Source organism: Mustelus asterias, chromosome 8, assembly GCF_964213995.1.
Source record: "Mustelus asterias chromosome 8, sMusAst1.hap1.1, whole genome shotgun sequence".
In the NCBI taxonomy this organism is placed as follows: domain Eukaryota; kingdom Metazoa; phylum Chordata; class Chondrichthyes; order Carcharhiniformes; family Triakidae; genus Mustelus; species Mustelus asterias.
Genome location: NC_135808.1, coordinates 121,714,021 through 121,854,128, shown reverse-complemented (window position 1 = coordinate 121,854,128; position 140,108 = coordinate 121,714,021). Strand labels below are relative to the sequence as shown.

The 140,108-nt window shown below is 44.0% G+C and overlaps 1 protein-coding gene across 2 annotated transcripts; it reads left to right on the top strand.

Annotated features, from left to right (window-relative positions):
• The first annotated feature begins 19,390 nt into the window (after nt 1–19,390).
• On the top strand, nt 19,391–132,231 carry btbd8 (BTB domain containing 8). 2 transcript variants are annotated; one of them, XM_078218894.1, is made up of 18 exons: nt 19,391–19,527; nt 26,390–26,593; nt 60,975–61,282; nt 62,395–62,515; nt 63,708–63,797; nt 70,083–70,163; nt 79,023–79,119; nt 87,438–87,526; nt 87,627–87,729; nt 97,560–97,742; nt 105,704–105,841; nt 107,057–107,186; nt 116,177–116,238; nt 117,489–118,206; nt 118,966–119,044; nt 122,808–122,947; nt 126,826–129,207; nt 131,300–132,231. In XM_078218894.1, exons 1-18 carry the CDS (start codon nt 19,391–19,393, stop codon nt 131,767–131,769), a joined length of 5,532 nt encoding a protein of 1,843 aa, XP_078075020.1. In that variant the 3' UTR covers nt 131,770–132,231. The 2 variants fall into 2 exon arrangements, with proteins under 2 accessions (XP_078075020.1, XP_078075019.1); XM_078218893.1 differs by having other exon boundaries at nt 62,392–62,515.
• Nucleotides 132,232–140,108: the final 7,877 nt, after the last annotated feature.

Sequence of the window (140,108 nt, the reverse complement as noted above, 5' to 3'; positions counted from 1 at the left end):
TGTAGAGTCTGTGGGTGAGATTTTGTGGCCCTTCCTGCCAGCAAGATGGCACTGAAGGCCGGTTCCCCGGCAACACAGCCGTTGAGCAACACAAATGGCCAGTGACTTTGACGGTTCTGGAAGATCCCACTGGCAGCCAATGGCGAGCTGCCTCCGATGCCGGGGGCTGGTGGGGGGGGTGGCGGGATTCCCGGTTCCCCGGCCTATTGGTTAAACCAGGGTAGGATTTATACAGTGAATGGTAGGACCCTGGGGAGTGTTGAGGAACAGAGGAACCTTGGAGTACAAGTACATAGTTTGTTAAAAGCGGCATCACAGGTAGACAGAGTGGTGAAGAAGGCATTTGGGACACTGGCCTTCATCAGTCAGGGCATTGAGTATAGGAGTTGGGACATTATGTTGCAGTTATATAAGTCATTGGTGAGACCACACTTGGAGTATTGTGTACAGTTTTGGTCATCCTGTTAGAGGAAACACATTGATAAACTGGGAAGAGTTTACAAGGATGTTGCCAGGACTAGTGGGCCAGAGTTATAGGGAGAGGTTGGCCAGGCTAGGACTTTATTCCTTGGAACGTAGGAGAATGAGGGGTGACCTTATTGAGGTGTATAAAATCATGAGGGACAGAAATAGGATGAACACACATAGTCTTTTTCCCAGGGAAGGGGAATTGAAAACTAGAGGGCATAGTTTAAGATGAGAGGGGAAAGATTTAAAAGGGACCTGAGGGACAACTTCTTCATGCAGTGGGTGGTGCGTCTGTGGGATGAGCAGCCGGAGAAAGTGGTTGAGGCTGGTACAATAGCAACATTGAAAAAGCATTTGGATAAGTACATGGATGGGAAAGTATTAGAGGGATGTGGGCCAAATGTGGGCAATTGGGACTAGCTGAGAGAGCACCATGGTCGGCAAGGACCATTGGGGCCGAAGGGCCTGTTTCCATGCTGTATTGCTCTATGACTCTCTAACAGCCATTTGGTAGTCCAAATAAATGCATATTAAAAAACAACGTAAGAAAGATTTCATTTACTAAACAAATATTTATAATTGAGATTGCAGTGCTGAGATTATCTGCACACATTGCTGTTAAGCACATAGATTGTGCAAGATTAACAATGAGGTGAGGAACCTTTGTATTACAACAGTTAAGAAGGAATTGGGAAGGAACGTATTATGGGGATCAAGGATTAGAATAAGCCGTTCCGATTCTTCATGTGCAAGCCCATCTAGAAAGGGCAGGATCAGAAATCCCCTGGCTGATAACTTCAGCGTGGAGTTAGCATAAAGACAGTGGGCCAAACGGCCTCCTCCTCTGCTGGAATTTCTGTTCCCGTGACACAGTGAGCTTATGCTATGCAGTGAAGGCATCAGAATCTTTGGCTTCGCTGCCATTCCTGTTTCCATGCACAATTCTGCAGGACAGCAATAGTGTTGAATCCCCATTGGTTTAGCACACAATCTGGCAGCTGTGTAATGCTTGTGCGCATTATGGAGATTTATGTTAATTACTGAGGGAGGTGAACAACAAAAGTACAGTTTTATTCAAGCATTCTTTTCAACAACTTTGCCATTTAGCTAAAAATAAAGTACCCACACATTTACAAAAAAAAGAAGCTGCAAAGACTTCGTATGTGCCAGCATCTGGAAATGTTCGCAGATGTAAACACAGTCTATATGTATTTATAAATAGTTGGAAATGAACACCTATGGAGACTGATTATTATCCCTTGTTTTCACAGCGTAGATGCCTCTATCAATGTTTGCCTCACCTCCATTTTTGTGGGATCTTTAAAATGTGCAATCTAGATGATGCAGTTTGGCTCTGTCATGATCTCATTGAATGCCAGGCGCAGACTTGATGGGCCAAATAGCCTCCTTCTGCTCCAATGTCTTATGGGTGGCACAGTGGTTAGCACTGCTGCCTCATAATGCCAGGGACCCGGGTTCGAGTCCTGGCTTGGGTGACTGTGCGGAGTCTGCACGTTTTCCCCGTGTCTGCCAAATTGCCCCTTAGCGTCAGGGGGACTAACTAGGGTACTTGCATGGGGTTATGGGGATAGGGCCTGGGTGGGATTGTGGTCAGTGCAGACTCGATGGCCCGAATAGCCTCCTTCTGCACTGTCGGGATTCTATGATCTTGCATGGGTTTCCTCCGGGTGCTCTGGTTTCCTCCCATAGTCCAAAGGAAGTGCACATTAGGTGGATTGGCCATACTAAATTCTCCCTCAGTGTACCTGAACAGGTGCCGGAGTGTGGCGACTCGGGGATTTTCTCAGTAACTTCATTGTAGTGTTAATCTACTTGTGACACTAATAAATAAACGTGTGGTCAAATTGAGCTCTTCTGATATCAATAGGACCACACGTTTTGTATTTGGCATTCAGCAGTCAAACATAATGTGCTTAAGGGGAACACGGTCGTCCAAAAGCCTCCATGTGATGATTTCTGTGAGGCCAGGAGGTGCACATCACCCACCCCTCCCCAATTTAATTCTGCCCATTCAGCCTTGCCGAGGAGCTGGCAGATTTCCTACCATCCCAATCGGCGAACTGCCCTTCAGCACTGAGAGCTCGCTGGTGTTATTTTAACGGTCGGTAGAATCAGTCAGACCGCTATCCAGCATCTGCTAAAACTGTAAAGTTTTCTCCATTGTGCCTCCTTGAGAGAGATGAACCATCTACTAGCCGTGACCACAGTGTAGAAAGGGAAGTAAAATGGTAAGAAATCAAAAGTCAATAAGCAAACTCGTAAATATCAGAGTTTCTTAAACGTTGCAGGGAAACATCTTCAAAACCGCTGAGGAAGCCAATTAATTAACTGGCGAAAGCGGAACTGTTAAAAGAGCAATATATTCAAGAGGCGGCTAGATATAGCACTTGGGGCAAATGGGATCAAAGGTCATGGGGAGAAAGCAGGATTAGGCTATTGAGTTGGACGATCAGCCATGATCGTGATGAATGGCGGCGCAGGCTCGAAGGGCCAAATGGCCTCCTCCTGCTCCTATCTTCTATGTTTCTAAGAATTGGTCTGACTGGTCACAAATCAACATTTATTTAGGTAGGTAATGTCTAACAACATTTTAATTACCAATTCTATCAGCAAGAGAGAGGATGACATGAGCTTGTGTATATTTTCCATCATCCACTCTGTATGGCTATCCCATCTCCACTGACATTTGATAGCCTGCAGGCAGGCAAATTGACAAAACTAACTCATTCATAACCGGTAAGTTTACAACACTCGAGATACCTAATTCCATAGTGGGTTGACTTCTTACTGAATCTCTCCAGTCTTTAAGATGTTTGTGCTTCCCACAAGGTTTGTGATGCAATGGGTGCCAGTTTATGAAGTCTACTCACTGGACTTGGTGTTTTCCGGCCGTGCTCGCTCCAAAACGGGAAAATCCCGCCCGAGATCAACGGACCTTTGCATGGTCCGTCACCCAGCCCACCACTATTCCTGTGGTGGGTGGGATGGGAAAATTCATCTTCCAGTGTGTGGTATCCATGATGCATTTTAGCACATGAAATTGGAAGGGGCAAAAGACAAGATTGATTGGCATGAATCAAGAATGTTTGAATAATCTACTGCACACAGTCCAATGGCACAAATATATTTTTGTATCGATGCTCATTGAAGATGCACTGTGTTGCTATTCTGGTTTCATCTTGATCCCTAGTTGAATGTGTAGCATACTTTGTGTATAATAAACTCCCACTTTGCTTATATTTTGTGGAATATATTCAAGTAGTTTATGATTATTACCAAAGAAGCTAAATTATTTTTCAAAAAGGCCATTATCCCTCAGTAAGATTGAAAAATGTGATTCCTTCATGAGATTTGATGGCATTTGATGGTATTTATTATATTTCTTCAAACATATATAGAGTCAAATTTTGTTGGGGCCTTCTGCGAAAGTGATTACATTTGTCCAATTTATTGATACAGCAGAATTTATCCACAAGAAACTCAAAGTAATTTGTACTTGTTTCCATTGTAATGTAACACATTGTGTCAATTTAATAAAGTAATGAATGCTATAGATCTGACAGAATCTAATTATTGTCATTTCTTTGAGATTTACTGTTGCAAAATTGCTAGATTAATCTTCCTCCAGATGTCTCGAGGTCTTTGTGAGATTTAGGTTCTGATGATGTGATGTTCTTACTATCAAGCCTTACTATTCTGCTCAGTAAAAGGTAAAGGCGCCATAGTCCCAGATGATCAAAGCTGGTGGTGCTTTAACCTGAGGATCACCACACCTCAGGCAAGGGGCACGGTTGAGAAGGTAAAGTAAAAGCAAAGTTTATTTATTAGTCACAAGTAAGGCTTGCATTAACACTGTAATGAAGTTACTGTGAAATTCCCCTAGTCGCCACACTCCGGCGCCTGTTCGAGTCAATGCACCTAACCTGCACGTCTTTCAGAATGTGGGAGGAAACCGGAGCACCCAGGAGAAACCCACGCAGACACGGGGAGAATGTGCAATCTCCACACAGACAGTGACCCAAGCCGGGAATCGAACCCGGATCTCTGGTGCTGTGAAGCAGCAGTGCTAACCACTGTGCTACCGTGCCACTGTCACCATGAAGGTGGGGCCTTCATGAATAACCTCAGCCGGTACGGGAATTGAACCCACGCTGTTGGTGTTGCTCTGCCATTCAGCCAATTGAGCTAACCGACTTCAGTATCTACCTAAACAGGCACGCTGTGTTCTCAATTCCTGTCAGCTCCTGTTAACTAGAACACAGATTCTTTTCAACGGGATATTTTTAATAACTTTGTTGTAATTGTTTTGCCGATTCTCACTCTGAGATCAATATTGACATTTTGGAGACACAGTAAGATGGATTCTCTGATCCTACTGAGGTTCATTGTCATTGAATCTCACTCTTGAATAGAGATTTATCCAGCTGGTATTTTTTTTCAGGAGTTAGTATCCACTACTCTGTGGTCATAAAGCGTTTCTTCTCATTTCACTTGAGTGTTACTTTGGCTCTCATGCCTCACAGGTCGATAACTGATGAAGGAGCAGCGCTCCAAAAGCTCATGATTCCAGATAAACCTGTTGGATTTTAACCTGGTGTTGTGAGACTTCTTACTGTGCCCACCCCAGTCCAACGCCGGCATCTCCACACCACAGATTGATTAGCTCAAGGCTAAGTTATGTGAAGTTGGATTTTACGCACGCTGCTATTTTTAGCAAACAAGTGTGTAAAATATGAGGGGTGGCAAGTCCGCCACCTTCCTGCCCACCCCTGAGCTGTCCCCCATGTTATGAAGCGGAGGTGGATCCCCCCCCCCCCCCCCGCCTCTGAGAACTAACACCTCAATTACCTCATAATCTGTAAACGTGAGTGTGAAGTGGTACGATCTGCTCTTCAGCAACTTTTAATGGTTAAATCAAAATAATTCTCTGACACACTCTCAAGTCAACAAGTAACAATTTATTTCTCTAACTAACAGTGAACAGGTTAACTAAACTATTAACAAACCGAATAAAATACGATTCTAACGGAATGCTGTTCAGATAAATACAATTCCCACTTATTAACAAAAAGAATTGAATTTTCGTCACTCTCTAAATTACAACCAGGTTTTGTGTCTTCCAGAATATTCTGGGCCTTCTCTGTTGATTCTTCTTTCTTCTTTGCTAGCTAGATGAGGCTTTGAGCTAAAAGCTATGAGCTGTGGCAGGTGGGAGTTGCTCTCCTCTCCTGTCGCACTGCCCCTTTCCTTTTATACCTGTGATGACGTATCAATACTCCCCACAATAGGATTGGTCCTAGGTTGCCAAAACCATCAGATTTAAATTTAATAGGTTCTTGGTATCTAAATGTCTAATTCAAATTGATAGGCTGAATTCAAATAATTCAAATGCCTGAAAGCCTGTTGCCTTGGTAACCCTGCTGCTTGGCCTTCCGATACCAATGTTTCATTTTGGGCACTCTATAGGTAGTTGCATTTTTAAAAAACCTTCTAAGCACAGAAAAAGCACCACCATTTTAAAGGGACCTCGCAATGCTTTTTCCCTAACCTTTTACAAACACCAATCTACAATTACTCCACTCAACTTCACAACACCCATTATACGGTCGGTGGGTGGGTGCCAGAATCAGCAGCCCGCCTGCTACTTTTAAATAAATAATTAACCATCAATTAAGCTTGTACCAAGCCAATTGACTTGTATTATACACATTGTGATGTACGAGTTTGTAGCTGATCACTCAATTCATTAGCGCTTTAAGTACAAGAATCTTTCTGTTCCCGATTTTATATATGGTGTGCATCCTAGAAGACTTTTGCCTTTAGCGTTTAAATTAAACATAACATTTTGCAAAGTCTTGTACAGGTCCAAGCACTTAACCGGTTTTGCAAAATGCACTTTTCTTGGCTCCATGCAATTCATCAGCAGCTGCCTGAGGCTCTCAGTTTTATCTATTTTGGGTAGATTAATATAGGTTAACCAAGAAACTGCAGGAATACACATGGTGACACATGTGAATGGGTCCAAAGTCGGACATAAAATAAAGCTTAAAACGTTCATTTTAATATATATTTTAAGTTAATTGCAGAGACATTACAAAGAACAAAGAAAATTACAGCACAGGAACAGGCCCTTCGGCCCTCCAAGGATGCACCGACCATGCTGCCTGACTGAACTAAAACCTCCTACTCTTCTAAGGACCATATCCCTCTATTCCCATCCTATTCATGTATTTGTCAAGATGCCCCTTAAAAGTCACTATCATACCTGCTTCCACTACCTCCCCTGGCAGCGGGTTCCAGGCACCCACCACCCTCTGTGTAAAACCATGGTTGTCAGCCACGGCTCAGTAGGTAGCACTCTCATCTTTAAATTCAAAGATTGTGATTTCAAGTGCCACTCCAGAGACTTGAGCACAAAAATCTAGGTTGACTCTGCAGTGCAGTACTGAGGGAATGCTGCACTGTTGGAAGTGCTATCTTTTGGATGGGATGTTAGCAGATGCCACATTTTGCCATTAACCAGAATCTGAACTGGACTAGCCACATAAATACTGTGGCTACAACAGCAGATCAGAGGCTAGGAATCCTGTGGTGAGTAACTCACCTCCTAACTCCCCAAAGCCTGTCCACCATCTACAAGACGGGAGTGTGATGTAATACTCTCCACTTGCCTGGATGGGTGCAGCTCCAACCACACTCAAGAAGCTCGACATCATCCAGGACAAAGCAGTCTGCTTGATTGGCACCTTATCCCAAACATTCACTTCCTCCATCACTGACGCACAATGGTAGCCGTGTGTACCATCTACAAAATGCATTGCAGGAACTCACCAAGGCTCCTTATTCAGCACCTCCAAATCCATGACCACTACCATCTAGAAAGACAAGGGCAACAGATACCTGGGAACACCACCACCTGGAGGTTCCCCTCCAAGTCAATCACCATCCTGACTTGGAAATATATCGGCTGTTCCTTCACTGTCGCTGGGTCAAAATCCTGAAACTCCCTCCCTAACAGCACTGTGGGTGTACCTACACCATATGGACCACAGTGGTTCAAGAAGGCAGCTCACCACCACTTTCTCAGTTAGAAATGGGCAATAAATGCTGTCCCAGGCAGCAACACCCACATCCCGTGAATTAATTTTTTAAAAATCCCATGGCACAATTTCAAATAAGAACAGAGAAGATGGCTGGAATTTTACCATCCCGCCCGCCATGGGAATCGGAGGGGGCGAGGGGCGGACAATGGGAAGGTCCGTTGACCTCGGATGGGATTTTACAGTCGCAGGACTAGCGAGGCCATAAAATTTCACCTAATGTCTCTGATTCCTGACCAGCATCAGTAAAACAGATTATTTGGTCATTACTGTCTGTGGGAGCTTGCTGTGCACAAATTGGCTGCCTCATTTCCAACATTGCTACAGTGACTTAAAAGGTATTTGATTGGCTGTAAAGTACTTCAGGACATCCTGATGTTGTGAAAAGTGCTATACAAATGCAAGTTTTGTTTTAGTACGGGACAGATATTGCCGTTAAATAGTTAAAGATGAATTGAGTCATTTCCATCCTGTTTGTTTTTGATAACCATCAATATAAACAAACTATACATCATATAAAAAGATCTAAAAAGCATCAAGCAGAGTAATTGTCTGTTACGTTGCTCGGTGATGCCACACAGTGGATAATTGCCCTTGGCATCAATTAGTATTAACCGTGTCGCCTGCATTGTCTTTTCAAGCAATTAAATTTACTCTGCCTTCGAGTGATGAACAAAGAACACACTCTTCCCAAGACATTATTGTTGCACACCGCAAACTCATGGTCCAAATGTACTGTCGGGTAATTTTGTAACATTTATTTTCACATCCAGCATTAAACTTAAGACGTTTACTTAACTATAAAAATAAAGAAATGAACCTTCTTTATTTTTACAGTTAAATGAGGCCAACTTCACCCTGATAACATCACAAAACCATAGAATCCCTACAGTGCAGCAGGAGGCCATTCGGCCCATCAAGTCTGCACCGACCACAATCCCACCCAGGCCCAACCCCCGTAACCCCACATATTTACCCTACTAGTCCCCCTGCCACTAGGGTCAATTTAGCATGGCTAATCCACCTAACCCACACATCTTTGGAGTGTGGGAGGAAACCGGAGCACCCGGAGGAAACCCGCGCAGACACGGGGAGAACGTGCAAACTCCACACAGACAGTGACCTGAGGCTGAATTGAACCCGGGTCCCTGGCGCTGTGAGGCAGCAGTGTTAATCACTGTGCCACCATGCTGCCCAAGGCACCAACCCCAACCATGTTGTTATTGTGGCAAAGCACTGTGGGCAGCAGCAATACAATGGAAACATTTCCACCTTGCAACGGGTAAGTGTTTATTGGTGGGGGGAGGAAATTGTCTCCATTTCTCTTCGGAAGGCACAGACACGTATTGGGCTGCAGTTCTGTAAACGCAGGTATTTCCACAGCACTGATCTGTGGTCACTATTTCATTATCCCTCTCCAGGCGTGAATTTACATATCCAAAATATAATCCCTGGGAATGATGAGTACTAGCATCTTTGTATTTACGCACTCTGACTGGAGGCACCACTTTGCATTATAAATAGTGCTATTGGTGAACATAGAATGTACTCATCCAACATCAGATTACAGTATCAACTGCTGCTGTTAATTGGCAAAAACAAATGAGAAGCATAATGCGTTCTATTGTTCTGCAGAAACTAATGGGAGTGGGCCACTGCTGAATTAACTGCACACATCTGTTAATATCAGTTTGCCCGCAGCGCCACAGCAGCCAATTATAATAGCTTGTTATTTACAGATAGAAATTTGGCCAAAGGAGATCCGGGAGAGAGAATGTAAGTAACTGTCCTTGACAGTAACCGCCTCATCTGACTCCAGGCATTTTTGAAGTAATCAGAACAATTGCAACAAAATCGGTCCAGGGCAGCCACTCTCGCTCCCGAATGTGAAATCAATCAGTTCCGTGTGACTAGACGGAATTTCAGATTTGCAAATTAGTGCCTTCATGAATGGTGATTTTTTTCTTCCCTGAGGGGGATTCACACTGTTTGTCGCCGATCGAGTTTATAGCTGTCTGGACAAACTTTCACTGGTAAACAGTCGTTTCAGAAAGTTGACAATGTTAGCTGGAAGCATAAAATCCCCTGTTTTATATTTATAATACTTCTGTTTTCCTTCACTTCCTTTCCATTCCATGTGCCGTTAACACCATTCCCCAACCAGAGGCAGAATATCCTGATGGTTCTGCCAATAGCTCTCTGCAGCTGTTGGTGCACAAAGACCAGTGTTCTAGATACAGTCGCTATCTGACTTTGGCTCTCAGTTGGACTGGATAAGATAACCATGTAGGGAATTGCAGATTGGACCAGCATTTTCCTGCTCTATGGTGTGTTCTGTGAGTGTTATAATGATATAAAGGCACCAATTGCTCATAAGGGATTGTACAAAGACGTTGTGGGTTAATTTAATGAGACTAGGCATATGGGAAGAGGTAACCATGGACAGAAAGCTTGAAGACATCATCAGTAAATCTGAAAGCAGTATGTTCTACGAAAATCAAAAGTGAAACTAAACTGGATAGATACACTTCCTTTCTAGTGACACAGTGGTTAGCACTGCTGCCTCACAGCATCAGAGGCCCACATTCAATTCTGGCCTTGGGTGACTGTGTGGAGTTTGTATGTTCTCCCCGTGGACTTCCTCCGGGTGCTCCGGTTTCCTCCCACAGTCCAAAGATGTGCAGGTTAGGCATTTTGGCCACGCTAAAATTGCCCCTTTGTCTCCCAAGATGATGGATTAGCCATGGGAAATGTGTGGGGTTACAGGGATAGGGTGGGGAAGAGGGCCTGGGTGAGATACTCTGTCAGAGAGTCAGTGCAGACTTGGTGGGCGGACTGGCCTCTTCTGCACTGTAGGGATTCTATGATTTCATGCTCTTATACCTTATACCACAAGGTTCTTTTTTCCTTAATTAGTATTTTTACAAGTTGGTAGAAACTGGTACATTGTGTCAACCCTAGAAATTAGCTTTTGTTGTCTTGTTATTTACATTTCTGTTCCTTTGGAATATTCATCTGATATAATGATGCATCTCAGAGCAGGTAGAGGTGGGAAATTAGACATTAGAAGCAAAGTTATACTACTGTGCTTCATACAACACAACATACGGCGGAAATAAACATTGATTCATTTGAATGATGAGTCTGTTGCTAACAAGGAAGCATGATTAGAAAGTAGATTGAGTAATAAAAGTTTTGGTTTCTGGTTTTAGAATTAGTTCAGTGTTGATTCTGTAATACCAGCTGAAACAATCAATGGCATGCCAATTCAAACAATTTTAGTAACTTCAAGTTTCCAGGACCTCAAAAGGAAGTTCAGTGACACCAGGAAGGAGAGCAGCAGCTGGTCCCAAAATACAGGCAACGTAGATGGGGAAAGAGGGCATACAAATAATGACCTAACGCCATAACTGGGAGTTACTCCAGGTATATACACAATTCAATACAAATCCTGGGTGCAAAAATAATATAAACTGGAATGCAATATTAATGAATAATGACAAGCCAGAGGCTCTGAGCTTCAATCTGGATTGCTACAGCAAAAAGCCAGCAAGAGGCAGGAGCTAGAAACTGCAGCAGCATCGAGTGAGACCCGATTTAAAGTTATCCATCCACTGTACCGGAGGATGGTTGAGGCCACACAAGTTGCTTTAATAGAAACCAAAAGAGAAAATGCTGCAAAATCTCAGCAGGTTTGGCAGCATCTGTAAGGAGAGAAAAGAGCTGATGTTTCGAGTCCAGATGACCCTTTGTCAAAGCTCCATGGGTATACAATGCTTTAATAGAATTTTTTTTTGTATGCCTTCCCTGGCCTCCTCCTGGACCAGTTTAAGACTTGGCAAAACATGACAAAATAAATAACAGTAATTGTTGAAAAACAATGAAACTTCCCATGACAGAGTGAGCCGGTGAAGTGCCCCCAGTCTTACAAAAGCAGGTATCCATTCAGTTCCCGATCGGTGTTTGCTTGGTTGGTATCAACCAGGGTCGATGCTGAGAGACTATTGACCAAGTGAAAGCAGCCATTGCTCCAACTCATGGTAACTGTCAAATGATGACAATGCGTGCATTGAGTAAGAACAAAGTTGAGATAATTTGCAATGCCCTTCTCAGCAAGTAACTTTTCAACGTTTTTTTTATTCTTTCACAGAACGTGGGCCTCACTGGCTAGGCCAGAATTTTTATTGTCCATCCCTAATTAACCTTGAGAAGGTGGTGGGTGGTGAGCTGCCTTCTTCAATCACTGCAGTCCATCTGGAGTAGGTACACCCACAGTGCTCTTAGGGAGGGACTTCCAGGATTTTGACCCAGCGACAGTAAAGGAACAATATAGTTCAAAGTCAGGGTGGTGTATTGCTTGGTGGGGAACTTGCAGGTGGTGGTGTTCCCACACATCTGCTCCCCTTGTCCATCTAGTTGAAAGTTAAAGTTTATTTATTAGTCACAAGTAATGCTGACACTGCAATGAAGTTACTGTGAAATTCCCCTAGTCACCGCACTGCGGTGGCTGTTCGGGTCAATGCACCTAACCAGCACGTCTTTCAGACTGTGGGAAGAAACCGGAGCACGCAGAAGAAACCCACACAAGGAGAACGTGCAAACTCCACACAGTGACCCAAGCTGGGAATCGAACCTGGGACCCTGGCGCTGTGAGGCAGCAGTGCTAAACCACTGTGCCACCGTGCCACCCCAGGTGGTAGAGGTTGGGGATTCAGGAGCTGCTGGCGAAGGAGCCTTGGTGAGTTGCTGTGCATCTTATAGATGGTACACTGCTACCACTGTGCATAGGTGGTGGAGGGCATGGATGTTGAAGGAGGTGGATAGGGTGCCAATCAAGCGGGTTTCTTTGTTCTGGATAGTATCGAGCTTCTTGTGTGTTGTTGGAGCTGTCTTCATCGAGTATTCCATCCCACTCCTGATCTGTGCCTTGTAGATTGTGGAAAGGCTTTGGGGAGTCAGAAGGTAAGTTACTCTCCACAGAATACCCAGCCGCTGGCTTGCTCTTGTAGCCACAGTATTTATATGGTTAGTTCAGTTCACTTTCTGGTCAATGGTTTCATGGCATCAAGTCAAGCATGGGCAAAGAAATCATCTGCTGGTTACTACCCACAACCCCCCACCCCCTCCTCAGCCACCCCCAAACTGATGAATCAGCGCTCCTCTATGTTGAACACCACTTGGAGGAGGCACTAAGAGTGGCAAGGGCACAGAATGCATTTTCGGTGGCGGACTTCAACGTCCAGCACTGAGAGTGGCTCAGTAGCTGGCTGAGTCTGAAAGGACATGGCTCTAGACTGGTCAGTGGCAGGTGGTGTGGAAACCAACAAGATGGAAAAATCTACTTGACCAAGTTCTCCCCAATCTACTTGTCACAGATGCATCCGTCCATGACATTCCTGATAGGAGTGACCACAACACAGACCTTGCGGAGACAAAGTCACATCTTCACATTGAGGAGATCTTGCATTGTGGTGTGTGGAACTACAACTATGCTAAATGGAATAGATTTTGAACAAGTCTAGCTACTCACAACTGGGCATTTGCAGCAGCAGAATTGTTCTCAACCACAACCAGCAACCCCTTGGCCTGGCATATCCCCCATTCTACCATTACCGGCAAATGGGGATTAATCCTAGTTCCATGAAGAGTGCAGGAGATCATTCCAGGAGCAACACCGGGCATATCTAAAAATGAAGTGTCAACCTGGTGAAGCTACAACACGGGGTTACTTGCATGTCAAACAGCATAAGCAGCAAGTGATAGACAGAGCTAAGCAATTCCACAACCAATGGATCAGATCTAAGCTCTGCAGTCCTGCCGTGCCCAGTCATGAATGGTGGTGGACAATTAAACAACTCACTGGAGGAAGAGGCTCCATAAATTTCCCCAGCCTCAGTGATGGAGGAAACCAGAACATCAGTGCAAAAGACAAGGCTAAAGCGTTCCCAGCAATCTTCAGCCAGAAGTGCCAAGCGGATGATCCATCTCAGCTTTCTCCAGATGTATCTATAAGGTCTCCAGTATCAGAGATGTCAATCTTCAACCAATTCAATTAATTCCATGTGATATCAAGAAATGGATGAAGGCACTGGCTACTGAAAATGGTGTGTGCCCTGACAATATTCCAGCAATAGTACTGAAGATTTGTGCTCCAGAACTAGCTGTGCCCTTTGCCAAGCTGTTCCAGGACAGCTACAACACTGGCGTCTACCCAACAATGTGAAATATTGCACAGGTATGTCCTGTACACAAATAGCAAGACAAATCCAACCCAGCCAATTACTGCCCCTTCAGTCTACTCTCAATCATTAGTAAAGTGATGGAAGAGGTCGCCAACGATTATCGCTATCAAGCAGCACTTGCTTAGCAATAATCTGATGCTCAGCTCGGGTTCCACCAGGGACACTCAGCTCCTGACCTCATGACAGCTTTAGTCCAAGCATGGACATAAGAACTGAATTCAAGAGGAGAGGTGGAAGTGACTGCCCTTGACGTCAAGGCAGCGTTTGACTGAGTGTGGCATCACAAAGCCCGAGCAAAACTGGAGTCAATAGGAAGCAGGGAAAAACTCTCCGCTGGTTGGAGTCATACCTGGCACATAGGAAGATGGTTGTGGTTAATAGAGGCTTCACTGCAGGAGATCTTCAGGGCAGTATCCTCGGCTCAACCATCTTCAGAAGCTTCAACAAAGATCTTCCATCTTAAGGTCAGAAGTGGGGATGTTTGCCGATTGTGCAGATGATTGCACAATATTTAACACCATTTGCGAACTCCACAGAAGCAGTCCATGCCATATGCACTAGGACAACTTTCAGGCTCAGGCTGATAAGTGACAAGTAACATTTGTGCCACACAATGGGGTTCAGAGGTTGAGAACTGAGAGCTGCCTTTTGTCAATTGTTGTGGGAGAAGCCTTCCCTTCGTTAACAATGTTGCAAACAAATGTCCATTTTCAGAGAAGTTGGGGGGGATCAGGAATTAAGGCGAGAAAGATCGTGTTAGGATCCCTAAGAATTGCAAGGCAGACTCAAGGGATGGTATGGTCTCCTCTTGCTCCCATTTCACAGAATTATAGAATGGTTACAGTACAGCAGGAGGCCATTCTGCCTGGCCACAGAACACAAGAAATAGGAACAGGAGTAGACCACATGACCAACTGAGCCTGCTCCACCATTCAATATGACCACGGCTTGAATTCAATAAGATATCCTGCTTCAATTCAATTTTCCCCATATCTCTTAATTACCTGAGACACCAAAAATCCCAGGCTTCCCATGTCTGGGTGGGTTTCCTCCGGGTGCTCCGGTTTCCTCCCGCAGTCCAAAGATGTATAGGTTAGGTGGATAGGCCATGGTAAATGCATGGGGTTACAGGATAGGGCACAGTGGGGGGTTCTATCAGAGAGTCGGTGCAGACTTGATGGGCTAAATGGCTTCCTTCTGCACTGTAGTGATTCTATGGTCGGAGACCTGTGTTGAAACAAGCATGGAGTTATCTCATTGCTTGGGCTACAACTATCTACGTACATAGTTACTTGAGCAATAAACACTTTGACAAAGGGTCATCTGGATGCGAAACGTCAGCTCTTTTCCCTCCTTACAGATGCTGCCTGCCTGCTGAGATTTTCTAGCATTTTCTCTTTTGGAACAATAAACACTTATTGTTCAACCTACAAGAATCAGAACCTCTTTGTGAGACCTAGTGAATGTACAGCCCCTGCCTTTTCCCCGTTGCCCTGCAATTTCTTTGTCTCTCGAGATTATTATCCAATTCCCCTTTAAAAGCCCTGATTGAACTTGTCCTCACCACACTCTTAGGCAGTGCATTCCTGATCCTAACCACATCCTGCGCAAAGAAGAAGTCCTCAGGCCGAAATCTTACCAAAGTTCACGCCGGTGGGATTTTCCCATCCTGCCACAGCAAACGGTGATTTGGCTGGCCGCCAAATTCTCCAGCTTTACTGTAGTGGGAGCGTGGCGTGAACAGCCAGTAAGATGGCACCCTTAGGGTATGCATCATTTATTTTGCCAATTACCTTAAATGGGTACCTTGGGCACAGGCACAAAAGCAAAAAAACCTGCAGATGTTGAAAGTTAGAGAGTAAAAGTGCTGGAAAAACTTGGAATCTGGCAGCCCCCATGGAGAAAGGAACAGTCTCCTCCCTCCCCCCGCCCCCCTCCATTGCTGGCAGTCACACGGTGGCATAGTGGTTAGCACTGTGGCCTCACAGCACCAGGGACCCGGGTTCAATCCCTAGCTTGGATCACTGTCTGTGCAGAGTCTGCACGTTCTCCTCGTGTCTGCGTGGGTTTCCTCCGGATGCTCTGGTTTTCCCCCACAGTCCAAAAGACATGCTGGTTGCCATGCTAAATTCTCCCTCAGTGTACCCAAACAGGCGCCGGAGTGTGGCGACTCGGGGATTTTCACAGTAACTTCATTGCAGTGTTAATGTAAGCCTACTTGTGACACTAATAAATTAACTTTAAAATTTAATTTTGCTCCCACACACAGCCACACCATTCTGCCTGTAACCCGCTCCCACACCATTCTATCTGTAACCTGCTCCCACACGCAGCCACACCATTCTGCTCCCCTCACTTGGTGTTTGAAATGACAGACTGGGGGGCGGGGCGGGAAGCCCAGCTGTGGGCGGGGAGGGACAAAGGCGGCAGCTGCGGATTGGACAGGTGAAAGCACGTGAGGTGTGACTTGAGCCAATGAAAGTGGGGCGAGGGTCCCCATTGTGACATCAGGCGGATGTGTTTTTGTAGCCGAACGGAGCTTAGCAACAATCAGCTGGACAGACAGATACACTGGCCGCGGCAGCCCAGACAGACAGACAGATACACTGGCCGCCTGAGCCTAGCTGGACAGACAGATACACTGGCCGCCTGAGCCTAGCTGGACAGACAGATACACTGGCCGCGGCAGCCCAGACAGACAGACAGATACACTGGCCGCGGCAGCCCAGACAGACAGACAGACAGACAGATACACTGGCCGCCTGAGCCCAGCTGGACAGATACACTGGCCGCGGCAGCCCAGCTGGACAGACAGACACACTGGCCGCGGCAGCCCAGCCGGACAGACAGACAGACAGACAGACAGACTGGCCGCGGCAGCCCAGACAGACAGACAGACAGACAGATACACTGGCCGCGGCAGCGCTCTTACGGAGCCGCTTCAGTCCAGCGCTACCTCTCCCATACACTGCCGCCCTGCTGCTGGGAGCCTCCTCTCGCCATTGTGCTATTTAAACCCCACCTTCCCCGCTTCATTCAGGTTACCTGTCACTCCTGTAAAGAGAATTTTTACAGAGACAGCTGATTCATCCCTACCCCCCATTTAAACGCCTGGCCGGGTGCTCTCTCGGGTCTCGTCCCCGGCTGTGGGTTTGGCCTAAACACCTCCCTCCCCCCGGTGTAACCGTGGGCGCTCGCCCCGTGCCTGCAGCTGAAGAGTTTAACATTTTCGCTGACACCCCAAGTGATTTCTACCGGAGGTAATGTGAACTGTGGGCTCGGGTCCTCTGCCATCCACCCGCCCGCCTTTCCCACTTCAGTAGTTGTTTTATTTTCTGCCTCTTTCACCTCCCTCCCCCCCCCCCAGTATCTTTTATAATGCAGGTTGTGTAACGTTGGGACAGATTAAAGAACTGGGTCACTCATTAAGCAGCTGCCGGGTTTACTGCTGAAGTTATGATTGAATTTGGGGAGGGGGCGATACAAGATCACTTTGTGCTGCTAAGTACATTGTATAAAGGACAAGTTACATATTTTCAGTTGTATTTGTATATTTAATGGCATTGTTTTGTTTGCAATTTACTCCCAAGTTAACATTCACATTGATTTATAATATAAAAGTGGCACTCACTTTAAAAAAAAAATTCATTGTCATTTAGATGATGGTGTAGTGATGATGTCGCTGAGCTAGTAATCCAGAGCTGTGGGGTTCAAATCCCACCATGGCAGCTGGTGGAATTTAAATTCAATTAATTTTTAAAAGTCAAATTGAAAATTAGTCTCGGTAATAGTGACCATGAAACCATTTGTTGTAAAAATTCATCTGGTTCATTGATCTTTAGGGAAGGAAATCTGCCATCCTTACCTGGTCTGGCTTACATGTGACTCCAGAACCACAGCAATGTGGTTGACCCAACTGTGCTGTGGATTGGCTGAGCAAGCCACTCAGTTTGAGGGCAAATGGGGATGTGCAACAATTGCTGGCCTTGCCAGTGACACTGATATATATTGCTTTCCTGAGCACTGTACTTATAAAACTAATAGCCTGACACAGGAAAAAAAATTACAAGTAAGATAGAAAAGTAAATTATATTTAAACTTGTGTGCACATCTGTTATTTTACATTTTGACACTAACCACTTTGTAGCCAGCTCAAAACAGATTGTTAATATTAGCAAACGAATGTAGTTTAAAGAATGAGAATAATTGTACAGGTCGAAATCCAATCACTCACTATATGATCTGGATAAAAGCCAGTTAAGCTACATTCTCGTGGTTGATGAGCTCATCAAAGCCTCTATGATAATTGCCACTTAACTCACTATCATAATATATTTTATAGGGCATAGGGTTTAATACTAATCATCCACAGTTTTATTTGCTCATGCTATACCAAGAAAGTTGCTGTTAATGTAAATGTGTTGCTTTGTAATATTTTCAAATCCCATAATATGAAGGAAAAAAATTGACTCCTGAAAATCCCAAAGCATTCAACAAATTTGAAATGTGTTACATTGTCGGTGTTGTCAAATAACCATAAAGCAGAATAAATTCCATGCAGTGAATTGCATTCTGCAAAGTGGTTACTGTGTTTGAGTGATAGCACTCTTGCCTCAATCAGAAGATTGAGTGTTCAAGTCCTAGTCCAAGGACTTGTGCACATAAACAGCGGTACAGAGGAAGAGCTCTTTAATGGTCTTTTGGCTAAAATATTCAATCGAGGCCTTGGCTGCTCTTGTAGAAGTAAAATATCCCATGACGCTATGTAAAAAAGGAGTAGGGGAATTTTTGTTGCTGACCAGGGAAAGCAACAAAACAGGTTATCTGGTTATTTATCTCATTGCTGTGCATATGTTCTATTGCATTTCCTGCATTGCAATACTGACTATGTGCTATACTTCAAATTTGTGTGGGGTCTATGTGAGGCAGTGATGCAAGTTATTCAATTCCTTTAAGTTGACTGTTTATGCACTCTGCATTAATTTATCAACTATTTAAAATTAATTTAAATGGATAATTGATGAGAGTAAATATAACAGTCTATTAAATTGAAATAGCTGCCACATAAACCCCTGTGAAATTTCAGTCGATTGGTTGTCAATCGTCAAAGTGCACAGTGGAATAGTGCAAGATTTAGAAAGTAATTTATTGTAATTGCGTCAGATGATGGTGCTTTGTGATGTGAGTTATAAATAGTGGAGTCCTGAGGTTGAATGCAGCTACTGACAGATTTCATATCTATTTTAAATGATTGCAAAGCCGTTTACAACTGTACATTAATGACTCAAATGATAGAGCAAAAATGATACTGACATAACACATGTTGAGAGAGAAATTCAACTCCTGGCCAATGGTTTTGGAAAATGGGTGACAGGTAGTTGAGAGACCTGGACTGGAGCTGTCAGGATAAGTAATCCAGGTTTCCTGGCCTAGAACAATGTGAATTGTGGCTGCTGCAACTGAATTGGTCAATTTTTTAAACATTTCTTTTCCTAGATTATTTTCCTTTGAGATGAATAAGAAGAAATATCAACAAAACTCTTATTAAGGACACTGGAAATGGCAACATGGAACGGAGGAATTGTACAGAGAATACCAAATCTCGAAGACACTGATGGCTTCCAAGAGAGAGTCAAAAATGAAAGACAAATATTGAAGGCAACACTGGCACAGCAGTTAAACCAGGATCTTCTTGGGTAAGAAAATTCCTTCCCATAATATTTAGTGAAAGGAATGTTTTATTTGATAAATCTTCTTGTTATTGCAAAATGTTCATAGAATCCCTACAGTGCAGAAGGAGGCCATTTGGCCCATCGAGTCTGCACTGACCACCAACTCTCCCAAGCCCTATTCCCACAGCCCCATGCATTTACCCTAGCGAGTCCCCCTGACACTAAGGGGCAATTTTACCATGGCCAATCCACCTAACCCGCACATCTTTGGACTGTGGGAGGAAATCGGAGCACCCGGAGGAAACCCACGCAGACATGGGGAGAATGTGAAAACTCCACATAGACAGTGACCCAAGCCAGGAATTGAACCCAGGTTCCTGGCGCTGAGGTAGCAGTGCTAATCACTGTGTCGCCCGTGCCACTGTGTTCTTTCATCATATACAGAGTACGGTGGCTCTGTTGTTTCACGTATAATAAATTAGCTTGAAGTCACTTATTTAGACAAATGTAAGCATAGCAAAATATTTCATGTATGTCAGATTTTCCTTTTAAAAGGGCACTTACCCTCCCCCTTCTTTCTTGGGCCTGCAGACTATTGAGACTATCTGTCTAATACTCCCTTGAATAGGGGTGGTATCGCTGGGAGAGTGAGCTGTTGACATCTCCTTTCTCCTGAGACCAATCCTGGACAAGATGGTGGCGCCCTGGCCCACTCTCAGTCTTCCTAGTGGATCGCCCATGCTGGTTCTGGCCTCTATCTCCCTGCTCCTCTTCAGTCTGTTATTTCATTTCTCCCCCCCTCTCTCTGACTGCAGTGTGTGTTTGGTCTTCCTCATTCTTTTGTCGCCTCCCTCAAATGTTCTTTTGTTGCCCTGCGATGGATTTTGTTATTTTTAAAAAGGGAATTGAGTACTGCCAATCCGGAATGCAGGCACAGGTTCAGAAAAAGCCTACCACCTCCTCCCACCCCCACTGCCTCTGTTGGGTAGAAGTTGCTTTTGGCTCACCTTTACAAAGGGAGGGAAGCACCAGAGGAATTGGGTAAGATTAAGATGGATGGGCGGCGATGCTGGAAATGGGATTGGCTTTTGAAAAAAACTGGAAGAGAAGGTGGTAAGATGAATTGATTTGGGGATACATGTGCCAACTTGGTAGCAATGATTGAAAGATCAGCCTCCAGGCAGTGAGTGGTAGCCCAGGGCCAGAGGACAATGGGGCTTTGACTTTGTATTCAAGCTGTTAAGTATTGAACCACTAGCTCAGTTGAACTATAGACAGGAAAACATACAAGAGGCTAGATACACCACTCATTTATAGTTAAAGAGCAGGGAAAATATAGCGAAATTTTATGCTCAATTAATTCATTTCAATTGGAATTGACAGAAGGTCCACAATTGGTTTAGGTGTCCTTTGATTAAGGAAAGGGCAAAACTGTCAGAATTTCTGTTCCAAATGATATCCATTGACCCTGGATGTGTGTGGGTCGGTGGGCTCTGTTGTGATGTCTTTGTAGTTATTTAGCATGTAGGCATTATCTAGGCTTGCAAGAGACTCTGACGCTGTTGGAGCTGCAACTTGAGCGGGGAGAAAATGTGAAGTGGCAGAAAATATTCATTCAAGGTTAAAACAGTTTTTTGAAAAACAAATTCAAACGAATGGCTGGAATCAAATAATCAATATTGTGCAAATGACTTGTACACATTGTGTTGCAATTTATATGCAAAGTATTTTGTGTTAATGGAAACGGGATGAAAAAAGAAATCGATCCCAGTCATCTCTAAGTGGCGATTATTTGGAGCAAGTGCACTTGGAACTTTGCTGACAGCAAGGGAAACTTCACATAATGGTTCAGATGGATGTGTCACTTGTAGAAGTAATTTCCTAGAGTGTTGCGGTTAAGTTAGATGAGAGTCTTGTATAATTTAAATATTAATCGTTGAATTGTTCACTAAAAGTCCTGAGTGATTTTTCTCAATTGAGCATTCATTAGGAAATTATAATATTGGAAAGTTTTATATTTGAAGTTTGCCCCACCCAAGGGTGGCACAGTGGTTAGCACTGCTGCCTCACAGCGCCAGGGACCCGGGTTCAATTCCGGCCTCGGGTCACTATCTGTGTGGAGTTTGCACATTCTCCCCGTGTCAGCGTGGGTTTCCTCTGGGTATTTTGGCTTTCTCCCACAGTCCAAAGATTTGCAGGTTAGGTGGATTGACCAGGGTAGATGCATGGGGAAAGGACAAGGGGGGGGGAGGGCTGCTGCATGGGATGCTCTTTCGAAGAGTCATGTAGCCTTGATGGGCTGAATGGCTTCTTTCTGCACTGTAGGGATTCTCCTGACAACTCAATTGTTAAATGAAACATCAGAAGACCCTCTACTGTAAAGGGATTTAAGGAATTATTCTAATTATTCAAAATTGATGGATTTTAATGAAGTTCTGCCTTGTGTCTAGGGCATAGCTGCTTGTTTTTTCTCCCCCTAACCTAAAGTCTGGTTGTCCGGTGGTGGAAGGGAGATGGCAAGACTTGGTTCCTTGGTGCCAAGAATGGTCTGTTCCTGAAGTGACACCAAATCCAGGAGGTAGTGTTGTATGTTGGAGAATGCCCCTCGGGGGCATAGGGGGTGGGGGGGGGGGGGGGGGGGGGGTTAAAAGAATGGAGCTCCGTGTGTTCTCTTAGATGGTTGCTTCTTCTCTGCCTGTTTCCCATGCTAGGGACTTGTGATGTCACTTCCAGTGAATACATAGATGATTTGGAGTTGGGGACCAAGTGTAGTGTGTCAAAATTCACAGATGACACTAAGATGGGTGGAAGAGCAAAGTGTGCAGAGGACGCTGAAAGTCTGCAAAGGGATATAGATAATCTAAGTGAGTGGGCGAGGGTCTGGCAGATGGAGTACAATGTTGGTAAATGTGAGGTCATCCATTTTGGTAGGAATAACAGCAAAATGGACTATTATTTAAATAGTAAAAAATTTCAGCATGCTGCTGTGCAGAGGGACCTGGGTGTCCTTGTGCAGGAATCTCAAGGAGTTGGTTTGCAGGTGCAGCAGGTAATTAAGAAGGCAAATGGAATTTTGTCCTTCATTGCTAGAGGGATGGAGTTTAAAAACAGTGAGATTATGTTTCAGCTGTATAAGGTGCTGGTGAGGCCACACCTGGAGTACTGTGTACAGTTTTGGTCTCCTTACTTGAGAAAGGATATGCTGGCACTGGAGGGAGTGCAGAGGAGATTCACTAGGTTGATTCTGGAGTTGAGAGGGTTGGCTTAAGAGGAGAGACTGAGTAAACTGGGGCTATACTCATTGGAATTCAGAAGAATGAGGAGAGATCTTATAGAAACATATAAGATTATGAAGGGAATAGATAAGATAGAAGCAGGGAAGATGTTTCCACTGGCGGGTGAAACTAGAACTAGGGGGCATAACCTCAAAATAAGGGGGAGCAGATTTAGGACTGAGTTGAGGAGGAATTTCTTCACACAAAGGGTTGTGAATCTGTGGAATTCCCTGCCCAGTGAAGCAGTTGAGGCTACCTCATTGAATGTTTTTAAGGCAATGATAGATACATTTTTGAACAGTAAAGGAATTAATGGTTATGGTGAGTGGGCGGGTAAGTGGAACTGAGTCCATGAAAAGATCAGCCATGATCTTATTGAATGGCGGAGCAGGCTCGAGGGGCCAGATGGCCTGCTCCTGCTCCTGGTTCTCATTAACACAGAGCTTCAGTAAACTAATAAGAATTAATACAAATCCATAATGGGTAGATTTTATTTGACGGGCACAAGCGAATGTGATTATGAATGAGAACAGTTTGTGTAGGTTTTTCTATTTATATCCACCCTTTAAACTATCGCTTCTAATCAGGTCAAAAAGAATGGGCTGAATTAAGATAAATGGCGAAAGGAGATTTATTTTCTCTGAAGTATATGTTTTGATTCTTTTATAAAAAGAACGGACATCCTGCCCTTCTAAAGAGAGTTCTAAATATCTGCTTGGATGCCTGAAAGATGTTGATTGGTTGGGTGCAAAAAAGGGCGGAAATTACAAACTGGCAAAGATATGAAATAGGATCAGAAATAGGCCATTCAGCCCCCCTGAGCCTGCTCTGCCATTCAATAAGATCATGGCTGATCTGTTTGTGTTGAGTTCTACTTTCCTTATCTACCCCCAACAACGTTTGATTCCCTTGTGCAAACTCTGCCTTAAAAATTCAGTGATCCCCCTTCCACCACCCTCTGAGGCAGAGAGTTCTAAAGTGCTTCAACCCTCCAAGAGGACAAAATTCTCCTCCTCTCTTCTATAAAGGAGACCACTAATTGTAAAACACTGCCCCCTAGTTCTGGACTCGCCCACAAGAGGAATCATCCTTCAACACCCACCTTGTCAATACTGTTCGGTATCTTGTATACTTCACTCAAATCACCCAGCACTCTTCCAAATTCCAGCCTATACTCATAAGATAGCCCACTCATTCCATGTATCAATCTAGTAAACCTCCTCTGAAGCACCTCCAACCCATTTGCATCCTTTCTTAAAAATGGAGACCAAAACTACTCGAGGTGCAGTCTCATCAATGACCTGTGTAACTGAAGCATGACATTCTTATTTAATGTCCAATTCTTCTCATAATAAAGGGAAGCTTTCCATTAGCCAGCTTTATTAAATACTGCACCTGCATACTGACTTTTTGTGACTCATGTTTGAGAACACCCAGGTTCCTCTGTACCTCAGCATTCTGCCGTTGTCCCCCATTTAAATAATACTGTTTTTTTTATTCTTCCTGTCAGTGATCAACTTCACGTTTTCCCACATTATACTCCATCGGCCAGATTGTTGCTCACTCACTCCACCTATCGAGATCCATCTGCAAGCTCCATATGTCTTCTTCATGACATACTTTCCTACCTATATTTGTGTTGTCTGCAAATATAGCTACCATGCCCTTGCTCTCCTCATCTAAATTGTAAAGGGTTGAGGGGCCAGAATAGACTCCTGTGGGACTCCACTTTATCACATCCTGTCAATCAGACAAAGACCCATTTATACATACATTGTTTTCTTCTATCCCGGCTAATATGTTGTCCCCTACACCATGAGCTTGTATTTTTTTCAGCAACCTTTTGCAAAATGCTTTCTGGAAATCCAAAGTACAGTACGTCTACAGGTTCTCCTTTATCTACAGCACATGTAAGAATTCTAGTAATTTGGTTAAACATGATTTCTCTTTCATAAAACCATGTTGATTCTTTCCAATTACCTTGAGCTTGTCTAGGTGCCCAGCTGTAACCTCTTAATGATCGCTTGTAACATCTTCTCCGCGACAGATGTCAAAGTAACTGGTATATAATTTTCTGTTTACTGCCTCCCTCCCTGTAATAGAGAGGTTATATTTGCTACTTTTCAGTCTGATGGAACCATTCCAGAAACTAACAAATTTTGGAAAATTACACCAATGTATCTATTATCTCATTAGCCGTTTATTTTAAAGACTAGGATGAAGTTCATTAGGACCCGGAGACTAGTCAGGCCGCAGCTCCATCATTATCCAGTACCGCTTCCCTGTTGATTGTAATTTCACCAAGTTTTCTCTCTTCCCCACACCTCCTGATTTACAGCTGTCACTGGAATGTTTCTTATCCTCTACAGTGAAGACAGAAGAAAAGTATTTGTCCATTCATCTACCATTACCTTATTATCAATTTTCACGCCCTGTTTTCACTCTTCAGAGGACCATCACTTGACTTGCTCTTTTACTGTTTAAATACCTGCAGAAACTCTTACAATTTCTTACTCTTGCTTCCTCTCGTACTCTGACTTCTTGTTCCTGATTAGCCTTTGTCATTCTCTACTGTTCTTTACAGTCTTGAGATATTTTGAGAGGGGTGGCACAGTGGTTAGCGCTGCTGCCTCACAGCTCTAGGGACCCGGATTTGATTCCCGGCTTGGGTCACTGTCTGTGCGGAGTCTGCACGTTCTCCCCGTGTCTGCGTGGGTTTCCTCCGGGTGCTCTGGTTTCCTCCCACAGTACAAAGATGTGCGGGTTAGGTGCATTTGCCATGCTAAATAGGTTCCTGTCCCGTTCCCAGGATACATAGGTTAGAGGGATTAGTGGGGTAAATACTTGGGGTTATGGGGTTAGGGCCTAGGTGGGATTGTTGTCAGTGCAGACTCGATGGGCCAAATGGCCTCCTCCTGCACCCTAGGGTTTCTATGGTTCTATGAAAATAACTTGTACAACTAGTCTTTCACATCAGAAGTAATGCTTTAAGATGGGGGAGGGGGCTAATAACTAGCTGCTCTCTCTAAGCCTTTAGTAGCATATTTAATAAAGACTTGCTTGAAAGACATGTTGCCAAAGCCAATTTTCAGTAACATTCCAAAACTGTTTCCAGATCAATCTGATTACAACACCTTCCAAACCCATAACCAATTCTAATTAGAAGGACAAGGGCAGCAGATACATGGGAACACCACTACCTGCAAGTTCCCCTCCAAGCCACTCACCATCCTGACTTGGAAATATATCGGCATTCCTTCACCGTCGTTGGGTCAAAATCCTGGAATTCCCTCCCTAACGGCATTGTGGGTCAACCCACAGCATGTGGACTGCAGCGATTCAAGAAGGCAGCTCACCACCACCTTCTGAAGGGCAACTAGGGATGGGCAATAAATGCTGGCCAGCCAGCGACGCCCATGTCCCACGAATGAATAAAGCACAACACTGGCTTCAGTCGCTCTTTGTATTATCACTGCCTTTCATACTTTACAATTCTAATTCATTGCAAAGGGAATATTCAGAGTGATTTAGAAAAATATTTCCCAATTGGTAAAGGCTGTTGTAACTAAAAATCTTGATTGAATGATCTGTTCAACCTTTTTCTTTTGAAGGATTCTTATAGACGGGAATCAGACAGATGTCACGTTCCATGTGGGTGCAGCAGTGTTCAGAGCTCACAAAGCGGTGTTGCTCGCAAGGGTGCCAGAGTTTTTTGAGAGACTTTCTGGAAATCAGTCGAAACAAGATGCTGAGAACTATTCGCAAGTCATCAACGTAGAAAATTTTAGACCTTCGCAGTTTAAATACTTTTTGCAGTAAGTGTTTCCAGCAGTTGTGAGCTAAACCTTTGGCATGTTTGGCAGACTTGTTTTAGTGTTAATTTGGATCTGACTATCAATGCTATTTCAAAAGTTTCTGAACTATGTTTAATATCAGATTGCAAGAATCTCAGGAATGAGTGGTTTTCCTCTTCCTTCCTGGTGCTAAAGGACATGCATTTATATAGTGACTTTCGCGACCTCAGGGCATCCCAAAGTGGTTTAAAACGATTGAAGTACATATAGCTAAGATGTAGTTACGGTTGAAATGTCTAACCTTACACATGAACGTGTAAAGTCTAAAGATGTTCAGGTTTGGTGGATTGGCCATACCAAGTTGCCCCTTAGTGTCCAGGTTAGGGTGATTTGCGGGGTAAATGTGAGAGGTGAATGGGGGGGGTGGTGGTGGGTGGGCCTGCATAAGATATTCTGTTGGAGAGTCGGTGCAGGCTCGATGGGCCGAATAGCCTCTTTCTGCATTGTCAGGATTCTATGATCATTTGGATGAAGAGTCTGTGGAATTGTATCAGAGTACAAGGTTTTAAAAAAAACATTAGCATGAATTTTTCACCCATCAGGCAAGCGCACTCGGTGGAAACGCGCTGTAGGGAAAGGCTCGGCACTGCCGGGGAGGACAGGAAGAGGGTAGATGCCGAGAAAAGGGAGGGTGTAGGCTGGTGCTCCTAATGTGCTCCCTCATGGCGGGCAGCCACTGTGGAGCTGTCTGGGGGAGCTGCTGACCCGTGACTAATAAATATCAATGTTATAACGATGCCGGTGTCTGGGCAGCACAATCTCACATTGACCTCCATCCCCAGACACATTGGGTTAATTTAATTTCAACCTGGACAGTTCATTCCGCCCTGGATCGAGGTTGCAGCTTCAACATAAAGACCGCCTGACCAATCAGACTGTCAGCCAACCATAAAGGCAGACTGGTAGAGTAAAGGCCCCATCTATTGGTGTTTAATTGATTTAAACTGGCTTCTTAATTGTTGGGGGTGTGCACCTGTCGACTGTAATATCGCCTCCACGTGCAATTTTATATAATTCCAGGTTGGGCCGCACCCAAACCTTACATGTAAAATCCTGACCATGGTTTACTTGAGGCATTTATCACAGCTGTTCCAGAATCATCTCCACACTGCAAAATATGGCCATTATCAATAATTTAATGAGCTAAAAATGGTACAATAATCATGGTCTGTCTCGAGTGTGGGCACTTTAACTCAGGTCATTTTAAATTTAACTTCCAGATTTTGTTTTAGACTTGGATGTACTTTTTTTTGTATTCATGGGATGTGGGTGAGACTGGCTAGACCAGCATTTATTATCCATCCCCGATTGCCCTTGAGGCAGTGGTGGTGAGTTGCCGCCTTAAACCACTGCAGTCCGTGTAGTGTAGCTACTCCCACCGTGCTGTTAGGGAGAGAGTTCCAGTTCCATACAAGATTCTGAAGGTGTTTGACAGGGAAGACACTGAACACTTGTTTCCCACGGTTGGGGAATCTAGATCACTGGGTCACAATCTCGGGATAAGGGGTTGATCACTTAGGGCTGAGGTGAGAAATGTCTTCACTCCCAAGGGTTGTGAATTTTTAAAATTCCTCACCGGAGGTTTTTGGACGCTTCATCATTGAATATATTTAAGGCTGAAGTAGTTGGACTTTGGGCTTCAGGGGATGAAAGGGTGTGGAGAATGAGTGTGAAATCCGTCTCGAGGCCAAAGATTAGCCATGAGGCTATTGAATGGCAGAGCAGGCTTGAGAGGCTGTTCCTGTTCCTATTTCTAAACGCTCCTCTGCATCTGAAATGCATAGAAAGGTAATAAAGAAAATAGCAATTTAAATAGTGTGCGCTATCTCCGAAAAAGAAATTTTGATTTGATTTATTACTGTCACATGTATTAGTATGCAGTGAAAAGTATTGTTTCAGACAAAGCATACTGTTCATAGGGCGGCACGGTAGCACAGTGGTTAGCACTGCTGCTTCACAGCTCCAGGGACCTGGGTTCGATTCCCGGCTCGGGTCACTGTCTGTGTGGAGTTTGCACATTCTCCTCGTGTCTGCGTGGGTTTCCTCCGGGTGCTCCGGTTTCCTCCCACAGGCCAAAGATGTGCGGGTTAGGTTGATTGGCCAGGTTAAAAATTGCCCCTTAGAGTCCTGAGATGCGTAGGTTAGAGGGATTAGCGGGTAAATATGTGGGGGTAGGGCCTGGGTGGGATTGTGGTCGGTGCAGACTTGATGGGCCGAATGGCCTCCTTCAGCACTGTAGGGTTTCTATGATTTCTATGATAGAGAAGGAAAGGAACGAGTGCAGAATGTAGTGTTACTGTCCTTTGGTTTTGATTTGATTTATTATTGTCACATGTATTAACATACAGTGAAAAGTACTGTTTCTTGTGTGCTATACAGACAAAACATACCGTTCATAGAGAAGGAAACGAGAGAGTGCAGAATGTAGTGTTACAGTCATAGCTAGGGTGTAGAGAAAAATCAACTTAATGCAAGGTAAGTCCATTCAAAAGTCTGACAGCAGCAGGGAAGAAGCTGTTCTTGAGTCAGTTGGTACGTGATCTCCGGCTTTTGTATCTTTGTCCCGATGGAACAAGGTAGAAGAGAGAATGTTTGGGGTGCGTGGGGTCCTTGATTATGCAGGCTGCTTTGCCGAGGCAGCGGGAAGTGTAGACTGAGTCAATGGATGGGAGGCTGGTTTGCGTGATGGATTGGGCTACATTCATGACCTTTTGTAGTTCCTTGCGGTCTTGGGCAGAGCAGGAGCCATACCAAGCTGTGATACAACTAGAAAGAATGCTTTCTATGGTGCATCTGTAAAAGTCATAGCTAGAGTGTAGAGAAAGATCAACTTAATTTAAGGTGGGTCCATTCAAAAGTCTGATGGCAGCAGGAAGAAGCTGTTCTTGAGTCGGTTGGTACGTGGGATGATGCTAAATAGCAATCAACAATCCTAAGGCCGAATACTACAAATGATAAAAATCTGGAATAAAAATGGAAAATGCTGGGAATTCTCAGTCTGGCAATGTCCGTGGAGAGAGAACGTGTTAAACATTCAAGTTTGTGACCCTTCATCAGAACTATTTTATCTAATGAAATGTCACAAAACTGAATGGTTAACTGTGTTTCTCTCTCCACAGGCACTGCCAGAGCTGCTGAATATTTCCAGCACTTTTTTATTTGTTTATTGAACAGCTTTTGGTTAAAATGCACTTATTCTGTAATAACTCACGACCAATATCGAAGGGTGTATTTAACAGATCATGCAGACATGGTTCCCTCAACAGTATCCTGAGTGAATCCAGTTCCCACTCTAGACAGCCCTGGTGAGAGGACATTCTGACTGGCCCCTGACTGGGCATTCAGCATAGAGAGCTTGGTAATCGTACTGTAAGATTTGCTGCACTAAACCTCACACTTCAGGTACATCAAAGAACAAAGAACAATACAGCACAGGAACAGGCCCTTCGGCCCTCCAAGCCCGCGCCGCTCCCCGGTCCAGGATTGAATCCTGAATCCAGGATCCCCGCCCAATTTTCCAGCCTATCTACATACCAATATCCTATCCACCGAGCTGTCCCTCACAGCTATGATGCTTTGTTCATTACAACCTATTAACTTACCCCCACCCCCCCATTCCAGACCATGTGATCTCCAGGGAGAGGCGAAAACCCAGAGTGAAAAACCCCAGGGCCAATATGGGGAAAAAAAAAATCTGGGAAATTCCTCTCCGACCCCCTGAGGCGATCGAAACGAGTCCAGGAGATCTCAATGGCCCCGATCGGAAAATGCTTCCCAACCCTAGTCATTTCCACTTCCACGAACATCATATGAATTCCCTGCCCCCGAGACAGGTTCCCAACTATCCGCAGTCTCACTCTGTACTGGCACCAGCAAGATGATCGTAGAATGAAGCCTTGAAACGAGAAACCAGGAACAATTAGCCCGCGCCGCTCCCTGGTCCAAACTAGACCACTCTTTTGTATCCCTCCATTCCCACTCCGTTCATATAGCTGTCTAGATAAGTCTTAAACGTTCCCAGTGTGTCCGCCTCCACCACCTTGCCCGGCAACACATTCCAGGCCCCCACGACCCTCTGTGTGAAATATGTCCTTCTGATATCTGTGTTAAACCTCCCCCCCTTCACCTTGAACCTATGACCCCTCGTGAACGTCACCACCGACCCGGGGAAAAGCTTCCCACCGTTCACCCTATCTATGCCTTTCATAATTTTATACACCTCTATTAAGTCTCCCCTCATCCTCCGTCTTTCCAAGGAGAACAACCCCAGTTTCCCCAATCTCTCCTCATAACCAAGCCCCTCCATACCAGGCAACATCCTGGTAAACCTCCTCTGTACTCTCTCCAAAGCCTCCACGTCCTTCTGGTAGTGTGGCGACCAGAACTGGACGCAGTATTCCAAATGCGGCCGAACCAACGTTCTATACATCTGCAACATCAGACCCCAACTTTTATACTCTATGCCCCGTCCTATAAAGGCAAGCATGCCATATGCCTTCTTCACCACCTTCTCCACCTGTGACGTCACCTTCAAAGATCTGTGGACTTGCACACCCAGGTCCCTCTGCGTCTCTACACCCTTTATGGTTCTTCCATTTATCGTGTAGCTCCTCCCTACATTATTCCCACCAAAATGCATCACTTCGCATTTATCAGGATTGAACTCCATCTGCCATTTCCTTGCCCAAATTTCCAGCCTATCTATATCCTTCTGTAGCCTCTGACAATGTTCCTCACTATCTGCAAGTCCTGCCAGTTTTGTGTCGTCCGCAAACTTACTGATCACCCCAGTTACTCCTTCTTCCAGATCATTTATATCCTGCAGCTTAGTGTGCTGCTGATGCAGGGATAGGATATGCACTCCAACAGATGGTGGGGTTGGGAGTTGGATATTCACTCCAGTTCCAGTGGGGGTGGGGGTTGGGGGTGGGTATCCACTCCAATGGCAGTGGGGGTGGAGAGGGGTGGTTGGGGTTGGGTATCCACTCCAATGGCAGTGGGGGTGGAGAGGGGTGGTTGGGGTTGGGTATCCACTCCAGTGGCAGTGGGGGTGGAGAGGGGTGGGTATCCACTCCAGTGGGGGGGGGGGGAGGATGGTATCGACTACAATGGCAGCTGGTTTGGGGAGGGGGAAGGCGGGGGGGGGGGGGGGGGGGGGGGTTGTTTAGGTATTGACTCCAATGGCAGGAACAGCAATCGAACAGACTGTTCTATCCAAGGTGGAATTGAACTTATTTGAGTATTGTTATGGCTGTAACCGTCCAGGTGAGTATTCTGTCACATTCCTAAACTGTCCAGATGTTGAAGCAGCTGTAGTGAGTTTGGAGGTGAGCCATAAGACAGAATATCCAAATTCTATCTTGCTCTTGTAACAATGCTGCTGATGTGATCGATTGAGTTCAGATTCTGGTCATTGGTGACCGCCAGGATGTTAATACTGGGGGATTTGACTATGGTGATATTGAAAGTCAGGGAAATAATGGGCTGTCTTTTTGAAATGTTGGCTACGGGCCGTTTTTTTTAGCTCTGGTCCTGCTGTAGGAGTAATTTTGTAGGTGGGGGTGTAAGAAGAGGTCAGATCCTGTGTCCCGTTGATGCAGAGTGCACTTTCACCCACTCCACGTCTAGTTAAGTGGTGGCATGTCCTGTATATCCATTGTATGAATCTCTGGTCCCCAAATAAGCACAGTAAGAAGTTTAACAACACCAGGTTAAAGTCCAACAGGTTTATTTGGTAGCAAAAGCCACACAAGCTTTCGGAGCTCTAAGCCCCTTCTTCAGGTGAGTGGGAATTCTGTTCACAAACAGGGCTTATAAAGACACAGACTCAATTTACATGAATAATGGTTGGAATGCGAATACTTGCAGCTAATCAAGTCTTTAAGATAGAAACAACATGAGTGGAGAGAGCATCAAGACAGGCTAAAAAGATGTGTATTGTCTCCAGACAAGACAGCCAGTGAAACTCTGCAGGTCCAGGCAAGCTGTGGGGGTTACAAATAGTGTGACATGAACCCAATATCCTGGTTGAGGCCGTCCTCATGTGTGCGGAACTTAACTTGGCGGAACAGCCAAGTTCCGCACACACGAGGACGGCCTCAATCGGGATATTGGGTTCATGTCACACTATTTGTAACCCTCACAGCTTGCCCCACACTATTTGTAGCCGGCATCTCCACATCATGATCCCCAAATAAGCAGCAGTTTTGTATTTCCGCTCACTCAGGGCTATGTTGCAGTATCTCCTGAGATCAGTTGCTGGCCATCTGACCCTCTTGGTGGACTTGAAATGCAGTAAGTGCCACTCCTCCCCCTGACTGTGTTCTGTTCCGCTGAATTTTGCACTGACCAATCTCGCTGCATGTGCGTTGCGTAAATGGGTCACCGAAGCAATTCATCCATGGGATAATAACAGGACATCTGCTCGGCGCAAACACCTTGCTGGAATACTGTGCCAGCTCTTTTCTGTGTGGAAGGCAGACTAAAAGGAAACAGGCACAGCAATAAGCCAACTGTTGGCTGGTTCTACAGAAATCACTGAATGGGAATTGGAACAATCAATTTCTCTTTGTTGCCCAGCAATGGGAAATATACAAGTGGGATTTTAGCTCCATAGACGTGGATTTACTTCTCTAGTGAAGCCATTCAAAGCTGATTTAGATTTTGTAAAGTGCAGGCATCTTCTCTGCTGATGCTTGTAAGCTTGTTATCCCTGATGCACGTTATCACACACGAGGCTTGAGATGCTCAAGGAAATAAAGGCTTTTATTTACTATTACAACGAAGCTACCATGTATAGTACACGATCCCAGACTGGGATGTACCATAATAACTATAATACAGGTGTAACAGCCCAACCCTAACCCCAACAGCAACAAGTAGAACAACCCATCCCTAACCCCAACAGCAACATATATACATACTCGTAGTACTGGCCAGACCCTGGCTCAGTACTACCTAGTGGGAACCAACGATGGTTCACCACAATCCCCAATGTTGAGGAAGTGGTGGAGAGGGGACAGAGGGTTTCTCTCCCCCATGCTCCAAGGAGCTCCACACAAGGGTTGTTCATGCTTTGGTGCAGGACAGCACGGTGGAACAGTGGTTAGCACTGCTTCCCCACAGCGCCAGGGACCCGGGTTCAATTCCAGCCTCGGGTCACTGTCTGTGTGGAGTTTGCACATTCTCCTCGTGTCTGTGTGGGTTTCCTCCGGGTGCTCCGGTTTCCTTCCACAGTCCAAAGATGTGCAGGTTAGGTTGAGTGGCCATACTAAATTGACCCTGGTGTCAGGGAATTAGCAGGGCAAATATGTGGGTTTATGGGGATAGGGCCTGGGTGGGATTGTGGTAGGTGCAGACTCGATGGGCCGAATGGTCTCCTTCTGCACTGTAGAGATTGTATGATATTAGAGCAAAAGGCTCCTTGATGTCTGGGTAAGCTCCCAGCTCAGGACTTCGAATGGCACAAAACCAGAATCTCCGACTGTTACAATTGGGAGCCATCTTATTGTAAGAGCATGATGTTGCAGAATAATTTTTCCCCTCCTTGAATAGGCAATCAATCACCATATTCGTAATAGGGCAGCAGGGCGGCACAGTGGTTTGCACTGCTGCCTCACAGCGGCCAGGGACTGGGGTTTGATTCCCGGCTTGGGTGACTGTCTGTGTGGAGTTTGCACATTCTCCCCGTGTCTGCATGGGTTTCCTCCGGCTGTGCTGGTTTCCTCCCTCAGTCCAAAGACGTGCTGGTTAGGTAAATTGGTCATGCCAAATTCTGTCAGTGTACCCGAATAGGTGCCGGAGTGTGGCGACAAGGGGATTTTCTCAGTAACTTCATTGTAGTGTTAATGTAAGACTACTTGTGACTAATAAATAAACTTTAACATGGATTTAGGATGTTGGTTTACTCAAGGTGGTGGCAGGGAAATAGCAAGAAATGTGTTTTTGTTTTTCTAACTTCAGTTTCGGCTCAATCCAAATTATTGTGCAGACTATTTCCCTCATCTCGAGGGTCAATTCTTCACCAGTGTTTGTGCGGATTTTGTGTAGAAGGTGAATTCTTGACGTGGAAGTAGTGCTGACTTCAGAATCGGCCCAATTTGAATTATGATTCATTCAGGGATGTGACCAGCACTTAATTCCCAACTGTGAGTCACTGCCTTGAGCCTCTGCAGCCTAGGAGGGGAACTTGCAGGGTAAACTCCCATGCATCTGCTGTCCTTGTCCTTCGAGGTGGTAGTGGTCATGAGTTTGGAAGATGCTACTGAAGGACCTTGGTGAGTTGCTGCAGTGTATCTTGTAGATGGTGCACACAGCTGCCACTGTGCCAGGGGTGGAGGGGGTGGATGTTTGAGATGGAGTGCCAATATAGCAGTCTGCTTTGTCCTGGACGGTCTGGAGCTTGTGGTCTTGTGTAATTAGAGCTGCATTCATCTGGAACATATGCTTTCATACTCCTGACTCTGTCTTGTAGATGGTGGACAGGGTTTGGGGAATTGGGACATGTTAAACACCACAGAACCTTTGACCTGCTTGAAGTCGTAGTATTTGCGTAGTTGGTTCAGTTAGGTTTCTGGTGATAGTGTCTATCCCCACCCAGTCTCGATGTTGATAGGGGTGTGATGATGTTGTACCTTTTAAGAAATATATTTATATTGTGTTTATTGTAAGGGGCATATTTAAAATTCAGCTCTGTTTTGTAGGGTGACAGTTTGTCTGGGAAAGCCTTTAAATTAATAGTGGAAGAACAAGCTATGTATTCTGGAGTGTCTGTTTAAGCAGAGCTAATGCATTTATGTTTACATAGGTGCCCCCTAGGGTTTTAGGGTAGAGGTTTGATTAGGTTGATTAACAGGGACAGAGTCAAAGAACAAAGAACAGTACAGCACAGGAAACAGGCCCTTCGGCCCTCCAAGCCTGTGCCGCTCCTTGGTCCAACTAGACCAATCGTTTGTATCCCTCCATTCCCAGGCTGCTCATGTGACTATCCAGGTAAGTCTTAAACGATGTCAGCGTGCCTGCCTGCCTCCACCACCCTACTTGGCAGCGCATTCCAGGCCCCCACCACCCTCTGTGTAAAAAAACGTCCCTCTGATGTCTGAGTTATACTTCGCCCCTCTCAGCTTGAGCCCGTGACCCCTCGTGATCGTCACCTCCGACCTGGGAAAAAGCTTCCCACTGTTCACCCTATCTATACCCTTCATAATCTTGTATACCTCTATTAGATCTCCCCTCATTCTCCGTCTTTCCAAGGAGAACAACCCCAGTCTACCCAATCTCTCCTCATAGCTAAGACCCTCCATACCAGGCAACATCCTGGTCAACCTTCTCTGCACTCTCTCCAATGCCTCCACGTCCTTCTGGTAGTGCGGCGACCAGAACTGGACGCAGTACTCCAAATGTGGCCTAACCAGCGTTCTATACAGCTGCATCATCAGATTCCAGCTTTTATACTCTATACCCCGTCCTATAAAGGCAAGCATACCATATGCCTTCTTCACCACCTTCTCCACCTGTGTTGCCACCTTCAAGGATTTGTGGACTTGCACACCTAGGTCCCTCTGTGTTTCTATACTCCTGATGACTCTGCCATTTATTGTATAACTCCTCCCTACATTATTTCTTCCAAAATGCATCACTTCGCATTTATCCGGATTAAACTCCATCTGCCACCTCTCCGCCCAATTTTCCAGCCTATCTATATCCTGCTGTATTGCCCGACAATGCTCTTCGCTATCCGCAATTCCAGCCATCTTCGTGTCATCCGCAAACTTGCTGATTACACCAGTTACACCTTCTTCCAAATCATTTATATATATCACAAATAGCAGAGGTCCCAGTACAGATCCCTGCAGAACACCACTGGTCACAGACCTCCAGCCGGAAAAAGACCCTTCGACCACTACCCTCTGTCTCCTATGGCCAAGCCAGTTCTCCACCCATCTAGCCACTTCTCCTAGTATCCCATGAGCCTTAACCTTCTTAACCAACCTGCCATGTGGGACTTTGTCAAATGCCTTACTGAAATCCATATAGACGACATCCACGGCCCTTCCTTCATCAACCGTTTCTGTCACTTCCTCAAAAAACTCCACCAAATTTGTAAGGCACGACCTCCCTCTTACAAAACCATGCTGTCTGTCACTAATGAGATTGTTCCGTTCTAAATGCGCATACATCCTGTCTCTAAGAATCCTCTCCAACAACTTCCCTACCACGGACGTCAAGCTCACCGGCCTATAATTTCCTGGGTTATCCCTGCTACCCTTCTTAAACAACGGGACCACATTCGCTATCCTCCAATCCTCAGGGACCTCACCCGTGTCCAAAGAAGCGACAAAGATTTCCGTCAGAGGCCCAGCAATTTCATCTCTCGTCTCCCTGAGCAGTCGATGATAGATGCCATCAGGCCCTGGGGCTTTGTCAGTTTTAATGGGAAGAGCTAAGCTTGCAGGAAAGAAAAGGTTTCAGTTTTATTTTAAAATGCAAACAGTTTGCTGCCTGGGCTGCCAGAAGAAAGCAGGCAGTCGCACACTCTCTTGTTTTGATAAAAGCTTCCCAGTGTGTCAGTAGAATCGCGCCTGGAGTGAAACATCTTATCCTCACACTAATGCCAAAATAGACAATAGTTGGAGTCTAGTCTGACTTCATAATATACCTTGGGATTTCTGATCTGGTAATGCCATTGAGTGTCAAAGGAAGATGATTAGATTCTCTCACTGGAGTTGGTCACTGCCTGGCATTTTTCCTTACCATTTGCCACTTGCGTGTCTAAGCCCTGATTGTTCTCGGGGTCTTGCTGAATATGAGTGCTGATTCAGTATCTATGAAGTTATGAATGGTAATGAATACTGCAATCATCAGATCACTGATGATTAAATGGAGGGATGCTAATTGAAGTTGATGAATATGCTTAATTGGGCCTGGTGCTTTAACTTGAAGAAAAGATGCATCTTTGATAAATTGCTAAAGTGAGGTCCAGTAGTTGTGTAGACCCAGTCTGAGAGATAGTCCTGAAGGACTATATCAGTTCAGTCATTAGTGCCACTGCAAATCCATTCCTGGTGATGGACATTGAAGTTCTCCACCCAAAGGACATTCTGTGCCCTTGTCACCCTTGTGATGTTCAGCATGGAGGTGTATTGGTTCATCAGTTGAGGGAGAACAGGTGGTTTTCCCTGCCCATGTTTGCCAGTAAAACAGGACGTGCCCAGAGTTGGTGATGGAGGAGTCTGGGGCATTGCCTGTGAGGTATGATTCTGAGAATATGACTAATGAACTGTTGCTTGACTAAGTCAGCTCTCCCAATTTTGGCTTAACACTCTAGGTGCAATGAGGACTTTGCAGGATTGGCTAAGATTCCAGAATGGAACACTGGCTTAGTAGATTGTAACTTCTACTATTCTCTTAGAAAACATGGAGGAACAGTCACCGGGCTACCAATTGGCTTCTGGCAACAAAACAAAATCAACATGAAAAGTTTGATTATAAACACAAAACTCCTTTACTTCCCCCTTAGCTTCACAAATGCACACGGTTTTCAAAGATAACACCCCACTCTGAAACCAAATAGCCAACGCCACTCAACTAATCATCCATGAATTTCTTCTCAAAATCCCCCCAGATGGTTGTCATGAGTGTTGCCACACCTCTCTCAAAAGAAGGCGGACTTTAAAATCTTCTTTCAAACAATGCTTTCCATCAGCTATTTGTATTAAAAATCTATTCCAGATTTTCCAACTATCCTGTCGAGTAAGGCCTCTGGTCCACTTGTAATAAGGAATCCAGCACCAGGTTTTCCAGCACTCCTTAAAGGTTAGGCTTTCTTTATCCTGAATTGCAACATGTGTCCAAAATTCAGTTACTCAGTCCCCCGCAAGATAGAATTGCTTGGAACACTGGAAATAAAGACACCAAACCTTACAATTTCTGAGTTTGGGTGGCACAGTGGTTAGCACTGCTGCCTCACAGCGCCAGGGACTTGGGTTTGATTCCCGGCTTGGGTCACTGTTTGTCATAGAAATCATAGAAACCCTACAGTGCAGAAGGAGGCCATTCGGCCCATCGAGTCTGCACCGACCACAATCCCACCCAGGCCCTACCCTGCATATTTACCCACTAATCCCTCTAACCTACGCATCTCAGGACTCTAAGGGGCAATTTTTAACCTGGCCAATCAACCTAACCCGCACATCTTTGGACTGTGGGAGGAAACCGGAGCACCCGGAGGAAACCCACGCAGACACGAGGAGAATATGCAAACTCCACACAGACAGTGACCTGAGCCGGGAATCGAACCCAGGACCCTGGAGCTGTGAAGCAGCAGTGCTAACCACTGTGCTACCGTGCCGCCCTGTGTGGAGTTTGCACATTCTCCCCGTGTCTGCGTGGGTTTCCTCCGGGTGCTCCGGTTTCCTCCCACAGTCCAAAGATGTGCGGGTTAGGTGGATTGGCCATGCTAAATTAGCTCTTAGTGTCAGGGGGACTAGCTAGGGTAAATGCATGGGGTTATGGAAATAGGGTGGGATTGTGGTCAGTGCAGAGTCGATGGGCCGAATGGCCTCTTTCTGCACTATAGGATTCTATGATTCTTGATATGTGGGTTGCCTGTAGACAACCTCATCAGCTCTTCTCTTCCCAGGTTTGACTTGACTGCCATAATCAGTATCCTGTTCTCAAGGAAGTTCCTCTATGATCCTTTTTACTTCAATATTCCTGGAGTTTCTTTTCCATTTCCTGGTTTCTACAACCAGTTGTCCTTTAGTTCCCCTGGAGCTTGCGTTCATGCACCTTGCTCCATTGTATGCTTTCCTGCTTCTAGCAGAGCTGTGAGAACTGCCTTCTCTCTCACTACCCACTCCAACTGCTGTAAATCCAGCTAAAACTAAACTCAAAATGCCTTCCTACCCTAAAGGTGCCCCTGGTTACTAAACAATGATTTTTTTCAGTTTGTTTATTTTACACGCCATAACGCTCTCTAAGCACAATAGAAACACTGGTTGTGCTGATCAAACCTCCACACATAAACACCTTTGTCTAGCATGAATCTAATTATAGGTTTCCCCTGAAACACTGAATGAAATCCACTTAAATCTATACTTATTTTTAATATGTAACAATGCAAGTATAGATCACTTATAACAACTGCAATAAAAGTAAATTACTGCAGATGCTGAATCGGAATCTGGGGTGAAGGTGGGGGCAAGCATTCACAGTCTGAAGTTGTTGAACTCCATATTAAGTCCAGAAGTCTGCAATGTGCTTTGGAAGATGAGGTGCCGTTCCTCCAGCTTGCGTTCTCATCCTATTTCCTGTTCTCTAGCTCTGATGAAGAGTCATCCAGATTTGAAACGTTGGCTCTATTCTCCCTCCCCAGATACTGTCAGACCTGCTGATATTTTCCAGCATTTTCTGTTTTCGTTTCACTTAAAACTACCCCTGTTTTCCTGGCAAATCGCTTGCTCGCCCATTTCAGAGGGTAGTTTTAAAAAAATCAGCCACAATGCTTTTGGTTTGGAGTCACACGCAGACCAGCTGGGAAGGATGGCAAATTTTCTTCCCTGAAGGATGTTACTAAGCCAGATGGGTTTTATGACAGTCTGGTAGCTTCATCCGTCATTACTCCTGATTATAGCTTGTGCTCGAGATTTCTTAAATTGATTGAAATGGATGGCACAGTGGTTAGCACTGCTGCCTCTCAGTGCCAGGGACCCGGGTTCAATTCCGGCCTCAGGTGACTGTGGAGTTTGCACGTTCTCCCTTTGTCGGCGTGGGTTTCCTCTGGGTGCTCCGCCCGCTCACCATAACCCTTAATTCCTTTACTGTTCAAAACATTATCTATCCTTGCCTTAAAAACATTCAATGAGGTAGCCTCAACTGCTTCACTGGGCAGGGAATTCCACAGATTCACAACCCACAGTCCAAACATGGGAGGATTAGATGGGTTGGCCATGCTAAATTGGTCGTTAGTGTCAGGAGGGCTAGCAAAGTAAATACGGGGAAAGGGCCCTGGGTGGGATTGTTGTCGGTGCGGGCTCAATGGGCCGAATGGTCTCCTTCTGCACTGTAGGGATTCTATGATTCTAAATTAAATGCCCCAGCCCCAGTGGTAGAATTTGAACAATAATTATTGCCTGAGCTTTAGTTTTTTAGAAGCAAAATATTGTGATTGCGTAAAGGTCAGTGCTTTTATTTTTGATTTTGTTGAAAGTGTGGATCAAGGCAAAATCTATTGACAAGCAAACGCAGAAGCTGGGTGGTAGTGTAGTGGTTATGTTACTGGTTTAGTGACCCAGAGACCCAGACTAATGCTGTGAATTCCTGAGTTCAGATCCCACCAGAACAGCCGGAGAATTTAACATCAATTAACTAATAAATCTGGATGATTGGCAATGTTAACCATGAAATTACCAGATTGTTTTTCCAAAAAAATCCATCTGGTTCGTTCATGTCCTTCTGGGGGTTGGGCAGTAGTTATGCTATCCTTTACTGGGACTATACTCATTGGAATTTGGAAGAATGAGGGGGGATCTTATAGAAACATAAGATTATGAAGGGAATAGATAAGATAGAAGCAGGGAAGTTGTTTCCACTGGTGCGTGAAACTAGAACTAGGGGGCATGGCCTCAAAATAAGGGAGAGCAGATTTAGGACTGAGTTGAAAAGGAACTTCTTCACCCAAAGGGTTGTGAATCTGTGGAATTCCCTGCCCAGTGAAGCAGTTGAGGCTACCTCATTGAATGTTTTTAAGGCAAGGATAATTTTTTGAACAGTAAAGGAATTAAGGGTTATGGTGAGCGGGCGGGTAAGTGGAGCTGAGTCCACAAAAAGATCAGCCATGATCTTATTGAATGGCGGAGCAGGCTCGAGGGGCCAGATGGCCTATTCCTGCTCCTAGTTCTTATGTTCTTTGTCTGTGGGTATAGAGTCACAGACAATGTGGATGAATATTAACTGCGTTTTGAAATGGCCTAGCAAACTACTCTGCACGGACACGCGGGAATGAGCAATGTTGCTGCCTTAATTGCCAGCGGTGCTCATGTCCCAAGAACTCCTTTTTGACACATCTGAATTGCAGAGCATAACCTAGGAGAGTAAAAACAATGGCTTACATCCAGGTTGCATCTTTTAACGTCGTAAAGTATCCCAGGGTGTTTGCAGACTGCATCCATCAATTTTTCAATTAAAAACTGTGGGAATTGTGCTGTAAACATTGAAGCAAGAGGAACGTGATCACTGATTCTGCTGCTCACTGGAGTAATCCGTTTATTCTGCTGAATTTATTCCTCCGACTTCCTGCAGCAATCTAGTTCATGATTGAATACGTCTTTGTAAAATATTGGATTGAGTATAGGGAGGTCTGATTTGGAGACCCAGTAATTTTTTTTTGCCGTTGAGGACAGGAAGGTTCCATGATAAAGTACGTTCTCATAGTTTTAGCAATTGCCATGCTACCGGGCACACTGTCCAAAGTCCCGGCACTAAAGAACACATTCTTCTGGTTTTCAGACACAGATGTTGAGCCAGCATCAAGAATGAGCTGTTAAAAAGCTCAGAGTCCCCTTCAGGGGTGCAACTGTCATCTTCCCCATTTCTGCTGTAAAATTCTTCATCTCCAAGTTACATTTGGAGACTGGCTGTGTGGAGTTTGCGCCTTCTCCCCGTGTCTGCGTGGGTTACCTCCAGGGGCTCTGGTTTCCTCCCAAACTCCAAGGATGTGTAAATTAGGTGGATTGGCCGTGCTAAATTGTCCCTTTCAGTGTCCAAAGATGTGTGGATTCAGATAATTAGCCATGGTAGATGTGTGGGGTTACGGGGATAGGGCAGGGGAGAGGGACTGGGTAAGATGCTCTGTCAGAGAGTCGGTGCAGACTCGATGGGCCGTACGGCCTCCTTCTGCACTGTAGGGATTCTGTGTGTATTACCCACGCAGTTTCAGCATTGTGTCGTGGTTCCCCAGGACGACAATTTATTCACATCAATTAAAACAGAGAGTCTGAGCAGCGATCTTCCAAGCAATAGACTTTATTTCTCAGCACAAGAGATAAAGTCGGGAACGTCCGGAACACTCCAAAGAGCCCTTGGGCTTACAGTCTTTTATGTACATTTCAGCCTCATATTTCAAGATCCTCCTCTCCCTTTTACAGCCTGTCCTTGGTTGTTATCTTACCCTACAGCCCTATCTTTCTTTGGCCACCATTATTTTTAGTTGACCCTTTATCTGTTTTCTTTGCAATCGGTCGTTCCCTGTTATATCTCTTCGTTTCTTAAACCATGGTGGTTATAACTCTTGCTCTTATCTGAACTTTTCTGTTTGTATAATAATCGTGGTTTTGTAGGCTAAGGCGAATGTGTTTAGAAGAAAAGACATCCCCCCTGCTGATTTATGGTCCACTATTAAGTTGAACCACCGAGCAGTCTTCCTTGTTTTCTTAAGTGACTATTGTCTGCTTTCCTTAATTAGTGATTGCTATATTACTTCTCTAGTTTCTCCACTTTGATCATATCGACTACACTTGATTATATTAGGTCACACGAAGTTACTTTAGGTTACATATCCATTTTCACTACTTATCTAAATCTGCTTTATTATTTCACTAAAACCTATGAATCTGAATTCCATACTAAACTCATACAATATCCAGTACAATTTCCCTTACAAGTGAATCTGAATTTCATACTAAACTCATACAATATCCAGTACAATTTCCCTTACAAGTCCCCCCTTTGAGGCTATTCCCTAGCCTCATCCCAATTACCAAGCTCAAATAATCCCCTCGCTCAATCCCATTTGTATTTTATTTTAATCACTCTTTGCAGGCGATGTGGAGGAGCCGAATATTTTGGTCAGGGATCAGTGTCCCTATTCTAACTTTATCATAATTTGTCTATCCCGGTTCTGATTTTTGGGTTGCTCCTCCAGATTGCCTGCCCCTGACAGTCATCAGCCAAAAACCTTCCCACTCTTGTCTAGGGAAGGGAAAAAGACTGATTCCTGTGTACAGACTAAGTTCTCCTGGTTTCGCGCGGACTTCAGCAAGGTGCTGTTGTTTCCACAAGGTGATCTTCCACTATTGTAGTTATTTTACAGAGTGACGAGTTTCAACTTCGACCAAGGTCATTGTGAATCCACTCAGCGGGGGCGGCTCAAGATTTTCCCATTCCTCTGTTTTTTCTCTCGAGCGTGAGCTGCTTAGCACCCGCGTCACCATCTGCCGCGCTGCCATTCTGGTAAGGAAGGATCTCAGGGCGGGTAAAAAACAACAAAATATCAATCCCAGAATGATTATTGTTGCGATTGCTACAGCTCCAGCTTTGGCAAACCATGCCCCCCATCTTCCTAATATTCTGTCCAGCCAACTCCATACCTCATGCCCAAACCCAGCATTTTCTTTCACTTCTTTCTTAAGATTTTTTAACTTATTCATGGCTTGTGTAAATGACCCTTCTGGATTAGTGTTATTAGGGATAAATGTGCAGCACTGATCCCCATGGTATATCGGTTACTTGGGTGTTAGGTTTCTCTGATGCACATACCACACACTCTTTCCCATCACTGTTTTTCTGACCTGTATACTCAGCCCATTTCCACCATTTGTTTTTCTGCGCTTTCTCCCAAATAGTATTTGTGCTCACAAATCGTTTACGTCTTGTTTGTCTTAATACTCTATCTTCCTGATTCTGCACCCTTATGTCTTCTGTATCCCATTCTCCTTTTCTATGGGTCACGGAAGTCCCTAAGGGAAATAGTTTCCAACTCCCAGGTGGGGAATGGGGCCCCTTCCCTGTCCTCACCTCCCTCGGCACCTTGACTAATAGGCTCAGGCTGGGCATTTGTATCATCAGCCAGCTCATGTACAGAACTACTTTCATCATCCTCTATTCTTTTTGTTCTTCCTTGGCTCTGTTCCTCCTCCCCACGATTCTCCCCGTGTATTTCTATTTCTTCCTCGCTATCACTTCTATCCACTCTGTGTACTTCTTCAATTTCCCTTCTCTCCCCCACCCCTGGTACCGTTCTGGTACAATGGTTCAAGTGATACCACAGTGTACTGCCTTCTACTTGCAACGCCGTGGGAGACACTTTGGTGACTTCAAACGGTCCTTCTCGTCTCGGTTCGTTCCAACGTCTCCGGAACTTTCTGATGTATACTCGATCTCCAGGTTTGATCTGATGTTCTGTTACCGGATTCTCCTCCTCCTTGGCTTTTTCCTGTTCAAATATAGTTCTATGTATAACAGTTAATTGTTGTATATACTCTTTTGTGCTTTGATCTAAACATTCTAGCGTAGGACCTCCTGATCCCCTGATCTTAGGTACCGGCATTACTCTTCCTGTCATCATTTCATGTGGGCTCAAATGTGTGATTCTGTTTTCCTGACTCCTGTACTGCATTAGAGCCAATGGCAGAGCATCTATCCAGTTTTTCCCTGTTTCATTGCAAATTTTGCTTATTTTAGCCTTAAGGGTCCCGTTTGCTCTCTCCACCATTCCTTGGGATTGAGGGTGATATACGCATCCAAACTTCTGCTTTATTCGGAGTGCCGAGAGTGTCTCTCTCAGTGCCCTTCCTATAAAAGCAGATCCATTGTCTGAACTTAATTGCGTGGGTATGCCAAATCTTGGGATAATTTCTTTTGACAGGAAGTTAATCACCGTTCCAGATCCTTGATCTTTGGATGGCGTTGCTTCTATCCATCTGCTGAATCTATCAATAATCACTAACATGTATCTTTTCCCCCTCACCACCTTTCCCATATCCACATAGTCCATGCATAGATGTTTAAATGGTCCTTCAGGAATGGGTATATGCCCTATTGGGGCAGTAATGCCCTTCCTGATGTTATTCTGAGCACACACCTCACACTGACTTAGTATGTAGTCAATCGAGTTTTGCAGGTATGGTGACCAGAATCCTTCCTTCCTTGATCTTTCTAGCCACTTCTCCTCTTGCACAGTGGTCCACTCCATGCGCTTCGCTAATTAGTACGGTTAGTAATGATGTGGGTGCTATGACCAATCCCTCCCCATTTCTCCATATCCTGTCCTGTTGTCCCTGTAGTGCTCCTCTATCTTTCCACATTGTCTTTTCAGCTACAGAGGTTTCCTCCTGTAACTGTGCTACATCTTCTAATGTGATATGAGGTTCGATATCCCCCGTACCTGGCCCTGGGTGCGGCCTTGCTATTTCTACTGGGGCTATCGTAGCCTCAATGCATCCTGACGCTTCTTTAGCTGCCTTGTCGGCTTTGGTGTTTCCCTGTGTGATGCTGTCTGCTCCCTTTTTATGCGCCTGACACTTAATTATGGCTAATTCCCTTGGACCCATCATGGCCCTTATTAAAGCCCTGATTTGACCTTCGTGTTGTATTGGTCCTCCTCCGCTTTTCATAAATCCCCTTTGCTTCCATATTGCCCCGAACAGATGGCAGACCCCGTGGGCATAGGCCGAATCAGTATAAATTTCCACTGCTTCCCCGTTTGCTAACTCACATGCTCTGGTCAATGCTTTAAGCTCTGCCAGTTGGGCTGAACAGGGCTGTTCACATTTCTCTGCTTCTATGACTTCAAGTGTTTCCCCTTTCTGTTCAACTATGGCATAGCCTGCGTGGTTTCCTAAGTGATCCCTGTAACATGAGCCATCTACATACAGTATCCTTTTCCCTTCTGTCACTAGTCCCTCTGCTCTTAAATCTTTTCTCAGTTTCATAAATGTTTTTGCTTCTCTTAAGCATTCATGTTCTTCTCCTTCATGAGGTAATGGCATGTAATCAGCTGGATTTACTCTGTTGCACTTTATTATCGTGATATCTGGAAATGTGGTTAGCATTCGATAATGATGGATCCTAGCAGGTGTCAGCACAAATTTTCCTTGCTCAATCAATTCAGCTACCTTATGGTATACATGTATGTTTATCGGATATCCCATTGTGACCGTGGCTGCCTTTTCGTACACCCACCAAGCTGCTGCCAGACCTTGATAGCACGGAGGGTATCCCATTGCTACGTCGTCTAGCTTGGTACTGTAATATGCTACAGCCTGCCTTCGTCTACCCTTGCAATTTTCCTGCATTAACATTGCTGTAGCAAATCCAGCTTCTCTGTTACTCACAAATAAGTCAAAGGGCTTGTCATAGGTCGGTAAAGCCAAGGCTGGTGCCTGTGCCATTTCTCTCTTTATATTCTCAAATGCGTCTGACGCATCTTTATCCCATTTTAGTTTGGCTTTTAGTTCTCCGCACCCTGCCTCCTTCATTATCTTTCGTAGTGCCTGCGTTTTTTCGGCATAGCTTTCCACCCATTCTGAACTGAATCCTGTCATTCCCAAAAATGTCATCATTTGTCCCACCGTCTGTGGTTTCGGAACCTTTAGTACTGCTTCTATTTGCTGTGAAGCTATCTCCTTCTGTCCTGCTGATATTTCTCTTCCCAAGTATTCTACCTTTTTCTGGCACAGCTGCAGCTTTTTCCTGGAAACTTTATGACCCCCTTCTGCTAGTCTTTTCAATAGTTTTAAACTATCCTTCCTGCACTGTTCTTGTGTTCCTGTGCATAATAATAAATCATCCACATATTGTATCAGTGTTCCTTCCAACTGTATTCCTTCTAAATCTGCTCTCAACACCTGATTGAATACATGTGGGGAATGTTTAAATCCTTGGGGCATCCTATTGTATGTGTATTGTTTCCCCTCGTACGTAAATGCAAAGAGATACTGACTTTCTTGAGCTAGTGGCACACTAAAAAATGCCGAACATAGGTCTATTACAGTAAACCATCTACTTTCAGGTGGTATATTTGTCATCAAGGTATAAGGGTTTGGAACCTCTGCTGGCATATCTTCCACTACCTCATTAATTGCCCTTAGGTCATGCACCAATCTCCATTTTTCTCCGTCCGCCTTTTTCACTGGTAGTAGCGGTGTATTACACCTGCTCCGGGTTTCTTTTAATACCCCTGCTTCTATCAATCCCTTAATCGTCCCTCTAATTCCTTCAATTGCTTCTGTCTTGATTGGGTACTGCGGCCTATACGGCCCCTGGCATCCTGTCTTTAATCTGACTTCAACTGGATTAGCGTTTTTGACCCTCCCTACATCCGTGTCCTGTCTGGACCACAACTCCTGCGGGAGGGAGTTCAAATCCTGCTCTAACCTCTCTCTCCACTCCAGTTCCTGTTTCTCGATTTGCACTCCTATTGTTATCTGCTTCGGTTTCCCAAGCATTTTAACATCCAAAATTATTTTCGTCATTTGTCCATTCCTGGACGTCCAAATATCTACATTGTCTGTCTGGACAAATTCTAAATCTTGTGCTCTCAACACCATTGGTCCTAGGTCTTTTGACCTGTATCCCGGATTCACTTTCAATGTGACATGTGGCTCCGCCCCAGATACAGAGAACCATTTGTTAACCCATTCATTCCTAACAATGGTGAGGGCTACTCCCTCTAGTCCGATTAAAATACTTCCTGACTTTATTTCCTGTTCTCGTCCTGCCTCCCTTTCCCATTTCTCCTGTATCTCAGGTTCCTGCCCTTCATCAAATATCATTGTACTGTGTAATTCTGTTCTTGGCCATTTGGCTTGTGGAACCCAAGTGTTTATAAGCTTTCCCCAAACTTCCCATATCTGTTTTTTAACTTGTTCCTCTATATCTCCCAACCAATATACATTAACCCCTTCCTTTCCTGGTATTTCAAGTGGATACATTCCCATCAAATCAATTCCTTGTTCAGTGCATTCTAATTTCAGTCCTAAACCTAGGATTGCATCCCTTCCCAATAGATTTAAAGGAGTTTTATCACATACTAAAATAGGTACATGGGTTGTCTTATTTCCAATGGTAACAGGCACCGGCGTCGTCATTCGAGCTAATGTTACTTTCCCCGAGAACCCCACAGTTTTTACAAACTGGTTTGACAATGGTAAGTGATCCGCATATTTCGTTTGCATGCACGTACATGTGGCGCCGGTGTCTATCATCATGGGGACCTCGATCCCTCCTACTCTAACGTTAACTATAGGTTCCTGCTCTGCAGTTTCTGTTATCTGTATGTGCTGTCCTACCATTTCGGGGTTCTCTGGGCCTCCCTATGGGGAATTCTGATGGTTTACCGGCCCTTGAAACATCGGGATGCTGTTTGGCGATCCTTGGATCAGTTGTTGGCCTGTCTGCTGCTGGTTTTCTCCCTGTCTGGGGAAATTCCGCGGGCAATTCCTTTTTATGTGCCCTGCCTCCCCGCACCCCCAACACACACCTGAAGGGCCAGGCAGTGGTCCCTGTCTCGGAGTCTGATGATTAACCTGTCCCTGTCCTCTCTGATTCTGATAGGGTGACCTACCACCTCCCTGTCCTTTCCCATTTCTATTCCAGTCAGTCTGACTTTGCAGGGCGTATGGGTTTTGATAATTTAGGCCATAGGCTCCTGGGTTCATGGACAGTGGGAAGGCAGAAATGTTATAGGTTATGACGGGCTGGCCTCCATCTCCGCTCCCCCCTTTGATTAGTGCAGGTATTTCCTCTGGCTTTTGCTCCACCATCATTGGTGCTATTTTTCTGGGTGCGAGATCCTCTTTTGCCTTCAGTTTATCCTTGCTTTTGATCTCCTCCAACTGTGCCTGAAGGAGTTTACGTTGTACCTCCTTCAGCTGTTTGTCTGCATTCTTTTCATCTTTGCGATGTCTCTCTACTGCATGGGCAACATAATCCACAAACTCTCGGTAATTTTTTGAGTCCAAGCCCACCACTTCCTCCAGCCTTGTCTTAGCTGGGGCTGGCAAGCCCTCTAGGATTGCAGCCCGGAACATGGAGTTGGTCAGTGGGTCTATTAAAATGTCCCTCTCCGTGTCCCTTCTCCACCTTTTTAATTGATTCTCCACATACACAGCTGCATTCTCCTCCTCACCCAGTGGCTCTCCCTTTAGGGTTTTTACATCCATTCGATTGGGGTACATATCCCGCAGTGCCTGCCAGATGTCTTGGCGGTACTGGTCCATTAGTATCCCATCCACCGCTGGGTCATAAGCTGCGGTCGGGATGCCAGCACGTCTCATTACTTCCGCCATTTGGTCCATTCCTAGCACCTTTGTCAGGAGAGCTTTGATGTCGCCCAGTGCCATCCTTTTTCCCACCATCCCTGCCTCCAACTGTCCAATCCACCTTCCAGCCCCATCCAAAATATTGGGTAATTCATTAATTAAATTAGGCAAATCCTGACCTGACCAAGGGATATACTGCGGTCTGCCACCCTTCAGAATCACCGGGAATACCCTTTTCCCTCTCCTATCCACATCTGGAAACTTTACAGGTGGGTGCCTTTCCCGCCTTGATTTTCTTTGCACCCTTAACACTGATTGCCTCCCTTCGTCTTCACTACTCTCTTCTGTTTCTCCTTCCATCTCTCTATATCTTGTCTCTTTTCTCTCTCCCTTTGTGCCCTTCCCTCCTTCGTCATCTGTTCTATGTCATATTCTCCCTCAAAATTCATTGTGCCTGATATAACTGGGTACAGTCCCGTGGAGCTCTGTTTCTCTAAGTATGGGGGTGGGGCTACGTTTGGATCTTCCAATTTTGCTTTTTCCTCAAGTTGTACTGGCATCTGCATTCTACCTCCCCTCCATACCCCTCTTCTCTCTTTCCCTTCTTGTTGGAATAGGGCTAATATCTCTAACTCCTTTTCTCACTTTTCCCTTCTTTTGCTCGATTTATCCTTAATCTTATAGTTCTTTATCATTCCCTTCTGGTCCTCACACCTCTCTATGGACCATGTGCCTTCCTCCGGCCACTGTGTATTGGTCTTATTTGTTCTTTTGGCCCATTTTTTAGAGACGTGTTCTATATCTCCCCTAAGGGCTGGGAACTTATCCCCTAACATCTCCACTGGTGTCTTAACTTGGTGCGCCATTACTCATCTTTTTGGATCACTGTCGCAATTTTTGTCACTTAGTCCGTCAGAGTTAGGTATTACAGTGATTATTACTTGCTGTATTGTTTTTCCGTGCTCAGTCCCCTGTTTACCTTTCCTTTGGATTTCTTTTGCCAATATCTGTAATTCTAACCGGGGTCCTGATATCCACTTCCCCGTAGTCCCCTGTCCCGGCACTATTTTCCTCTCCCGGGCCAGAGGGTAGTAGGTTTTCACTTGCTCGTCTATGTGTATAAGAATCCTGTATCGGTCAGATCCCTTTATTAATTTCTCTAGGGTTTCCAATTTTATTTCGTCTATCCAATTCCTATCGACTATTCTTTCCCAATTTACATACGGCCACTCATTCTTTATCTCCTCTAAGTTAATTATGTGTGTAATCTTTTTCCAATCCAGTGTTGCTTCCGTTTTTGTTATTATTCAAAGATTAGTTATTTCCAATCTTGCCACCAGGCAATTTTGTCAGGGTAATCTTTCCAAGTTGTTAGTTATTACCCTACCTATGTTCCGACTCTCTCTCTTATTTCTGTCCTTCACGCTGTTTTCTCAGACCAGTTTGTTCAAATTGGTCTTTTACTTCCTCTATTCTAGCTGCTACTCCCCTTTCCTGTGCTTAAAATCCACTCCTGTGCTTTTGACTACTGTATTAGGTCAGAGAGCGATCTCTCACTGATCTCTCTCCCTCTCGGTTGACGTCCCTTACCCGAGGTCCTGGGTAGGTTTGGACTGGCAGGTTTTCCCACACTTACTCTCTTCTGGGCAAGTCGTGACCTGAAAAACCCGCTCCAAACCGCTTGACTTAACCTAATTGCATTACTTTAGCTTTCGGCCTTTTTCCCGTCTCACTTTTTACCCATTCACAGACAATACAGTATTCGCAGCGCGCTTTTGCATGCAAAAATTCTGCTCTTCAGATCAGACTCAGTCTCTCAAAAAATTTTACACAATTTGGTTTTACCTGTGCAGGATATCTTTTTGGGTCGGGGAGATCCAGGACCAGCAGAGAGCCGGGCGCACCGGGCCTCGAGAAAACCCCTTTCTGACAACAAGGATTTACATGCATGCAAGTCTGCTTACCTTGTTGACAGAAGGCCGGCTGGGGACCTCTCGGTTCCGGTTGGACCACCGTCTCCGCCACTCCTTCCAGATGCTTTTCTGGGCGATCTCTCACCAACCCTGCTAAGCAGCGCCAATTTTGTCGTGGTTCCCCAGGACGACAATTTATTCACATCAATTAAAACAGAGAGTCTGAGCAGCGATCTTCCAAGCAATAGACTTTATTTCTCAGCACAAGAGATAAAGTCGGGAACGTCCGGAACACTCCAAAGAGCCCTTGGGCTTACAGTCTTTTATGTACATTTCAGCCTCATATTTCAAGATCCTCCTCTCCCTTTTACAGCCTGTCCTTGGTTGTTATCTTACCCTACAGCCCTATCTTTCTTTGGCCACCATTATTTTTAGTTGACCCTTTATCTGTTTTCTTTGCAATCGGTCGTTCCCTGTTATATCTCTTCGTTTCTTAAACCATGGTGGTTATAACTCTTGCTCTTATCTGAACTTTTCTGTTTGTATAATAATCGTGGTTTTGTAGGCTAAGGCGAATGTGTTTAGAAGAAAAGACATCCCCCCTGCTGATTTATGGTCCACTATTAAGTTGAACCACCGAGCAGTCTTCCTTGTTTTCTTAAGTGACTATTGTCTGCTTTCCTTAATTAGTGATTGCTATATTACTTCTCTAGTTTCTCCACTTTGATCATATCGACTACACTTGATTATATTAGGTCACACGAAGTTACTTTAGGTTACATATCCATTTTCACTACTTATCTAAATCTGCTTTATTATTTCACTAAAACCTATGAATCTGAATTCCATACTAAACTCATACAATATCCAGTACAATTTCCCTTACAAGTGAATCTGAATTTCATACTAAACTCATACAATATCCAGTACAATTTCCCTTACAATTGCTACAATAGAATTAGGTTCCTCTTTTGCCTGGAGGTAAAAATTGTCAATTTCATGGTGGGAAAATTCCCAATAACAATGTTTTTTTTTAAATTGTCTTAACTAAGGAGCACTCGGACAGTAGAGGCAAACAGCATCTTGAGCTTTATTGAGTAAGGAAATTTTGCCACAGCTGCAGGGAACTTTGGTGAAACCAAAATTAATAAAATTAGCTTCGAGTGCTGGGAGACAATAATGTACGTCAAACTTAAACTTAAAAAATATTAAACAGCCAAGCTTTCAGAACAAGAAGTTCTGATTTGCTGAGCAGAATATAATAATTATTCTTTAGCTGCATAGTGTGTGTACACAGAGTAGCACAGTGAATACGTGACGATTTAAGTCTTACATATTTAAAGTTGCTTTGATTCCACCATCAGAGTATTTTGTGCTGTTTTGTCCGTATTTGAGAGAGGATTTAAAGTTTATCTATTAGTGTCACAAGTAGACTTACATTAACACTGTGAAAATCCCCTAGTTGTCGCACTCCAGCACCTGTCCGGGTCCACTGAGGGAGAATTTAGCATGGCCAATGCACCTAACCAGCACGTCTTTCGGGCTGTGGGAGGTAACCGGAGCACTGAGAGGAAACCCACACACACATGGGGAGAACGTGCAAACTCCGCACAGACAGTGACTCAAACTCGGGTCCATGGCGCTATGAGGCAGCAGTGCTAACCACTGTGCGACCGTGCCGCGTGGGAATGTGGTGGAGGCAATAGGTCTGCATTGATTGTATTGAATAGTGGAGCAGACTTGAGAGACTGTGTGGTCTCGGTCGTCTCAATCTTGTGCTCTTTGTGGTAAAACTAATTTGTCATCATGGTAAGACTGGTGCCAGAATAATGCTCGGTGGAACCGAAGTGGCAATGCAAGGAGTGTAGATCCTAAAGGTTAATACTTCACAACGGGTAATAAACAGTGATGGACTTTACACTGCACAGGACTTTTTAACATTGCAAAAGCTGCTCACGTATCGTGTGCTGATGGCCAGGTAAAACTATACCACAAATGACCGGATCAGAGTTAAAAGAGGAATAAGATTTTTCCTCTGCATGTTGACTGTTTATCGCAGAATCCCTACAGAAGGAGGCCATTCTTATCCAAACACTTCCAGCCACCCACTTCCTTTCTTTGTCCCTCATTCCTCTGGGAATCATGGAGATGGGAAAGAAGTTGAATTAATTCTGGAGCAGAACTGCACCAACATGGAGAGGCACAGCTCCGAGCATTCAACTTCTAAAGGGGAGGCGATGGCCTGGTGGCATTCATCGCTAGGCTATTAATCCAGAAACTCCGCTAATGTTCTGGGGACCTGAGTTCGAAGCCCGCCACGGCAGATGGTGGAATTTGAATTCAATAAAAACTATCTGGAATTAAGAATCTACTGATGACCATGAAACCATTGTCAATTGTTGGGAAAAAAAATCAATTTGGTTCACTAATGTCCTTTAGGGAAAGAAATCTGCCTGCCGTCCTTACCTGGTCTGGCCTACAGGTGACTCCAGAGCCACAGCAATGTGGGTGACTCTCAACTGCCTTCAGGGCAACTAGGGATGGGGAATAAATGCTACCCAGCCAGCCCATGTCCCACGAATAAATGAAAAAAATATAAAAGGCCAATAAATATTCTGCAAATTAAAAGTTACCTTTTTCCTTTGAGGAGAGCTTTGTAAGACCTTCCCCATTACCCAAAAGCACTGTGGGCTTGAGCTGCTTATCTTCAAACCAATGGAACCAGAAAGAGAATTCATTTCCCACCTCCACCCCCACCCCCACCCCCACCCCCATACACACTAAAGAACCAGAATTATACTGCTCCCCTTCAACACAACAATCACACACTTCCACACCCATTATTACTAATTTAGATAAAAATTTACATAGGGAGTAACTCGCATTGGTTTAGTTCGACCAGTCACATTTGGAACTTGTCTTTCATGAAGCCACAACAGAGAAATCCAAATTCTTCCCTTTCCAAATTGAGTAACCTTGCTTTGAGTTAGTAACAACCTGAAGGCTGTGAGAAGTTAATAAAATTAGCTTTGAGTGCTTGGAAATAATAATGCAGGTCACATTTAAATTTGAAACGAATTAAGAGCAAGAAATGAGCAGAGTAGAAGTATTTTTTTGCACTATATTGTGCGTGTAAAGCCAAGCCAAGCAGATACAGCAATGATTTCAAGTTTTAAAAGGTGTTTTGGTTGCAGCACCAGGTTGTTTTCGGTCCGATACTCGGCGGGTACTGAGAATTTTGGGCACTGGACGGGGGAATCGGTTCTCTGGGGTCGGAGGGAGGAACTGCCATGTATCCACCCTGCAGGAGCGGCAGTGCTAATGGAGAACTACACCATTCGTACTCCGTTGTCTTCAAGCAACTTTTAAAGGCCCTATATTTAATATAACAGTGCATTAATATATAAGGTGGTCGAGGTTGTGGGGTTAGAAGGTATTCCAGAGCTTGGGTCCTGGGGTATTGAAGATGTGTCCAGCAAAGGTGGAGTGATTAAATCAGGACAAAAGTTAGAGGCGAGCAGATATGAGGGTTGTGAAATTGCAGGAAATTGCAGGGAATTGCAGCGATATGGAGGGGTTTTAAAATGAGGTTGGAGGATTTAAGATGTTGTTTGACCGGGGAGGCAATGTAGGTCAGCAAGGGTGACTGGGGAAAGGGACTTGGTGTGAGTCGAGATGTGGGCTGCAGAGTCTTGGCTGACTTTAAATTTAGAGAGGGTATATTGTGCAAGACTAGTATTGGAATAATCTAATCTAGAGGCAACAGAGTCCTGAATGAGATTTTCATTCCACAGGTGAGCTGGGCCGGGTTAAGTCTGGTGAGGTTACGGAGGTGGAAATAGGCAGTTTAGATAATGGAGCGGATGTGAGGTCAGCAGCTCATCTCGGGGTCGAATATGAGGTTAAGGTTATGAACAGAGTGGCTGAATCTCGGGGTGAAGTCTGTAGTTGGGCAACAGAGTTTGGAGCAGGAACTGAAAACAATCGCTTCGGTCTCCCTACCATTGGAGGAAATTTCTGCTCATCCTGTACTGGATATCAAATATGTTGTCTGAATTTAGAAATAGTGGAGAAGTCGAGAGAGCTGGCGATGTAGTGCTGGGTGTCGTCAGCATAAGTTTGAAGATGAACCCTTTTCCTTTTGTTATGTTGCTAAGGAGCAGCTTGTAGATGAGAAATAAGTGGTGAGCAGGAATAGATCCTTGGGGGAAACCCCAAAAGCAATAGTCCAGGAGAAAGAGTGGAAACTGTTGCAAGTTATTGTCTTGAGGGAGATGGGTAAGAATAGAGTCAAGAGCAGTCCTGCCCAGCTGGCGGACAGTGGAAGAGGTTCTGGAGGAGGGTGGTGTGGTGAACCATGTCAAAGACTGCAAATGGATTGAGAAACGGGAGGGGGGGGGTAGTAGTTCAGCTTTGTCGCAGTCACATAGGATGTCACAGAAGCAGGTTCAGCGATCTTTCTGAAAATCCAGTTTCAAACTCGGTAAGTTGTGGAGCAGTACACAGGTGCCAGTCAACCTACTGAAGCGTCAAATGTTATTCCACAATCATTCCTATGGTTACATTTCTGTTCGTGGTCAAATCCTATTTATCAAGGTTAATGCTTTTCTCAGTCTATTTTCTCTCGGTTCAAAAATAAAATCAAACTCCTTGATTCAGTCGCTTAAGTTTTGAAAGACTCAAACTGCTTGAGGCTAACTTTAAAAATAAAATAAAATTTGGCTCTCCAGCAGAAAGAAGACCCATCATTGCACTAAAGCCACGTCTACTTTCTGAATGATTTAAAATCAGTGGAATTGCTGCATCAGTAGCTGTGGATAGATCCCACTTAATTTGATCCCGTTCTAGTTTTTATAACTGAGTGAAAACCAATTGTAAAGATTTGAATGATGGAGTCATAAAATGGTTCAGGGGCATTATCCTGTAGGCTGTGTGTCAAAAATCATTCGGCTCCCTGATTGCCTGTATTCAGCCAACACCCTGTATGGAACCAGTGACCCATGTGAAGGCCCAGTGTCAAATGTGTGGCCTACATTTACAGGGAAAGCTATCTTGCTTTTCAGTTTATTTTGTACATTGTGCATGAAGGCAAATTGTTCAGATTCAAAAATGTTTTGCTTTGGTTTTAAGGTTTTAGTTAGTGTCGCAAAAAAAAATAATGATTTATGTCCACGTGTTAATTTATCTGTGTGTAAACCACAGGCTGCTGGTTTAGCTGTTGGGGGAAGTGCAAAGAGAAGGATCAATTCCTTCACCTTGACAGCATGAGAAGGCAGAACTCCCACCGATAAATATAGCTTTCGTCCCATGGAGCTTCAGGTCTCCATTTCAACAGATTATATTTTTGGCCAATCAACAAAGGCCTCAATACCTCACTATATCAAGAAAACGATTCCAAAGAATTAGACCAACAATAAACATAATGCATCTAATTTTGGCCCTAACCATTTCACTTTATATAAATGCTGTTGATGACGAGATTCTCATCAAAGTGACTATTTTTAAAAATTCTTTCGTGGGATGGGGGTGTCATTGGCAAGACCAGCATTTGTTGCCCAACCTTAATTGCCCTTGAACTGAGTGGCAAGACATTAGTGAGCCAGATGGGTTTTTATAACCATCGACATTGGTCAGCATCAGACTTTTAATTCCAGAGTTTGTTTATTGAATTCAAATTTCACCATCTGCCATGGTGGGATTCGAACCCAGGACCCCAGAGCATTACCCTGGATCTCTGGATTACTAGTCCAGTGGCAACACCATTACACCACCACTTCCCCTGTCTGGAAGTGAGTTGTGCCTCTATGTCCACATCTGTTTTCAGAGCACTTGATTGTTTAAGAACACTAAAGGGGTGGGTCATTCAGCCCTTTGCACCTGTTTCATCGTTTAATCTGATCACGGTTGATCAAACCTTTGTACCTTATTTGACCACAGTTAAGAAATGCAGATATATTTCAGAGATGGTGCAGGTGTCTTTGCCATTAACCAAACCTCAGTCCAGGAGATTACAATTTCCCTTGCATTTTGATGGAAATACTATGCGTATGAATTTGTGTGGCATGGTTCCTGCTTCCCAGGTAATGAAGTACCTTTCTAAAGTGTCATCACAGTTGTAGAGAAACCTGGCAACCAATTTGTGCACAGCAGTGGCTGCAGCAATGAGATAAATCACACGATGATTTGTTTTCAGTAATGTTGATTTAGATTGTTAGTTACTGACCAGGACACCAGGAGAACTCCTTTTGTATTGTTGATGTCCACTTGAGACGTGACATCTGATCTGAAAGGTGGCACCTCTGACTGTAGTACCACCTCAATCCTGCAGTGTCACGCTACATCAAGGCTTCTTAGCCATAGGCCCACTTCCCACTAATCCGATGGTTTCAAGGGGTCCAACAAAAAGACATTGGCCCCCTACTTGCACATTGCTGTTATTGTGTTTCAGTCTATCCATTTTAAAAATGTGTTCCTTAGTGGTGGGGGAAGGGGGCGGGAGAGTCATTTGTCTTTGTAAGCCACAGGTTGCTGGTTTAGCTGGTGGGGGAAGGGGAGGGTAAGGAGGAAGAGCAGCAAAGCATATTTGTGCCTCAAGTGCTCAGCGACAACACTTGCCTATCAGTAGCTCATGGACTGGAGCTCCACCCAGGGAACTACATATTATCTAGAACAAGGGTGGTTCTTTTGTTCTATTCATACCTGGGCTGTGGACTTGACTGGCTGGGTCAGCATTTATTGCCCATCCCCCTAATTGAACTGAGTGCATTTCAGAGGGCATTTTAAGAGTCAACCACATTGCTGTTGATCTGGAGTCGCGTGCAGACCAGGCCAGGTAAGGAAAGGATGGCAAGCTTCCTTCCCTAAAGGACATGAGTGAACCAGATGGGTCTTTACAACAGTCCACAACGGTTTCATGGTCATTGTTAGACTTTAAATTCCAGATTTTAACCAAATTCAAACCCAAGTCCACAGCGCTTTACCCTGGGTCTCTGGATTGGTAGTCCTGTCACAAACTGCTAGTGTGTGTTTTGTAAGTAATTTTTTTTTGTATAAGATGTGACGACTGATTCAAAAGCAGCTCATTAGAACTCCCATTTTCTGTTCCACATGAGAGTTCTGGGGATCAGTTTTTGTTTTGCTTTTGCTTGGAAAAATACTTGCCATGGATTTTATTACTTGATGTATTAAATTGCAGATTGTGCGCATGAAAACCAACTCCTATTAGCATTTTGATTTCCTGTGGGAAATCCATAGGAAGCTGTTGGTGTTCAGGGAATCCCAGAAGGAGCTATGCATTGCCAGTAAAAGCTGGTGTACTAAATCGGAAATGTGCATCCTGAAACTGAAAGTTGGCTATTGCCTTTCAGAAGGTTTATGGCTCGGTCGGGAGTTTGGTGATGGGACATAAATTAGCGGTTAGCTCGCAAGACTTAACTTAATAGCTCCTGCATGTAATGATGTATGAGATAAGACAAAGCGCTCCACTCTCCAAGCTTGCAAGACAGTATCACTAAGGATCAGGTAGAGAAAAAGCTACGTTGTGTAAAAGTATTAACATTTAAATTTCATACTTGTAAACTGGTGGCGGTTGTGCGGGGGCGGGGGGGCAGTGATGGTACATTGAATGGACCTAGCAGAGCTAATTGTAAATACAAGGCCTGTTCTGAATATTACATAGAATCATAGAAATCCTATAATGCAAAAGGAGGCCTTTTGGCCCATCGAGTCTGCACCAACCACAATCCCACCCAGGCCCTATCCCTGTAACCCCACGTATTTACTCCACTAATCCCCCTGACACTAAGGGACAATTTAGCATGGCCAATCAACCTAACCCACAATTCTTTGGGCATGTGTTATTTGAAAGAGATTTATAAATTTTCTTAATAAATATAAAAATACAAATTCCACGTGTAGACCAGGCCAGGTGCGGTATATGAAATGTGGACAGTTTCAAAGAAATATTAAATATGTATAATTTGAGAGAATTTGATCTGTTTTTCAGTTTTTAAAGAAACTCTAGTTGTAAGGAATTTGATTTGTGTTTTTTTAAAATAAATTCTCACTTATTAAGGATTTTGCTGATTTTAAAATGATCTGCATTTTCTGATTATCGTTGAGTTGAACCTGACCCTGCACCTGAATACAATTAGCTTTTACAGTTAAATTATAGGCTTTCTGAAGAACTCTGGAATTAATGACTTGAATTAATCTCTACCCATGTTACTTCTGCTCCCTTAAATTCCTGTGCCTTGACAGCTCAAATAGCTCAGTCCCTTTCATGTTGCCAGGGCTCCACTTATAAAAGAATCTTTATTTTAAAAGATCATAAAAATAAATAACCGGCTGTAACAAGTAGTGTGAAGACCGTGGCTTTAGTTTTTCAAATCAACTCATTGCGTGAATCTAGTTTTAGACCAAGTGATAGCAGCGTGGAAGTATCAAATGTGATTATTGGGAATTAGCAAATTGCTCATCGAGTTGCTTGCAGTCAGTTGATGAATGTTTAGGCAGAAAGACACACAGGCGAACAAACGCAGGGACAGGCACACAGTCTAACAATTCATAAAAGACATAAACAGAATAACAGTAAATACTTGGCAAATCGGGCAATAGCTGAGGAGAAGTTAACCAGTTGCCATTTCAGATCTAAGGCAGAGAGATTTTTTTTAAAGGCAGTTTATTTATTAGTGTCACAAGTAGGCTTACATTAACACTGCAATGAAGTTACTGTGAAAATCCCCTAGTCCCCACACTCCAGCGCCTGTTCGGGTACACTGAGGGAGAATTTAGCATGGCCAATGCACCTAACCAGCATGTCTTCGGACTGAGGGGAAACCGGAGCACCCGGAGGAAACCCATGCAGACACAAGGAGAACGTGTCGACTCCACACAGACAGTGACCCAAGCTGGGAATTGAACCCTGGCGATGTGCAGCAGTGCTAACCACTGTGCCACCGTACTGCCCTCTGGTTTAATCCTGCCAGTCTCTGCAGCGTTTTACTCTTTTTTGTTTATAAACGATGAAAAATTATGATACACTTGACTAAAAATTGCAATGACAAGAAGTGCATGCATAAATAAGATATCTATTAAATAGATGCGTTGAAAGATTTATTGGGATAGTTATCTTCTGTGTGCTTTACCCAGCTCCTTTCACCCATGCTTGCTCAATGGACCCTGATAAACTGAATATATTGGGAACATGATTTACATCTCACTTGTGTGGCTGATGATAACAGTTGACCATGTTAATTATCAGGGTATGATTTATATTGCCAAAGTCCTTGGGTGAATACAAAGGGTAACACAAAGGGCTTATTAAATACAAGTTACTATAGCACGCAGAAAATGCATTTGGTATAATTTGTCTTGCTTATTCTGTAATAGGCAGATTTATACAGCAAATCGAAAAGTAGACCACCTTGAGGAGGAGCTGCTTCTGAACAAGGAGCCCAGTCAAGCAAGATTGCCGGAAGAAAACAGTTGTTCCCTCGATGGTGTTTTTCATAATGTTGGGATGTGCAATGGAGGAGAATTTGACAGAAATATGCCATCCAAACAGTTTCCTCCTGATAATGGATCCTTGGAAGTAAATGAGGAGATGTTGACCTCCAGTCTGTTGGAAGATGACATGCCTGAACCAATGTTTGATATGCCAGAGGAAATGGAAGCAGAGGGTCAGAGTCTATCCAGTGGTAGGTAACTCCTAATTAGCTATTCTTTTCCATTTGTCTCTTCCATTATGCCTCTTGCTTGCTTTTTACACTCCTGAAATTTTAAGAGGTTCTAAAGCTTTGCTTTTCCTTTGTACCTAAATTATGTATGAAATAGAATAGAAAAGGTAGTTTTCCATTTAAACCTCATTTTCTCAAACCTCAATTTATCTTGGAGGAAAGTTGTTTTAAACTCCTGTGGATGTTTCCTTTCATGCAAAGCCACCAAGTTTTCATTTTTAGGATCCCTCCTCTTTTACATGCTGCCTCTTGATGCCATCTTATTGAATGACTGACAGACTGAGCAGGTTCAAGGAGCCCCATGAACAACTGCTCCTACTTCTAGCTTTTACTTCCAAGTTGATATCAGACTACCAAGAGAAAATAGAGCATCGGTCCATGCTGGTCAATGTTAGAAAGCACTAACAGCCGTTATGTGAATTGCATTAGATAGTGATCATAGAATCCATACAGTGCAGAAGAGACCATTCAGCCCATCAAGTCTGCACCGACTCGCTGACAGATTGTCTCCCTGCCCAATCCCTGTAACCCCACACATTTACCACGGCTAATCCACCTAACCTGCGCAATTTTTTCTCAGAGGTGGTGAGTGTCTGGGACAAGCTGCCAGAGGTGGTGGTAGAGGCGGGTACAATTTTGTCTTTTAAAATGCATTTAGACAGTTGCATGGGTAAGATCGGTATAGAGAGATATGGGCCAAATGCGGGCAATTGGGACTAGTTTAGGGGTTTAAAAAAAAAACGGGCAGCATGGACAAGTTGGGCCGAAGGGCCTTTTTCCATGCTGAATACCTCTATGACTCTATCTTTGGACGGTGGGAGGAAACCGGAGCACTTTACTTATTAGAGGACAGTGGCAAAACTATGACTCTGAAAAAGGCTAATCACAGCTGAAAGCTCAGTCTGGCCTCACCAGGTTTGCTGTGTGGGTTGTACTGTTTGCTGTGAGGTTCGCTGCGTGGATTGCGGTGACTGGGCTTGTGAGACCAAGTTCAAATTGTGATATGGCATCTTCATTAATGCAAAAATGGAACCACCTCCTGTGACGCAATGTTCATGTCTTCTCTTGAGCAGATGATGATCCCACGCCAGAGCCAGCATCTGTGCTGGGTGCTGATCTGTTAGCTCTGTATAGAAAACGATGTTGTCCCGACATAACCCTTCATGTTGAGAACAGAATTTTCCATGCACACAGGTACAATCATTTCATGGCTGTTGGTAAGAATATTCTGACGTGAACTGAAGAACTAACCTAGAAATGTTGCCTTCATTTATTGCCAATACACTGATCGAGGTAGTCAAATGTGTGAGTGTATCTACAGCTTTGATGTGAATAAAATTTATGGGTTTTTTTTTAAATCACATTGTCGTAAGGAATTTTATTTAACTGCTTTTCTAAAAAAGTAAATTATTGTGCTTTAAGGATTTTCCTGATTTTTAAAAATCGCATGAAAAGTTATCATTCATTCTTGCTCTCAGCATCTCAATTTTGCAAACTAGCTACTTCTTTGCACTTTGGCAATTCTTCTGTTTTCTGATTATTTTAGTTTCTGTAGCAAAGACTTTTAAAGTTAAAAGTTTATTTATTAGTCGCAAGTAGATTTACATTTACTGTGAAAATCCCATAGTCGCCACACTCCGGCGCCTGTTCGGGTACACAGAGAGAATTCAGCACGGCCAATGCGCCTAACCAGCACGTCTTTCGGACTGTGGGAGGAAACTGGAGCACCCGGAGGAAGCTCATGCCAGCACTGCGAGAATGTGCAAACTCCGCACAGACAGTTACCCAAGCCGGGAATTGAACCCGAGTCCCTGGCACCGTGAGGCAGCGGTGCGAACCACTGTGCTACCGTGCCGCCCCTGTAAATACAGGCTGTTTGTTCAATCACTTGATTTTAATACTTCCATAAGATAACTAGTGCCAAACTAAGTAATTGAATTATGTATTTGGTGCATAAGGAGGCCATTTGGCCCATGTGGTCTGCACCGACTCTCCAACAGAGGACCTTACCCAGGCTCTATCCCCATAACCCCACATATTTACCCTGCTAATCCCCTAACCTGCACATCTTTGGACTGTGGGAGGATATTGGAGCACCCGGAGGAAACCCTTGCAGGCTCAGGGAGAATGTGCAATCTCCACACACACTGACCCAAGTTGGGAATCGAACCGGGTCCTTGGCGCTGTGAGGCAGCAGTGCTAACCGCTGTGCCACCCACCAATGAGTTCATTATGTGGCTTTAGTTGTGAGAATTAAATTAGATTGATGCACTATTTTTAGGTAAAAAGAATCTGCTTGAATTAAAGATTTATTAAGAACTTTTTAAAAATAACAAAATAATGTTAGAGTTTGCATTGTTAAGCCTGCCGTGTGTTCTCTTACCAGGGCCATCCTGTGTGCTCGTTCCAGCTACTTTGCAGCAATGCTAAGTGGAAACTGGGTCGAAAGCTTTCGGAAGTCGATCACTCTTGCTGGGTAGGTATGATGGCATGGTAGGTGCGTGGAAAGGCTATAATCCTTCCTGAAGGACATTCGCATACAATATCTCTACTTGGATCATACAAATTTGACAAAGATCTAATTAAATATTTCCATAAGGAAAATATTTGGCTTTTACTTGCCAGAAAATGGAAAGTGAGCAGTGCACTCATGTTCAAGTGTTCCGGCAGCAGCAACTGATATCTATGACAATTTAAGGGAATTAATAAATGTTTAAAAAATTATTTTTATTTTTTTTTGATGTGGAACAAATTGAGTACAGCAGTTTCCAGGACTGATCCAAGATAAAAATAATGAAAGGCTTTTTTTCATTCGTTCGTGGGGCACGGGCATTGCTGGCTGGCCAACATTTATCGCCCATCCCTAGTTGCCTGAGGGCAGTTGAGTCAACCCCACATTGCTGTGGCTCTGGTGTCACATGTAGGCCAGACCAGGTAAGGACTGCGGGTTTCCTTCCCCAAAGGACATTAATGAACCAGATGGGTTTTTCCGACAATCAACAATGATTTCATGGTCACCATTAGACTTTTAATTACAAATTAATTTTTTTTATATTGAATTCAAATTCCATCATCTGTCGTGGTGGGATTTGAACACAGGTCCCAGAACATTAGCTGAGTTTCTGGATTAATAGTTGAACGACAATACTACTAGGCCATCGCCTTGCCAATGTTTAGCACAAGTAGAGGGTAATGTAGAATACTTAGAGTGAAGAGGTTAAGGTAATTCATGTCAGCAGTACCTGATGGCCTACATCTTGGGGTTCTAAAAGAGTTAGCTGCAGAGTTGGTGGATACGCTGGCTATGATTTTCCAAAATTCTTCAGCTTCTGGAATGGTCCTAGCAGATTAAACGTATTCATAGAATCCCTACGGTGCAGAAGATGACCATTCAGCCCATCGAGTCTGCACCGATTCTCTGATAGAGTATCTTACCTAGGCCCTCTCCCCTGCCCTATCCCTGTAACCCCACACATTTACCATGGCTAATTCATGTAACCTACATATTATGGGACCCAAAGGGGCAATTTCACTTGACCAATCCACCTAACCTGCACACCTTTGGACCGTGGGAGGAAACCAGAGCACCCAGAGGAAACCCATGCAGACACGGGGAGAATGTACAAACTCCACACAGGCAGTCACCCAAGGGTGGAATTGTACGCAGATCCCTGGCGCAATGAGGCAGCAGTGCTAACCACTGTGCACTGTGCCACCCTTGGTAATAGATAATAGTAATAGTGTTGGCAGAGGCTGGGAATCTCTCGCACTAAGGGACAATTTAGCATGGCCAATCAACCAAACCTGTACATCTTTGGAGTGTGGGAGGAAACCCACGCTGACATGGGGAGAATGTGCAGACTCCACACACAGTCACCCAAGGCTGGAATTGAGCCTGGGTCTCTGCTGCTGTGAGGTTGCAGTGCTAGCCACTGTGCCACCTTGCCGCCCCTGTTGGCAAATGTAACCCAGCTATTCAAGAAAGGAAGGAAGGAGAGAGAAAACGCAGAACTGCAGGTCAGTTAGCCCAACATCAGTCATCCGGAAAATGCTGCAATCGATTATTATGGAAGTGTTATGTAAGTCAACATGGTTTTCCCAAAGAGAAATCATGTTTGACAGATTTTAATTTTTGTTTTTTTGAATATGTAGCAAGTAGGATAGATAAAGGGAAAGCAGTAGATGCAGTATACCTAGATTTCCGAAAGGCATTTGACAAGGTGCCATGCAGAAGGTTAACAGGCAATAAAAGGGCTCGTGGAATTGGGCTAGTATATCATGGGTGGAGGATTGGTTAACAGACTGGAAGAGAAGAATAGACATAAATGGGATATTTTCTTGGCAGACTGTGACTAGTGCAGTGTTGTAAGGATCAGTGGTGGAGTCTCAGACAAAGAGACAGCAATGTATCTTAATTTGCTGATATAAAGCTTATTTAATTTATTTTTTAGTGTCACAAATAGGCTTACCTTAATACTGCAATAAAGTTACTGTGAAAATCCCCTAGTCACCACACTGCGGGGCCTGATGGGTACACTGAGGGAGGAGAATTTAGCACGGCCGATGCACCTAATCATAGAATCCATAGAATACTTACAATACAGAACGAGGCCATTTGGCCCATTGAGTCTGTACTGACCACAATTCCATTGAGGTCCTATTCCTGTAACCCTCATTTACCCTGCTAACCCCCCTGATGCTAGGGTCAATTTAGCATGGCCAATCAACCTAACCAGCGCATCTTTTGGACTGTGGGAGGAAACCGGAGCACCCAGAAGAAACCTCGCAGACACTGGGAGAACGTGCAGATTCCGCACTGTCAGTGACCCCAGCCAGGAATCGAAGCAGGTCCCTGGCGCTGTGAGGCAGCATTGCTAACCATTGTGCCACCATGCTGCCCTGGGTGGGAATATACCCTGTGAGGAAGGCTCAGGCTGCAGAGAGATTTAGATGAAGTGAATGTGCAACAAGGTGGCAGATAGACTATAATGTGGGGAAGTGAGAAGTTCTTCACTTTGATGATAATAGAAAAGCAGAATATTTTTAGAAGGTGTGAAACTTCTCTCACAGAACATCAATATTTACTTGGGTTTGCCCATACAAGGAGCACAGAATGTTGGCGTGTAAATATATCAAGCAATTAGGAAAAACATAATGGCCTTTATTGCAAGGAGTTTGAAATACAGGAATAAAGAAGGATTGCTACAATTATTACAGGATTTTGGTGGGACCACATCCGGGTGCAGTACTAGTTTCCATGATTAAGGAAAGAAAAAAAAATATTCACCAAAGTTTAGAAGAATAAGAGTTGATCTCCGGGAAATATACAAGCTTCTGAAGGGGTTTGATCGGGTAGACATTGTTCGTTTCAGCTGGATGGGGAATCTAGAACATAGGGGGACAGTTTCAGGATGAGGGGACAATCATTTAGGATTGGGATGAGAAATGTCTCCACTTAGTGAACCTTGACTTTCTCTGCACTGGAAGATTGTGGATGTTGCCGTTTTGAATATATTATAACCCCCATTGAGACCAAGAACTTTTTAAAAAGAAGTTAACTTCCCAGTGACCGCCAGAAAGAACTGGTGGACAGGATTTCATTTTTAAAGACCTTTACTGTAACAAACAAACTAAAATAAATATAGATTAAACATTAATAGCAGGCAACTAATACATCAAACCTCTTTTTTTTTTAAATAAAAAAAGGTCCTTCCACATGAACTAACTAATGCAACTGGATGGTGGAGATGATGGTGTAGTGGGAATGTCATTGGACTAATAATCCAAAGGCCCAGACTAATGGGGCATGGATTCAAATCCCACCACTGTAGTGGGTGGAATTTAAATTCAATTAACACAATTGGCAATTAAAAGCTAGTCTCAGTAATAGTGACCATGAAACTGTCATAATTTGTCATGAAAATCCATCTGGTTCGCTGATGTTCTTTAGGGAAGGAAACCTGCGTCTGTAACTGGTCTGACCTGCATGTGACTCCAGGTCCATAGTACTGCAGCTGACTCTTACTTACACTCCCTTCTTGAAATGGTCTAATGTCCTCTTGAAATAGTCCAGTAAGCTACTCCGTTCAAGGGCAATTAGGGATGGGCACCTGAATGCTGGCAATGCCAGCGACACCCGCATCATTTATTCACAGAGGAATACATTTAAAATAAAATTGTCTTACAAAACCCACACTTCTAGCAGATATGTAGCATTAAAAGGAACAGCTTAATAGTCACTCCTTTTCTCCCAGCAAGACACACCTCGGTGACTTCCCTTGTATCTGTTGTTCTGCCCTGCTGTCTGTTTGTTGAGACCTATAAAAGGGTGCACCTACTTTGCATTTGTAACAAGTGGCCCACACCCAATACAAATCTGTCCTTTTTATGTTGGATAGTTGTAGGCCGACTATGTATTCCCAGTATTCTTAAAATTTATTTATTGGTGTCACAAGTAGGCTTACGTTAACACTGCAATGAAGTTACTGTGAAAATTTCCTGGTCGCCACACTCCGGCACCTGTTCATGTACACTGAGGGAGAATTTAGCATGGTCGATGCACCTAACCAGCACGTTTTTCAGACTGTGGGAGGAAACCGGAGCACCCGGAGGAAACCCACACAGGCACGGGGAGAACGTGCAAACTCCACACAGACAGTGACCCAAGCCCGGAATCAAACCCGGGTCTCTGGCGCTGTGAGACAGCAGTGCTAACGTGCCGCCCAGCTTGTTTTTCCATCTTGTTGGGTTGGGTTCATTATTTTTATTTCCAGCTATTATTTTGTTTCTTCAGTCTGCATGAATATCCAGCATTTTAAATCTGTCGCTGTGTCATTAATATGATCTGTAGTTTTGAAGAAACTGGATACGGAGGCAGCAGGAAATTCGTAATGCATGCTCTCGAAGATGTCCTCAAATATAAAGCACTTAAAGTATCCGTTTGCATTGAGTGCTCCTTGTCTGTGAATGATTTTATCCTCGTCTGTCGCATTTTCTGGCTGGTGTTTTTGGATTTAGTGGAAGATATTCCAGAAGCACAGAGCGAGCAGTATACATAGTTTTAGATGGTTAATTGTAACACATCTTGGCAGTTCAATAATCTAAACCCGTTTAAAGGCCTGGCATTCATTAGTGACGATACAACTTGGAGTATATAATCTTGAAGTGATTTTTAAGGAAGTATATTCATCAGGGCATCATTAGCAATGTATCTGTATTTCTGAGGAAAAATACATCACAGAAGCAGCTTAGATTTATTTCAAAGGGATTCAGGAACGTGCTGGAATTCTTGAGCTGTTCACCAGTGCAGACTAAATTTCAGCGCCAAGGTGCTGGCTTCAGGCAAAAACTGATGAGCCGTGACTGGAAATTGCGTATTAAATGCACGTGCCAATTTAGTCACTGATGATTGGTGCAGTAACTGACTATGCTAATTATGTTTCATATGCTCATTAACTGATCGTAAGCGATAAATAAAGGAATATATTACAAAGAACAAAGAAAATTACAGCACAGGAACAGGCCCTTCGGCCCTCCAAGCCTGCACTGACCATGCTGCCCGACTTAACTAAAACCCCCTACCCTTCCAGGGACCATATCCCTCTATTCTCATCTTATTCATGTACTTGTCAAGACGCCCCTTAAAAGTCACTACCGTATCCGCTTCCACTACTTCCCCTGGCAACGAGTTCCAGGCACCCACCACACTCTGTGTAAAAAATCTGCCTCGTACATCTCCTTTAAACCTTGCCCCTCGCACCTTAAACCTATGCCCCCTAGTAATTGACTCTTCCACCCTGGGGAAAAGCTTCTGACTATCCACTCTGTCCATGCCTCTCATAATCCTGTAGACTTCTATCAGGTCTCCCCTCAACCTCTGTCGCTCCAGTGAGAACAAACCAAGTTTCTCCAATCTATCCTCATAGCTAATGCCCTCTTGGTAAATCTTTTCTGTACCCTCCCCAGAGCCTCCACATCCTTCTGGTAGTGTGGTGACCAGAATTGAACACTATATTCCAAGTGCGGCCTAACTAAGGTTCTATAAAGCTGCAACATGACTTGCCAATTTTTAAACTCAATGCCCCGATCGAAGAAGGCAAGCATGCCGTATGCCTTCTTGACTACCTTCTCCACCTGCATTGCCATTCTTTTATATTATAGAATATTTTGATTTCCCCCAAAATATCGCTTTGTGGGCATGCAATATAGAATCATGGAACCATCAAATGGTGGTAGCACAGTAGGAAGCCATTCAGCCCATCACATTTGTGCTAGCTCTCTGCAAGGGCAATTCACCCAGCCTTTTCCCTGTCTCCCTGCAATTTTTTTCTTCTCGTATGCTCCAATTCTCTTTTGAAAGCCAAGATTGAATCTGCCTCCATCACAATAGATTCCGAATCCTAACCACTGCTTGTTGTGTACAAAGATTCTTCCTCACATTGCTGTATTTTTGCCAATCACCTTGCATGCGTCAGCAAGGTTCAGTGGCAATGTATTACCCAATAAATTGAGATCCTCATCTTGACTGTTCTCAGGGTAGCTATCTCCCAGTCAACACATGATAACCTAAGTAAGACCTTAAGCCATTCTTGGATCAATTGGGGGATGCGGGGGAGCATTAGGCAGGTTGAGAGCGCAGGTTGTCTGCCTGGGAACTTTTTAGAAGTGTTTGATTTTTTAAAAATTCTTTGTTCGTAAATTGTCTTCACTGTTCGTGTTTTCAATATAACCAATATAAAGACATGTTATGTTTTAATTACAGTGTGAGCCATATAGAAGTGGAAATCATGATGAACTTTTTATATGGAGCCATTTTAGACTTGCCCAAAGAAGCACTCCCACGGTAAATATTTTTGTTTTGGATTTAAATACGTTCAGTGGAAAAGGTGTCTGTCTGTCTCTGATTTAAAACTGTCATCTATAATTTAGGAAATGTAAAATGTTTGAGGACTTTACTCTGAAGCTTTCTGAACTTGCTAATCTCAGTACAAGGGTCTCAGTCTATCTCTTGGGAATAAAAGAATCAGTTGTGAAGGGAGGCTGGTAACTGGACGAGAGGAAGGGGAGGCAATGGCCCAGTAGCATTATCGCTAGACTATTAATCCAGGGTCTGATGGCAGATGGTTTAATCTGAATTCAATTTTTTTAAAATCTGGGATTAAGGCGACTGATGATCATGAAACCATTGTCGATTGTCGGAATAACCCATCTGGTCCACTAATGTCCTTTAGGGAAGGAAATCTTACCTGGTCTGGCCAACATGTGACTCCAGAGCCTCATCAATGTGGTTGACTCTCAATTTTGATTTATTATTGTCGTATGTGTTAGTCTACAGTGAAAAGTATTGTTTCTTGCGCACTATACAGACAAAGCATACTGTTCATAGAGGAGGAAACGAAAGAGTGCAGAATGTAGTGTTACAGTCATAGCTAGGGTGTAGAGAAAGAACAACTTAATGCAAGGTACGTCCATCCAAAAGTCTGGTGGCAGCAGGGAAGAAACTGTTCTTGAGCCGGTTGGTTCGTGACCTCAGACTTTTGTATCTTTTTCCTGACAGAAGAAGGTGGAAGAGAGTGTGCCCTAGGCCAAGGAGGGATGTGCAATAAATACTGGCCAGCCGACAATGCCCATGTCCCACAGATGAATAAAAAGGAAGGAACTTAATGCCCCTTTGTGGTGAACCATTGTTGGTTACCACTGGGGGTTGTTCTTATGTTACTGTTGGGTTAGGGTGTTGCCACTGTGGGGGTTGTATAATGTTGTTGGGTTAGGGTGTTTACCTGTGGTAAATGTTATGGCACATCCCGGTCGGGCCCCGCCTCCGGGGGAGAGGTATAAGACCCTCTGCTCCGGCGGGACCCCTCCAGTCTGAACTGGTGTACTCGTGTTAGTTAGTTCCATTGTTTGCTAATAAAAGCCTTCAATAGCTGAAGCCTTGTTCCACGTGCTTGATTGTCGTGCATCAATTTTATTAGCAAACAGAAAACTCTCGACAGTAAAGGGAGTATGGAACAAATATTAAAACCAGAACGTCTGGCGCTGGACCCACGTGCGGTCGGTGCCGCTAACACCTTCGACCACTGGTGGAAGTGTTTCGAAGACTACCTGGCAGCCTCTGCAGCAGTTACGACAGACAACGACAAACTCCAGGTCCTCCACGCAAGGGTAAGCGACACGATTTATCTTGCAATTCGTGCGGCCACCACTTACCCGAGGGCCATCGAGCTCTTGAAGAAACGATACACGAGACCACCCAACGAGATACACGCTCGTTACCTCCTCGCTACACGACGTCGGCAGTCGGGCGAAACCATGGAGGACTACGCCAATGAGCTCCTGCAGCTTGCCAGGGGTTGCGATTGTAAAGATGTATCAGCCGAACAATATATGTACGACCTCGCCCGAGACGCGTTCGTAGCAGGGGTAGGGTCCTCGTACATCCGGCTTAAGTTACTGGAGAAAGGGAACCTCAACTTGACCCAAGCGATGGAGATGGCTGAGATGCTGGAAGCAGCGTCGAAAAGCTTGGCTCTGTACCCCGAAGACCACGTGGAGACAACGTGGCAAGAGCAAGCTCAAATCCCTCCTCGCCACATGGGCTCACGCTCCCATATCGATCCGACGACGGCGCCAGCTCCAGGCGGCCAGCGATGCTATTTTTGCGGCAGGGCCAAGCATCCACGGCAACAGTGTCCTGCAAAAACGGCAATCTGCAGCCAATGTGGTAAAAAAGACCACTATGGTAAAGTTTGCAGGTCGAAGCCCAAAAACGGCAGTGCAGCTTGTGATCCTCCAGAGCGGAGACAATCTCCTTCGGCGTCGCAGTACCCACGAGGTCCGACCACGTGCGAATCCAGGACGGCGCCATCGTGGCTGACGGAGGAGGAGGAAGACCACCAGGAGTCGCTACGTTTGGCGCCCTCGCCCACGTGCGATTCATGGGGGCGGCCATCATGGTCAACGACGACTAGGAGCGACCAGCAGGGGTCCTCAGCATCAACATCGGCTGCATGCAGTGACGCCCAGGGGCCAACGGTGGCGTCGATCTCCCTGGACCAGACAAAGCACCACAGGCTTGATAATTCCATGATGAACATCAAGGTAAATGGTCGTACTGTGTATTGTCTGTTTGACAGTGGGAGCACCGAGAGTTTCATACACCCTGACACTGCAAAAAGGTGTGGACTCCGGGTTCTACCTGCCAAGCAGACAATTTCCATGGCATCACGGTCCCGGTCTGTACCGATCCAAGGACGGTGTATGGTAACCCTAGAGGTACAGGGCACAATTTACGAGCAATACAGGCTCCTTGTGTTACCGCACCTTTGTGCGCCAATTCTCCTCGGACTAAATTTTATGGTCCACATGAAGAGTGTGATCCTACAGTACGGTGGGCCACTCCCTTCACTGGCAGTAGGGAATCAGCCGCAGCCTCCAAATTGCCCAAAGCGCCCCGCATGCAATCTTTCCACACTAAAAATCACCACACCTTCTTTATTTAAGAATCTGGTACCAGGCTGCAAGCCCATCGCTACTAAGAGTAGGCGTTACAGCGCTGAAGACCGGATCTTTATCAGATCTGAGGTTCAGCGGCTCCTCAAGGAAGGGATCATACAGGCCAGTGCTAGTCCGTGGAGAGCGCAGGTCGTGGTAGTTAAAAGCGGGAACAAACCTCGGATGGTCATCGACTACAGTCAGACCATTAACCGTTATACGCAGCTGGATGCGTATCCTCTCCCGCGCATTTCTGATATGGTCAATCAGATTGCGCAGTACCGAGTGTTCTCTACCATAGACCTTAAGTCCGCCTACCATCAACTCCCCATCCGCCCAGAGGACCGACAATATACGGCTTTTGAGGTGGATGGTCGTCTATACCATTTTCTCAGGGTTCCATTTGGTGTCACCAATGGGGTCTCGGTCTTCCAGCGTGCTATGGACCGAATGGTGGACCAGAACAGGTTGCGGGCTACCTTCCCGTACCTGGATAACGTCACCATCTGCGGCCATGACCAGCAGGACCATGACACGAATCTCCAACACTTTCTGCGCACTGCATCTCGCCTGAATCTGACCTATAACAGGGAGAAGTGCATATTCCGTACGCGCAGGTTAGCTATCCTTGGATACGTGGTGGAAAACGGGGTCATTGGCCCTGATCCAGACCGTATGCGCCCCCTTACTGAACTTCCCTTGCCCGCTAGCACAAAAGCACTGAGGAGATGCCTCGGTTTCTTTTCATATTATGCGCAGTGGGTCCCCAACTACGCGGACAAAGCCCATCCGCTTATCAAGTCCACGACCTTCCCACTCACGCCGGAGGCCCAATTGGCCTTCAAGGTTTTGAAAAGTGACATTGCGAAAGCCACGATGCACGCGGTGGATGAATCCATCCCTTTCCAGGTGGAGAGTGATGCATCTGATTTCGCCCTAGCCGCCACACTAAACCAGGCAGGCAGGCCTGTCACGTTCTTTTTCCGCACCCTTCAAGGCCCCGAAATTCGGCACTCAGCGGTGGAGAAGGAGGCCCAGGCCATTGTGGAGGCAGTCAGACACTGGCGCCATTACCTGGCGGGGAAGCGGTTCACTCTGATCACGGATCAACGATCCGTGGCGTTTATGTTCAGTAACACGCAGAGGGGCAAGATCAAGAACGATAAGATCTTGCGGTGGAGAATTGAGCTCTCCACCTATAATTACGATATTATGTATCGTCCAGGGAAGCTCAATGAGCCCTCGGATGCCCTCTCGCGCGGAACATGCGCCATCATGCAGGAGGACCGCTTGAAGGCCCTCCACAATGACCTGTGTCATCCTGGAGTCACCCGACTCTACCACTTCGTAAAAGCCCGCAACCTGCCCTACTCGGTGGAGGATGTCAGGTCAGTGACGAGAAGCTGTCGGATTTGCGCGGAATGCAAACCGCACTTTTATCGACCGGACCGGGCACAATTGGTCAAGGCCACTCGCCCCTTCGAGAGGCTGAGTGTGGATTTTAAGGGCCCCCTTCCCTCAACGGACCGGAATGTCTATTTTCTCAATATAATAGATGAGTACTCCCGGTTCCCGTTTGTTGTCCCCTGTGCGGACACGTGGACTGCCACCGTGATTAAGGCATTCAGTGAGCTTTTTACCCTGTTCGGGTACCCCTGCTACATACATAGCGACAGGGGCTCGTCGTTCATGAGCAACGACTTGAGGCAATTCCTGCTCTCATACGGGATTGCCTCTAGTAGAACCACGAGCTACAACCCTAGGGGTAACGGACAGGTGGAAAGGGAGAATGCTACAGTCTGGAAGGCTGTCCTACTGGCGCTGAAATCCAGGGGCCTTCCAGTCTCCCGTTGGCAGGAGGTCCTTCCAAATGCGCTTCATTCTATCCGCTCCCTCCTGTGTACGGCAACCAATGCTACTCCCCACGAGAGGATGTTCTCATTCCCTCGGAAGTCGTCCTCGGGGGTCTCATTACCAGCCTGGTTGACGTACCCAGGACCCGTCCTTCTGCGGCGACATGTGAGGGCCCGCAGGTCCGACCCCTTGGTCGAACCAGTCCAACTCCTCCACGTCAACCCTCAGTATGCCTATGTGGCATATCCTGACGGGCAAGACGACACAGTCTCCATTCGAGACCTGGCGCCCGCAGGGGACGTAGCAACTCCTGTCGCTCCCATACCCCCTGTCACGAATCCCCTACTACTTATCTCTTCCCCAGACGTGGCGCGGTCAGCACCGGGACCAGTGCATAACAGTTATACTCCCATGTACAGCTTGCCTGAGACTCGGAGATCGGCGCCACCACAGAAGGTTCCAGGATCCCCTGCACCATCGCCTCACCAGGGTCAACCGGCCCGGGAGTCCTCGAGGGGACAGCCGGACGCTGTTTTGGAGAGAACGCCACCGCAAGCACCTGCTCCGGTGTCGCAACCGGTGTTGAGGAGATCACAGCGACGGTGCGGTCCTCCAGACCGTCTGGACTTGTGAATTTTGTACATATATGACCTGTTTTGCGCCCCGCCGGCCTTTGTTTTTAAAGGAGGGGTGAATGTGGTGAACCATTGTTGGTTACCACTGGGGGTTGTTCTTATGTTACTGTTGGGTTAGGGTGTTGCCACTGTGGGGGTTGTATAATGTTGTTGGGTTAGGGTGTTTACCTGTGGTAAATGTTGTTATGGCACATCCCGGTCGGGCCCCGCCTCCGGGGGAGAGGTATAAGACCCTCTGCTCCGGCAGGACCCCTCCAGTCTGAACTGGTGTACTCGTGTTAGTTAGTTCCATTGTTTGCTAATAAAAGCCTTCAATAGCTGAAGCCTTGTTCCACGTGCTTGATTGTCGTGCATCACCCTTAAAAGTAGGGAATCAACATGTGGTGGCGAGAGGAACTCCTAATGGAATTATCAAATAATGGTGGAGGGAGGAGTGGCTGGAAAGACATGTTCCCATCTTTTACTTTGTTTGCTCAACAGACCAGTTTTGAATTTGTTGTCATGGAGATACCACCAGGCCATTGACCTACTGTTGTTACTGGCACTCACTCGCCTTAATGTCAGATGAACAACTCGTTGACTCCAGAAAGATCCAAGATTCAGATTCTCTGATCTGGAAGCACACGTTCCGAGTAAATTGGCAAAAATGAAGCCTCTTGCAGACGGTCAGGAATTGGGCATGTTTGCTAGCTAAGATATTTAAACCAAAAATTGATTAGTTACTGATGTGGTACGAAAATAATTGAATTGTACAATTGGTGTTGAGGTTAGGTGAGCCAACAGAAAGCAGAGATCAGGGTGGAAAATGGGTCTTTTTTTTGGTTGGCGGGCTGTAACTAGTGGAGTGCCATGGAAATCGGGTCAGAAAAGATTCACTCGACCCATTACTGGGATGACAGGCTTATCCTATGAAGAAAGGTTGAACAGGTTGGGCCTATACCCATTGGAGTTTATAAGAATGAAAGTCAATTTTATTGAAACATACAAGATCCTGAGGAGATTTGACAGGGTGGATGCCAGGAAGATGTTTCCTCTTATGAGGCGGGATGAGGACCAGGTGCAAGAATGAGAGATCTCCCACTTGGGACAGAGATGAGGAGAAATTTATTCTCTCGGAGATTGTTAGTCTGTGGAATTCTCTTCCGCAGAAAGCACTGGTGGCTTAATGACTTTGCAAATTGTACATCTGTCAAGTAACTCCTCAGTGTCCAATCAGAAATCCCATGCTCCTGATCATTGTGCTGGTGATATTAATTCCTTTTCTGTTGTCAGGAGACGACCAATCTGCTTTTCTCTCCCCAGGCATGGCACATGCAGATCGCTTTGTGGTAATTTTGAAATCTTGGAATCAACAAACATTTGATATTCAGTAATTTACAGAAGCAATTGGGCTCAGCACCGGTCACTGGAAACTGCCAAACTTGTTCATGGATTTCACGTTAAATTTCTAACGGGAGCATTAGTGTTTTATTATGAACTGCTATTGGCTAGTTTGTCTTTCGTATGAAGTGCCATTTGTCACGATCCCAAGAAATGTACAGCAGACACTTGCAGCAACATATGTCTCTGATCACATTACAGTCAGTCTCCGTTTTTAAGTTGCCTCATTTAACGATGCGAATATAATATACTCTGCATCGGAACCTCTGCTTTAGCATTATTTCACTCTGGGATCAGCACAGCACCGAGCGAGCTAGCTGGCTCCGTCTTTAAGCAGCCCCTCCCACTGATAAGTTCATAAGATATAGGAGGAGAATTAGGCCATTCGGCCCATCGAGTCTGCTCCGCCATTCGATCATGGCTGATTTGCTCCTCATCCCCATTTTCCTGCCTTCTCCCCATAACCCTTCAACCCATTACCAATTAAAAATCTGTCTAACTCCCCCACACTCTCCCGTTCCCTGACTCAAAACGAGGGTTCGGGAGCAAGTGGAGGGTAAATGGAAAGGGGCTGGCGTATTTTTAAAGTAAACTTATTTTATCTTGCGAGTTATTTCATTTTAAAAATGTATGAATTTGGGAATGTGTGGTATTTTAACTTGCAGGTTAAGAATGTTTCTAATGGGAGAGGTTCTATAGAACCAAACTGCAGCTTCTAAGTTGGCTGTGAGGGAAAATCTGGTTCGTTTAAGGTTGATCCACTTAAATTTTCAGTATTCAGGAACGCAGCTACAATGCAAAATGAGGAATTGCTAGAATGTAGGATGACTAGAAACTAATTGAAGCAGAAGGGGAGAAAGTACTTCAACCTACAGCCTTGCAATACAGCCAGAAAGATTTTTGCTAGCTCTGCCTTTTACCTCTGAGCTGAAATTTATTTTTAATGATTTTTTAAAAAAATTCAAAGTTGCTGAAACATGCTGTGGCTGTTACTTCAGTTGTCTATAATTACTCAACTTTGAAGAAAACCCGAGCTATGTGCATCCAGCAAACACAACAGTCTGGCATTTCTGCTCTTCACTGGATTTTGGTGCAATTTGCTTGAAATCAGCAAAAGAGCTCTCACAGAACCTGAAGTGCAAATTGAGTTTGTGACCCTTTTATGTTAGATTTTTTTTTTAAAAAAAAAACATTAGTTTTAATGACTTTAGCTGCTCCGAGCCTATAGCTCAACTCATTGAGCCCTTCGCTTGGCAGGGGTACGCACCTTCGCGGCCTTTGGGCTGTGATCAAGGCTGGAATTTTACCACCTCGGTTCGCAGAACGGAATTCTCCATTGGCCTCGGGCGAGATTTTATGAGCCTTGCCCGATCGAGGTCAAGGCACAAGTGTCAGATCAAGCCCAAGATCAGGTGCGCAATGCCTTGTCAGCTTGGATCTTGTATGTCTCTCTTGTGGGGACCATGAATTGGATTCAATTTGAATTGGGTTTTTTTTTGGAGCAAGCAAGGAGATGGATTCTGTCCGGTCCGCTCTGCCCATTCGCTTTGTAACTTGAAGAATAGAAGCAGACGCTGCCTGCATAACTAGCCAGACCTAATCGGCAGTTTCTGGTTACTCTTCTTTGAGGAAGCTTTCAAAATCAAGCTGGTTTCCTTGGACACTGATAGGAATGTTTAGCATATATGCATTTTAATTATTGAGAAGCTGATTCTGTCCCCAATATAACTGGAAAATTGGTTCTGTTGTGCAATTTGTTTTCAAGTCATTGTCGGTCATTTAAAATCAAAATATTTGCAGGTGGTGGACTCCGATTAAAGGGCTTATTTTTGTGAGGCACAAACATTTTCAGCTGCATTAATCAAACGGTGCACCTGGTTCCCACCCTTAATTACATCCAGATAATTTTACATCAACAATCTTTTTAACGTGTCCTAAAACACTGCCCGTCTGCACTGGTCCAGTGCAGGTTTTGCTTTCGGCAATAAATGTGTTTGAGCAGAAACTTGAGGGAAAATAAGGACTGCTGGAAAGTAGCGCAATTTCAGATGTGATGCGCACCCAAAGTGGAAACTCTACCCCAAACCATTTCAAAACATGCAATATATTGACAGCTATTTTATTTGGCAACAAGGTTGCCCTTTGGAAATGATGATTAATGAATAGACATTGTTAGGGGTCCATCGGTCAGACGCACGCTGCTCACACTGATGATTCTAGACACCTCTAAGTGAGGTAAGAGCATATTTAATGATGAAGAGTCCCAAATACACAACGTGAAAGGAAGGTGACAAATTGAATGAGTCTTCGTGCTAACTCGGCACTTTTTTCTCTCTCAGATCAGTGCTCACCTTAGCAGATATGTACAACTTGGATGGGTTGAAGAAAGTTGTCCTACATGTTCTGAAGAAAGATTATTGCAAGTTTTTTCACAAGGTAACATTTTGCTTTTGTTTTAATAATGATGTAATGATACTTTTCACTATGTTAATATGTATGTTGGGTTATGTGACAATAAATCAAATTAAAATGCAGAGCAAGCCAAGAGTGCAGTTTCTGCGAGAAGTATGATCACAATTCTCGTTTTCAGATGTTTGGTGTTAGTTTTCTTATTTCATTGTCTTTTGGGCTTTCCATATTCATGCTGTTGCTTTGGACAGAGGGCAATCTTGCCTTGTGGGATTTTTTTTTAAATGTAAGATTTTATTTTGGTGGCCTAGTTCATAACATATAGGAGCAGAATTAGGCCATTCAGCCCATCGAGTCTGTCCTGCCATTCGATCATGGCTGATATGCTCCTCATCCCCTATTTCTGTGGAACTGTTTAATTTGGATACGAACAGTTAGTTCTCCATTTTAAAAATACGCGAACAATGTAATTTCTGAGATTTTGTTTCGTTGATTCTCGGCAATTGCTTTGTTGAGGCAATAGACACCATTGTGTTTTTAAAGTGAACATTGTGTACCTGTGAATTTAGTTGTGGGTAAGTTTAAGCTTATTAGTGTCACAAGTAGGCTTACATTAACACTGCACTGAAGTTATTGTGAAAATTCCCTAGTCAATGCACCTAACCACGTCTTTCGGACTGTGGGAGGAAACTGGAGCACCCGGTGGAAATCCATGCAGACACGGGGAGAACGTGCACTGTACTATCTAAATTAACTTGTGTTGCATTCACTAAGTTCTCAGTTTGTAACCCCTTCCCCCATTCATTGTAAACAATCCTTCTTTTACGTGTACGCACCTTCATAAGAATCTGCAGCTGTTACATTTCCCTGGTCTAGACTGAAGATTGTCTTGAGGCCAACTACCATGCTTTATGTTCTCCAATGGCCAGCCAGGAGAGAGTGCGTCGAAGAACAAGAAATAGACTAAATACTCTGCCTGGTTTCACTTCAGGCTGGTCTGCTCAGCAGTTACATTCCTCAGCGTCCCAGTGGGCTACTCCAAAGATTCTTTTCAATTTGTTTTTCTGACTTTTGTTTTCCCCTGCTGATGCTATTTTAGCGTTTTGGACTCCCACCAATCCTTGAAATTATGCAGTGTGCCCCCTGTCACCTCAAAATTAACTGTTGCTGCCTCTGCTATTGTTGCAAGAAGACGCTGAAAGTTTTCAGCCTCCTTGGACCTTGAGTGAAATCCCCGGAAGTTAAATTACCCCCGCCGTTACGTGACTGGTGGTGAAATTTGAATTCAATTTGAACAAAATATCTGGAATTAAAAATCTAATTTTTATTTATGATTTTTATTAATGACTTAGAGGAGGGGGCTGAAGGGTGGATCAGTAAATTTGCTGATGACACCAAGATTGGTGGAGTAGTGGATGAGGTGGAGGGCTGTTGTAGGCTGCAAAGAGACATAGATAGGATGCAAAGCTGGGCTGAAAAATGGCAAATGGAGTTTAACCCTGATAAATGTGAGGTGATTCATTTTGGTAGGACTAATTTAAATGTGGATTACAGGGTCAAAGGTAGGGTTCTGAAGACTGTGGAGGAACAGAGAGATCTTGGGGTCCATATCCACAGATCTCTAAAGGTTGCCACTCAAGTGGATAGAGCTGTGAAGAAGGCCTATAGTGTGTTAGCTTTTATTAACAGGGGCTTGGAGTTTAAGAGCCGTGGGGTTATGCTGCAACTGTACAGGACCTTGGTGAGACCACATTTGGAATATTGTGTGCAGTTCTGGTCACCTCGCTATAAGAAGGATGTGGAAGCGCTGGAAAGAGTGCAGAGGAGATTTACCAGGATGCTGCCTGGTTTGGAGGATAGGTCGTATGAGGAAAGGTTGAGGGAGCTAGGGCTGTTCTCTCTGGAGCGGAGGAGGCTGAGGGGAGACTTAATAGAGGTTTATAAAATGATGAAGGGGATAGATAGAGTGAGCGTTCAAAGACTGTTTCCTCGGGTGGATGGAGCTATTGCAAGGGGGCATAACTATAGGGTTCGTGGAGGGAGATATAGGAAGGATATCAGAGGTAGGTTCTTTACGCAGAGAGTGGTTGGGGTGTGGAATGGACTGCCTGCAGTGATGGTGGAGTCAGACACTTTAGGAACATTTAAGCGGTTATTGGATAGGCACATGGAGTGCACCAGGATGATAGGGAGTGGGATAGCTTGATCTTGGTTTCAGATAAAGCTCGGCACAACATCGTGGGCCGAAGGGCCTGTTCTGTGCTGTACTGTTCTATGTTCTAATGATGACCATTAAAGCATTATCAATTGTTGTGGGAAAAAAATTACTGATTATCTGGTCATTATCACAGTAAGAAGTCTCGCAGCACCAGGTTAAAGTCCAACAGGTTTATTCGGAATCACGAACTATTGGAGCGCTGCTCCTTCATGAGGTGAGTGATGAAGGAGCAGCGCTCCGAAAGCTCATGATTCCAAATGAACCCGTTGGACTTTAACCTGGCGTTGTGAGACTTATTACTGTGCCCACCTCAGTCCAATGCCGGCATCTCCACATCATCATCACTTTATTTAGTGGTAAATTGGTGAGCATGACTGCCTTCCAAGCCATTAACGCAGCTTTGATTCCCAGCCATCGTAATCTTTAAACATCTCACATTCGAAACCCTAAGCTTGGAGCTGAATTTGATGTGTTTTGGTGAGATTTTGCCACCTGGCATGTGTTGGTCTACCTAGCTCCTACATCTCACTACTTTTACAGGGAGATGTGTATTGGTAATCTCGCTGGACTAGTAATCCAATGGATTGGGGGACATGGATTCAATCTCATCACTGTAGCTAGTGAAATGCAAGGGAGTTGAAAGCTAGTCTCTGGTCGTGGCCATGACAACTATCATTGTTGTAAAAACCAGGAAGCATCTAGGAGCGTAGAATAAGGAATAGGCCATTCAGTTAGATCATGGCGTACTTAATCACAACCTTGGCATGCATCTTTTGTTGATGTAGTTGTTATAAATAGTGCTTTGACTATCAGCATATGTAACTTGTTGTGCTTAATACAGAGCTCCGAGCATGATCCAGCAATTGTAAACATCCATTGAATAAGGGAATTCTTTCTAAATCACAGCCCATGACTAGATCTAGCCTAAGTTTGAACTCTGGAGGGTAGATTTTATTGTTATTGAAGCTTTGAAATGAGTTGATTTTTGTGGGGAGTGAGGGAGATGTGAACGCAGCTTTCTGATCACTGAGCCCCTGATTACAGGTTAGTTGCAGTAGGCAAAGGATTAATATTGGTGCTATATTAACTTTAGTTTGAATTGTTACTCTAGCCATCCCCGAAGACTCTGCAAACACAGACATCAGAAAAGTTCATCTGAAATTCTTTCCAAAACACATCATGCACAGTTCAAATTACATCAACGAAAGCTTTTGTCTTCCAGTGGCCAGTGATGCTGCCAGGGATCCCTTCTGGGGCCTTGACTTTTCAATGCATTTATTAATAACTTGGTTGAATGAATAGAGAACTGTCTATCCAAATTAACAGATTCCATTGGAAGGAGGCACAGCCAGTTGTGCAGATGGGACATTACAAAATGACACAGATTATGTGAGTGAATAGGACTGCGAATGGAGTTCACAGGAGCTGTGACTCATTCACTTTAGATCCAAAAAAAGGTGCATTTGAATCTTTTTCTTAATGGACAGAATCTAGGAACAGTAAAGGAACAAAGATTTGTTGGATGTCTGCATGTACACGCGCCACTAAAAGTCAATTGAAATGTCCAATGGTGATCAAAGTGGCAAATGGACTTTATCTTACGGGAGCTAGATTACAAAGTAAGGGGGACAGGGTGGGTTTGGTGGGGAAAACTGTTAGAATTATGCTTCAATTCTACAGAGCTTTGGTCTGACACTGTATGGAATGCTGATTTCAGTTTTGGGCACTGCACCTCAAGAAGGATGTGTTGGGCTTGGAGGGTGGCAGCTCCGGGTTGAGGTTCACCATTGGGGTTGTGTGAAATGGACTGGTGTTCCCTTGAGTACAGGATGCTGAAAGGTGATTTGTTTAAGTTAAGTTTATTTATCAGTGTCACAAGTAGGCTTACATGAAGTCACTGTGAAGATCCCCTAGTCACCACACTCCGACACCTGTTCGGGTACACTGAGGGAGAATTTAGCATGGCCAATGCACCTAACCAGCACGTCTTTCAGACTGTGGGAGGAAACTGGAGCACCCGGAGGAAACCAACGCAGCCGTGGGGAGAATGTGCATACTCCACACAGACAGTGATCCGAGCCGGGTATCGAACCCGGGTCCCTGGCGTTATGAGGCAGCAGTGCTAATCACTGCTGCCCTGATCAAGGTGTTTAAAAGCTAAAAAGATTGACTCGGGTAGATCTCGGTAGACAGGTAGTACCAAAGAAAAGCCAAGCCGCGTGCCTTAATGACTATCGGCTGGTGGCTCTGACGTCTATCATTATGAAATGCTTCGAAAGGTTAGTCATGGCACAAACCAATTCCAGCCTTCCGGAATACCTGGATCCACTACACTTTGTCTATTGCCACAAGAGGTCCACAGCAGACGCCATTTCACTGGCCCTGCACTCAACCCTGGAACACCTGGATAACAAAGACACCTGTGTCAGACTCCTATTTATTGACTACAGCTCAGCCTTCAACACCATTATTCCTACGAAACTCATCTCCAAACTCTGTGGCCTGGGCCTCGGCTCCTCCCTCTGTGACTGGATCCTGAACTTCCCACAGACCACAATCAGTAAGGATAGGCAACAACAATCCACGATCATCCTCAGCCCCACATTGCTGTGTCCTCAGCCCCTTACTATATACTCCTTATACACCTATGACTGTGTGGCCAAATTCCCCACCAACTCGATTTTCGAGTTTGCTGACGACACCACCGTAGTGGGACAGATCTCAAACAATGACCAGACAGTATAGGAAAGAGGTAGAGAATGTGGTGAACTGGTGCAGCAACAATAATCTCTCCCTCAATGTCAACAAAATGAAGGAGATTGTCATTTACTTCAGGAAGTGTAATGGAGGGCATGCCCCTGTCTACATCAACAGGGATGAAGTAGAAATGTTCGAGAGCTTCAAGTTTTTAGGTGTCCACATCACTCACAACCTGTCCTGGTCCCCCCCCCATGCCGACACTATAATTGAGAAAGCCCACCAACACCTCTACCTTTTCAGAATAAGGAAATTTGGCATGTCAACTACGACACTCCAACTTTTACAGACGCACCATAGAAAGCATTCTTTCTGGTTGTATCACAGCTTGGTATGGCTCCTGCTCTGCCCAAGACTGCGAGGAACTACAAAAGGTCATGAATGTAGCCCAATCCATCACGCAAACCAGCCTCCCATCCATTGACTCTGTCAACACTTGCCGCTGCCTCAGAAAAGCAGCCAGTATAATTAAGGACCCCACGCACCCCGGACATTCTCTCTTCCACCTTCTTCCGTCGGGGAAAAGGTACAAAAATCTGAGGTCACGTACCAACCGACTCAAGAACAGCTGCTTTCCTGCTACCATCAGACTTTTGAATGTACCTACCTCGCAATAAGTTGATCTTTCTCTACACCCTAGTGATGACTGTAACATTATGTTCTGCACAGTCTCATTCCCTTCTCTATGATCAGTATGCTTTTTTGGTATAGCACGCAAGAAACAATATTTTTCACTGTTAATACATGTGACAATAATAAATCAAATCAGTAAAATTGTGTGAAATGGGTGGGTGTTCCCTTGATTATAGGATGCTGAAAGATGATTTGATCAAGGTGTTTATAAGCTAAAAAGATTGACTATATTGGGTAGATCTACAGAAAGTATTTCCTGTGGATGAAATGAGCAAGTCAGCATGGTGTTAAAATCTGAACTGGGCTATTTGGGAGCGGGGAAATGTTTTTTTTAAACAAAGCGGAGTATAAATATGGAATTCTTTCTCCCCCCCCCCCCCCCACACAATATCATGGATGCTGGGAGAATTGGATCAATTAAAATTCTAGCAATGTATTTTATTTTTGGGTAAAATTCCAAGAGTTATGACACAAAGATGGGTGAGTGCAATTGAGGTTCAGACCAACCATGACCTGATTGAATAATCTACTCTTTCCTTTCATTGGGAGAGATGAGAACATGGGGATGATGGCGTTCTGTTCCTTCCCCCATGTTTCCACATCTTATTTTGATTATGATACCATAGGCTGATATTCTGAAAAATTAATTGGCCAAAGCGAAATGAAGGTAAAATGAGAGCTGCAGAATGTTCGAAGCCAATGCAGTCAGAGAATTGTTGGGAGATTCTTTTTTTTTTTTTAAAAAACCTTCAGGTAAAGCAAAGAAGATTTATATGATTCAAATAAAAACATCTCACCTGAAGCTGAAAAAAGTATTTTATTTCTGGCTGAACCAGTCTCTGAACAATACGTTTTAAATGCTGACCAACCTACATCTTTCCAGCATTTTTGCTTTGGGTTCAGTGGGTGGCATGGTGGCACCGTGGTTAGCACTGCAGCCTCACAGCGCCAGGGACCTGGGTTTGATTCCTGGCTTGGGTCACTGTCTGTGTGGAGTTTGCACATTCTCCCCGTGTCTGTGTGGGTTTCCTCCCACAGTCTGAAAGACATGCTGGTTAGGTCCAAAGATGTGCGGGTTAGGTTGATTGGCCAGGTTAAAAATTGTCCCTTAGAGTCCTGAGATGCATAGGTTAGAGGGATTAGCGGGTAAATATGTGGGGGTAGGGCCTGGGTGGGATTGTGGTCGGTGCAGACTCGATGGGCCGAATGGCCTCCTTCTGCACTGTAGGGTTTCTATGATTTCTATGAGGTGCATTGGCCATGCTAAATTCTCCCTCAGTGTACCCAAACAGGTGCTGGAGTGTGGCGACTAGGGGATTTTCACAGTAACTTCATTGCAGTGTAAGCCTACTTGTGACACTAATAAATAAACTTAAAATTAAGGTACATAGTGATTGCTACTTTGATAGCTGCCAAAAAATCAATAACTATAGCTTTGCCTGTTTCGAGCAGAACTGCAAGAAGCCTATTTGACCCCTCTCTGGTTTAATAGTCAGTACTTCACATCTTCCCAAGTCATTATTTTCACACACTGAGCTTTCGCGGAGTTGCTGCACAGTGAAGGATTGAAGAATGCCATTTGTTCCCGATATTTCAATAATAAGGGTGACACGGTGGCACAGTGGTTAGCACTGCTGCCTCACAGCGCCAGGGGCCCGGGGCCCGGGTTTGATTCCCAGCTTGGGTCGCTGTCTGTGTGGAATTTGCACTTCTCCCTGTGTCTGCGTGGGTTTCCTCCCACAGTCCAAAGATGTGCAGGTTAGGTGGATTGGTCATGCTGAATTGCATCTAGTGTCAGGGGGACTAGCCAGTATAAATGCATGGGGGTATAGAGATAGGGCCTGGGTGGGATTGCGGTCAGTGAAGACTCGATGGGCCACGGTAGCACAGTGGTTAGCACTGCTGCTTCACAGCTCCAGGGACCTGGGTTCGATTCCTGGCTCAGGTCACTGTCTGTGCGGAGTTTGCACATTCTCCTCGTGTCTGTGTGGGTTTCCTCCGGGTGCTCCGGTTTCTTCCCACAGTCCAAAGATGTGTGGGTTAGGTTGATTGGACGTGATAAAATTGCCCCTTCGTGTCTTGAGATGCGTAGGTTAGCGGGATTAGTGGGTAAATATGTAGGGATATGGGGGTAGGACCTGGGTGGGATTGCTGTCGGTGCAGACTCGATGGGCCGAATGGCCTCTTTCTGCACTGTAGGGTTTCTAAGATTTCTATGAAATGGCGGCCTGCTGCATTGTAGGATTCTCCGAATAACTGACTCTCTTGTTGCTGATTGATAGATTACGTTTCTGGAATTGTGTTTGGAATTTCATTTGTACGGTTAGCAGATTCTGCTCCCCCCCCCCCCCGATGGTTATGAGTGTGATTTGCGAGACACAGCAGAGGACTTGAGTGAATAGGATAGCCACTGTGTCTTCACAGAATGCATCGCTGCTTGATATTGCTGAGCAGAGGATGGGAACAGCATGTGTTTGAGACCAGGAATGGTATATTTGCCAAACAAATCAAACTTAACCTTTAACTTGGTTTCCAGCGCTCGCGAACTGTTTGCTGTCCTTGGTTTTCCGTTTGGGTGTGGGGTTTGGTGGGGGGGGGGAACAGATTTTGTTGAAATATAAACGTTATGTTGCCAGTGTGCTAATTATGGAGGGAGATGTATTTAATATTAATTGCACTCAGTAAGTGCAGTCTGTTTGCCTCCTATCTGATTGCTTTCCTTTTGATTAATTTATAGCCTGTTATTGGAATGCAGCAATCTATCCTGGAATGCCTGCAAATATCTCACTCTGTTGGAATTGATGGCCTTTATAGTTCCTGCATGAGGTAAAATAATGAATGTGGTGTGAATCTCCAGGTGCCTAGCGCACCTTTTGTTTTTGAGAGAAAATTGTGCTAAAATTTGTGGGTTGTTTTTTTTTTGCAGATGGATTACCAAATATTATGTGAAGTGCTGGTCAGGGAAGAATTTTTCCCGTCTACCAGTGGAACTGCAGAAAGCCTGTTTGATGTCCGTAGTCCAGTCTTTAGTAAGTCACTTCCATCGACACTTTTCATTATCTGTTTCAATTTGCATTGCAATATCCATTGCGAAGGCTGCTCAAAGCCAGAATGGAGATAATTGGGGTATCTCCCTATCTATAACTGGAGACCACACTGCTGCTGGGTGACTGGGGTTAATGTTATCCACATAGTCTCTATTATGGGCGGCACAGTGGTTAGCACTGCCGCGTCACAGCGCCAGGGACCCAGGTTCGATTCCCGGCTTGGGTCACTTGTCTGTGCGGAGTCTGCACGTTCTCCCCGTGTCTGCATGGGTTTCCTCCGGGTGCTCTGATTTCCTTCCACAGTCCAAAAGATGTGCTGGCTAGATGCATCGGCCATGCTAAATTCTCCCTCGGTGTACCCAAACAGGTGCCGGAGTGTGGCGACTAGGGGATTTTCACAGTAACTTCGTTGCAGTGTTAATGTAAGCCTACTTGTGACACTAATAAATAAACTTTATGTAGCTATCCTCCACTCTGCATTTTACTGGTGCTGTAACCCTGTTTCTTTGGGAGATTTGGCCCTAGTTTTTAGAAACTCTAGTTGGTTTGCTGAGAGATATCTCTTTACTGTTCTGACACGAATCCCATTCCACCTCCCGCCAGTATCAGCGTTCATTTCCAAATTTAGAAGCCTATTGAGTATGGTGATGTTGACAATTGGTACCCTGAGCCCCACCGTGCTTGTTTGAATATAGAACATAGAACATTACAGCGCAGTACAGGCCCTTCGGCCCTCGATGTTGTGACGACCAGTGGAACCAATCTAAAGCCCCTCTAATCTACACTATTCCAATATCATCCAGATGTTTAGCCAATAACCATTTGAATGCTCTTAATGTTGACGAGTCCACTACTGCTGCAGGCAGGGCATTCCACGCCCTCACTACTCTCTGAGTAAACCTACCTCTAACATCTGTCCTATATCTCTCACCCCTCAATTTAAAGCTATGTCCCCTCGTGCTAGCCAACACCATCAGAGGAAAAAGGCTCTCACTATCCACCCTATCTAATCCTCTGATCATCTTGTATGCCTCTATTAAGTCACCTCTTAACCTTCTTCTCTCTAACGAAAACAACCTCAAGCCCCTCAGCCTTTCCTCATACGATTTTTCCACCATACCAGGCAACATCCTGGTAAATCTCCTCTGCACCCTTTCCAACACTTCCACATCTTTCCTATAATACGGCGACCAGAACTGTACGCAATACTCCAAATGCGGCCGCACCAGAGTTTTGTTCAGTTGCAGCATGACCTCCTGGCTCTGAAACTCAATCCCTCTACCAATAAAAGCTAACACACCGTACGCCGCCTTAACAACCCTATCAACCTGGGTGCCAACTTTCAGGGATCTATGCACATGGACACCCAGATCCCTCTGTTCATCCACACTACCAAGTATCTTACCATTAGCCCAGTACTCTGTATTCCTGTTACTCCTTCCAAAGTGAATCACCTCACGCTTTTCCGCATTAAACTCTATTTGCCACCCCTCAGCCCAGCTCTGCAGCTTATCTATGTCCCTCTGTAACCTGCCACTTCCCTCCGCACTGTCTACAACTCCGCCGACTTCAGTGTCATCCGCAAATTTACTAATCCATCCTTCCACACCCTCATCCAGGTCATTAATAAAAATGACAAACAGCATGGCCCCAAAACAGATCCTTGCAGTACACCACTAGCAACTGAACTCCAGGATGAATATTTCCCATCAACCACCGCTCTTTGTTTTCTTACAGCTAGCCAATTCCTGATCCAAACCACTAAATCACCCTCAATCCCATGTGTCTGTATTTTCTGCAAAAGCTTACCATGGGGAACTTTATCAAACGCTTTGCTGAAATCCATATACACGACATCAACCGCTTTACCCTCATCCACCTCTTTGGTCACCTTCTCAAAGAACTCAATAAGGTTTGTGAGGCACGACCTACCCTTCACAAAACCGTGCTGACTATCCCTAATCAAATTATTCCTTTCTAGGTGATTATAAATCCTATCTCTTATAATCCTTTCCAGTACTTTGCCCACAACAGAAGTAAGGCTCACCGGTCTATAATTACCAGGGTTGTCGCTACTCCCCTTCTTGAACAAGGGGACAACATTTGCTATCCTCCAGTCTTCTGGCACTGTTCCTGTAGACAATGATGACACAAAGATCAAAGACAAAGGCTCTGCAATCTCCTCTCTCGCCTCCCAGAGAATCCTAGGATAAATCCCATCCGGCCCAGGGGACTTATCTATTTTTACCCTTTCCAGAATTGCTAACACCTCCTCCTTATGAACATCAATCCCATCCAGTCCAACAGCCTGCATCTCAGTACTCCCCTCAACAACACTGTCCCCCTCCAGTGTGAATACCAACGAAAAATATTCATTTAGTGCCTCTCCTATCTCTCCAGACTCCACGCACAACTTCCCACTCCTGTCCTTGACTGGGAATTATTTGTGTTGCATACCTAGGATATATGCTACAGAAATGGTCCAACCAATCTATTTAAATTTGGAAATTAAAACATTGGCAGTAATAAATGTGACCTTGCAGCTGTCAGAGTATTGTTTCTGTAAGAGGGAACCTGGGGGAGAAACATGCCACTTTTGTCTGGTCTGGCCATGTACAAGTCCCACACCAATTGTGGTTGACACTGAAGTGACCTCACAAGCCTCTAATTTACAGGATGAACAATAACTGTTGGCCTCACCAGCAGTAGCCACATCCCCAGAAGGAATGCTTTAAAATGGCATTGCATTTCGTGCAGGACTCTCTCTCTGGATGATCAAGTCGTGGGGAATTTAGTAAGTGATTGTGTTTTAGGTATCAGTCAATTTAATGAGAAGTCCTGCTTGTGTATAATTCCAGTATTAAAATACTAAATCCATCTGTAAATGTTTGGGGCCCTGATCCCTATGGTGCTCCACAGTTTGCCAATCCAAAAAGACCAATTTATTGCTGCTACTCTGCTTCCTGTGGGCTAACCAGTCCTTTATCAATGTTAATATTACTCCCTCCACTGTGCTCTTGACTTGTGTAGTATTCTTTGTTGTGGCACCTTATCAAATGCCTTTTCAAAATCCAAATACATATTTACAGGTTCCCCTTTATCCACATTGCTTGTTACTTCCTCAAAAAACTCATAAATTGGTTAAACATAATTTCGCTTTCATAAAACCATGCTGACTCTGTCTGATCACATTGTCATTTTCTAAGTGCCCTGTTAGAACCTCCTTTAAGGGTTTACAGCAATCTCCCTATGGCAGATGTTGGGCGAACCGGTTTATAATTTCCTGCCTTGTCTCCCTCCCTTACTGAATAAAGGTGTTACATTTGCTATTTTCCAATCTGCTGGGACCCTTCCAGAATCTAAGGAATTTTGGAAGATGATAACTAATGCTTCTAAGATCTGCAGCCACTGCTTTTAAGACTCTAGGTGCAGGCCATCTGGTCCTGTGGGCTTGTCAGCCTTTAGGTCATCGCTTTCCCAGTATCCTTTCACTAGTCTTGCTGATTCTTATAAGTTCCTCCCTCCCTTTCACCTCTTGATTTTCAAGTATCTTGAGAAAGTTTTCTAAGTCTTTGACAGTAAAGACAGACACTGTGTTATGTGCATCCACCATTTTGTTTTCCATTATCAATTCCCCAGGCATGCACACTAACAGGCCAACACTAGTTTTAGTTGCTCTTTATTTAGCCACAGATGGATTCTTCTCCGAGTCTCTCTTTCTTACTGGGATAGATCTTTGCTGAGAGTTATTAAATGTCGTCTCAAAAGTCCGCCACTGAACCTTCCCACTTTGATTTAGCCAGTTCTACCTTCATAGCCTTATAATTTTTTTTAAAATGTATTCATTCATGGAATGTGGATATCACAGGCGGGGCCAGTATTTGTTTCCCATCCCTAATTGCCCTTGAACTGAGTGGCTTGCTGGGCCATTCCAGAGGGCTTTTAAATGTCAACCACATTGCTATGGATCTGGAGTCACATGTAGGCCATACCAGGTAAGGATGGCAGATTTCATAGAATCATACAGTACAGAAGAGGCCCTTTGGCCCATTGAATCCATACTAACACATTAGAAACACCTGAGCTCCCACCTAATTTCATCTGCCCGCACTTGGCCCGTAGCCCTGAATGTTATGATGTGCCAAGTGCTCATCCAGATACTTTTTGAAGGATGTGAGGCATCCCACCTCCACCACCCTCCCAGGCAGCGCATTCCAGACGGTCACCAGCCTCTGGGTAAAAAGGTTTTTCCTCATCCCACCTAAACCTCCTGCCCCTCACCTTGAACCTATGTCCCCTTGTGACTGACCCTTCAAGGAGAACAGCTGCTCCTTATCCACTCTGTCCATGTCTCTCATAATCTTGTACACCACGATCAGCTCGCCTGTTTTCTCTGCCCCAACGAAAACAACCCATGCCTATCCAACCTCTCTTTATAACTTAAATGTTCCATCTCAGGCAGTATCCTGGTGAATCTCCTTTGCACCCCCTCCAGTGCAATCACATCCTTCCGATAATGTGGTGACCAGAACTGCACACACAGTACTCTAGCTGTGGCCTCACCAAAGTTCTATACAACTCTAACGTGACTTCCCTGCTTTTGTAATCTTTCCCCAGATTGAGAAAGGCAAGTGTCCCATATGCCTTTTTTACCACCCTCCTAACATGCCATTCCTCTTTCAGAGATCTGTGGACAAACATGCCAAGGTCCCTTTGTTCCACAGAACTTCCTAGTGTCCTACCATTCATTGAATACTTTCTTGTCAATTTACTCCTTCCAAAGTGTATCACCTCTCTCTTTTCAGGGTTAAATTCCATCTGCCACTTATCTGCCCATTTGACATTCCGTCTATATCTTCTTGTAGCCCAAGACACTCTGCCTCACTGTTAACCACCAGTCCAATCTTTGTGTCATTTGCAAACGTACTAATCCTACCCCCCACATGGTTATCAATGTCATTTATATAATTGACAAATAATAGGGGGCCCAACACAGACCCCTGTGGTACGCCACTGGACACTGGCTTCCAGTCACTAAAGCAGCCTTCTGTCATCACCCTCTGTCTCCTACAACTGAGCCAATTTTAAATCCACTTTATCAAATTATCATGTATCCCATGTGAATTTACCACCTTTGAGTCTCCCATGTGGGACCTTGTCAAAGGCTTTGCTGAAATCCACATAAACGACATTGATTGCACTATCCTCGTCTACACACCTCGTCACCTCCTCAAAAAATTCAATCAAATTTGTTCGGGCATGGCCTCCCTCTGACAAAGCCATGCTGACTATCCCTGATCAAGCGTTGCCTCTCCAAGTGGATATATAGATGCTCTCCTTCAGATGTTTCTCTAATAGTTTCCCGACCACTGAGACTCACTGGTCTGTAGTTCCCTGGTTTATCTCTACAACCCATCTTAAATGGTGGAACCACATTAGCTGTTCTCCAGTGGGCTGGCACCTCCCCCGTGGCCAGCGAGGAATTGAAAATTTGGGTCAGAGCCCCTGCTATCTCCTCCCTTGCCTCCCACAGGAGCCTAGGGCACAATTCATCTGGACCTGGGGATTTATCCACTTTTCAGGCTGCCAGATATTGGCATTATCTTGTCCTTTCTTATGTCAGTTTGTTCAAGAACCTCAGTCTTTCTGCTGAATTCCATACCATCGTCCTCATTCTCTTGGGTGAAGATGGATGTGAAGTATTCATTCAACACACTACCAGTGTCCTCTGGCTCCACCCACAGAGTGCCCCCTTCGTCCCTACTCTTTCCCTGGTTATCCTCTTCCCATTGATATACTTGTAGAATATCTTGGGATTTTCCCTACTCTTCCCAGCCAGAGCTTTCTCATGTCCCCTCTTTGCATTCCTCATTGCTTTCTAAAGGACATTAGTGAACCAAATGGGTTTTACAGCAATTGACAATGGTTTCATGGTTATCATTGGATTTTTAATTCCAGCTTTTTATTGGATTCAAATTTCAACATTTGCCATGGTGGGATTTGAAACCTGGGTCCCCAGAGCAGTAGCCCAGTGACCGTGATTGCTAGCCCAGTGACAATGCCACCGCCTTCCCAAACCAATGGGCAAGGTAAACTCAATAGCAAGCACAGTCTCATGAGATTCTTTTAATTTTAAAATGGCTCTGAGCATGCTCTACACTGGAGGCCCTGTAACTTGCTGCATAAGCATTGTAATCAGTTTGAGAAGCCCCCACCCTCTGGCTCCCACCTGCTACACATCCCCAAAGTGATATTGTATTAAATTGGAGTGGGGACTGGTCATTTCTTTAATCTAGGAATTGTGTGTGCAGCAAACTGAATTTTAGGCACAGACCAAATATATATTTAGTCAACTGTGAATTTAGTTTGCCATCAAATGGGGTCACTGTCAGCTACTTTGGGGGAGTTGCCAGGCCTGGCTGGTAATTATTGATCTGTGGTTTGTCTGCTTTAGTATCTCTGTTCATGCCCCAGTCAGAGAGCCTGTAACTGAGACTACAGATGGGTTGGAATGGGGATGTTGGGGGAAGCAATCTTACGGCACGGTGGTTAGCACTGCTGCCTCACAGCACCAGGGACCCAGGTTCAATTCCGGCCTCGGGTCACACACTGTGTTGTTTGCACATTCTCCCTATGTCTGTGTGGGTTTCCTCCGGTTTCCCCCCACAGTCCAAAGATGTGCGGGTTAGGTTGATTGGCCATGCTAAATTGTCACTTAGTGTCAGGGGGACTAACAGGGTAAATTTGTGGGGTTATGAGGATAGGGCCTGGGTGGGATTGTGGTTGGTGCAGACTCGATGGGCTGCGTGGCCGCCTTCTGCACTGTAGGATTCTATGATTCTACTCGTGGTATAGACAGACAAGGCAGTTGATGGACTTTTCAACATGTTTGGAGGAGGAGCTGACATGATGGTTCTAGTAATTATTTTTTAAATGTCATATTGGCTCTGAGATTTTGGTTGTGGGAACACAGGTTAAAGAAATCTTGCTGAGGTGAATGGGAGGATGTACCCACAGATTAATTTCACTCCCAATAAGGTGCTTCGTGCTGCATGGGGAATTGGACGGATGAAGGGGGCAGTTGTTGGCCAGATGTATTGGCAAGTTTCTAATTGTTTGCCTTATGGGAATTTGAAGAAGGTTGTGGATGAGAGCCTGTCCTGGGGACGGTGTTGAATTGCTGGAATATTCTTTCTGGTGTCGTTGAAGAGAGAATCACACAACAAAAATAAAACCTAAAGCACTTGATGGGGAAATTGCACAATGATTGATGTGGACATGCTCAGCAGTCACAATATAGATGACAACCGGCTTTATGTACAAGAACTCTGCTCCAAAGATAGATACCAACCACTGCTTAAATCTTTCCATCTATAAACTTGAATGTAATAAGAAAAGGAGGATTTATTGAGCGCAAAAGACTGTTAATGAAATCAAAATAGATACCAGATTTGTTTGCTTTGAATGTGGTTGACTCCATATTGGCTTAGAAGTCCCGAGTATAAGTGCAACACAGTTTGAAATCTAAACCTCCTGCTGATATGAAATCCAATTACAGCTGCTGTAACATAACTGGGGGAGGAATTGTTAAGATTTATTTCCTGATCTTGCCAGAGTTCATCTACAGCAATATTCTGAATCTCCCCAGACTGAGCAATCACTGGATGTTTCTTCTCTTGCCTGGTTTTTTTGGGAGGGAGGGGAACCAGGGGAGGGAACAAAATTTGTGTCCTGATTTTTTTTGTGGCCAAATGAACTTCCATCGGTCATACGGAAGAACGTTTTGGCTCCTTTTTGTGGATCATTTTGGAAAAAGAAACTCTGTTGTTAATATTGAATGTCATGCCATTTATAGAACCACCTAGCACAAAAGGAGACTATTTGAAGTCAAGCCCATAACGGCTCTTTGAAAGCTGTCCAATTTAATCCCACTTCCCAGCCTTTTCCCATAACCGTGCAAATTAATCGACTCCAACTGTCCAGTTGCCTTTTGGAAATGACTATGGAATCTGCTTCCTCCACCCTTTCAATGCATTCCAGATCTTAAACACTCTGTAAAATAGTTTAACTCAATTCCCCTCTGGCTATTTTGACAATGATTTTAAATGTATGACCTCTGGTTACTGACCCACTTGCCAGAGGAAATCATTTGTCCTTCCTTGTTCCAGCAATGTTCCCTCATAATTTTGAACAGCGCCTTTCATTCTCCCCGTAACTTTCTCTGCTCTAAGGAGAGCTATCTCAACTTCTCTGATCTCTGTACCTATTCAAAGGCTTTAACGTTCTTCCTTGGGTGTAGTACCCAGAATTGTCCGCAATACTCCAGTTGAGACCTAAAGAATGGTTTATAAAGGTGTAGCAAGGTTTACTTGATTCTGTATTCAATATCCCTATTCACAAAGCCAGTTAATCCCATTTGCTTTCTTACCTGCCTTATTAACTTGCCCTGCCACCTTCAAAGATTTGTGAATATTTGCCCCTCAGTGTCACTGCTCTTGCATCCAACTAAAATAGTACCATGTGATTATACTGCCTCTGCATGTTGCTTCTCTGAAGGTGCATTACTTCACACTTATCCTCATTAAACTGCATAACTGATCATTTCACCTGGTCTCTGTTCCCTTGCTTACTCAATATTTACTGCATTGTCATGTTTTGTACCATCTGCAAGCTTCCCAATTTGTAGATCATTTGTACATAGAAACATGCATAGAAAATAGAACCAGGAGGAGGCTTTTCAGCCCTTCAAGCCTGCTCCGCCATTCATTTTGATCATAGCTGATTATCAAATTCAATATCCTGATACTGCCTTCCCCTCACATTTATATGTGACAAGTAAAGCAATGGTCCTAATACCAAACTCTGGGGATTATATTATGATCGCTATTATCCAGATGTTCTCTCAGTGGGGCACATTGGGTCATCATTATTCCCCAGAATGAAATCCAACACTGCTTCATTCCTTGGGCTATAATAATACTGATTCAAGGAAAGCCTCCTATGCACGTTTTAGGAGTTCTTCACTGTCCTTGCATTTTATTTTATTTTGTGTTTTATATCCCAGTCTATTTTCAGAAAATTGAAGTGTTCTGCTATTATTGCTGGATTTGGCCTCTGATTTCCTCTATCTTCTCTATTTGGAGATTAAAAATAAACACTTGGAGCCTTTTCTGTTTCTTGGCTCTAACCATATAGATTCGACCGAGTATATCACCTGTGTACAACTTTATCCTTGATCCATTCTGTCACCTTTCCTCCTATTAGATAAGTGTAACCTCCAATAAGACGATTGATTATGTTTCCTTTTTTTTTTGGCTGTTTGGTTTATTTATTAGTGTCACAAGTAGACATGCATTAACACTGCAATGAAGTTATTGTGAAAATTCCCTGGTCGCCACACTCTGGTGCCTGTTCAGGTACACTGAGGGAGAATTTAGCATGGCCAGTACACCTAACCAACACGTCTTTCAGACTGTGGGAGGAAACCAGAGCACCTGGAGGAAGCCCACACAGACATGGGGAGAACGTGCAGACTCCACACAGACAGCGACCAGAGCCGGAAATCGAACCAGAGTCCCTGGTGCTGTGAGGCAGCAGTGCGAACCATTGTGCCATCGTGCCACCCACCTATTCAATACTTAATTAATGCGGCACTTTGCTTATCAAAAATTTTGAATTTTAGTTCGAAGGATCTATTATAAAGACAGATTAAATAAAATTGTAAAGTGCACAGTTTTCTTTTTAAAAAGAGACTCTTGGCTTCACTGAGCAGTCGAGCACACAGGTGATTGGTGTATGTACTTGTCTTTCAGCATGTGAAGAATGTGGTTTCGGTGCTGATGGAAAGTGACCGTTTGCTGTGGAGCCTTCCTGAGGTGAAATGGGCAGAACAAACTATTGCCTTGACAAAAGAACTACAGGATGAATGCATCAAGTTTATTATACCGCACTTCCTCGAGACCATCAGAAGTAAAAGCTTCCTTCATCTGTTAAAAGTAAGATCCATTTTTCTTATCCATTATGCATCCCCAATGCTTCAATGTGAAAGACTCAGCTTTTGAAATGAAGAATAAAAGCAAATTACTGTGGATGCTGGAATCTGAAACAAAAAGAGAAAAAGCTGGAAAATCTCAGCAGGTCTGATAACATCTGTGGAGAGAGAATAGAGCCAATGTTCTGAGTCTGGATGACCCTTTATCGGAGCTCTGACTCATTGTCCTCCACGATGTGGAGATGCCGGCGTTGGATTGGGGTGGGCACAGTAAGAAGTCTCTCAACACCAGGTTAAAGTCCAACAGGTTTGGTTGGTAATGCGAGCTTTCGGAGCGCTGTTCCTTCCTCAGGTGAGTTCTTTGTCATCCAGACTCGAAACGTTGCCTCTATTCTCGCTCCATAGATGCTGTCAGACCTGCTAAGATTCTCCAGCATTTTCTGTTTGTGTTTGAAATGAAGAGCTTGCTCTTTACTCATTGGTTCATTTTCTTCACCTTAACACACATGTGATTGGAAAATAAAATAATTTGTACTGATAGTGACTTCCACAGCATCACAGAACACTTCAAAATCAATGCAGTACACTTCAAAGATCATAATCACTGTTGTATTGTAGAGGAAGCATGGTAACCAGTTTGTATACAACAAGGTTCCACAATCAGCAATGAAGTAGATGAATGCTTGTTAATCTGCTTGTTAATCTGTTCATTACGCTGGTTGGGATTGGCATTTAGGAGCATCCCCCTGCTCTTCTATGTCATGGGATGTCATACATCCATCTAAGACGACTGCTTTGTTCCTTTTGTTAAAATTTTCCATTACATGATTGGTCTCAAGTCTGAGGTGTGTCTTGAGTCTATAAACTGCTAATTTAACTTAGAACATAGAACATAGAACAGTACAGCACAGAACAGGCCCTTCGGCCCACGATGTTGTGCCGAGCTTTATCTGAAACCAAGATCAAGCCATCCCACTCCCAATTATCCTGGTGTGCTCCATGTGCCTATCCAATAACCGCTTAAATGTTCCTAAAGTGTCTGACTCCACTATCACTGCAGGCAGTCCATTCCACACCCCAACCACTCTCTGCGTAAAGAACCTACCTCTGATATCCTTCCTATATCTCCCACCACGAACCCTATAGTTATGCCCCCTTGTAATAGCTCCGTCCACCCGAGGAAATAGTCTTTGAACGTTCACTCTATCTATCCCCTTCATCATTTTATAAGAGGAGGCAGCAATCTTTCCTCCAATCTCAACTCCCAAGGATGACTTGCAGAAAATGGGAGCTTCCAATGCTTTGTCTAACAGTCATGATGTGGAGTGAACACAGTAAGAAGTCTCTCAACACCAGGTATTTGCTACCAAATAAACCTGTTGGACTTTAACCTGGTGTTGTGAGACTTCTTACTGTTGTCTAACAGTGGCAGGATTGAAGTCTTGTACACTCCAAATAAAGTCTGCAATCTCAAGCTGTGCCATCCGTGGAGAGGTTTGTGTGTGCAGTTTGGCAGCTCGCTGGAGATGAGGATAGAGAAGGTCAGATGTCGACTTCTTCACTCGACTCTAGAGTTTGACCATGCAGCTGCACAGATGCATCAGAAGGTCGGGGGTTTATCACTTGCCTGGGTGCTTTTCAGGAATAATATACAAGAAAAGGGAAGAAAAATTAATCAAAAGAAGATAATGAAAGGCAATGTTGCAGAGAAATCTTTTGCTTCAAGATTTCACGCTGTATCCGTGCAATCATTCCAGAATAGCTGAGGTTAAAGGTATCAATTTTGTTTGCTGGAATCCGAGATTGTGTCCCCAGAGGGAAGAGGCTAGATCTGTCTCTATGGCCCAATGACATTACTATTTAGATTATTAGATTTTTCTAGAAATGTTGCCCGCCTCTGCCAGATACGGTGATCCTCTCACTGAAAGGAAGCAAATCGAGCAGCGATTTCTCCTCGGTGTAGATTATCGGGGCCAAGAGTTCAGTTATGTGCAGCCATCACTACACTTTGGTCAATGAAATATTTAACCCCCCCTCAAACCTTTTAGTCCGAGCCTATGAAAGTATAAGTGGTTTTTGGTATATTGTTGAAATCCCCATTTTATTTTGTTTGTTTATAGGATGAGCGTCGCTGGCTAGTCCAGCATTTATTGCCCGTCCCTATGGTGTAGGTACACCCGCACTGCTGTTAGGGAGGGCATTCCAGTATTTTTGCCCAGTGGCAATGAAGGAATGGCGATTATAATTTCAACTCAAGATAGTGAGTGGCTTGGAAGGGAACTTCCAGGTAATAATGTTCCCATGCGTCTGTTCCCTCGTGATTCTAGATGGTAATGGCCATAGGTTTGGAAGGTGCTGTCTGAGGAGCCTTGATGAATTCTTGCAGTGCATCTTGTAGACGGGACACACGGCTGCTACTGTTCATTAGTGGTGGAGGGAGTGAATGTTTGTGGATTGGGTGCCATTCAAGCGGGGCTGCTTTGTCCTGGATGGTGTGGAGCTTCTCGAGTGTTGTTGGAGCCACATTCATTCAAGCAAGTGGAGAGTATTCCACCAAACTCTGGACTTGTAACTTGTAGATTGTGCACAGGTTTGGGCAGTCAGGAGGGGAGTTACTTTCTGCGGGATTCCTAGTCTTTGACCTGCTCTTGTAGCCACGGTATTTATATGGCTGGTCCAGTTCAGTTTGTGGTCAATGGTAACCGCTAGGATGTTGATAGTGGGGTCTCAGCGATGGCAATGCTATTGAATGTCGAGGAGTGATGGTTAGATCCTCTCTTGCGGAGATGGTCATTGCCTGGCACTTCTGTGGTACAAATGTTACTTGCCACTTGTCAGTCCAAGCCTCTGGGTATTGTCCAGGTCTTGCTGTATTTGGACATGAACTGCTTCAGTATCTGAGGAGTCACAAATGTTGCTGAACATTGTGCAATTATCAGCGAACATCCCCACTTCTGACCTTATGGTGGAAGGAAGATCATTGATGAAGTAGCTGAAGATGGTTGGGCCTGGAACACTACCCTGAGGGACTCCTGCAGTGATGTCCTGGAGCTGAGATGACTGACCACCCACAACCTTCTTCCTAAGAGCCGGGTATGAGTCCATCCAGTGAAGTTTTCCCCCTGACTCCAGTTTTGCTAGGGTTCCTTGATGCCACATTCGGTCAAATGCAGCCTTGACATCCAGGGCAGTCACTCTCATCTCCGCTCTAGAGTTGAACTCTTTTGTCTGTGTTAAAACCATGTCTGTGCTGAGATCTGGGGCTGAGTGGCCCTGGCAGAACCCAAACTGAGCATCAGTGAGCAGGTTATAGCGAAGCAAATGCTGCTTAATAGCATTATTGATGACCCCTTTCATCATAGTCCATTAAGTTTTACAGCACAAAAAGTGGCCCTGTGGCCCATTGTATCTGTGCCGGCGTTCAAGAACTTATCTATTCTAATCCTATGTTACAGCACAGTCCATAGCCTTGTATGCTATGGCATTTCCAAGTGCTCATCTAAACTTTACAGAACTAAACAGTAGACTTGTTAGGCAATCCCGCTGAGTTGAGAATGAATGACTTCTACATTAAAAATGAGTTCTCAGGTGACTGAGGAGTCTAATACGTGACCTACAGTCTCTGTCACAGGTGGGGCGGATGGTGGTTGGGGGAGCGGGTGGGTGGGTGCCTGGGTTGCCATGCGCTCCTTTTGCTGATGACGCTTGGCTTCAGCTTGCTCTCAGCTATGGAACTTTGTGTTCAGGTCCTTTTCCCTCACTTTAGGCAGTCTTGAGCCCAGGATTCCCAGGTGTCAGTGGGGATGTTGCACTTTTTCAAGGAGGTTTTGAGGGTGCCCTTGAAACATTTCTTCTGCCCTCCTGTCCTCGCCTGCTGTGCTGAACTCTGATTCAGAAGTCTTGCGTTAGGCATGCGGACCATGTGGCCGACCCAGCAGAGCTGATTGCACATAGAAAATGCCTCAATGCTAGGGATGTTAGCACATTGCACCTATCCTGCCAATAGATTTACAGGATCTTGCAGAGGCAGTATGGGTGATACTTCTCTAGGGTTTTGAGGTGCCTGTTGTGCACAGTGAACCATATAGGAGGGTCACTACTGCTCTGTAGACCATGAACTTGGTGCCAGGTCTGAGGTCCTGGTCTTCCTTGGGCGATTGAAGGCAGTGCTGGCACACTGAAGGTGGTGTTAGATTGTGTCGTTAATGTTGGCCTTGTTGACAGAGGGCTCCCAAGGTGAGGAAAATAGTTCACTTTCTCCAAGGTCTGGACATGAATTTTGATGACTGAGGCAGTGCTGTCTAGTGGGGGCTCGTTGGTCACCATCTTATGAATTTAGTGTAAAGCCCATGCTCTCGTATGCTTCAGTGAAGGTGTTAACGATGGCTTGGAGTGCAACCTCAGTGTGCGCAGGCACAAACATCGTCTGCATCCTGTAGTTCAATGACAGAATGGGATGACCTTGGATCTGGCCTTCAGGTGGGTGGAGGTTGAACAGATTCCTGTTTGTTCTGTAGTTTAGTTCCACTCCAGTGGGGAACTTCCCGAGGGTGAGATGGGGCATTGCAGCAAGGAATATCGAAGAGCGTTGGTCCGCTGACACAGCCTTGCTTGGCCCCAGTCCAAATGTGAATTGGGTCTGTGGTGGATCCGTTGGTCAGGATCATGGCTTGCCTGTCATTGTGGACCAGGCAGAGGATGGTGACAAACTCTTTGGGGGCAGCCGAAACGGAGGAGAACACTCCATAATCTCTCGCGGTTGACAGTATTAAAGACCTTAGTGAAATGAAAAAAGGCTGTGTAGAAGGGTGGGTGCTGTTCCCTGCGTTTCCCTTGGATAGTTGCCACGTGGTGAAGATCATGTCTGTTGTACCCCTTGGTGGGTGGGATCCCACTCTTGGAAGTCCCCCACTCAGAGTACATTCTGCACCCTTGTCACTCTCATTGCTTCCTCCGAGTGGTCTTCAATATAGAGGAGTACTGATTCTTCAGTTGAGGGGGTGTTGTACATGATAAGCAGCTGGAGGCTTCCTTGTCCATGTTTGATCTGATTCTTGGGGTCTAGAGTCAATATTGAGGACTCAGGGCAACTCCCTCTTGACTCTCTACCACTGTAGAGCCACCTCTGCTGGGTCTGTCCTGCCGGTGAGACAGGATAAATGCAGAGATGGTGATGTCTGGTACATTGTCATACTCATGGAACTATACCTTACAAGGCAGCACACGGAATCATACCTGACGGGCCAATTTTGGCACAAGCCCCAGATGTTAGTAAGGAGACTTTGCAGAGTCGGCTGGGCTGAGTTTGCCATTGTAGTTTTCGGCCCTTGGGTCGATACCAGGTCCGTCCAGTTTCATTCTTTTGAAACAACTGAGTAGCTTCTTGGCCATTTCAGAAAGCAATTAAGAGTCAGCCACATTGGGCCTGGATTCACATGTAGGCCAGAGCAGGTAAAGGTGGCCGATTTCCTTCACTAAAGGACATTAGTGAACCAGATGGGTTTTTACAACAACCGACAATGGTTTCATGAGCATCAGTAGCCTTTTAATTCCTGGTTTTTGTATTGAATCCAAATTCTACCAACTGATGTGGTGGGTTTTGAACCTGGGGAATTGCTCCAATGTTGATGGCTGTGCCTTTAGTTTCCCAGGTCCTGATCTAAAATCTGGGAATTCCATACTAGACTTCTCCGTCCCTCTAATTCCTTTTCCTCATTTTAAGGTTGTCCTTTAAACTACTACTTTGGCCAAGTTTTTGATTATCTGCATTAATATCTCTTTGGCGAGTGTCCAATTTTAACTTTAACTTTGTTTGGCAATGCTTTTTTAAGTTTATTTATTAGTGTCACAAGTTGGCCTACCTTAAAACTGCAATGAAGTTACTGTGAAAATCCCCGAGACGCCACACTCAGGTGCCTGTACGGGTACACAGAATTTAGCATGGCCAAAACACCTAATGCTCCTGTGAAGCACCTTGGATTATTTTACTGAGTTAAGGGCACTAGTGAACATCTTGAGAGTGCAAGTAGCAGAAAAATGCTCGTTACGATATCCGGCCAAATTGTTGCCTCATCTCTGGTCTGTCCCACATGGATCTGAGACGGACAAAGCTTATGCTGCATCTCCTTAGAAGCAAGCAGTCAATTGCTTTATCACAGAGCTTTCTCTTGCTGCCTGTAGTTGAGGGCAAGCTCTCCTAATGCAGGCCATCTTTGCAATTGTCCAGCTCCCACTTCACTCCATGTTGGATGCTCTGAGCGCAACAACAGCAGTATACAAACACGCAGGAATCCGCAATGATTTTATTTTTCAACTCGGGTTCTACTTTCAAAAACCTGATGTGCACCATGCGAAATACCTTGCTGGCAGCCAGATTTGATCATCTCTATTGGCATGGTGTGAAATGTTTGCTTGCACGTGTTTTGGCAGCTAACAGATGGATCGAGGGCTCATGCAGGCGAACTGCTCAACTCGCTCAGCTACTGTTTTTCCTCGCATTTCAAGTTGGCATAAATGCATGAAAATGCGAGCACACTCATCTCGAGCGTGCAAGGAGCAGGCAGAGGAATGAATCAATAGTAAGGAGGGAACACCTTTTAAATTTTAATAGAAGATTAAAAAGGGAAACATGTTTTTAATCATGGTATCAAAACATTCAGTGGTGCCGTGTACTCCAGCATTCTGCAGCACTGTGTGAAAGGGTGAGTTATCGCTATCAAGATTCTTGATGCAATGTTTTCAAAGTTTATTTATTATTGTCGCAAGTAGGCTTACATTAACAGTGCAATGAAGTTACTGTGAAAATTCCCTAGTCGCCACACTCCGGCGCCTGTTCGGGTACACCTGAGGGAGAATTTAGCATGGCCAATGCACCTAACCAGCACATTTTGCGGACTGTGGGAGGAATCTGGAGCACCCGGAGGAAACCCACGCAGACGCGGGAAGAACGTGCAAACTCCGCACAGACAGTGACCCAAGTTGGGAATCGAAGCTGGGTCCCTGGTGCTAAAAAAAAAAATTTGTCCTGACTTAATCTGAGTTTGTTTATTTGGTTTGACCTAAAAAGAGGGCAGCAGTGCTAACCACTGTGCCACAGTAGTTGTCCATCTTTGGGTTGTACTTTGAAGTAACAAGCAGAAACCAAAAGTTTCCCCAGAAGAAATGTGCATGTGTCTGGCTGTTCTGTCACAAGCTCTTGCGGTCAGAATGCATGGAACAGGTTTGGGAACAGCTCCCCTCTCTACTAAATAGTGTGCATGGTGCAGGATAGAAGAGGAAGAAAAGCAATGGAAGCACTTTGAGTCTCTTGCATGAGCATTCAAGGTTTTCCACCAGAACAGGATGACTGTTATACACAGGTTCCGGCTGCTAAAAATAAATCATAAGTTTCAGATGTCCTGGCTCCAGAGCTTTCATATTTGTACTGGAACTGCTTTTGATTTATTACACAGCACTAATTACTTTGGGAATTTAAAAAAATATAATTTGGAGTTAAATTTAATAATGTGACCTTTCTGCTTGCATATATAAATGTGAAAGTTCCGGACCAAACTTAACCTCTTGTGTGGGAACATTTGCATTTGGATGATGCGTATTTGTAACAGGTAAGAGTATGCAGTAGGTGATTTATTTTTAACAGGCGTCAGTTTCCTTGGCACAATCCATCTTATCTGTCATATACTCCAGGCTACAGATTCAGCTGTCCTGGGGAACACGTTACCTTGGTTTCAAGAATCCTTTGGGGCAAAGTGCACTGGAAATGGAGCAAATGAGAGCACACCTGGTAATGTGCTCACCATTCCTCCTGCACAGGACTAAATTAGCTGCATAGTCGGTGTGCAGAGTTTCATCCCGTTTGCTATTTAATGCAAAAGCCAGGTTCGACTCTCCTTTTCACTAGTAGGCGAAGGAAGAAGCTACGTTTGGTTTGAAAATGCCAGCTATAAAATAACTCCCATCTTCTAGGCGCAGAGGATGAGCAGAAGGCCATATCTGGTGGAAAGGATTTTTGCAGCTATCGAACAAAACATTACAGTGACAGACGGTTGCTTGCAATTTATCGCCGTGGATTTGTTAAGGGGCCAGGTGGCTTACAAAGAGGTGGTAAGTATTTAATCATCTGAACACCTAGGCTTGAGTTTCTGAGAGTGGGAGAGAGTTTTGAATAGTTTATTTCCAAAGCAATACACAGCACACTGCTGGCCATTAACACAAGCCATTGCCAGAATATATTTGCTCCCTGTGATTCATTATTTACCATGTAAAGAACAGTACAGCACAGGAACAGGCCCTTCGGCCCTCCAAGCCTGTGCTGATCGCGCTTACCTATCTAGACCAACCGCTTGTATCCCTCTATTGCCCGTTAGTTCATATGTCTATCAAGATAAGTCTTAAATGTTGCTAACATGTCTGCCTCAACCACCTCACTTGGCAGTGCGTTCCCCCCCCTCTTTGGGTCTGTACCTTTAAGACTTGGTTAGCTGTAAAGACTCTCATTCCAATCATTATTCATGTAAAGTGAGTTTGTGTCTTTGTGCCCTGTTTGTGATCAGAACTCCCACCCACCTGACGAAGGGACAGCCTGTTCCGAAGGCTAGTGGCTTTTGCTACCAAATAAACCTGTTGGACTTTAACCTGGTGGTGTTAGACTTCTTACTGTGTTTACCCCAGTCCCACGCCGGCACCTCCACATCTTAAAAAAAACTTCCTCCGCACATCTCCACTGAACCTTTTCCCCCCTTATCTTGAACTTGTGCCCCCTTGTAATTGCCATTTCTGCCCTGGGAAAAAGCTTCCTACAGTTCACCCTATCTATACCTCAATGTTATAAACTTCTATCAGGTACGGTACAACTTCTTACTGAGGCTGCAGCTGCCTGACACACAATTCTTGGCCACTTTCTTTCAGCAACAAAGGCTGACGTCTCCCCCAAAGAGCGGGAGGATTAATTAGTTTAATAAAGTGGCTTCCATGTGGAAACTTTTTTTTTCTGCCAGCGGCATGAATCGATCAGTTCATCCGTCTGGGGAGAATTTGACCTTGTGGCACCAGGAAATAGCTGGATGCTGATGGTTAGTAAACCGCTGCAGCAAGCGGAGGGTTTACACTGTGTGATTTCTGCACTGGCTGAGTGTCAGTGAGTGTCTGATACTGAGGCTTTATTCCTGGGTTCTTTTTTAAATCCCAGCCGACTGTCCAGGGACAGCAAGTGACATCATTGATTAGCTGGGGGAGTTAGCAGATTCTGGAGTGGAATAATGATTCGGTTACTATAGTGACGTGCTTTTTACCAGCTCCTGATTCGTTCTCCTTGCACAGGGTTTTGCGAGTGAGATCTCGGCCCTCTTTGACAAGCTCTGGACGTTTCTGGTTCAGTCTTTTTATGCAGTTCGTCACACGGAAGGCTGGAAGCTGATGAAACCTCGGGATCAGGAGCAAATACAAACAGGTTTGTAACACTGGGGGAAGAAAAATATATGGGGGGGGGGGAGGGGTCTGGCTCTCATTGGAGTTTTGTCACCTACAGCATTGCTTTTGCCAATAAATCTGCGTGGTTGCCTTTGTTCTCCCGAGCAAGTGTAAAAATGTGGGCAGGCTTTGTGTGTGTGTGTGCACTGATTGTTTTTTCTCTAATGTTACAATCCAGAGAGGTGCACAGCAAAATTATCAATAATTGACCAGTTTTCCAAGAGGGGTTTGACATATGCTGTTTTAACAGCTATAACCATTTACATTGTTGACTGCGAATATCATAAAACGAAAATGGGGTCAGTCATAATGTTGCAAAGTGTGTGACTGGGGTTTACTCTATCTCGATCCAGCCTTGCTTTTTATAGTATTTTATTCAGTTTGAGTAGGTAGATAATGCAGCTGTTTTTTGAATCTTTTATTCCCCCCCCCCCCCCTTCCCCATCCTATTAGAAAGGTTAGGAGAACCTTGGACAGGCGGTGCTGTGGTGTTGTAATATGCGATGGTGATGGTGCGCATACATGATTTTTGTCCTGGACGATTGGGAGTCTTGATTTATTTTGCAGGTTGCTGTTATTAAGTCAGTTAAAAGTGTCCCCAAGGATCTGGATGGTTATTTAATAGTTATTAGACACCACCTTGCTCCAGCATACTTGGGATGAGGTTTTAATTGCTGGACGGGGTGAATATTGTTCTTTGTTGCAAAGTCTAACACAAGCATGAATTAGATGGACTGTTTTATGGGTGTGAGGTTAGGGAGCAAGTGTAGTTTGAAGTCTGCTATCTATGCTTTGAAAGAGACTAGCAAATTAAAGACCATCTTTTACAAAGCTTAAAATCTATGTCACATTGAAGTAGTGACTAAATCTATTTCTTAATAGTTACGCTACAAGATTAATAAAAAGTGATTATGGTATTCCCATGAATGCAATCTCTATTCAAATTTGACCATGTATATGTGGGAATCGCCTTTAGATAGATGGTCATTTTGTGGGCCACCTCCAAGAGCCTGTCCCAAGCAGTTGTAGCTGTTTCACCCTCTCTGCAGTCTAGCTATAATAAGTGTAAAGCAAAGTTTACCCCTGTGTTTAGCTGAACAAACTAGGAAGATGTTGCATGAGATGAGTTTTAATCTTGTTTGATGTCAACAAAGGGCTCTCGGGACAGTCACCTCTCTGCTAATACTACACACGGCAGACATTTATCCTGGATATTGAACAGCAAGGAGACAGCAACTTCAATCTGCTGGATGCTGAATAAATGAGTACCAGTTTTCAAATTAAATACTGTCTTTCAATTATTTCATTCCAAAGCGTGTGTTTGTTATCCAAGCTTCGTGGAGGTAATGAGACAGATTTATTATCACGAGGTCTTGGATTCAATTTTCATCTGTCCAATCGTTTCATTTATTTCACTGTAGAATTTCCAGAATAAATGTAAACAGTAACATGGATGCAATATACAAAATATTTGCTATTTTAGCTTTCTTGGGTAAGGGTCAAGAGGTAGTCACCATTGGTTTATTTCTGGTATTCCCTTGTACTTGTGTTTCACATTATATGGGGGAGGGGGGGGGTGGATTCGTGTCCCCTGTTTGAGGCTTGCCATGGATCAGTGATGCCATGATACCCCAATGGGGCAATTAGAGAAGGCTCCACAGAACTCCTTGGCCAGTGTAGAGAATTGAACCATTTGGCATTATTAAGCACCACTCTTAACCATCTGAGCTATCCTGCTTCAAACACACATCACTGCCTGAGGCTTGGTTTAAACATTTTTATTTAAAAATGTTCATGTTTCTGTACTGCATACATCTTCTATAATAAATAGCAAGAAATAACGAATGTTCCCCCCTTTCCATGCACTGTGTGTAACCCTGGTAGACACATTTAAGGAAGAGTTTACCTGAAGAGAAATGAGTTGCTCTGCAATGTCATGCCTTGTTACAAGGATGATGATTATCACAAACCTTGAATGAATATAATTTTTTAGTTTCCTTACTCATGCATACATCTCAAATTATTTCCATTGTTCAAAAGCAGTTGACTATCGGTGGCCAACGAGAAAGTGGTGGAAGCATTTGGAGTGGTTATAAGTAATCCAGTAAGCTGGCTGATAAATCAGCAGCATTTTTTATTTTAATGCTGATGGGGATACCTGTGCAAATGTAAGCCCTCGATGTGAAATCTCTCCATTTTTTACTTTAACACTTGGCTGCCATTCTGCCTGCTCCCAGGCCTCCTCAAATGTGACTCTTCAGGCAGTTGCAAAAGAAGCAACAGTGACTCTCCCTCTCTCTTCCTCCACTTGCTGCCTCCCCACAGTTGAAATTAGGAATGTGCTGGGATGGAGAAGCTGAAAGAAGGAGTTAACAATGTGGAAACTGTTTTTTTTACTCTGGCCTGCTGCACCCTCCACCAAAACGTCACCCTGTCAGTTCCAATTTTAAAACACCCAACTTCTAATTCCTGGGAGGAACACACTGTAAAATAATTACTGGGCAATTATTTGGAAGCAATCCAAGATAGCGCCATGAAATAAAATTTGATGCTGTAATTACCAGGAATGTAAGGATAATAATCGAGGACAATCTACTACTGTAGAAGATGTATAATTGGCCACTTTTTGTCAGTGTTATGTCCTCATTCACTGAAGTGTAACAAACGTGCTGGAACTAATTTGAAGCAAATCGCAGGATAAGCTGTTTTTAAAAACTCAAATAGGATTTCAGTTCACTTATTAAATCTTTTAAATGTTTAATGTGTGCAACTTTCTTTTTCGAAGGAAGATCCATTGTCATAGTGCACTCATCAACAAATTGAATACATTATCTTCCCTGGCAGGGGAGAGTCAATGATCAGGCAGGTTGATCTCCCAGAATGAGGCTATCCCATTGTGCTGGGGATGTGCTGACACCTGCGATGGTGGTTTGCCTAAGCTATGGTAGAGTAAAGGATCTGGCCAGCCAGTGAGGTTAAACCAAGACTTTACCTGATGCAATTTTTCAAAGCCACCTCGGTTTTACCATGCCTCATCCTGTCAGCTTGGATCTTGTTTCTCCCTCGTGTGGACCATGTTTGGACTTTATTTGATTAGAATTAAAGTACTGAAAGGTACCAATGAAAAAAATGGCTAAGGCATGTCACAAAAAAAGTCTGTAAAACAATCGTGTTCAAATTGTATCAGATGCCACAAAAGAGTACCTTGAGTGGCTTTGCTTTTTGATCCACAAAGGATGGGTTTAAACACAATCCAAAGGCATTTTTTAAAAAGAAATATTTCCTTTTAGATTTATATTCCATTTCAGCACATCACTTCTGGAAGGCGGTAACAATTGTATTTTCCTGTTTCTTTGCTCAGTGATCTAATTTCCATTACTTTCCCTTCTCTCTGGTTTTGCTTTTGAACCTTACCCATTTATACTCCAGTATGGCTCATAATGGCATGCTGGAATATAAAAGGGCTTTACTGATTTTAAACTAAGCATTTTAAGAAGGAATAGTGGAGAGGTACCCGGTCCTATGTTTGTGTTGCCAAAAATTACCTGATAAGTATCGAGTGATAATTTTCCACCATTTGGCCTAATGAGATTTAGACAAGGAGATTTACGAACATTTAACAAGTTTGGATTGTTACTTTTAGAACAGAGAAAGTTGATTAATCATTTCATATTCAAAATTATGGGTTTTGGTCGAGTAAATAAAGGGAAACTGTTTTCTTTGGCAAGACTGCCGATTAATCAGTAAACAGATTTGAGATCATTGGTAAAAGAATCAAGGGTTCAGGATGGAGATGAGAATTCTTTTTGACAATTGAGTTATGATCTTGAACCCATTCCCTGAAAAGGTGGTGAAAGTGGATTCAATAGGAACTTTTTGAAGGGAATTGGATATATACTGGATATATACAGAACCACTAGGGCATGGGACTACTAAATGGCTCTTTCAAAGAGCTGGCGCTCACATGATGGGCTGAATGGCCTCCTATGCTATAAAGTTCTATCAAGCACTGACCTTCATCCATGTTAAGGGTGACCCTGACAGGTTGGAAGCTATTCAGAGTGGGGACATCTAAAGATTCATTTTAGTCTGATATTTCAAGCCATAACTCATTGCAAAATTAGTCTGATTTTAAAAGCTACAGTAATTGGGAGGAAGTGTCCAAGTTTCAAGAAAGTAACATTTGATCACAAGCATTTTTAGATGTAGAATATTTTGCCTGATTTTTTTTTGGAGACTACATCTGAAAATGACTACGGGGGCAGATAGGGGTCATACAGCAGTGTCCCTTCACTTCTAAAAGGTTCCTAATGTACTACACGAGATACTTTTAAACTTCAAATTACATTGCAAGAGTAGGTCAAGAGGTTTGGACTCAAAGTAATGAGGCACATTAAGAATTGATACAGCAAATTCTTCATGAGGATTGATTAACATTGAATAGACTTTTGGAAAGAGTAATGAGGCAACAACAAGAAATTATTGAACCAGTTGTATGCTGCTTTGACATTGGGGCCTTTCTGTCTGGATGAACTAATATAGACCATTTGGCTGCCTTCTGTATAAACCATGGTCATTGCTTGATTAGTAGATTGCTAAAAGGAAGAACGCAAATGATGTAAGATGGCTAGGGAGTGGCTGTTGAAGGTGATAGATGGGATGCCATTTGAGCCTGCTTTGTCCAGATGGTGTTGAGCTGAGTTGGGTCCCGACTGTTAGTACATCTATCCCTGATGTACACAAGTGATCTGCTTCACAGTCTAGATACAGGTAGTGGTACCAAATACAAACTCTCGAGAAAGCAGCTAAAATTTTATAGTGAGAGCTCACTAGGATTTGCTGACCATTAGCTAAATATGTGCTGTTCTGGCAAATGCAAGGTACCATGCATATTTGAGTGGAATACAACTTGCAATGGGGAAAATTAAAAGACCTAAGGGAGCTTTGACTTGTATGGTGAGTAACGAGATGCTAGGTTATACTTGTCAAATCTGTTGTGTTCACAGTCTTGGAGCTGATACTGTGCTGTGTTCTGGTTGGGTTGCCACTGGAGTAAGTTTTTTATTTGCTGCCACCTAATGGGCCCTCCAGGCTGTGAGGCTGATCTGCTGTGTTAGCGATTTAGGGAATTAACAATGCAAACATGAAAGCATCGTTTCTGTTTGCTTCCAGATGTGCCAGAACAGAGGGCACTGGTACAGACAAGATTGAGAGATTAATATTGCTTTGCATAAAGGGCAGTCAACCTTCAGAGTCCCTACAGTCCAGAAGGAGGCCATTCAGCCCAACGAGTCTGCACCAACCACAATCCCACCCAGGCTCTATTCCCGTAACCCCACATATTTATCCTCATGATCCCCCGACACTAGGGTCAATTTAGCATGGCCAGCCAACCTAACGTGTACATCTTTGGAATGTGGGAGGAACCCGGAGCACCCGGAGGAAATCCACGCAGACACGAGGAGATTGTGCAAACACCACACAGACAGTGACCCGAGCCGGGAATCGAACCCAGGTCCCTGGTGCTGAGAGGCAGCAGTGCTAACCACTGTGCCACCGTGCTGCCCTTAGTGGGATGGGTTGCCCAGATGTTGTTACTGGTTTAAAGGGAATATATTCAGGTTGGTATTCTGAAGGGGGGACAAAAATAGGTGAAATGGGCTAAAGGTTCTTCATCCAAATTAATCTTTATGATGAGCAATGGAGTAACTTCGGCTGAGTGGAAACTGGCCATAACTGTCTGCATGTTGACGGGGACATCTCTCATTGGCAGTTTTGAAAAACATTGGTTTCCAGTTGAGTTTCCAGAAAGGCTCTGTCTAAGAATTGCAGCCTCTTCTGTGACATATGCAAAGTATTTCAGTCTGTGCTGAAAACCTGGTCAAGCAGGGAATTTGCCTGCTGGACCTGGAAACTCTTCAGATCAGTGTTGCGAATCTCAGCATATCAGATTGAATGGCCAATCTGCATGTGAAACACTGTTCCGCATCCAGGAATTTCTGAAGAGATTCACTCGGTATACAAATCCAGGACTCCGAGAAATTGTGGGAAAGCAGTTGAAGTTGAGGTGGAAACCATTTCTTGCAGTAATAGCAATGTCAAGGTTTGTTTCTTTTGAAGGATTGTAGGAAAATGTATGGCTTGAATGTTGACAAGTAATGTTTTAAAATTAAATAAAATACCGTACTAAACAACATACAGTATCAAAGTTAGTGGTCTTAGAAGGATAGGCTGTCTTGCAATCTTTGTTAGTTTTCCTGTCATGGAACTAGATTGTAATTATATTAATAGCAGATTTAGAAAATTTATTATTTCATAGGATGAGGGCATCACTGGTTAGGCCAGCGTTTATTGCCCATTCCTACTTGTCTTTGAGAAAAGTGGTGGTGTGCTGCTGCCTTGAACCGCTGCAGTCCATGTGATGTAGGTACACCCACAGTGCTATTAGAGAGGGAGTTCCAGGGCTTTGACCTGGCGACAATTAAGGATCGGTGATGTATCCCCCAGGCAGGATGGTATGTGGCTTGGAGGATGGTGGTGTTCCCAGGTACCTGCTGCTCTTGTCCTAGGTAGTAGAGGTCAAGGGTTTGGAAGGTGCTGTCGAAGGAGCCTTGGTGAGTTCCTGCAGTGCATCTTGTAAATGGTACACACTGCTGCCACTGTGCATTGGTGGTGGAGGGAGTGACTATTGAAGGTGATGGATGGGGTGCCATCTGTGCCTGCTTTGTCCGGATGGCGTTGAGTTTCTTCAGTATTGGAGCGGGGCTCATCCAGACATGCGGAGACCATCCCATCTCACTCCTAATGTATCTTGTAGATGATAGACAGGCTTCAGGAACTTGGAAGGTTAGCTACTCGCCATAGAATTCCCAGCCTCTGATCTGATCGTTGCTGCAGCATTTATATCGCTGGTCTAGTTTGCTTTCTCATCAGTGATGACCCCTGGGATATTGATAGTGGAATATTCAGCAATGGTGATGGGATTGAGTGTCACGGGAAGATGGTTATTTCTAATCAGTGTACCAATATGTAAACTGGGTTCAGGTGGCTCTAACTGCCTCATTAAATTAGGCAAATTTCAGTGAAGAAAATCACCAGTTTCCCCTTTGGTTCTGTATTTGTTTCTGACTGCTGATAGATTAACCTACCAATCTTGTCTATATAGTAAATCTTCATCCCAGTTTATCTGGTCTTTAATGGCTTCATCATCGAGTTTTTTCCTATCGAGTAAGTATCCCATCTGTATAGTTGGCCAAATAAGAACAGAAGACTTATTCAGTTCTTTGTAATGTTGCTTAGTCTGGTTTGGATAATTGTGGTGGGGGAGGAGTCATTAGGCCGACCCTTTTGAAGATTAATGCATGTATTTAAATAACCTCAGTGATAAGTAGACCTTAGTACATCTTTTGAATTCAAACTTGAGTGTTCCAGAACTGCAGCTTTGGAGACTGAAGAATTAAACTTCAGTTGGGATTAGACCAATTTTACTACATTTCTATAAATGAATAGATAAATTATCCTGATCCCTACACTCCAGCTCACAGCCTGGAGGTAGGCTAATAGAAAGAATCATAGGGTCAAAGGAATTGACAAATAATAAAAGACCCCTTTGCTTTGCTACATAGAATCCCTACAGTGCAGAAAGAAGCCATAGAGCCCATAAACTCTGCACCTTCTCTCCAACAGAGCTTCTTACCCAGGCCCTATCCCTGTAACCCCACGTTATTTACCCTGCTAATCCCCCCTAACCTACACATCCTTGGACGCTAAGGGGCAATTTAGCATGGCCAATCCATCTAACCTGCACATCTTAGGACTGTGGGAGGAAACCGGAGCACCTGGAGGAAACCCACCCAGACATGGGGAGAACATGCAATCTCCACCTCTGGACCCAAGGCCGGAATTGGATCTGGGTCCCTGGCGCTCTGAGGCAGCAGTGCTGACCACTGTCCCATCGTGTTGGCCCTGGTAGCCTACATCCTGGTAGCTGCATGGTACAACATTAGAGCTGTTGACCAATCATGCCCATTGACCTCTATCAATTAGTTTACAGTAGATCCAGCTAGATATGAGGAAAATCATAAGGGTGGAGAGCTTTGGGGCAAGTCCAATGATACATATTCCTCCCAAACATACTGCACTTATCACATGTTGCAATTCAAAATACTCATACTGTATACTACTGTTTAGATAAAACTACAAAGATAGTACTGCTATCTCTGCATTGAGTTTTAATTTTGTTGCTGAAATCGATGACTGATTACTATACTGTCTTTTCCTCATCAGTAAGTTGGCAACCCAGTCTAGACTGAGACACTCCTGAGGGGATGCATGTTACTGTGTGTAGATTGCCAAATGTGTGTTGCTCGCTCCGTCTCTTTAGAAAAGAGATTTCCAGCTGCATGAACAGAGTATAAAGAACGTTCGATTTTCCCCCCTCTTCCTGGTGGTGCAGGCACCAGGACTCTTGTGAATATTGAAAAGGTTTCTTGTGCATTCAGAACGCTTTCAGTCGCTTGCTTTTGCTCAAGAGAAAAGGAAATATTTTGTGTAATTGTTTAACCTTTCACTGCTGATCTTCAACCATCTGTCAAAGTATTTGTATCAACATTGGAAGCTTTTAAAGTCTGAATATTCCATTACAAGTGCCAATCGGGTATACACAGGAGAATAAGGTGCTTGATCTTTATTTATGTTCCTGAAAGTAATAGATTTGTGTTATTGTACTTCATTTTGTTCCATTTCTACTTAAAAACCATTTAAATTTGTCATATATGTTATGTCTGTATCACATGTGTTATGCATCATTCAACCCATTGAATTTGTTCTATTACATTAGCCAGGCCACATTTTCCAACGAATAGGTGAATTTTGCTTGGTAACATCTGCAATGTTGGTGCCGGTAACGGGGCATCTCTTTATATCTTGGCAATTCAGTGTATGGTTTGCTAATTCGTATCATCTTTTCAGCTGCTCTTGACAAAGGGGATGATAGAAAACTTGGCAAAAGACCAACCTTGACTAGTTCACAGGTAAGATGGCAACTCAATTTATCTGTATCGCGCACAAGAAACAATACTTTTCACCGTATCTCAATACGTATGACACTAAATAAATCAAATAATGTAAATATAATGCGACTGTGCAGAGGGACCTGGGGGTCCTTGTGCACGAATCGCAAAAACTCAGTCTGCAGGTGCAACAGGTGATCAAGAAGGCGAATGGAATGTTGGCCTTTATCGCGAGGGGGATAGAATATAAAAGCAGGGAGGTCTTGCTGCAACTGTACAAGGCACTGGTGAGGCCGCAACTGGAGTACTGTGTGCAGTTTTGGTCCCCTTATTTGTGAAAGGATATATTGGCCTTGGAGGTAGTGCAGAGAAGGTTCACCAGGTTGATACCGGAGATGAGGGGTGTGGCTTATGAGGAGAGACTAAACAGATTGGGTCTGTACTCGGAGTTTAGAAGGATGAGGGGTGATCGTATAGAGACATATAAGATAATGAAGGGGCTGGATAGGGTAGAGGTGGAGAGATTCTTTCCACTTAGAAGGGAAACCAGAACTAGAGGGCACAGCCTCAAAATAAGGGGGGGCCGGTTCAGAACAGAGTTGAGGGGGAACTTCTTCTCTCAGAGGGTAGTGAATCTCTGGAATTCTCTGCCCATTGAAGTGGTGGAGGCTTCCTCGTTGAATATGTTTAAATCGCGGGTAGATAGTTTTCTGATCGATAAGGGAATTAGGGGTTATGGGGAGCAGGCGGGTAAGTGGAACTGATTCGCTTCAGATCAGCCATGATCTTGTTGAATGGCGGGGCAGGCTCGAAGGGCCAGATGGCCTACCCCTGCTCCTATTTCTTATGTTCTTATTATGTTCTTAAATGATCACAAAGCTGCTATTATTTTCTTGTATGTTTTGCCCATGCAATTTCTGAACTGGACATCAAATTAATATACCACTTTATATTTTCAAATTGCAAATGTAAGCAGGGTCCACTTAGAACTGTAGCTGTAAATCTAAAAGTGTAAACTCAATATTTCCTCATGCCAACTTAGAAAATGTGGAGTTGCCGCCGTTGGACTGGGGTAGGCACAGTAAGTAGTCTCACAACACCAGGTTAAAGTCCGTTTATTTGGTAGCACGTGCTTTTGGAGCGCTGCTCCTTCTTCATCTGATGTGTTGTGAGACTACTTGCTGAACTTAAAAAAAAAAAATTGTAAATAGCACATCGCTCGTAAATATCTTCTTGGAGAACATTATACTTTAACCTTCATCTCTTAACAGCAAAAGAAACGTCCTCTACTCGATCTTCCTCCATTTGACCTGGTGGAGCAGGTGTCTAGAAAAGGAAGGCTGCTGTCAACAAATACAGTTGTATCTAAATTAACTGCTGCTTCAAGAATGAAGTCTGAAGGTTCGTTGCACACAGCAAATGGACGCCTGTCAGCTGGAGCTTTGAGGAAAGGTGAAGCAAAAGGAAAGGACGTTAAAAAAGCAAATGACAAAGCGCCAAAAATTGGGAAAGCGAACGAAAGAAGCACCTTGACGAAGGTGAACACCCCTGCAAAAACCAGACTTGAAGCCAAGGCAAAAAGTGAGAGCATTGTCGGTAAAGTGAAAGCGTGCCCTGACGGTGTGGGTTCGACAGTGAGCAGCAGAGAGGGCTGCGGGCAGGATGGCAAAGCCAATACGGGTGCACGACCCAAAGTATCTCTCAGTTCTCCCAGTCTGCAGGCAAAGCTAGGAAAACCCGCAAAGAAAACCGTCCCGCCGCAGACTGAAACGTCACAGGCAGAGAAACATGGGAACAAGTGGAACTCTGACAAGCTGGAACTTTCAAACAAGGATGCTGCTGTGGGCACAAGTGCACATTCCACTGGATTACAAGAGGGGAATGCAGTGGAAGTAAACTTCCGTGGCAAGAAAATGCCATTTGTAAATAGTCCTGTTGAAAATGCTGCAAAGGAGACGGCAAAGAACCCGTTAAACCAGAAGTCTGCAGGTTTGTGTGATGAATTATTACTTCCATCCTCCCTGTTTCTCCTTTTCCACGAGTATGCGGCACAGTGGTTAGCACAGCTGCCTCAGCCCCAGGGAGTTCAATTCCAGCCTTGGGTGACTGCCCACTTGGTGTAGACTGCAAGTTTTGCCCGTGTCTGCATGGGTTTGCTCAGGTTTCCTCCCACAGTCACACAGATGCACGGGTTAAGTGGATTGGCCTTGCTAAATTGCCCCTTAGTGTCAGGGGCATTAGCAGGGTAAATACGTGGGGTTACAGAGATAAGGCCTGGGTGAGATTGTTGTCGGTGTAGGCTCGATGGGCCGAATGGCCGCCTCCTGCACTATAGGGATTCTATTACTCTACGCTGCTAGGCTTCAGGATGAAGAGGATCTCTTGGGTATGAACTGTACAGTGAGAAGTACTTGAAAAGCCTGCATGGTGTATCTTTGCTTTATTATCATTTCCTCCTTCTGCCCGGCCCCACTCCTCACCAACCCAAACCAAATCTTTCTCTCTAGTATGCTTGCTCCAATAGTCAGCGTGCTGTGTCAAATTAAGCTTACTTAATTGAGAGCTGGGATTTTAACTTTAATCCCTCCAATCGGGGATCTAAGGCCTCCATTATTTTTAAAGCTTTTTACAAGGGCTGGGATAAAATGCATACGCTCCCACGTGTTGGCTTTCTCTTCTAATTTCATACCTTCATATCTGTGAGCAGTTGTATGTTTAAATATAACTTTTTTTTTTACTGCCTTGCAGTTAGTCGGCCAGCAAGTGTCATCAAAGTGACCAAGACGCCTGCTGCAGCAATGAAAACTAGTAGACCTCTTTCGAATAGGTGAGCAATGATTTTGATATGTGAATATAGGTCACTACTTAAAATTTCATTCCTCTCTCTCACGGCACTGATGGGATCTTAAGCATCAATGTTAGAAGTTGCTGCTGTGAGAAATGTTGCCCTAGTTAATACTGCAATATTAGGAATCCAAGCACTTTGAATCATAGTATGTTACATCACAGGGGCGGGCCATCAAACCTGCATTGGTTAACCATACTTGAATAGCATCGTAAAGTAGAAAGCAACTTCTATCCTGAATGATTACAGTATTACTGAACTTCAGATGTAGAGATTAAAACGAGAATTATTGAAGGCAATTATTCAACGTAAACAAGGCCACATTCAGGTATGTAAATTGAATCTGATTTGTAGATGTGGCGCCCTCTACTGTATTGCTGTACTTCTGATCGAGGATTATTAACCGTGACTCACATTTTGCGGCAAGAGTAACCTGTGAGGTTATTGGCATGCACCCAATTCTAAAGTGCAAATTGGACAGTAACCTCCAGTGAACACACACGTGCAGTTAAACTTAGGATTTAGGAATTGCTGCCCAGGTTTCCCTGGCTCCCTCAAACTGTTCTGTTAATGGCAATCTCGCAAGAGACTTGACAATGAAACGCATGAAGGGAGTGAAGTTGTGTTTGACATGGTACACGCACATACACTTGCACACATGCAGATAGATCCATGCAACCTATCTACTCTAATGTTAAATATTTTTTACAGCACGGTAAGTCTCAGCTCTCTCCTCTCTGTTTTGTTTTCTGTTCATGATTTGATGTGGAGTTGCATGTCTCAGTAAAGATTTGTCACTGTAGATGGTTAAGGGGATGGTATTTGCCCTGCAGGTCTCAAATGTCCTGTAGAAGGCAGTGTGCTAAATTTGTTCATCGCTGACAAGGTCATGTTCAATCTCTTGGAAACATAGATTTAATTCCAGTAGTCGCAGAAGTACTTTTTAAATTTAAAAAAAAATCCGATTATATCTCCGATAAGAGAGTACTGGAAAACTAATTGGCTTAAACTGTGGACCGTATGTTCAAACAGTTATTTGTCAGCAGCAACATAGAAACTAGGGTCAGAAGAACAGAGTTATGCTTGAACTCTGGACGGAGATTAGAGAGGGAGATTGGGGCAAAGCAGTGAAAGAATTGATAAATTTGAGAATTTTGAATTGGGTGTGTAGAAGGTCCAGGTTTTTCAGGGAGGATGGGTAATACATGAGCAGCACTTGAAGTTTAGAATAAACAGTGTTTTACAGGAGCAGAGTAGTGCGTGGGCATAGTTAATTCTTTATGACTAAGACATGAAGGTTTATGGGTCTGTGTTGGAGGTGAGTAAGTGTTGGTAGTGGGCTGATGGGCAGAATATGGGGTTGAATAAGATGCCAGCATTGTGAAGCTTCTGCATTAACTTGAGATAGCTGGGAAAGGGGATGAAGTCTGTGTTGAGGGCACTGGTTTATTGCAGGGGTGCACAGCTGATGGATTTAGTCTTCCCACTGTTTATCTGGAGGTTCATTCAGGGCTGGATGTTGAATGCGCACCCTTCCAACACACAGGCTGGAAAGCTTGAAAGAAATGGTTCAGAGGCTGTCAGGGTAAATGTGGATACACGGTGAAAGCTGTTGCCAAGGATTACCTTTCAGTCAAACAGAGAATTTTGGGGGGACACAAGAGAGGTATTAGTATGGGGTTAGGAAGTGAAGCTGGAGAAACTCCAATCAGATGGGTGATGGAGCCACGTCAGTGCAGCCTCATGGAACTCGCTGGAGGAAGGTGATGTGGGTGATCGGTCAAAGATTGCAGAGAAATGGAGGAGGAAATGTAATGATAATGCCCCCCTGCCACAGTGTGATCCCAAAACAATGTCACTTCTTGAGGCTGGGAGGGTGGAAAATGGTCTCTTCCAGTTGTGCCACCTCAGATGTTGCAGGATTGGAATGGATGGTCCTCTAAACACCCTGACCCAAATTTCGGTGTTGCCTCCACCTGATCGATTGCAGTGTTTTCCCAAGGAAGGTGGTCTGCAATATAGAAGTTTAAGACATATTTTATACTGATCGCCTGAATGTGGTTTTCCCTGAGACAGATCCCCAATGCGGATCTGCTTGGGCATTCTGTAATCACCCAGACTATGGCAAACAAATTCCTGAATTCCACCAAAAAGTTTGGTCTCCAAGACTGAGACGACGGGTTGAATTTTCTGGCCATTCGTGCCAGCAGGGTTTTCTGGTCCCTGCACCGAACAGAGGTTTGGCTAAGTGCCAAATTCGCCATCCTCACTTGCAGCATCGGTGGGGCATGAATGGCTGGAAAATTCTGGCCTATGTTTCAGCCAGCATCAGGCGTACGCAACGAAGCACCAGAACGTTGATGGCACCAGTCTCCAGGCTGGGGAACAATTCCCTGTTTTGTAATGTGCTCTCCAGGAGCAACGGAGATATCTGTGCCCACATCCAGAAAGCAAACTCTGCCAACCACCGACTCCCATGCACCGTCTGGGTGCAGCATGGCATTAAGCTGGAGACTAAAATCAAACTCTCCCAGGCCATTGTCTTTGCCAGCCTGCTGCGTGGCACAGAATCCTGGGTCTGCCATAGGTGGCACATCAGCTTGGGAACGCTGCCATCAAAGACAACCGAGGTCCATCATAATTTGATGTCCGGACGAATCAAAAACGACAAGGTCCTCTATCGGGCTGGATTCAACAGTATGGAGACCATTATCCAGAACTTCAAAAATTCCCTAGGTGAGGAAGGAATAGAATTGGCCATGGTCTTCTGCTCTCCTCTCCATTCAGTTATCCCTATGGAAAATGTATGGATGTCAAGTGAAAACAGGACTAGTTGTGCAGCCTTTTGTGCTAACTTGTTAGTCACTGGTATAAGGTGGTAGAATGCAACTGTTGCTTTGGATTGTATTCCCCTCTTTACGGGAGTTCAAACAAGGCGACAAAGAAACGAGCACAAGAAGCAACTATTAATTAAATCAGCCATACTATAACACAAAACCTATAAACTGTGAAATTGAAATATAAATTAAATAATTTGGGAAAAGAAATATTGTGACCTACACCTGATCTGTTTTAACATGAATCGTCATCTTTAACTTGCAAGCAAACCTTTGAACTCAATTTATTTTAAGATTGCCACTAACTTTTTAATTTCACTCGGTACTGTCATTGATCGGATTGTGTCTCTCCAGTCAGTGTTGGAAAAAACATGGTTGTTGATAAAATATCTACAGCGCATTTTGACCCAACAGGCTGATACCAGTCTATATAAACTTATGTTTTAATCTGTTTAAGGCCCTACGGTAGTCCTCATGATGAACCTAATTGATCTGCATACATTTCATTCTTCGATTGGGCGGCACAGCAGCACAGTGGTTCGCACTGCTGCTTCACAGCGCCAGGGACCCGGGTTCAATTCCCGGCTTGGGTCACTGTCTGTGTGGAGTTTGTACATTCTCCCCGTGTCTGCGTGGGTTTCCTCCGGGTGCTCCGGTTTCCTCCCACAGTCTGAAAGATGTGCTGGTTAGGTGCATTGGCCATGCTAAATTTTCCCTCAGTGTACCCGAACAGGCACTAGAGTGTGGCGACTAGGGGATTTTCACAGTAACTTCATTGCAATGTTGATGTAAGCCTTACTTGTGACTAATAAATAAACTTTTTACTTTAATTGCTGCTTTTATAGCTGGTGCTTTTTCAAAGACATGAAAGGGAATATGGAATGACTTTTGTTGTGTCTCTTTGGTAGTGTGCCAAACAAACCGAGAGCACTGAATAGAGATGAAGGAATGTCACCGGCTCATATGAAGAAAACCCGGAATAGCAGCAGTAACTCACTTGTTCAGCACAGAGCAAGGAGTGCATCTGGGACAGCAGGCAAAGCTAAAGGTACCACGAATATTCCCCTGATTTTTTTTTTCTGTGTGTGGTAATTGTAAAATTAAATGGCTAACAGCCGTTGCAAAATCTACATCTCAAAATCTCGTGTACTCATCAGAATCTTTGTGGTGACAACCTGATTATGTAACTATCAATGAACGCTTTGTAGTACTGCTCAAGCAAATCCAGCAAAGCCACTTAAACATGTTGACGCCTTCAGCTAAACTTCTTACCAAAAATCTATCTGTGCTGATCTAAGGGTTTGTTGGTGGGTCATCATTGATTACACAAGCCTAGTTTTTGCTTTATAACAGCAGCATGTTGATCTGGTGAAGAACATCAGAAATAGGAATAGACAATGCATCCACTCAGGCCCAATTCATCACTCAATATCATGGCTGATCTTCTACCTTCAATTCCAACTCCAATTTTCTGCACTATCTCCTTATCCTTACTGTTATTTCAGTGTTCCAAAGTCTTGGCAATCTGTCTTGAATATACTCTGACTGGAATATACTCTGACTGAACATAGAGAATGTTCAAAGATTCACAGCTCCTGAGTGAAGAAATTTCTCAGTCCTGAATGGCTAATCTTATATCCTGAGACCGTGACCCCAAGTTTTAGACTATTTGGCCAGAGGAACCAGCAAGGATTTTGTTTGTTTCAATGAGGTCACCTCTCATGCTTTCTAAACTCCAAAGAGAGCAAGTCCATTGTACTCGTGCTCTCCTATACAACAATCCTCTCATTCCGGGAATCAATCGAGTGAACCTTTGTTGCATTACTTCTAAGGTAAAAATATACTCCCTTGAGCAAGGAGACCAAAACTATACACAATTCCAGGTGTGGTTTCACCAAAATCCTGTGCAGCTGTAGCAATGTCTTCTTGCTCTTCAACCGCTTTGCAATAGAGGTTAACAATAGGAGCAGCACGGTGGCACAGTGGTTAGCACTGCTGCTTCACAGCGCCAGGAACCTGGGTTCAATTCCCGGCTTGAGTCACTGTCTGTGTGGAGTTTGCACGTTCTCCCCGTCTCTGCGTGGGTTTCCTCTGGGTGCTTCGGTTTCCTCCCACAGTCTGAAAGACGTGCTGGTTAGGTGCATTGGCCATGCTAAATTCTCCCTCAGTGTACCCGAACAGGCACCGGAGTGTGGCGACTGGGGGATTTTCACAGTAACTTCATTGCAATGTTAATACAAGCCTACCTGTGACACTAATAAATAATAAAAGAACCAAAAAGACATACCATTTGCCTCCCTAGCTTGCTTTACTGTTAACTTTGTGATTTGTGTATGAGAACACCCACATTTCTCTGCTTATCAACATTTACAAGCCTCATGTACTAAATAATGGCTCCCTATTTGCAAGTGGTATCAAACTAATTCATTAGTGTTTTCTCTATTCGAAAGCATTCAACATTGATTTTTTTTTTTGCAATGATCCTCGTGCAGTGCTTTCAGACCACATTAACCTTCTCTGGAGAAGGTCCAGTGAATTAATCTTGCTGTTCAACATATCCCTTTCCTTGAATGTTTAATATCCTTTGGCGAGGATACGCAAGCCAATATTTCTGTGCACAGCATAATAAACTGTTTTAATGATTAAAAGTCCACGTTGAATAAATTTGTGTGCACGAATAATTTGGGTTTCTTATGGATCAAGTGCTGGTCGGAACAGAAGACTGGTTCCATTCTCAGACTGTGCTTTGTTGTTGACCGTGGTGCTAGCGAGGGGAGAAGTCCAACCTAGTTGCTGATTTAGACTGCATTGTGATTTTTAAATCTAGAAATGTGTACAGTGGTTGTATTGAGCACTGAGTGAGAACAGGTTCAAAACTAGACGGCTCACCTGGGTGAGCTAACAGAGTTTAAAGTTGATCTATTTATTAGTGTCACAAATAGGCTTACATTAACACTATAATGAAGTTACTGCGAAAATCCCCTGGTCGCCACACTCTGGTGCCTGTTCAGGTTCACTGAGGGAGAATTTAGCATGGCCAATGCACCTAACCAGCACGTCTTTCGGACGGTGGGAGGAAACCAAAGCACCCGGAGGAAACCCACGCAGACATAGGGAGAATGTGCAGACTTCACACACACACACGGAGAACGGATAGACTGCACACCGACAGTGTGACAGGGTTCGATTCCCAAGCCGGGAATCGAACCCTGGTCCATGGCACTGTGGGGCAGCAGTGCTTGCCACCATACCGAGTTACTCAGATCAATGAATCAGTGGCCCCAACGGACCCTGCATCCTGAAAGGAATTTCTTTTTTTTTTATAAAGAGACAATGTAATTAGAAATAATGAACTGCATGCTAAATAGTCTACAAATGTTAGAAATTGAAGACTTCTTTGACTTGTCTGATTTCATGATTTATATAATTGATTTTGTTTTAATTAAATTTCAATTTAAGAGCAAATGCAATTTACAAATGATTAAAATTCTCATCTGAAGCAAAGCTTCAATTTTCTGGCAGCTCCAAATTAGCAGGTGTTAGTTTATGAAAGTATACAGGGAGACATTAAAGCTTATGGAATAGGCATGTAGCAGACAAATGAGGCAGTGACGTAATGTTTATGTAATTAGACTAGTAATCCAGAGATCGAGGGCACTGCTTTGGGAACTGGGGTTCGAATCCCACCTTGGCAGATGGTGATGTTTGAAGTCAATAATGATCATGAAACCAATGTTGATTGTTATAAAAACCCATCCGGATCACTCATGCTCCTTCTAAGGAAGGAAATCTGCCACCCTTATCTGGTCTGACCTACATGTGACTCCAAACTCCTAGCAATGTGGTTGACTCTTAAATGCCCTCTGAAATCGCCTACCAAGCTACTCAGCACAAGAGCAATCGGGGAATGGGCAGGAAATGTTGGCCTTGTCACTGACCCACACATCTAATAAATGGAAAAAAAAGAATGGTGATATAGGCAAGTGTGAGGTGCAACATTGTTTTGGTAAGAAAAGAGGCCACATATTCCTTGGAAAATAAGTTTCCTAATGGTGTCGAGGAGCAAAGGGATCTGTGCGTACAGATACTCAAATCCCTGAAACCGGTGATGTTTAAAAAGTAAACAGGGCACTGGGATTAATTTCTGGAGGGGTTGTAAAAGCAAAGAGGGCATGCCATTCTTGTATTGAACCTTGGTTGGAACGCACATGGACCAGAACTATTCATAATGCTCCATACTATAGAAAGGATATCAAGGGACTGGAAAAAGTGAAAATATGTAATAGGGTGGTACTGAGAGGATATACCAATCAGAGGGAAAATTGAACAAGATGAGACTTTTTGACTGAGAACGCCTAACAGAGGTCTTTTGAAGATTTATGAAAGGTTTTGATAGGGTAGATGTAGACAAAGACAGAAAATGCTGGAAAATCTCAGCGGGAATGACAGCATCTTGACACTGTGCCATGGCGGCACGGTGACGCAGTGGTTTGCACTGCTGCCTCACAGCACCAGGGACCCGGGTTCAATTCCCGGCTTGGGCCACTGTCTGTGTGGGTTTCCTCCGAGTGCTCCGGTTCCCTCCAACAGTCTGAAAGACTTGCTGGTTAGATGCATTGACCCGAACAGGTGCCAGAGTGTGGCGACTAGGGGAACTTCATAGTAATGTCATTGCAGTGTTAGTGTAAGCCTTACTTGTGACTAATAAATAAACTTTAATTAATAAATAAACTTTAAGCATATGTGGAGAGAGTAGAACCAATGTTTCAAGTCTGGGTGACCCTTCATCAGAGCTCTAACGAGCAACATTTTTGGTCATTATGCTGTCCTTTTGTGGATGTGGCAATTCAAATGTATTTTTTTCAGAACTGTATAGCATGACAGTAATACACATTAACAATTTTAACCATTCTCTTGTCATTCTAGATTCAAAAGGAGAGACGGTGAATTTGGAGAAAACAGACCCTGCTTCTGACCGAAGTGACTCATCAAAGCAGGCGGCCAAAGTTTCAACCAGTGAAAAAACAATTGGTAACGAGATGCTTGCAAAAGCTCACTCTAAACCAGCGAAAGCAGCTGCCCCCACTACAGTGAAGACAAATACAAGGAAAATGGCACAAATTGGCACCACAAGCCCAAGGACACCTATTAATTCCAGTAGATTTGCACTGAAAGAGAAAAGTACATCTTTGCCCAATGTAAGGAAGCCATCAACTAAACTGCTTGCAGCTACAAACAAGACCAGTTCTAGCCTGAAAAGATCCATCTCTAGCTGTCATGACAAGGCAGCTCCAAATTCTCCGTGCCACGATGTGAAAAGTGAAACGCGGATAAAAAATGATCAAGTGGGAGCAAATAATCAATCGGCACATAGCCAGAATACCGAAGTGTTACCAGCTGCTTCACGAGATAGCAAGTTGGCAGGAGGAGACCAGATTTTGACCCATGTGCTTTCAAACAATCTATCTAGCCTTGGTAAAAAGGCAAATCATTGTACATTAGAACACACGTCTGCCACTTCAGTTGTGACAAATGTGTTTAATTCTGAAGGTCATATAACACAGGAAACATCTGAAGACATTGGGCTAAAGTCAAATCTGCAGATCACTCGAGCTCATTCATCAACTGCAAATAAGGAATCCTCAAGTGATCTATCTTCTGAAACAAAGCTACCAATGTTTCATGGAGGTGACAGCACAAAGGAAGGCCCTCTTCAAAGAGAAAGTAATTGTGCGATAATAGTTAAATTTGATCATCTTTTGCCAAATGATGAGCATGAAGGAGGGTCCCTTCTAAATAAGGATGTACTTGAACTAAACAATGCAACAATGTCTGCTCATTCATTTGGCCAAACCAGCGATGCTGCAAATTGTAGCATCAAACAAGATGTCAACCAAGTTCTGTCAAACTCACCGAAAGAAATGGATGAGACAGGGATCACTGAAAGTCACGAGTCTGCAGAAACTCCGCTAGTGGAATCTTGGAACTTGGGTACTAAAGTCTCTCCAGCTTCAGATGCATCTTTCCCAAAACAAAGCCCAGACACAGACACTGGAAGTGCAACAACATCATCAGATGATATAAAACCCAATTCCGAGGACTATGATGCTGGAGGTTCCCAGGATGATGATGGATCGAATGGGCGGGGTGTTTCCAAGTGCAGCACGGTTGTATGTCATGACTTTCTCGGGAGAAGTAGCAGTGACACAAGCACACCAGAGGAACTTAAGGAATATGACACTGGATTAAGAGTAGAAGTGAAAGTGAAAGGTATTGAGCCTCAGGGAAAGGCACGAGGTGCGATTACGAGAGAATCAGTAAGTAATCACTGTCCCAGAATATCTCCAGGAATTAAAGCAGTGGAAAGGGGCTCTGAGGAAGACGCTGTGCCTGTTGGTGAGAAATTAGATCCCGTCTCCGACCTCTTGTCATCTTCATGTGAAGTGACTGAAGAAGATAAGTCAGAAATTGAGAATGCAGAAGAAATCTTCCCTTCCCCGCTCCCTGCTCCTCCTCCCCTGCCCCCTTCTGACCAGGACATCTACCATTTTCAAGGTATTGACAACCTGGCTTTTGAAGATGTAACTGAAAATGAGACAGAGGTCACAAACTTTTCTTCAGCTGCAAATTTCAAGCGTTCTGTTTTGCTGTCTGTGGATGAATGTGAAGAGTTGGGTTCCGATGAAGGAGAAGCGGAAAGTCCCCTTGCCTGCTCTTTCGATTCTCTGACTCCCTCTGATGTATTTGACAGTGGTTCCCATGAGGGTGGCCCCCAACGTTATGGGAGAACTTACTATTCGCGATACTCACTAGAAATTGATGATGACTTTTTGGTATGTGGCCAGCCTCATGTGGAGAAGGGCAAGAAGCAATCAAGAGGTCCAAGTCCTTCAGTAGATGTGGATGAAACTAGCGTGCTAGCTAACGATGCATTGCCACGGGTTGCTTCAACAGAAATGGAGCAGGCAACAAGTGTCAGTACTGCACCTGTGTCGGACCATCTTTTTACTGAACCGCTTGGCGAAGGACAAAATGAGCACGTAGAAAAAGACTGGATGGAAGGAAGCGTACTCGAGAACCAGTACAAGGGTAACATGTTGCCTGAAAAAAATGATACCCAGCCTGCAGATGACGACAATAGACCTCAGGAAAGACCCTGCCATTTGCATCTCTGCCAGAAAGGGCATTCTTCCAGTGTACACGAGGACGACCTTGATGCAAATGAGCTTTTAGCTAACGTGGATAAGGAGCATGTGCAAGGGTACTACTCAACATCCAGTGAGCAAACTAATAATACTTTGCTGGCAGGTAATGTATACTGTAATTAACCTTTGATACCAACAGAAACCACTTGGTCTGAAGACAGCACTTGATCTTCTGTGCCACGTTGTCCAAACATAGGGGAATAAAAGTAAGACCACATCAGTTTAGTTTGTGGGACTGTGGGGAATTTTAAGTCGAAACAAAATGTCAAGGGGGGAGGGTTTTCGAGGTGTAAAAAGTGGGGAGTACACCTTGTATTATTAACCGTGAACATGTACATTTTTTTCCAGTAACCGTTAGCATGAATACTGAATGCTTAAGTTATTTCATATCTAATTATAATGACTTGTTGAAAGAAAACATGCACTCCAGGATCCTCTGGCCGTTTTCTCTGTATGACATTAAAAATCATTTAGCCAATACCATGTATTTGATATGTGTATTTAATGTATTAAACCAGATGCTGGTAAGTGGACCTTCTTGGAGATCTATTGCACATTGAATTTACGCAGCTAGGCATGCGAGATCAGACCAACACAAACCCTTCAAGCAGTTTGGAATGCCAAAGTGTTAGATTTAGAGAGCTAGTTGCAAAGACTGAGTTGCAAGTAAGTGTGTTTTCACACTCGAACAAATTAAAGTGGTGTGGTCTCAGGACATGTGGGAAAATGTTACTATGCCAATTGATAAGTGAAGCTAAACGACATTTGCACTGAAATGTTAATAGCAGTACTTGTACACAGTTCTGTAAATCAAAATTAATTAGGTTTAAGGTAACTGTCCGGCTGCAAAATGTATTATGGATGCTGTATTTGTTTTGTCCAGGATGTAATTAAAATTATTTGTGCTTGTATTCCTAATAAGTTAAGTTCTGCCAAATGTATTTCAATGTTGTTGGCTTTCTGGTTTGCTTTGCAATGACAGTTAAGGTTTTTGCTGAGTTTTTTTTTGCTTGATGAATGGTTGATCTTTTAACTGGTTTACTAACCTAATAAACTGCATCAGATTTTCCTGATCTTTATTTAATTTTTTTAAATATTTGAGTGTGTAGCAGAATACAGAACACCAAATCAGACTAAACCAATGCACAAACCATTAGCACATGGCCCATAATGCCTGCAATTAGAATAATTAAAATTGAGGTTTAACCGAACTTTAAACCAGCCAATCACATTTTTATCCGTTCAGTAGTAGCTGAATCACGAGAACAATATTATCGATGACCAGTAAATAGTACCACAAGGATCACCTGGAGTAACGTTACAGCATTACCCATAAAAACTACTTGATGTCTTTTCCTTTTACTGGAATCAGTTGGTTCAAAATTAGGCGATGGCCTAGTGGTATTATCACTAGTCTATTAATCCGGAAGCTCAGCTAATGTTCTGGGGACCCGGGTTCAAATCCCACCACGGCAGCTGGTGGAATTTGAATTCCAGATATTTTTATTGAATTAAGAATCTACTGATGGCCATGAAACCATTGTCGATTGCCAGAAAAGCCCACCTGGTTCAATAATGCCCTTTTAGGGAAGGAAATCTGCTGTCTTTACCTGGTCTGGCCTACATGTGACTCCAGAGCCACAGCAATGTGGTTGACTCTCAAATGCCATCCAAGGGCCACTAGTGATGGGCAATAAATGCTGGCTGGCCAGTCAGCGATGCCCATGTATCCTGAATGATTTTTTTTTAAAAAAGAAACAACTTAATAGGTTTGTCAAAAATTCTCTGCTGTTGTAGCAAAGGTAAGAATTCACCAATTTTATACCAGTGACTGCCTGTATGAAAATAAGGAGTTTCAGAAGAATGCATAGCGCATTTGTACAATATTTAACACCCATTATGATTTCCCTACCAACTTGTTTCTGGATTAACTAACTGGATTACATTAATGCCTTTACTTTGATCATGCACCTTTTTATTTGGCCATGTGACTTTGTTGGTTCACGCTCTGTTAACCTGTATTAACTTATATCCTGCTACTGCCCTTAAGTCCGTCAGAAACTGCTTTATAGTTCATTAATCGTTATTGCAATCAGTCTTTTAACCAAAATATTCCACCATATTCTGCAGCAGCCCCAGTTGAAGTTTTTCAGTATTGGAATTTTTACAATGTTTAGTATTATGAATTGTTTCAGGAAACTTAGCTGATTGCGACAGATCACAAAGCTGTACATTTGAGCGTCGCCCTTCAAAAACCCTCTCTCCCATATACGAGATGGAGATAACTGAAGATATGGAACGGAGCTCCGAGGTAGAAGTGAGTCAGGAGCATCGAGAAGAAAATGAACACTTTGCGGAAAGAGACTGGATACTTCTGAAGCAGCTTCTTGGAGATCAGGACCTAAATTGCGGGGTTGTTAACTGTCTACCTGAAGATGTCAACCTAGCACAGTATCTTATCAACCAAACACTCTTCCTTTCTAGAGATGCTTGCAAGACTCAAGGTAAAATTGCAGTTGAGAAAGAGGCACTATGTAAATGGACTGAACTGCTCTCTCCGTCAGAAGACTCTACAGCTAGCATTACAGTGGCTAGTTTTTCCCCAGAAGAATCAGTGTCCCCACAGGGGGAATGGACAATTGTAGAACTGGAAACCCACCACTAGCTAACCTCTAAATTGTATACATTGGGGTGCAAGCGGAATTGGATTTTTATGTCTCGTAGCTTGACCAGGTTTTATTGCATCACTATTGGATGCGACAGTAGATAATAAACTTATATAATTTTTTGTTACAAAATTGCCATTTGGAGGGTGTTTGTGAAGGGGTTTTTGTATAATAACATTTGCTTTATCTCTATGAGACACTCAGGAAAAAAATAATAAAAATTTTCTAAGTTATTGGTCCAAAGGCCTAAAACTGGAAGGTAAATTTACTTTCATTTTCCTAATGTAACATGTTAGTGAAACTAAAATCAATTTGATTACTTTCAAGAATGAATCATCTGGAAAAAAAATCTCTCATTAGGTAATAAGGAGAGAATTTAGAAATCCCAGGATGTTGGAATTTTCTTAACTGTTTACTTATGTAAAGAAAAATCTTGTTTTGGAATCCAGCACAGCTATGGCAACTGGTACTTTATTTTTTTACTTTTGAGATTTTTTGATACCACATCTCCTTGGGACCAGGATCTGAACTCATTTGTTTAACTCCCTCTTTGACAAAATAAACTACAGGATACATGGCAGCTTCTGGCTGGTTGTAAAATGTGGATTTGTTAGAGCAAAATGGGAATTTTCTTTATCACAGTAGGTATAATTTTGATATCCTCAGCTGAATCAACATAAACTAGACCCTTCAAACATGAAGCACATCCCTAAAAAAAAGCTTCACAAAAATCTCCATCGTTTTGATTTCCAAAACAAATCTTGACCTTTTCAAAAAATGTTGATTTGTTTTGCATCATGTAAATCCGGAGAGGTGGTCATAGTTTTATTATCGTGTCACTTGTTTTGACCAGATCAAAAACCATTCAAACAAACTGGATGGAAATTATTCATAGAATCCCATTCGGCCCATTGAATCTCCACCGAATCGCTGACAGAGTATCTTACTAAACCCTCTCCGCCCCCCACCGCCCTATCCCTGTAAACCCACACATTTACCATGGATAATCCATCTAACCTACACATCTTTGGACACAAAGGGGCAATTTAGTATGGCCAAGTTTAGAAGATTGACTAGGGTTAACTTTAAATCAATTTATACAGGAGCTATTAAAATTGCCTTTTTCTGTGTTTGGTCAAACACACTGATTTGATTTAGAAAAGCCCCTCCAGCTTCCCCTTAAACGGGACCTAGTCGTGTGGAAAGGACAATTGGAAATGTCTTTGAAATACTATGGTTTAATCGTGTAATTAGATCAATGTGGGGGAACCAGTTCATGTGCGCAGTTAGAAAAAGCTTTCCCGTTTTCCTTGTACTTATTGTCCCCGAGTTTCAAAAAGACAAAATTTTCTCACCTGCATACCAATACAAACAAACTAGTTTCAGTTCAGAGATCCAGCTTTTATACCCAAAAAGTTAGATTGCTCTTTAGACTTAAATGTGAATGAATAATTAACCAATAAAAATATTTATTACCCAAGCATTAAACTGGTCTTGATGCTTTTTACTAAATGCATTCTTAATAAGACATGGAAAAATATTATGCTGTGTGCCCTTGTTCACACTATGCTGCTGTAAAGGAAATCATAGAATCCCGACAGTGCAGAAGGAGGCCATTCGGCCCATCGAGTCTGCACCAACACCAACCCCATTCAGGCCCTATCTCCGCTTAGTTACCCTGCTGCTCCCTCTAACCTATCATATCCCGGGACACTAAAGGTTAATTTAGCATGTCCAATCAACCTAACCCGCACATCTTTGGATGATAGCCTGCATTTAAAAGCTAATAGTTATGCTAAAGGTATGCATTTTGACCTGAGGGATCTTTGTGGTTCAAAAGCTGCTTAACCAATTATACTGAAATGCATCAACTTCAGAGTTTGATTGCAGACGGTTTTGTATTTTCCTGTTCCTTGTTTTGAAAGTAAGGGAGAAGTTCCATCTGCAAAATTCACCCAGTTGTAGAATATCTCGAGTCATTTCAAATCAAAAAATGTCACCCTTCTCTCTTCCCCCCCCCCCCCCCAATTCCCTTTATGTTGTCACCTTGCACAACATTCCCACATCTCTACTTTCTCAGAAAACTAAGGAAATTTGGCATGTCAGCTGCGACTCTCTCCAACTTTTACAGATGCACCATAGAAAGCATTCTTTCTGGTTGTATCACAGCTTGGTATGGCTCCTGCTCTGCCCAAGACCACAAGGAACTACAAAAGGTTGTGAACGAAGCCCAGTCCATCACGCAAACCAGCCTCCCATCCATTGACTCTGTCTACACTTCCCGTTGCCTCGGCAAAACAGCCAGTATAATTAAGGACCCCACGCACCCCGGACATTCTCTCTTCCACCTTCTTCCGCTGGTCGTACCAACCGACTCAAGAACCTGCTGCCATTAGAATTTTGAATGGACGTATTTTGCATTAAGTTGATCTTTCTCTACACCCTACCTATGACTGTAGCATTACATTCTGCACTCTCTTGTTCCTTTTATATGAACGGTATGTTTTGTCTGTATAACGTGCAAGAAACAATACTTTTCACTGTATACTAATACATAAATCAAATCAAAGGATGAGATGCAGAAGCCTTAAAACAGGTAAGAAATATGAGAATGTTTTGGGACGACTTTTCTCAACTATTTTTCTCCTCGGAATAAGAAAATAACACTTGGTACTTTTCCTGGAACTGCATTCCAAAGGGGGTGGTAAATCAAAGTTGAGAACTTGCATTGTGCAATCTGTGGTGTTCACACGTGATGCACCTTGAGGGACAGGTTAGTTCTGTAGAAATGCACATTGTTCTTTGTTTTGGAGAAACACCTGATCCTGGTTACTGTGAGTGTCTGTAAATATGGTAAATGTTGGTGCTTTGGAGAAACTACAAAATAGAAAATGAAGTGATGCATTTCGAATTGGCATCACCTAAGGTACAGGGTTTGTGTTTTTTCCCCATACGGTAATAGGCTAGCAACGAAAAACAGTGACCATTCTCTTAAGTAGGGTCTTGTAAGAATATCCGCTTTAGCAAACCTCAGTAAAATGCTCTTCTATGAAGGAACTGGACATCCCGGGAGGTTTCCTAAATTCAAAAACAGATGTCTGACAAACTGGCTTTGAACCTCATCTTCTATGCAGTTTCTAAATACAAAAACTGGATCATGGGATAGTTTCCAATTATTGCATCACCTAAATTCTGTGGATCCTTGGAAAAAAGGCATCAAAAATGTTTTTGAGAAAAATTCTATAAAAGTTGCACATTAAATTTTAGATGCCAACTCGAATCGTGGAATCCCTACAGTGCAGAAGGAGGCCTTTCGGTCGATCAGTTCTGCACCGACCACATTCCCACCCAGACCCTATTCCTGTCACACATTTACCCTGCTAATCCCCTGATACTAGGACAATTTAGCATAGCCAATCAACCTAACCCGCACATCTTTGGACTGTGGGAGGAAACTGGAGCACCCGGAGGAAACCCACGCAGACATGGGGAGAACATGCAAACTCCACACACAGACTGACCCGAGGCTGGAATTGAGCCCGGGTCCCTGGCACTGTGAGGCAGCAGTGCTAACCACTGTGCCGCCCCTATTTTATTTAGTATCTGCTATAGTTATTCTAACTTTGCAATTTAAAATTTAATAGAATCATTCGAAACCTTGTCACTAAAGTCCCATATTTTGTAATATGTTCACTTTGTATGAACAATTCTATAAATACACTAAACGACTTCCTGTAATGTTGCAATGTAGCTTTCTGGTGAAGAAGGAGGTTATGTAGACTAAAACATGTAGATGCAGTTCAGTCCCAATTTTATATATATTTGCATTTTTGATGAGAATAGCCAATGTAAACTGTTTTAATGTATCCTCCTGTCATTGGCACTGTTGTACCTCAGGAGGGCACAATTCCAGCATGACTAGTTTGCATAGCCAGTTCATGTTATGAATGGACATGGGAATTTTATAATGGAAAACATTTCAGCAGTTAGGTAGACACAGATTTTGATGCAAAAGAGTCCAGCTGATGCAAAATAACCCCCCAGTTTGCTCCTTCACAATATTCGTATCTATAAGCGTAGTTGCTGCGATTTTATAAGTACCTCAAATGTGTTCTTCCCTTTTTTCTGATTTTGATGTCTAACAGTGGGAAGTGTGTGTGCAAAGGCAGTTTGGATGGGATCAGACCCTAACATAGAATTGACCAGCCTGTTAATTGCTGGCTACGTAAAAACACGCAAAATGGTCACATGGGTTTGACATTTTACAATGGCACAAGTAGATGTTCTTGGGAAAGGAGAAAAATTGTAGCAATGTATAATGTAAACAATGGAAAAACCAATGTACCTCAACTGCATTACAAAATGTTTTGATAGGAGTTTATTTACATGAACAACTTTTAAATTGAATTTAATGTGATGTTTTTTTTAAAAATGTAGTGATGTATATTTTCAGATCCTGTGGTGTCCAGTCCAAATATCTATTAGTAATTTTGTAGCTTATCTTTAAAGTAAAGGATGCAAACACAATTTTCAATAAATTCATTTTTAGTAACATTGCCTTGCATGATTTTAATTTCCTCAAGATTTTGTGCTGATGTCATTATTTTAATGCAAAATTTATTTTCAGAAAACAGTTGAAAGAGATCAGAATGTTCAATATGTTTTGTGCATATCCGACTAACTTTATTAGGTAAATGAGGCGATAAGAAATGGAATAATTCATGTTACTTACATCTTGTATTCATTGCTGACATATTTAGCACAAACATGACTCTCTTGTAAAAAGGCAGTGGATTATATCGTGGATGAACTTCCTTTGCTGTCCACTGCTTGGAAAACAAGTCGTCCCTTTATATTTTTAGCGTTTTCTGTTTTTACTCTGCAGGTCTGACAGCAATTCTGGAGAGAGAAATAGATAATGTTTCCGTTCCATCGCCTTTCATCAGAACTGGGAATAGGTTTTGAACAAAGTGGTGGGTGGGACAAGGACAAAGGAAGATCTGTGATGGGGAGGAAGACAGGAGAGGTTGAGAGCAGAGTTAGTCTCACAGGGCCAAAGGAAATAGTGATGTGGCAAGAAAAGAACCAAAAAACAAAAATGCCTAGAACAGATGACAAGGCATAGGAGAAAAATGCATGCAAAAAAAAAGAAAACAACTTGGTGAAGGGAAAGAGCTTATGGTCTGACATGTTTGAGTGCAGTGAGTCCAGAAGGCTGTAGAGTGCCTTATTGAAAGATCAGTTGCTGTTCTTCATTGACCCTTGCTGGTAAACTGCAGTAGGTCAGGGACCAAGAAGGTGGAGAAGTAACAACAGCCATGAAAAGGTCAGGGTCATTCTTGGGGACTGCATGAAGGTGTTCTGCAAAGCGGCTCACCCAATCTGCATTTGCTCTTCTCACTGTAGGGAAGACCACATTGTGAGAAGTCAATACCGTATACTAAATTGGAAGTATACTTGGAGTGTTTGGAGCCTTGAATGGTGAGGAGAACAGAGGTACAAGAGTGTTACATTTCCTGCATTTGAATGAGAAGGGGATTGGGTGTTGGGGCAATTGAAGCATGGACTAGGGTATCACAGAATGCTGAAATAGGAGGGCAGGTGAAATGTTTTTGGTAGCAGCAGCATGATGGAGGTGGCAGAAATGGCAGCCAATAATCCCGGGTGGCACAGTGGTTAGCACTGCTGCCTCCCAGCACTTGGAACCCAGGTTCAATTCCCAGCTTGGGGCACTGTCTCCCCGTGTCTGCGTGGGTTTCTTCCAGGTGCTCTGGTTTCCTCCCACACACCAAAGATGTGCAGGTTAGGTGGATTGGCTATGCTAAATTGTCCCTTAGTGTTGGAGGACTAGCTAGGGTAAATGCATGGGGTTAGGGGATAGGGCCTGGATGGGATTGTGGTTGGTTCTGACCCAATGGGCTGAATGGCCTCCTTCTGCACTGTAGGATTCTATGATTCTATCTTTTCATAGAATCCTGCAGTTGAATATAAAGGCTGGTAAGGTGGAAGGTGTGGACAAGGGCAACCTATCATTCTGGGAGGGAGGGCAAGGTGAGAGCAGAAGTGCAGGAAATGTAGTGGAGACAGGTGAGGGCCTTGTCAACTCTGGTGGAGAGGAATCCTCAGTTGAGGGGTAAAAAGACTACTCTGAAATACTGCTGGTGTGGAAGGTTGCTTCATTGAAATAAATTTGACTGAGTCAGAGGAACTGAGAGGTGGGAATGGAGTCCTTACTTAACAAACTGTGAGGGAGGACTACTGACTTGCTGCAGAACTTTTTATCCAGAGCGCACGCACAGTACTTAAATTACCGAGCCCGTAACTGCAGAATATTTACTGCTAGTTTATCTTGCTCTGGCTGCATCCAACTTGCTTGTAAATAACCATGCTTGATGATTGCACATATTCTGAGTACTCCACAGCAAACCCACCAGCTCTCCATCCCTTTACTGTGAGACAGCCCTCTTGGTTATTCATCCTACTTCATTCTATGTAATATAACCATGCTTTCTATTGGCTCTGACAACCTGGAGTCTGTATGGGTAGAGTTGAAAAATACCAAGGGCCAAAAACTATTAGTGGGTGTCATATATAGACCCCCAACCTCCAGTGGTGATGTTGGGAATGGCATTAAACATTACATTAGTGATGCATGTGATAAGGGAATATCGGTGATCATGGGTGATTTTAATCTGCATATAAATTGGGCGAATCAAATTAGCCACAATGTCGTAGAGGAGGAATTCTTGGAGTGTATATGGGATGGTTTTCTTGCCCAGTATGTGGAGGAACCAACTAGACAGCAGGCCATCTTAGACTGGGTATTGTGTAATGAGAAGGGAATCATTGCCAATCTCGCTGTACAGTTTTTTTTTAACTGGTCGGTGCAACATCGTGGGCCGAAGGGCCTGTTCTGCGCTGTAATGTTCTATGTTCTATGTTCTATGAAACCCCGTGGGGATGAGCTACCATAACATTATAGAATTTTTTATCACGATGGAGAGTGAAGTAGTTGATTTGGAGACTAGGGTGCTGAATCTTGAAGGAAACTGAGGATATGAGGCGTGAGTTGACCTTGATAGATTGGGGAGAGTTACTGAAAGGGATGACAGTGGATAGACAATGGCAAACATTCAAGGAACGCAGGAAGAACTGCAGCAACTGTTTATTCCTGTCTGGCACAAAAGCAAAATGGGTACGAGGGCCAATCCATGGCTTACAAAGGAAATTAGAGAGAGTATCCGATGTAAGGAAAAAGCATACAGATTGGCCAAGAAAAATAATAAGTCTGAGGATCGGGAGCAGTTTGGAATTCAGCAAAGAAGGACCAAGGGATTGATTAAGAAGGGGAAAATACAGTACGAAAACTTGCAAGGAACATAAAGACTGATACTAAGAGTTGCTATAGATACGTGAAGAGAAAGAGGTTGGTGAAGACAAATGTAGGTCTCCTACAGACAGAAATGGGGGAATGGATAAGAGGGGACAAAGAAATGGCCGAGCAACTGAATACATACTTTGGTTCTGTCTTCACAAAAGAGGACACAAATCAGATATCAGAAATGTTGGAGAATGCAAGATTCAGTGAGAGGGAAGAACTGAGGGAGATCAATATTAGAAGAGAAATGGTACTGGGAAAGTTGATGGGATTGAAGGCCGATAAATCCCCAGGGCCTGATGATCTACATCCCAGAGTACTTCAGGAAGTAGCTCTAGAAATAGTAGATGCATTGGTGGTTATCTTCCAGGATTCTATAGACTCTGGAACAGTCCCTGCAGATTGGAGGGTAGCTAATGTCACTCCAATATTCTAAAAGAGAGGTAGAGAGAAAACCGAGAATTATAGACCAGTAAGCTTAACATCGAGAGTGGGGAAAATTCTCGAATCCATTATCAAGAACTTTATAGCAGAGTGTTTAAAGAGCCGTGCAGGATCAGACGGAGTCAGCATACTTTTATGAAGGGGAAATAATGCTTGACAAATCTGTTAGAATGCTTTGTAGATGTAACTAGTAGAGTTGACAAAGGGGACTTTCAGAAAGCATTTGACAAAGTCCCGCACAAGAGATATCCCATAAAGGGATATCCACTGCTTGCTGAAGTCCAGGTCTGAGGCAACACTGACCTATACAAGAAAGCCAGATACGATCTAAAGAGATCCATCAAAGATTATAAAAGACAATACCAAGCTAGAGTCCCAGGTTAGCCACACCGACCTCCCCCAACTATGGCAAGGCTACAAGATGAAGGCATGTAAAATCACCGGCTCCAATGCACTCCTCCATGATGAGCTCAATGCATTCTATGCCCGTTTTGAGCAAGAGGTCAGCGAGAGCAT

Excerpts from the sequence above, each read along its gene's own strand:
- btbd8 (XM_078218893.1), top strand. The coding sequence starts at position 19,391 with ATGGCAACATGGAACGGAGGAATTGTACAGAGAATACCAAATCTCGAA. Across the intron at positions 79,120-87,437 it reads ATTGCAAGTTTTTTCACAAG|CCTGTTATTGGAATGCAGCA; the intron begins GTAACATTTTGC and ends ATTAATTTATAG. Across the intron at positions 116,239-117,488 it reads CAACCTTGACTAGTTCACAG|CAAAAGAAACGTCCTCTACT; the intron begins GTAAGATGGCAA and ends ATCTCTTAACAG.